This window comes from Melanotaenia boesemani, chromosome 12, assembly GCF_017639745.1.
Source record: "Melanotaenia boesemani isolate fMelBoe1 chromosome 12, fMelBoe1.pri, whole genome shotgun sequence".
Lineage (NCBI taxonomy): Eukaryota > Metazoa > Chordata > Actinopteri > Atheriniformes > Melanotaeniidae > Melanotaenia > Melanotaenia boesemani.
The window spans coordinates 29,765,732-29,909,910 of record NC_055693.1 but is presented as its reverse complement, the minus strand read 5'-3'; the positions used below and the strand labels follow the sequence as shown (position 1 = coordinate 29,909,910).

The following is a 144,179-nucleotide window of genomic DNA, read 5'->3' as shown; positions in this document are numbered from 1 at the left end:
TGCAGGAAATGAAAGAGACTTGTTACTAATAAGCTGATAGTGGGCATATCACCATCTCATAGTGGATTCAGACATACTTAAATCAACAAAATAATCCCCCTCCTATGTCTGTCTGTGTCAGGGAGAGGAGTCCATTAAATTGCTTAACTGAGCTATAACTGTAGCTCATCTTAACTGTTAAATATCATCAATATCATCATCATCATCATATTTGTAGTGCAGGGGTGCCCAAGTCCAGTCCTTGTGATCTACTATACTGCAACTTTTAGATGCAACACTTCTCCAACACAGTGTGTGCATGTCATTCAGCTCTGCAGAGGCCTGGTAACGAGCCATTCATTTGATTCAGGTGTGTTGTAGAAGTGACGCATATAAAAAAAATAGTAGATCTCGAGGACTCATTAGGTTCTATTGTAAAATCATTGAAATATAATTTGGTCTTGTTTTGCTGAAATAAAGTTAAAACGCTGCATACAGTAGCAGCAGATGTTTAATTTAATTTTTTTGTAGTAACCATATTTTTGACTGCGCTATGTGCACTGATATATATGCACATGCACATCATGTTGCACGCCCAACAACGGCTTCCCTAAAAGCTCCGGTGTAATTTGAGCCCTGCCTACAGCCGTCTTCTACTGTAAGTTTGACACTGTCATCACTGAAAGAGAAAAGCCTCAAAATTCTCACAGACAAATTTGACCTGCATCTCCTGAATAAGCTTGCAATGTTCTTGCATCCTAAACTGAAAAGCATGAAACTGCTCTCCATCCAGGGGCAAGTGACCAGCAGACACTGTGAAGCAAGACGTCTTGTTCAAGATCTCAACATAGACTTATGTTTTTTTTCTTGGTTCTTTGCATGCGCATTCATTTTATAAGAGCTGAAAGAGAAGCATGGTAGCCCAGCAGAACTCTACATCACAAGCCCATGTCCACCACCAGAGGAGAGAGCAAAGAAAGAAAAAGGTGACGATTTGACTGATGTGGAGGACTCTAGGGATATGTCACAACTTACTGGCTGCCTAATAAAGAGTCCCAAAGAGGATCCTTTCGATCTCCTGTGTTGGTGAAGGGAATATGCAACGGTATTTCCAACCTTGCGTTTATCACAAGGAATGATCTTGCAATCCCGGTGGAAAGCGCAACCAATGAGAAAGACCTTTCCACTGCTGGTTACATAATTCGGGAACAAAGAACAGAGCTGAAACCAGGAATGGTAGACTATATCTTGTCTCTGCACAACTATCTCCGAATCAAATAAATAAAGCCCGGGAGTGGAAAAATATCCATTTACAGGGAGATAATAGTTCAGTTCAATATCAGGCTACAAAAGTACAAAAAAAAAAAAAAAAAAAAAAACATGTGAAGAGCAAGATTAGGATAACGTAAACCTTCAAATATATTAACTGTGTTTTTGTCTTTTCCTTTTTTATTCTCAATACAAACCACTATGAAAAACAAACATAAATCACATTAAATATATATAAAAAAAAAAAAATTCAATTAAGGGACGGACAGGGTGTAGTTACAGTTACATAATGTGGTTAAGTGCGGGTTGCGGGTTATACATCCATGGGTCAGTTTGGGTCCATATAGAGATATCCATGGGTAACAGGTGGGGTTCGGTAATCATCGTGTTCGGGTGGGTGCAGGTTTGTAAAATTGGACCCGTCCAGGACTCTGCCATGTAGTCTAATACTTTGCCATCTATCACCAATTACTTGATTTTTAAACAAGCACTGATAACAGGGCCACTGGTCCTTGTTCTGTGCTGCCCAGAGGGTGTACCCTATTTAATTTCCAACTACGAAATTTTGATTTTCATTGGTCAGACCACAGGACAGTTTCTGCTTCATGTTCAGATCTATATTTGGCAGCAGTGGTTTGTTACAGGTGTGCCTGAGCCCATAACGTGATTACCCCAACAGAATCTGTTTTCAATGCAGCTAATGAGGGCGTGTAAATTATTAATCATTAGTTAAGTAAGTCAATAATCCTGGTTTAGTTGTTTGCCCTTCCATAACTTTTTAAAAAATCTGTTTATATTATGAACCCTAGATGATGAAATTACCTTTTTTTTTTTTTTTTGGTTTGTTTTTTTAAAGTTAAAAAAGTGTTTTGTTTTTGTTGTTTATTAACTTACTGTTCACATGTCTCACAGTGTGGTGAAATACCTATTATTCCTAAACAGACTTTGATGATGTTCCTGTTTATCCATGTTTTGTGGCTAATTATCTCAGTTAGCGGTGTCTGCCAGATTTTCCTTTTAAAGGAATAACAACTTTGTCAGCCCTTCTCCTAAGTTTAATATTTTGACCATCTACTGTATTTACTGTACTGTATTCAAATACCTTTAATCACAAAGTTAAATTTATTTGCAAATGATTAAATTAGGTTTTATTTTATGCTCTTCTCAGCATTCAAATTTCCTCTGAAGCACTATTTTCCCGTTTCCATTACCCCTTGAATTGCACAAAACCTGCAAATATCACAATAAAAAAATGGTAATGGAAACACCGACATTTCGAAAAAATATCGTTAAAAGTTTTTACATTCTCATGAGGTGGTTTTTTAGATATGTCGATATAAAAGTATATCGCAAAAGTGTAATGGAAACACTTTTTTCGCATTTAAACATTCCCGGACGTGATGTAAGGGGTCACGTGGCCAGTTCATGTCAAATAAAGATGGCGCTGTATGAGTAGACGCAGGAGGAGATGGAGATCAATTGAAGAAAAAATATAACCGTCATCCTCAATAGCACACAGCGAAATGCAAAAGTTTTGCAAAGAACTACAAATCTCCTCAAAGTGGACTCTTGCGGGACGAGATTATATGAGAATAACTGCTAATGCACTAAACATTATTCAATGAAAACACCTTCAAATCGCAATTGCACCTTGTCAAAATTTTATAAATATCGTTTTTATTTTGCCAAATACTGTAATGGAAACACAGCTATTGTTTCACAATACAACTCACATAAGATCAGCAAACAGAAAACAGTAACAGAACAACAGAAATGGTAGAACTTTAAAATAGAGGCTGTGTGAATTATATTGTATTTTTGGTTATTTTTAATGGCCATACAGACCACCACTGTCTGCTGTGCTGCGTCTTTTAATGTCTCTTTCTGAGAATGTACATCTTCCAGATCTCCTCCACCATCACTATGTTTGCCATTTCCTGAAACTGACTTAAGGTCTCAGAAGTGAACTCTGCACTGCTCTCCAGTGGATGTATTGCCTAACAGCTATGCCAACGTAAAGCATGCATGGGGAGTTTGTGGGCAGTGATATTTGACATTTTAAATGGACATTTGAAACTGCTAGGGCTGTAAGGAAAGAAAGACATCATTTTTCCTTTTGTGGTGTCCAACAAAAAATGTGTGATTGGTCAGAAATTTGAAGTGAGTCTGGTTAATGCAAAAAACAGGAAACAAAGTTGTCTTCTCTACTGATGCGAAAGGTTCGACAAGGTTGAATGGATAGTTTGAAAGACAATTGGCCGAGGAGGAGGAGAAGTATGAATATCTATCAAACACATTATCTTAGGCAGTGGTTCCCAACCTTTTTTTCCTCAGGGTCCCCCTTCATCCATATACTAAAAAGCCATTGACCCCCTGCCCCACCCCATGCTGAAACATGCTTAGTTTTAAGACTTCAAAAATGAAATTTACACCAGGAATAATATATTCTGGTTGAGTCCTGTCCTTTGATAAAGCCAAAATTGAAAGAAAATCATATAGCCAAACTCTTTTCGTTAAAATAGGGGAAATTTGTAGACATTAATCACAATGGCTCTAATGTTCAAAGCCTCAGGGACCCCCTGTGCTCTTTGAGGGACCTCCTTGGGGGGGTCCCGGACCCCAGGTTGGGAACCACTGATCTAAAGCCTGGTACACACATAAGGATTTTCGGGCTGATGATGCCCCGATTTTTCCTCTTCCTGACCAGGAATGGCAAACGGCCGATTATCCTGACTCTTAGAGTTTTCTGTACAATTATCATTTGGTCTGAGGTTGTGTTACGAGCAGATTTGTACCGATAATCCACTACAAAACGGGTCATAGCCGACAATCGGAAAAATTGAACATGTTCAATATGTATGACCCGATTTTTGGCAACTAGTGTTAAAAATAACTTTTTTCTTATAAAGTAATACTTCGTTCTGACATGTCACCTTTCAAACAAAATAAGAAAGTTGTATCTATGTTTATATGTTACCAGATTATCATAAAATTATCTGCGTATAAAAACATTAAGAAAGTTTCTATACCTGTTGGTAAATTACATTTTCCTTTCGATACGAAACCATTAGTTTATGGTCCTTTTTCATCTATACTGATACTAATAGATACTTTTTGCCCCTTAAAAAAAAAAAAAAAAAAAAAGAATCACAATTGTACAGTTTGCATTAATGTCTGTATTGTTTAGGCAATATGAAATAAATACAACTCAAGAAAATCAATACTTGAAAGAAATGCCTTTAAAACAATCAATTATAGAGTAAATTAAAAATTTTTGTGTAATTTTTTTGTTTTTGTGGAAAGTGAAGGCATTGTTGTTTCAGACACCATACCTGTACCATCAAATCAAATCAAATCAAATCAAATCAAATCAAATCAAATCAAATCAAATAAAATCAGATCAAATCAAATCAAATAAAATCAGATCAGATCAAATCAAATCAAATCAAATCAAATCAAATCAGATCAGATCAAATCAAATCAAATCAAATCAGATCAGATCAGATCAAATCAAATCAAATCAAATCAAACTTTATTTATAAAGCACATTTTATGCCACAGGCAACACAAAGTGTTTTACATGATTAAAAACATTTATGCATATTAAAAACAAAACAAAGTGGAAATACATAATAATAGAAACACTCACAAAAATATTTCACATAGCCGTACACACACACACACACACACACACACACATCTAGCAAGCAATTTTAAAACATTATTTATGGCTTAACGAAATGATTTCAGGTTTGAGCCTGGTTAACAAAAGATGGAATCACAAAATGATGTTTTGGTGTCACAAAAGATTGGCTCTGACTAGGGTACATCTCAGTGCAACTGAAACCTTGTCCTGTGGAGGTTTTTCTCAATATGAAAGATCAACATCCCAGATAGCAGACATGTTTGGACCTAATCCAGGCTTATGGCTCAGTTATATCACTGGCAAGTGTCTTATGGCCCACATGAGGTCCAGATGTCAGTATTTGACTTGGATGTGGATTATGGCAAGTGTTGTGTGGACCACAAGTGGTCCAAATATGGGGAATATGCCTGGACATTGCAAGGATTACGGCATACATGGGACTACAGGAAGTTCCTTGTGGGCCACATGTTGGCAGACTCACATGGAGTCAATGCTGTAAGTCAACACCAACTGAAGACGTGGGTCATATTTGAACATATTTTGCTCTCTGTGAGGTGACACAGCCCGGTTAACAGAGCTCTTATTCTCTGTCTTTCAAGAGTAAAGTGCTCTTTTTGTCTGCTTTCAGAAACAGACTGATTAAAGAGCTAGTTAAAGCACTGAAACATTACTTGCTTCCCACATCTATTTCTCAACCAGGGTATAAAGAAGAAGGCTAAAAAATCTTTAATGCCATAAAAGTATTTCTCAGTTACATGTGAGTTTCTTCTAATGAACACCTGTGCCTTAGAGAGGGGTATTAACCGCCCACAGAGTCGTCTGTTTTTGCCATTTTTCTCTCCTGGTTTTGGTTGGATGATCTGTTACTTCTTGTGTGTATATTTTTAAATTCCTTGACTTTGTCTAAGGATATTGGTTGCCGTTTTTGCAAATTTAGATCAGGTTGTACTACAGTTTGTTCTGCTTCTTTTTTGTGATCAGCGTATATATCGCTTGAAGAGATCGGTTGACCTGTGAGTTATGTGTCACAATTTTATTAGTACTCTAGTTTAAGGGTTGGTGAAGTCATATAATGGAAAAGATATCCCCAGTCATTCCTTTTGAAACATGTCTTTTTATTATCATTTTCTCTTTTTTGTAGCATTACTGAATCATTGTTTTCAGAATGAATGGGGCCAGGTCTTATTCAGATGAAGTTTGTTTTGTACAGGTACATATTGTATATATCATGGCATGAACAACAACAGATTGGTAGAAGTAATTTTTTAGAGAAAAAGGCCCCAGTCAGGAGTGAGTCATTTGGCTGTACAGCTGCATCAGACAGCTAAGATGAGCGGGAGATCTGTGCTGTGGGAGGCAGCAAAAGAGGAAAGAGGTAAAGAAAAAAATGCTGCATTATTACAAAGAAAATAAAATCACATACTTGACAGCCTCATTTGAACCAAACTTTTATATAACTTATGAACAAAGATATTCATGACTGCACTGAGTAGATGATGTTCCCTGACTTTAGCTGGTCAAGAAAGAAATTACTCTCCAAAGACTTCCTTTTCACAACAGTGTTTGGTCAGAATAAGTGATACACCCACAGTCAGCCATCTCTGTGTACCACTGTAATGAAACAATTTAAAAGTATCCCACATACAAAGTGAAATGAGCTGCATTCAGACTGCAGAAACCTTTTCAGGCTTTGTAGAACTCTCGGAGATATTCTGTTTCTATTGTGTTTCTGCTCTGCGGGATCTGTGACTGATTGTTGTTGATCAAACTGCTTTCAGACCTTTTATTTCCAGGTCCTGCTTTATGTAGAGTACAGGCTTTCACATCTTGAGCAGAACCATCTGCTACATCTGAAGGATGTTTTCATAAACCTCAAAGAACTCTTGGAAATGTCTGGTCTCAATACATCTAATGATATTAGAGACAGTGTTTTATAGATGGGTCTCAGTAAACTGACTCCAGTGATTCCATATCTAATATGCAAGGTACCGTATAATATTATAATATATTTATGATATTATATTGCTCACTGCCAAAGCAAAACCCACCAATGAATGTGTTACATTATTAAATTATTCTTACTTATCCTCTTTTGCTCTGTTTATTTGTATATGTTGTACATAGATTTGTATATTTAGTTTCTTTATCTGGTATATAGATTTGTATGTTTGTTTTGCTGCTTTATTTTGTTTGTTATCTGGATCTTTTGGTGCCAATGCATGCTGCTGCAACCCATAATTTCCCAGCTTTGGGGTCAATAAAAGTACACAATATTGCCAAAAGTATTGGCGCACCTGCCTTGACTCTCGTATGAACTTAATAAACATCCCATTCTTAATCAAATCATTATGACGTTGGCCCACCCTTTGCAGCTATAACAGCTTCAACTCTTCTGGGAGGGCTTTCCACAAGGTTTAGGGTTGTGTTTATAGGAATTTTCTTACCATTCCTCCAGAAGTGCATTCGTGAGGTCAGACACTGATGTTGGACGAGACAGCCTGGCTCTCAGCCTCTGGTCTAATTTAGCCCAAAGGTGTTCTGTTGGGTTGAGGTCAGGACTCGGGGCAGGGCAATCGAGTTCATCCACACAAACTCGCTCATCCATGTCTTTATGGACTTTGCTTTGTGCACTGGTGCACAGTGATGTTGGAACAGGAAAGGGCCATTCCCACAAATTTGGGAGCATGGAATTGTCCAAAATCTCTTGGTATGCTGAAGCATTCCTTTCACAGGAACTAAGGGGCCAAGCCCATTCTGAAAAGCAACCTCTAACCACCCCCCCCCCCCCCCTCCACCAAACTTTACACTTGGCACAGTGGAGTTGGACAAGTACCATTCTCTTGGCAACCGCCAAACTCTTTCATTAGATCGGCAGATGGTGAAACGTGATTCGTCACTTTCTCGGAGCTGTTGCTCCGTATTGATATGGTAACATCACAGTTGCTGCAGGTTTGTCGGCTGCACATCCATTAAAAGAATCTCCCAATACACCACATCCAAAGGTCCTCTAATGCAGAGCTTCTTAACCTAGATTTACACTGGGGCCCAAAATTTCCAGTACAATGTGGTCCTGGGCCCATTCAGATGTTGGTTTAATTAGTCTCACTTCTAGTTTGATTTGTATGTAATACATCAATTAAATCCACTTGCAGTTTAACATCTAAAACCTTGCTAAATTTGAAATGATGAGATATATATATATATATCTCATCATTTCAAATATATATATATATATATATATATATATATGATAAATTCCCTGACTATTCTTCCATCAGTTAAGTTTGCTCAAAATATAGGCTAACTTATAGCTGCTAGCTAGCCCAGAGATCCGAGATGGACAGCTTTCCCAATGTTCATGGTGGCCAGCATCACACCAGCATCCATGTTGAATTGTGAAAAAAGATATGAGGCAAAGCTAAAGGCAGTAGGACTGAATGAATGGACTTATGTCCATCCACTTTCACATTGTGAAGGAGATGCTAATGAGAAACCCTGAGAACTTCACAAAAACCACCATCAGACGTTTGTTATTGTTACTGTAACCAGACATTCCATGGTATTTTTGGCATCTGTACAAAAACAACCATAGGCTTTAAACAGCAGTATCATAATAAATGTTTTCCTCACCAAATTGTTGAATATTTCTTGGTTTTTGGTGGATTTGGTTCACCACTGTGACAAAGCACCTACTTGCCCAAAGTCAGCGTCTTTCGCCAAGATAATGCTAAATTCAGATATTTTAATGTGGTATTACATTTTTGTTCCTTATGCACAGGTGCATTATTGCATTAAAAAAACTGTAGCTCACTGCAATTACCTGTATTCCAGGTAATAGTAATAATAGCTAATAATAATAATAATAATAATAATAATAATAATAATGATGATGATGATGATGATGATGATGACAAGAGAAAATAATCAGTAACAGAGGCTTGGAGTGATGTAGTCACTAAGATGTTCAGTCTATCCCAGAAATATGAACACTGTTTCTGTGGGCTGATTGTGTTGCTGCTCAGAATGGCTCCCACATAAATGTCAATTTCTTTGTGTCTGTGAACATGATATATCTGCTTCATGTCAGCAATGAAACTGGACAGAGACTGAACACCGCTGATATGGTTTCTCTGATGCAGACACTTAATAATCAATACATCATCAAGCTCCTTTTTATGCCTTGCTAATCAATAATTATATATTTGATACAGATGTTGTGGTTTGATTAAACACAGATAGTTCTGTGTGAAGGCCCAACATTATCTTAGTGTAAAATAAAAAGTAATAAGAAAAATATGTTACATAAGAATATGAATGAATTACCAGATTGTCTTTACTCACCATTTTGTCAGCAATAAAAAAAAAAAAAAAACTCCTGCTATGAACTAATTTAAACCTACGGGTAGATTAATTTACTACCCAGCATGCCTTGCAGTTTGCTCTGAAAGTACTTAAAAAAGCTGCAGCTATATCTTGTAAATGGCAGAAGGCAAATGGTAGAGAAAAATGTTGGATGTAAAAGAATTACTCTCATAATGTACCATCATATATTTAAAGGAGGCATATTACAATGTAAATCCCATTTTTGAACATAATAGAGACCCTGGTGGGTTTAGAATGCTTCAGTATACAAGGAAAGGGCTCTTCTGTTTTATTTCCCCCCCTCTCCCTCAATCAAAGAAGCCATTCATGTTTGCAGCCTGTTATGACGTAAAACCAGATAGTAATAACCCCTGCAGACAAGCACACATGCTGTTTCATATTATGAAAGAACAGCTGTGACACAATTTAGTTTTATCCCCTTTCTTCAGTCATTTCTTCAGACACTCACAAGGACTTTACCATGACTAGGGCTGCAGCAAACGATTATAAAGGCAATTAAGTATTCTATCAATTATTTAGATTATTATCGATTAATTGAGTAATTGAACAAGAAACATATCTTCCTTATCAAAGATCAATAACAACAATTTAACAGTAAAAATAGACAGGTTTCTTACATTGAACCAGTAAGAAACTGCAACAAATTTAATCAATTGCACACAAAAAAAGAAAAAAAAAAGAAAACCAGTCAGTGCATCAAGCAATATTACACGTTTTTCTCTTTAAAGCAAAAATCTATTTTTTTCTGCTCATCGGAGGTCAGGTCATAGCAGTAACAGGTTCAGGAAGAAATCCCAGACACCACTCTCCCCAGCAACATTCTCTAGCTTCTCCTGTTAGATCCCAAGGTGTTCCCAGACTTGAAGGAATATATAATCTCTCCAGTGAGTCCTGGGTCTGCCCTGGGTTCCCATAGGTCATATGCAGAAAACCTCCAATGGAATGCAACCAGGAGGCATACTAATTAGATTTCCAAACCTCGTGACTCCTTTCGATACTGAGGAGCAGCTGTTCCACAACAAGCTCGTCTGAGCTCCTCACCTGATCTCTTGAGCTGAACCTGGCCACCTAATGAAGGGAGTATGTGTTGTTGGAGTCACTATTAGGTCCCTGTATGCCCAAAGCAACAGCTGTGTCTGCAATTTGGGCAGAAAACCTGTTCAAAGTGTGTGTTAAAAATAGTCATTTAAAATACAGTTTGTGAAAGTATTACACTGTCTAATAAAATCGCCATTGGCAACGTTTCTGTTTTGATTTGGATAAAACAAAGCATCAAAGCCAATCACATTTAATTCTGTGAATTCCTCAAGAAATTTTCCAGTATTAGCCCCTAGCCATGAGCTAATGATACTGAATTTCCTGTAGTTGGCTGCAAAAGTGAACATAAGAGCCTTCACACACTTTTGCAAACGATAACCTGATTTGTTTCTTTTTTAAAATAGTCTTTTTTAAACATGGATGGTTGGATTGCTGTGATTTTCTTCTCATTACCTTTTCTGCCAAACTTTCACATCCCATTTGTGCCAGGGCTGAATGAATAATCTAAAGAGGGGAATATCTGTAGACTGCAAAAGAGCTCATAACCCAAAAAAGGCAGCAATCCAAAGTAGGCGTAACATGAAACTAGACTTATGATGAAATTGTGCCCAATATGGGGGATTAGTACTAATTATCCTTGGCCAACAGCAGACAAGTGAAATTTAAGTATTTAAGAGTGAAAACTCATCAGTTTGGTGTGTGGAAGCTCAGTTAGTTTTGTGTGTTAATATGAGCTCGCAGTCTGGTGCTGTATATTCTCTCATAGTGTAATAATGCCTTAAAGATAATTGAGTCTAATATGTATCCAAATTTAAATTTGGTGGCGCAAAGCTGCAGAACACACCTAAAAATAGGCAAACCCAATGAGAAGTGGTACTATTATCCTGTGGTATTTAGACCAATGGATTGCAATTGGAGGGGGTGTTGAAGGGCACTCCTTCCGGGGACTCTCTCGTTCTTCTTGGGGGCTTCAATGCTCACGTGGGCAATGACAGCGAGACTTGGAGGGGTGTGACTGGCAGGAATGGCCCCCCTGATCTGAATCCAAGTGGTGTTTTATTGCTGGACTTCTGTACTTGTCATGAACTGTCCATAACAAACACCTTGTTCAGGCATAAGAGTGCCCACATGTGCACTTGGCACCAGGACACTCTAGGCTGCAGTTCGATGATCAACTTTGTAGTGGTATCGTCAGACTTGCTGCCGCATGTTCTGGACACTCGGGTGACAAGAGGGGCGGAGCTGTCAACTGATCTCCACCTGGTGGTGAATTGGCTCAGATGGTGGGGGAGGATGCCGGTCAGGCCTGGCAGACCCAAGCGTGTTGTGAGGGTCTGCTGGGAACGTCTGGCAGAGTCCTCTATAAGAAAGAGTTTCAACTCCCATCTCCGGCAGAGCTTCAACCATGTCCCCGGTGAGGCGGGGGACATTGAGTCCGAGTGGGCTTTGTTCTGTGCCTCTATTGTCAAGGCGGCCAGCCACAGCTGTGGCCGTAAGGTTGTTGGTGCCTGTTGTGGCGGTAACCCCCATACTCGTTGGTGGACACCAGCAGTAAAGGATGCCATCAAGCTGAAGAAGGAGTGGGTATCTGATGGGCAGCTGATGGGTATCGGCAGGCTAAGCGGAGCGCAGCTTTGGCAGTCGCTAAGGCAAAAACTCGGGCATGGGAGGAGTTTGGAGAGGCCATGAAGAATGACTTCCGGATGGCTTCGAGGACATTCTGGTCCACCATCTGGCGGCTCAGGAGGGCAAAGCAGTGCTCCGGCAACACTGTGTAAAGTGGGGATGGGGGGCTGCTGACCTCAACTCGGGACTTTGTGAGGCAGTGGAGGGAATACTTCAAAGACCTTCTCAATCCCACCAACACGTCTTCCGATGAGGAAGCAGAGTCTGGGGTAGCTGGTGCTGGCTCTCCCATCTCCGGGGCTGAGGTCGCTGGTTGGTTAAAAAGCTCCTCGGTGGCAAGACCCTGGGGGTGGATGAGGTCCGCCCAGAGTTCCTTAAGGCTCTAGATGCTGCAGGGCTGTCTTGGCTGACACGCCTCTTCAGCATTGCGTGGTCATCGGGGACAGTTCCCCTGGACTGGAAGACTGGGGTGGTGGTCCCCCTCTTCAAAAAGAGGGACCAGAGGGTGTGCTCCAACTACAGGGGGATCACACTCCTCAGCCTCCCTGGTAAAGTCTATTCAGGGGTGCTGGAGAGGAGGGTCCACCGGATAGTCGAACCTCAGATTGAGGAGGAACAGTGTGGTTTTGGTCCCAGTCATGGAACAGTGGACCAGCTCTACACCCTCTTCAGGGTCTTTGAGGGGGCATGGGAGTTTGCCCAACCAATCTACATGTGCTTTGTGGACTTGGAGAAGGCAATCAACCGTGTCCCCTGGGGACTCCTGTGGGGGGTACTCTGGGAGTATGGAGTGCGGGACCCGCTTGTACGAGCTGTCCGGTCCCTGTACAACCTGTGTCAGAGCTTGGTCTGCATTGCCGGCAGTAAATCAAAATCATTTCCAGTGCGGGTTGGACTCCACCAAGGCTGCCCTTTGTCACTGATTCTGTTCATAACTTTTATGGACAGAATTTCTAGGCGCAGCCGAGGTGTTGAGGGGATCCAGTTTGGTGGCCTCAGGATTGGGTCTCTGCTCTTTGCGGATGATGTGGTTCTGTTGGCTTCATGAGGCCGTGATCTTCAGCTCTCACTGGAGCGATTCACACCCAAGTGTGAAGCAACTGGGATGAGAATCAGCACCTCCAAATCTGAGACCATAGTCCTCAGCCAGAAAAGGGTGGAGTACTCTCTCTGGGTCTGCAATAGGGTCTTGCCCCAAGTGGAGGAGTTCACGTATCTCGGGGTCTTGTTCACGAGTGAGGGAAAGATGGAACGGGAGATCGACAGGCGGGTCAGTGCGGTGTCTGCAGTGATGCGAACACTGCATGACGTCTCTCATGGTGAAGAAGGAGCTGAGCCAAAAGGCAAAGCTCTCAATTTATCGGTTGATCTATGTTCCCACTCTCACATATGGTCACGAGCTGTGGGTAGTGACCGAAAGAACAAGATCGCGAATACAAGCGGCCGAAATGAGTTTTCTCCGCAGGGTGGCCGGGCTCTCCCTTAGAGATAGGCTGAGAAGCTCGGTGATCCAGGAGGGGAAAACTGGCAAAAAATGGATGGATGGATGAATTGCAATGGAATTTCTCGTCAACTTGTGCACAACATGTTCCCATTAACAGCAGTAAAAGAAGACAGCACACTCTGGTCTCAGTGTCTGACTGGCTGGTTCAGTGAGGAGTTAACACTACAAGATCACATTTAGACTCTACATATTCTCTAGACTCTACGTTTTCTGTCAACACAAAAAATGTTATTGGAAGGCTAAATAATCTTATATAAGGTACAGAGACCAATCAGAGAAAAAAGTGCAGTAAATGATGTTTGGGATCAAGGAGATGTCGTTGTTAGATTTTTTTTTTTTTTAATTTTAGGAAGAGACTTTTTAATCGTCCGATATAAAAAAAAACGTGTCATGGCATACAGTTGACACATCTGCAGCTGGAGGACTCACTCCAACAGAACTTGGATGTTGATTTGGTATTTGTATCCAGTATTAACCCTGATTGGTTTTAAATGTTCTGTAGAGGTGACGGTACCTTGATTTGATGTACATGTTAAATTCAGTTTGATGTTGATGTCCCATGAGAAACAAGTGAAGCGACCCTGGTGAGCTAGTTCAGGCAGACAACTCCAGCTGCTGTGCTGTGCCCCGTGTGATCTCCCCCCTTTGTCCATGCTGCTATTACTGCTGCTAACGCTGCAGTGATCACTGCACATCGCCTGCTTTTGTTTTGAGCCGTTCCACCACCCCAACATCCACCTGTAGGATTGGATAAAAGAGAAAAATATTTTTCAGCATTTATTTTAATGTATGCACAAGGAGTGATAGAATCAGAGTCTAACCACCAAACTAGAATGCTTGATAAAGCTTTTATCCATCAGCTTGTGCATTATCTGACTGAAATCTATTTTGTTTAAAAAAGCAAAAACATTAAACACTATGGTGCAGTGCAGCTTAGTGATGGACAGGGAATGTCTGAGCTAGGTGACCCTGACCCTACTTGGACATTCACTGAAACAACCTAGGTAGTATAACTTTGCGACACAGCTCCCAAATCAGAATAGAAATTTAACAGGATTTCCTTTAGAAAGTAAAATCTGATTAGAAGTCACTGAATGATCTTGACAATTAAAGAAGAATTTAGATGCTGAGATTGCTGTGACACCTTTAAAGTAATAGTCACCCTGTTCTACCACTAGACTGATTTTATTTAAGAATATTTATAAGTACAAGTTGGTAAATTCGACAGTGTGTGGGAAAATTGTCTCACACACCAAATACGCAGAGATCTGTACATAAACGCAGCTGATAAATGAGGGCGTTGGTTTCTATTAGACTACTTCAGTTAGCATATCCAGATTCCCAAAGAATGTGGAATTTTATGTGAATATCTTACCAGAATACTACTGCACATTAATATATTATATACATTTTGTGTTAGTATGATTTTGGGATTCTAGATGACTAAGGAATCTGTACACTTGATCTGATCTACCTCTTCAGCTGAGTCTTTATTTAAGACCTCATCTGACCCCTCCACCTCATCCAGAGCAGCCACAGTCCAGAGAAAGAAGAGGCAAGCCTGTGAGGTGGATGCAGTTGATGCTGCCCTCAGAGGCTGGCAGAGGTCAGAGAGGAAAGTCGTGCCGCCCATAATTTATACAGCAGCTTTGGAAATGACACTGGCATGTTCCTCTAGGAGCTGGCTCCCCATAATGCAAAGAGACTGGGGAAGGAGGTTAAGCTGCTAAAGCAATGCTGTGAATAGTCACACACACAGAAAACAGTGGTTTTGTGCCACCTGCTGTGTACTATTGTTCCTGTGCTGTTTGTCTCTGGTCTTTTTAACAGAGGTTTTCTCTTCCCTAAAAACATATCTGATTAAGTTTAATATGCACAGATTTAATAAAAACAAAACAAAACAAAAAAAACATGTGATTAAGATCAATGGTTCCTAAGCCCAAATTTCCCTGAGGACTCTCCAAAGGGATTAATAAAGTATTTCTATTCTATAACCTGGGGTTCCTGAACCCCCAAGGTGTTCTCCCAAAGAGAACAAGAGGCCCCAAAAGGCTTTGACTGTTCAGAGTCAGTGTGTTTTAAACCAAGGCCATGTCCACACAGAGCATGGTTTCGACACGGGGTGGGCAGGGGGTCTACAGCTTTTTGGTAGTTGAATGAAGCCAGTCCCTCAAGGAAGACAGGTTGGGAACCACTGATTTAGGTAGTGGATTTCCTTCATCCATGGTAAGCAGATGGAACTACAGATGATAAAATAATTATTGGTCCATGGAAAAGTCCTTAACAAGTCATCACACCACAATGTAAATAGCTGCTACTATCAAATAGGACATAAGTTCCACGTACAATGGAGGAGGTGTTAGTCATAATTTCTTACTTTTCTACACTAGGGGCTGGCTCCAAAACAGAGTCAATCCCCTTAGACTCCCATGTTAAAAAGACCAACTTCACAGCAGAAATAAACATGTTTACAAAAGAACATTTTAGGATTAATAGGTCAAGTTTACCTTCATGACAACTGTGAGGGTGGTGATTTTTTTTCTAACTCATCGGTTTGGATGTTATTTAATCTTAAAATTCGGCATAATTATGGGTGTGTCCTTTTGATTGACATGTATCCAATATCCGCTGAAAGAAGGGAGAGTGTAGCACAACCACGGCTTTTAGCCAGCTAACAGTTTGCATTAGCTTTAGCCCGCCTACCTCCGTTAGCTGCTTGGCTACCGTTGCTTGGGGTTAGCTCAGTTAGCACTTAGCTACAAACAGCTTTGAGTTTGAGGGCTGTCAATCATCCACCCCCACCTTCACAGTCCCCCTATCAACTCAACCTCTTTGCCCATTTCGGGATTTTCCGGGACTAACGACACGCATGACGCTGCCAAGATGGCGATGGTGGGGACGCCCAATGAGCTTCACTTTTGCTCTTTAGAAACATATGGGTGACATCATGGAGGCTTCGTCCATTTTCTTATATACAGTCTATGGACACGACACTACCTGACTCAAAAAAGGTGCCTAACAAAATGTTATTAGAACAGTTTTTATATGTGTTGGGTCTGTGTACTTTCCTTAAAAAAAAAATAAAATAAAAAAAAATAAACTATTTTCCAATTGATTTTCTTTGTTTCAACAACAAATGATTCCATCTGTGGGTACTCGCCATGGCCAGACTGGGAACAAAAATGAGCCATGGCATTTCGACCCATACCGGACTGTATACAATCATGGACTCCAGACATCTTTGCTTTCCCTTAAAGACGCACTACTTTAGCCATTTTCTTAGTGATGCACTCCCTATCTGTGGCTAAGTTCGCATCCATTTTGCATCCTACCTGCACTGTTAGATCTTTCCAGACAGAAAAAAAATAGTCTTAGGTTGACTCTTGTCTTATCTCTTGCTCAGTTTCTGGCTCTCTGTTTTTTCCTCTGATAATGTTAGAAACTGCCGGTTTGTTTACATCTGCTTGCTAGTGTGTGACACATGCACAACTCAGCTGCAACGTAATGCAGCGTTCTGGATGAAAAAGTTGAATAGTGCAGTTTCTCAGCCACGAGATGCTCCCGGGCAGCAAAGCTTCAGAAATGCATATAAGAGATGTCAGTGTGCCATCAAACAAGTCCAGAATGTCGAGCTTTAAGGTAGAAAATTTAGGTCTTTAAATGTGAATATCAACCATGTGACTCCTTAAAACCACTACAGCAGGCTTTAGTGGTTTTAATAATAATACAATACTTCCAAAAAGTATAATTTATTATTCAAAAAACATCTATACTCCAGTATAGTGATGAATGTTGCCTGCTGTGTGTTTGTGGAGGAAAGAAAATAGAAAGAAGAAACATGAGAAATGACGGATCTTAAAAGCATCTTAAAAAGTGTTTTAATTTTCTAAATTGTCCATAAACACCTACACAGACGTTCCCTCTAACACATGTTGACCCAAAAGTATCCGACTATCAGCCCACAACCAATAGCAAACAGGCTAAGACAAATAAAATCAGAAGAGGGCTGACTCATCAAACAACATCCAAAATCGTTAAAAATTGTTCAACAATAAAAACATCTATAAATAAATCAGTAGAAAACTAAAAAAAGGAATAAAGAGTAACCAATCTATTTACTGATTACTGAGAACTAATGGCCCTACTGAGCCAAAATGGCCATTTTGGAGACCTTGCTTAACGGTACCGAAATCTCAGAGCTGATCCTTGCAGAGGGAATGTTTACATATTACACTGTTAAAAAAAAATAAATAAAAAAATAATAATAATAATAATAATAATAATTATAATAATTAAGGGAACATAGAATCATTAGCATGTAACTCAAAGTCAGTCATTCTTCTGGGATATCAATCAGTCCAGCTCATCCTTCTGGCTGATTTTTGCTCACGTTTGCATTTTGCCATCAGTGCCGAACCTTCTACTCATGTGCACTGTAAACCCGGATAAGTTTAATCTACTTAAAAAAATCAAGGTAAGTCGTTGCCTTAATTTTTTTTAAGTAATGAAGTATTAGTTGAATAAGTGCTTTGGACTATGTTCAATGTACTTGAGTGCCTATTGGAATGGAATTAAAGATTTAAGTTAAACGTACTAATAACAGTTACAGAAACTGAAACTGAAATCTGAGTTTAATTTCTTTTTTTCAGTTCAGGAACTTTAGTTCACATGTAACATAAGACACTTCAGACTAGGGCTGCAACAATTAGTCGACAATAGTCGACAATAAAAATAGTCGACAACGAATTTACCCGTCGACTATTGTCAGCAAAAAAAAAAAAAAAAAACTACAGAGTGAGACATTGTCTTCTTTTTTTTTATCTCTGCTGAGAGTTGTACATGCGCAATAAAGTCTGTCAGGGAAAAATTATGGCGGCGGACTAGGGAGCAAAACGGCGGCAGAGGACATCAAAAGTCTGGGATAACTTCCCGTTAAACTTATAAAATAAATTAAATACATGAGAGATTTGTAAAGCGGACCTTGCGTACCACGGAAGTACGTCTCGAACATTTAAAGAGGAGGAACGTCGGACTTACTTAACAACCTCATGCAAGATTTCAAAGCTGAAAGTGAAATAAGATCCATTTAATAATTATGAGATACATAATCCGATTAGTTGACTACCGACATAAATAAATAAATTAAGGATATTCATCTATAAAAGTGTTTTCCAACCACAAAGTATTCTCACCGTGATTAAAGTTACAAGGGTTTCCTTTGTATTCATGTAAGCCGAACAGATTTTGAGTGTCTATCAGTCAGCAGTGACTAAATGGAATTGGCTTTAACAGAGTCAAAAGTATGATCCCTTTAATTTCAACAAAACACACCACCATCTGAGATGTAAACTTCAACCAGAGAGACTGGTTTACTTCACAGCAAACACCAGATGCAGACCAAGCAAGACAGGGCGTGCCACAAGCTGTTAATTATGCGATATATTTTAGTATTACATACCTCCTGATGGTTAAATTTTTTATATTTATATATTTTTTGAGTTCTGTAAAGTACACATGATCTGAAAACGGAATAATAAATGAATGAAAATCAATTAGATTAAATAATAATTTTTAGAACGCCTTTTTGAATCGACCTACAGGAACTGAACCACATCCAAGTTGTTTGTGATGTTTCTTCAGCCACACTGCACACAGTCCACCAGGGGACTCTGAGGGTCGCATGACTAAACGACTACATGTTTTCATGTACTTGTTGTTCATGTTTTTTGTCTTTCTCAAGGGTGAAGGTTTTATTTGACATTGGTAGAGACATAAAAATGTCCCTCAGAGGCCCTGAGATGGCAAGTGCTTATGCTAGACATTTATTTCATGTAACTGAGTGGAAAGGACACCTGAACCAACGTTCTATTTAGAGGCTTAAAATAAGAATTTTTACTTTGTGAGCATTATCACCATTATTCATGACTAAATAGCAGTTGGGGAAATAATTTCTTTGTGTCTAAAACTTTTACACTCACTCTAAAATAATTATTTTCTTTGCTCCTAAAGTTGTGACTGAAGACACAACCTACAGACCCATGGGGCTGTAGTTGAGAGGAAACAATTTTCCTTGTCTATAAGAACCCATTAGAAATGGCTTCCTGACATCCACCCTTCCATGGAGACCATTTTTGATGAGGATTAGTGAATAGTAGTTGGATCAATTAAAGGTCAAAATGCATCTCTCAAGTCCTGTTTCAGGTGTTTGCTGGAGTTTTTCCTATTAAGGACATCATTTTCAAGATTCAAGAACTTCATTTGTCATGCTACTAAATTCGGTTTGGATACTGTAGACAATTATTACATAAAGATTAATAGGTAAGATAATAAGAGTTTAATAAGTAATTCTAAATACAGCATAAAAGGCATAAAAAGTCTATTACACTTGTTAACTTGTACTTATTTATTACACTTAGGAGGTAGCAGTGGCAGGGCGAATGTGTCTGTTTGGTGGGTTTAGATACTATCATCTGCTCTGTTTTTAAGGCCTGATTCTTGTTCTTTTTTCTTTATGAACACACTGCACACGATGTTGACATGCCAAGCTCTTACTAAATGAAAAACCTTGTTGGTGCAAAAATATTTCACAACCATCAAACTGTTTTTTTTTTTAATATTTCCCCACCCATGGATTAGTAACACATGGAAACAGGATAATTAAGTTGTGGTCATATAATGTGACCAGTGTCCATATATTGTTTTAGTTTCACACCTGCACCTTAAACACTTGAATGAATTAACACTTATTAATTATGGCACTGTTTTTAATCACAAGATTCTATAGGTTATCACCATGACAGACCATGCATTTTTTTAATATCTTGGGGTTTTTGAGTAGGACGTATGTCTCCACAGGGTTACTATAGAGTAGACAGTAGAACAATAAAGCTTTGGAGCTGCTGCGTACTTAGTGTTTGCTATTTTGTAGCAAATCATTCAGTTAGGCAAACTGAGTAAGCTCGGTTAAGTCATTGTAAGTCATCCTTAAGATTAACATAAATTAAATTGCAACAAAATTTTCTATGTTACATAAATGTAATATTTTCATCTATCATTTTACATTTGATCCTTCCTCCAGGGCAGAACTGTGATGTCTGTTTCACTTCAATAACATAGAAGTTGGATGAAATGTAACCATTAAGACTGAGATCACTTAGAAAAACATCCAATTTATCCATGTTTCCAATTTAGGATCGCATATGAAAATGACCTGGGTCTGGTTTGAAACAATCATGTGTGCTGTTCAGATTATTAAAAAAACTATCTAATAAAAATATATATATATATGCTTGAATAGGCTCCAGCTTATCCGCAAACCATAATGGACTAAGCGGTACAGAGAATGGATGAATGAGGCAGATTTGCCTGCGATATGGATGTAGCCAGACCCCAGGAAGAATAGCTGTGGTTTTTCTGCAGCTAATGGGGATCCAATACAACAATAAATATTAATATTGATATTAATAATTAATATACAGGATTTTCTATAAATGGCTCCATACCATTCTCCAAAATAGAAGTACTGGACAAAAAAAAACAAAAAAAAGAAAAAAAGAAGAGGAAATAAATCTGCCTTTTTGTAATAATTTTATCTCATTCCACCTGTATGTGTGTAATGTCTTATGCTTACATTTCTATATTATAATGGTCAATGACATATATTTATTGTCATGTATCATCAAAGACACAAACTTGAATAACGCTTGTATCTTTAAGTAAAACTCACAAAAGTCCAATGATTACGTTATCAATGTTTTTTAAAAAGACAATGGCTTTCCACAAATATTTGGAGCTCTCTCCTTTCCTGTCAAGGTTGCCAGTTGTTTGGCTCAGGGATTATCTCTTCTTATTTAGACTTGGTGAATGTGCTACTAAATGCAATCAGGGACTTTGGGAGTACAATCAGGAGCTGCTTGAAACTAGGCATATTTAACTAGCATGAACAATTTGGTGAGGGCTGATGGTCGAGCTGTTGACAAGGTGACCTCTTGTGGTCTCCAAGGAAGGACACTTAATTTGTAACAGGCCTGTGGACAAAGGCGTCCCCTGTGGTTTGGTCTCTTGTTGCATACACTCCAACTGAATGTCAAACCAGAAACACAGCTACAGCTAATTATCAGTAGCAACTATTTCCGTTTAATTGACAGGGTGATGCACATTTTAGAACTTTTCTTAAAAATATTTCTTCTCCATTTGGACTTTGGAGTATTTATTTTGTTTTATCTCATGTAGAAAGCATAGAAAAATTTGAATTTTTTAGTAGTGCTTTTGGAAAAAGCTTTGGAAAAGGATTAGAGGTATATCTGAAAATATGATGCAGCCTGAAAAAAGAACGGCAGATTACATCTGCAGGTCCACACTTGCAAATTCCATGACTTTGAATCGATTCTTCACTCATCATTTCAAAAGATACACAACATTTTTAACTTTTTAAAAATTTATTTATTTATTTATTTATTTATTTATTTATTTTTGGGATATTGCAACCTGCATTATATGACAAGGTGTTGGCATTTTGTCCAGCTGGTGCAAATTCTACTCTGTTTTTACAAACTCCAAACAAATTAGAACCAGAAACACTTTCAGTCAAACACCAAAAACATCACATTATAAACTGTGTCATGCCTGACACTATAAGGCTGTGAGAATCCTCACAAGGTCGCATGTGAACCACTTTTCACATCAGTTTTTAACCAGGTTCCATTATGAGAATAGATGTGAATGTTTGCTACAGTGGGAGTCATTCACTGATTATTTAAAGGAAATAAGCCAAAGACTATTCACCTTCTTAATCACCATAAAGCTTGTTTGTGATTTGCAGTTCAGAGATTTACTGTGGCTTTTTCCCCCACTTTATGGTCATCAAGGTGCATTAGTTGAGCTCATCTAGGATTATACTGGTCTTACTTGAGTATTCAAATTTGCTCACTGGGGAGACTCAGGTGTATGCAGCTCACATGATGTTAGCATGCTTCAGTCAACCTCTGATTAATTCTCTCTTGCTGAATGTAATTCTTACAGGATGAAGATGGAGGGAACTGAAATATAAACATAGCAAATTATTGCAGTACCTAATCATTGTTTGAATGTTGCTGGTTGGTTTATTTGACTTGTGGTATTGCACTTTCATTCTTTCCATCCAGGATCGATACAAAATAGACAAAAGAGGCATTTTGCCCTGTAGCACATAGAACTTAAATAGCCTGGTGATTTTTTTCCTAGGAGCTAAGAAATTGTTGCATTTTTATTGAGTTTTCAGGTTGAGAGTAGATAAGGCAAATATTCATCTTCTGAAGTGGTTAGTTTCACGGTGCTACACTGTTAAAAAATAAAATAAAATAAAATAAATGTAATGTAATGTCACAATTTTTCCGTATAACATCCCAGTTTTTTCCTGTTGTATTTTTAAATACTCTTAAAATACCAATAAGATTATGTAAATAGACCACAAATTTCTATGTATAATGTAAAATAACATGAAAACCTGTAACAGTGAAAATGCATAATTTTTTCTCTAAACAAGGAAATATAATTTCACGTTAAAAGACTGTTAAAATACATTTTCAAATGTATCATAACTTCACTAAAATGTCATTTAAAACAGCACCTAAATTAAAGTTTAGGACTGTTCAGTAATTTTACTGTGAATTTATTTACAGATTGTATATATGTGCATATTGGGTTGGGCTAAAGGTCAAAGAGGTGGAGAAAGGGAGGACCCAGGTCCAAGTCCCTGGACTACTACAGGGCACCTCCCTGCATTTTTAGGTAATTTAATTGTTTTTATATGTGCTCATGTCTTTTGTTACACATTAAAAAGCCTAAATAAAACAAAAGATCATATAGAGAAGTAGAGATATACAGTGAACTATATTTTTGTTGTGAAATTTTACTGTAATCTTCTGAGCTCTTTCTTTTTAGTTATATATGACAGTATTGCAGCTTAGAATATTGCAGCTTCTAAAATAGTTTTTTACAGTCTACCTCAGTATCGGCGCTGCCATTAGGAGAGTACATGTTAGATTATCTAATAATAAAAATATGAATAATAAAAAGAATAGTAGAATCATTTTAAAAACATCAGATGATAACTTGTAAATGAAACTTGTAAATAAAAGATAATAGTCTAAAATGATAAAACATTTCAAAAAAGGCATCTGATGATAATTTAAGTAAATATAATCATTGATAGGAATAATGGATAAAGCAATAAAAAGATGAACCCACACAGCCAGGTACACTGATGTTTAATCAGTAACTGTTTGGACAGTCTGGAGTCATGTGGGGTGTTCCGATTTAAAACCCTTTTTTTGACCTTCTTTATGTCCTGTGAGACATTGAGGCTCCAGGTAAGGTCAATAGTAATGTGAACCCCCAGAAACTTGAAGCATATGACCCTCTCCACCTCCTCACCATTTATGCTTTGCCCCAGATGATTTGTTCTCTTTCTACTAAAATCAATGACCATTTTCTAGGTCTTTTTAGTATTCATGATCTTGTCCTTGTCTTATCACCAGACTGATGGAGTGTGGACCCCCCCGCCCCTCATAGGCTGCTTCATTCTTGTTGGTAATCAGCCTTATTATAGTTGCATCATCTGCAAACTTAATCAGCCTATTGGCTGTAGATGACAATGCAGTCATGCGTGTACAGAGATTAGAAGACTGGACCAACCACACAGCCTTGAGGGGCACCAGTGCTGAGGGTGATGGTGGAGGATGTGATGCCACTCCTGACATGTCAAGATCTGTTTGTCTTTTATCCACATACAGAGAAAAGTACTCAGACCCAGAGTCACCGAATTGTTTATCAGCTTATTTTGATTTGTAGAGTTAAAAGCTGAGCTAACCTTTAAAAAAACTAATAAAATCCGGACGTAGGTGTTAGGAGAGCTGTGTGGAGAACCAGTGAGACTACATTCCCTGTGGATCTGTTAGTTTTGTAAGCAAACTACTGGTCCAGGAATGCAGGCCTTAATGTGTTCCATTTTCAGCCTCTCAAAACATTTCATGATCACCAGAATTAGAGCAACTGGCTGGTAGCCATCAGGGATACAGAGATAATGGCTGCTGTTTTGAGGCAGCTGGGAACAGTGGACTAGTGCTGCAGAGAAAAGTTGAAAATATTTGCAAACACCCCTGCAAGCTGCTCTGTGCTTCTTCTTATGACCCAGGCTGGAACTCCTTCACAAAAAAGACATAAAGACGCTAAAGACCCTACACTATCCTGATAAACGGACAGTTAAACCAAATTACCCGTATGAGTTGCACACTTTTACAGGTTTTGGGGTATTTTTTATTGATGCCTGAAAGCAAAACCACTGTGAATGTGAAACAGTATCTTAGTTAACACAGCCAATGCTGCCTCTGTTGCACGCTGTTGAGACAGCAAAGAAAGTAAATGGGCTTCAGTTCAGTTCACTTTAAATCCCTTCTGCTGTAAAACAATTTAACAATGATATTGTTTTGGTATGATTTGAAAGCTTTCTTGTCACAATTGGAGCTCTGACACCTCATTCATTCTGGAGCTGCTTCAGCGCTCCAGCTTACAGTCCATGTTGTGTGTCCTCAGCCGACTGAAGCTGCTCGAAAGGCTGTTTGAATGTCATGTCATCTACAAGATGCAACAACTTTTTCTGCACTAAGTTGTAAAGTTTAAAGAGTTCATGATGGATATTAAACTTGCTATGACTAAAACAGAAAAGTGGAATTAAAAGGCTAGGAATGCTCAGCCAATCAGAAATGGTCAGAGCTGCAAGCTCCACCTCAGAGCTCTGTTTAGCCTTTGGTTTCTGTAGCAAACATGGAAAGGCTTATGAAAGGACCCCCTAGAAGACCCCGGACATTAAAAAGGTTCCTGATGTCAAACTGCAGCTAAAAAGTTGTTAAAAATCCAGCTTCTTTTTGTCCTATTTTGTGACATTACATTGTATAGTTTAACTAAATTTTCTATACCTATCCATCCATTATCTATACCTCTTAGTCCAATTCAGGGTCACAGGGAAGCTGGAGCCCATCCCAGGAATTAGCAGGCTAGAGGCAGGATATGCCCTGGATTGGTAAGCAGTCCAAGACAGGACCAACACAGAGAGACAAACAACTGCTCATGCTAACTCTTAGGGAGAATTTAGACTGACCAGTTAACCTAACATGCATGTCTCTGGACGGTGGGAGAAGGCCGGAGTACCTGGAGTGACCCCCGCATACACGGGAAGAACATGCAATCTCCACACAGAAAAGCCACTGTTCTAACCTTCTAACTGTTCAGACAACGTTTGGCGGTGGTAATGCATCGGTATGAAGTTGATTCATTCGCATGTAGTTTGCATATACTGTAGTCTTCTTCCAAAGCTCGCACAATTTCCATAGTTGTTGTCCTCGTCTTCACTCTAATTCTGCTTTTTTGTTCCCTTTCTGATTCTCTTCTTCTCTGGTTTGTTTCTTTCACTGGTCATATATCAGCTATTCTCATCAGCACTGCCCCTGGGATTTCTAGTTGTAAAGCTGTGTCTTAAAGTAGCTAAGTTCCCTGAAAATGGACCAAAGTACACGTGTAACCGATACAAAAGATGGATGAAACTGTTCATTTGTCTGTGTATCTGTCTTCTGTGTCAAGCATAAAAGGTATCGTATAAGATAGCTGTCAAAAAGACGTATGCATGATTCTAAGATTTGTAGTCGTATTTTTGTGTTAATAAAAGTTTTGTGCACAAATCAAGGCTGTCATATATGTGCGTCTGGTCAATTTTGTGGATTAGGAGTTGTTTTATGTGAGTATGAATCTTAAAGCTGTGAGTGCAAAATCTTGTGAATACAACTCCAATTTCTACGAAGACAAAGTCTCCTATTCTGTGTGGACACGAATTCACGTTTTTGGGTACGAGTAGAAAAGTATTCAGATGAAGTCACAAGGGAGGAGTAATCGATCTGCCGATTGTACAAAACACAACAAGCTCCAATTTCAAAGATGGCTGAACAAATTGCAGCGGGAGGAGCTACCGGCTCAAGTGAAGCATCACAGGTAAGATGTTCAAGCGGTCTTTATTTATATATTAAAGAAAAACATACTATTTTCAATAATATTCTTTGATTTAAAGACGTACTGCTATAGTTTGCCATGTCGGGTAGTGCTAGCATTAGAAGCTGGCTTGTGCTATTAGCATTGATGTAGCGTGGAAACTATAAAATGTTTATTCTTAGACAATGTCGATTGAAATGCGACTTTTATGGATTTATTAATTACGCTATTTAGTCGATCAGTCTGTCCTCGCCAATCCTCTTTTCCATTTACCCCACTCCCTTCGCCCGCCGAAGCTGAGGATAAATCAATCCATGTACCGGTGAATAACCGTATTTATTATATATGTCATGATATGCATATTTATGTAATCTTCTCTGCCATAAACACGATATTGCGGGGGTTGCGGGGGCGTTTGAGTGACGTGACCTGGGACGCCGATGGAGTGAAGAGACTTAATTCCTCCCAGTAGAAAGTTGCAATGGATTTCTTTAACCATCACTATTACTCTGAAGTTGGTTAAGTACCGCGTAAAACCTCATAGGGCAAATATCTGGCATATTTCCTCCCTGAGCATCATCTTTGTCATCTGATCAATCAGCGGAGCACCGTTGCTAGGGACGCCAATGCCCCTAGCAACGGTGCTCCGCTGGTTGAGGAATTAAGTCTTTTCACTCCATCGGCTCCCCATCAATGCTAATAGGCGAATCTTTTGTGACGTCAGTGTTTACCTTTTGCCGCATTGCATCACGGTATTGGGTGGCAAGAAGCTGCATCTGTTAGCTGGATTTCTTTGCGTTTGGAGTTTGAGGGCGATCTACTACATGGTTCACTCGTGTTGTGTGATTGGCTGTACGGCTCGTTGGGGGCCCAACAAAAAGTTTTTCCGCATTCCCACCGAAAAAGACCCCGAAAAAAGAAGGAAATGGTTACGTGCTATGATACGTGCTTTGATACCTGCAAGCCTCACTGGTACACGCAGCTGTTGTGAGTCCTATCCTGACCGCTGTTTCTACTTTAAACATTAAAGCTGCTACATGACTGCATGTTTCTCCTAGACTGGATTTGAAAGAAAAATTTTGTAAGATGTTATTATCGTTTTTCACGATAGACCAAACGCCATTTAAATTATAGTTAACAGGACCAATAAAATTGAAAAACAGTCATTAGATTTAAAATGAAAAATTCAAAGGCACTGATAAATAAAGCCTTACCCGGCTTTGCAGTCGCAGTGACATGTGATTATTTCACCGTTTTCTTGGGCGATCACCCACGGAAGATGCGAATCACGCTGTGACTCTGCTTGGCCGGGTCTGACCTCCGCTTTGAGCACGACCACTGATTTTTGTTTCACCGAAAAGATTGGCCCAACCTTTCTTGAAACAAAATAGTTATAAGCTTCGAGGCTTTTAAAAGCTTTTAACCTCTCGTGGGTGAAGGGTCCAGGGCTTTCAACTAAATAAGAATAAATATCTCCCCAGCACATCTGTGGCCAAGATGCAGGTGAGTCAGACCAGTATTTTTCGTCATCCCAGACTTCATATGGGCTTTGTATTTGTTTGATTTTGTCTGCAACACAAATTTTTAGTTTCTCTCTAAACCTCCTCTGGTCTTCGGAGCTTAGCGTACTTATATAATTTGGATTTCGCCCGCTTACTTTCTTGTTTATGCTAGCAGGTTCCGCCATCTCAACAGGTCTTCTTGCCACCCAACCACACGCGCATGCGCAAAAAGATGTAAACAAAGATTCGCCTATAGCACAAGCCAGCTTCTAATGCTAGCACTACCCGACATGGCAAACTATAGCAGTACGTCTTTAAATCAAAGAATATTATTGAAAATAGTATGTTTTTCTTTAATATATAAATAAAGACCGCTTGAACATCTTACCTGTGATGCTTCACTTGAGCCGGTAGCTCCTCCCGCTGCAATTTCTTCAGCCATCTTTGAAATTGGAGCTTGTTGTGTTTTGTACAATCGGCAGATCGATTACTCCTCCCTTGTGACGTCATCTGAATACTTTTCTACTCGTACCCAAAAACGTGAATTCGTGTCCACACAGAATAGGAGACTTTGTCTTCGTAGAAATTGGAGTTGTATTCACAAGATTTTGCACTCACAGCTTTAAGATTCATACTCACATAAAACAACTCCTAATCCACAAAATTGACCAGACGCACATATATGACAGCCTTGATTTGTGTACAAAACTTTTATTAACACAAAAATACGACTACAAATCTTAGAATCATGCATACGTCTTTTTGACAGCTATCTTATACGATAAAAAGGGCCTTCAGTCAAATCTGTATTTGTCTCCTTGGGCAACTACCATGACCTTTCTTGCCTCCAGTGTCGGGATCACTATTGTTCGGTGATGGTTGGAGTGGCCATTGGCGCGGATTGACTGCCATGTTTTCATCAGTCTGTTTCAGGGTAGCTGTGGCTACACATATAGCTTACCATCAAGTATGAATGAGGAGTAAAGGAATAATGGATCCAATGTAAAGCACCTTGAAAAGTGCTAAATGCATCCATTCATCTATTTTTGACCATTTATCCAGGATCAGGTTGCAGGGGCAGTTGCCTAAGCAGGATAGCCCAGACTTTCCTGTCCCCATTTACAATTGCCAGCTTGTCCCTGTCACGGTTCTGCTGCTTGTCTTTCCCTTTCCTGGCCTTTAGGTGGGGCTGTGCAGGCTTGAGGAAGCCTTGGGCAGGGTCCGGTCTGCTCCTGCCTCCGCAGCTGTTTTCCATTTACCCTCATCAAGCCTCCCTTTATGAGGACTGCAGGAGCAACCAGACCTCGCCAGATTGTCTCACTGTTTCCTTGGTAAATCCGGCCACCACCAGTATTACTTGTGCTTCTAGTCGAGTACTCTGACCCCGCCTTGACTTTTTTCCTCCCTCCTAGCACTGCCTTGCTGCTCCGGAACTTCAGTTCGCCTCCACCTCCAGTCTTCCTCCAACGGTCGACCGCTTGTTACCTTCACCTACCTGCCTGCTCGCCCCACCCTCCTCCAGCTCAGGTACTGCAGCAGCTACCTTTCCCCCCACTCAGGATTTCCACCTGGATTCAGTAAGCCATCCACTAAGATTGGATCTCTGGATATTGTTTAATCAGGACTGCCACTTATCGTTCTCCTCTCCTCCCAGAGATCCAGAAACCCCGGACACTCCCCAGTCCTGACCGCTCTGAGTCCAGTAAACAATAAAGTTTGTTCTGTTTCTACAGTGTTCACGTCTGCTATTTGGGTCCTGCTTCACCTTATTCAGACGGCTGGACTCAGCCGTGACAGTCCCAAGGGATCCTGAGGCGTTCCTAGGCCAGCTGTGAGATGTAGTCCCTCCAGCGTGTTCTGGGTCTTCCCCGAGTCTCTTCCTGGTGGAAAATCATATCATCTGGCTCCACTCGATGCGGAGGAGCAACAACTCTACTCTGACCCCTCCCGAGCTTCTCAACTTATCTCTAAGGGCGAGCCCGGCCACCTCATTTGGCCAAACTCATTTTAGCCGCTTGTATTCATGGTCTTGTTCTTTCAGTCACTACCCACAGCTGACCATAGGTGAGGGTAGGAATGTAGATTGACTGACTGTTAAATTGAGAGCTTTGTCTTTTGGCTCAACTCCTTCTTCACCATGACAAACCGATGCAGAGTCCGCATCACTGCCAATGCCGCACCGATCTGCCTGTCGATCGCCGGCTCCATCCTTCCCTCACTCGTGAATAAGTCTTGAAATCCTCCACTTGGGGCAGGACCTCATTCCCAATCTGGAGAAAACACCCCATCTTTTTCCGGCTGAGGACCATTGTCTCGGATTTGGAAGTGCTGAAATCGAATCCATTGTTATTATTTTAGCTTCACTTTGAGAAGTAAAAATTTGTTTGATTTTGCTCTTTGTCTTTTTTTTAATCATGCATTAGGTATTTGTACAGTGAAAGTTGTGGTAATATTGTGTTGCTGAAATTACAGCACAAAGGGTCAAATTATGTTAGAAACATAACAAAACAACAAAATATTTAATCTCTGTAATTATAACACTTTTCAAACACAATCCACAAAAAGACACAACTTGAGTCAAGGGAAGAAAAAACACAAACTTTATTATCTCCTCTTTACAAAACATTGCAGATTCAACCTCAACAAATAATAAATCAAACAGACCTTCATGGAGCAAATGATCACATCCAGTAATGATATGACTTGTCAAACAGCATAAGAAATATATTATCTCAGTGCTCTCCTTTAGTTTTTTGCTGCTCTAGCACAGAAACAATCGGTAAAATGACAAAGGTGACACAATGGGATGCGTCCACCTTTCACAGCATCAGGATGATGTCAAGATCAAGCATGCAATGAATCAAAAGGAAAAGTAATAAATTACCATTAGCATCTTAGATGATGTAACTTACAGTTATGATCAGATTTTGGAGATTGAGGACAGATTTTAGATGATATCTAATGTTTCATTCATGAAATGTCTGCACAGTGGGAAGCAGATGAAGAACGACCTTTAGTCTGACTTTGGGGTGACCATGTTTCAAGTTGTTTAGCCCCAACACGCCTGATAAATAACCCAAGTTAAGCTACTTTTACTGCAGCTGGTTGCCAAATGAAACAAAATACAGTGAAATTGTATCTTTTCTGCAAAAACTTGGCACATTTTTTTTTAGGTTATTCCAGGAATTTACGTTGATATGACCAGTTTTTTTCCCCACTCAGCTGCTATGACACTCACACTACAAACATAACATGAATGCAGCATTTCTTAAATCTGTCAACTCACATTTCATCTGTTCCTCTGAATGCAGCAAGACGAGTGCTTTACTGCAGGTTTACATTCTCGATGTACAGTGAGTGTAAAAATGAATGCATCAACAGCTACAGCAACACTTTACTGACTCATCACACTCAGCTCAGATTAATTCTGATGAAATGCAAAAGACCAGAGCCTGATGACTGCAATAATATTCTTGCAATAGTTTCTATAACTCTGATTTGAGGACATTTTGGAGTTTGGTTATGACACTAAATCAGGATGTTTGTTGCCCTGCTCGCTTTTGTCCTCACATTTTTCCAAACACACATAAAAGAAAAAGGAATTGGCAAAAAAAGTCATGTTTTTCATGAAGGGATTTTTTTTTATTTCATAGCCTCCAAATGATAACTGATAACTAAAAACGCCTTTTCTCAGAAGATGCAGTAAAGTTTTATTTATTAAGTATTATTAAGATTGTTATATGTATCTAGAGTAATACATTGAGTTACCTTCCTTATCATCTTTCTAACAGTAAAAACCTACTAATAAAAATCCCCCTGTGTGCTAATATGTGCATCATCATTCAGATCTGATGTACCTGATTAAAAAGAGATCCAGTTGTGCTTGAAAGTTTGTGAACTCATTTGATTTTGATATGTTTTTGGATAAATATGCTTAATCTAATTTTCATACAGTAATAATAACAATGAAAACAACCTGATTAAATAATGAGAATATTGAACTTGATTGATGTCTTGAGAAAAATCTGTCAGTATAACGTAACTCAACAGAAAGGTACCATCCAAGATCAGCAGGGTTCTTTAAAGTCCGATCACAGCAACTATTTCAAAGTGTGTGATGATATAAACAAAAGAGATGTCTGAGAAGCTCAGAAAAAATGTCAATCATGCTCATACAGCTGGAAAGGGATAGAAAGCCATCTCTAAATGGTTTCGATCTCATCAATCAACAATCAGACTGATTGTGTTGAAATGGAGGAAAATCAAAGCTATAGTTGCCCTCTCGAGGTACAAAAGATCACTTCAATAGCAAAGTTTGTTGTTTACAAGACAGAAAGTGAACTCAGAATAAGATCTAAACAACTAAAGAAGTTCATTAACAGATAACATTGGATGTCTGAAACTATAGAATTTAAGGATTAAAAGAATAAACGTGTTTTTGGACCGTGATATGTTGTTTCTTTATAGACAGAATAGGCTCCAACCCCTTTCAATGATTATAGAAAATGAATGAGCGAGTTGTGTTTGGAGAGATGAAAACACCCTGATCCCATGTGTGAAGCATGGTAGGGTATCATATGGGTCTGTTTTCCTGCATCTACGCCTGGACAGGCTGCAGTCACCAGTGACTTTTAGAGAAAAATAACAGGACATGTGTCTGGGAATTTAATCTAAGAAATAAGGATGCAAAAAAAAGGATTTATAGGAGAATAAAATAAATGACTAAATGGTCGAATCAAAGCAAGTACTTGAGCTGTAGCACTTTTTCCATTGGTTGGTGATAAAACTTACTTTTGCTGTTTTAATTAAGTTGAAATTGAGAGACTTGTAAAACCATTTTAAAGTAATTACTTTTATTTGTTACAAGTGATTGAATTAGGTTTATTCATGTTAATTTAATAAGTTAATTCAACTCAAAAATCCGACTTGTTTAAATATTTTAGGTTGTTTCGAATAAATAATCTTGACTCGATGAAGTGGAAAGTCAACCTTAAAGATTCTAGTTCTCGAAAGACTGCAAAGACTCATGGGAAATGCAGGAACCGTTTGTGATTGCTACCCATTGAATTTGATTAATTTTGCTTTACGGCCTGCATGTTTAATGTTGTTGTGATGATCGGTTCTGTTTGAAAGTTAAAGTTGGCACCATGAGTGTGGAGGACGTTACAGGGTGGGACACCCACCACCACCACCAACACCAGTAACACCGAGCACCCTGTTCTACAAGTGATAGAAAAAAATCTGTAGAATGACCTGAGGTTTTGTCATTATGTCTCAGCACTACCTACCTTAGTATCATACACCTGTTATAAACAAATGATTAATTTAAATGTGCAGTGCAAAAAATGAAGTTACTTTTGGGTGAATCAAATATTATTCGAAGCAAATTCAATTTTTAAAGTTGACTTTCCATAAAATTGAGTCAAAGTTATTCAGATTCTTTATTTGAAAGAAACAAAATGATGAGTTTGCATGAAGTAAAAATGTTCAGGTTAAACTAATAACATCCACTGACTGAATGCCTAAATATTAGGTGACAGATTACTTTGATATTTTACTTTATATATTTCAGAGAGCAAATCTAACAAAGATGTCATGAAGGGACCTGAAAGGAACAGTTTATATCAGGAAATCTGTCAAAATCCCAAAAAGAGATTATTCTGTAAACAAAAGAATGAAGAAAAACCTAAAAACAAGATGATGTGCAGGACTGATCCAGCGTGAAAAAATCTGATAATTGCTTGCACATTGACACCAAAACATTGGAAAAATAAGTTCACAAACTTTCAAGAGCCACCACAAGTGGCTAAATTAAATAATTATAATTAAAACGCATTTTAAAATACATTCAGCTTCACGTTGTACACAGTCTGGTGATGTGGATACAGCTCAGATGCCCAACCTGGTGTAACCAGCCGGATGATGAACTTCTATGTGACACACACCATAAGTGTGTAAGCAAAAGTAACAACTGATTTATATGTAGATATACATATAAATATGTACCTGCAGGTTTCCAGTGTTTTATTAATGCTGATGATTGACATATGCAAACCAAAAAACACACCACTTATTCTGTAAAATATCCAGTGTGCTGTGAGGTCGAAGCTAAAGAAACAGATGTGATAATCATGAGAATTTTTCATCCCCCCTGGCAACCCCCAACATCGTAAAATGAGCTACATGAGAATGCAAATGTACTGAAGACAATTTCCAGACTTTTCCAGGAGGCTCATGCCTATTATACAGAGCTACTATGAGACTGCAGCATGAATAACATGATTACATGTCTGTGGAGTACAGGTGAATAAAATGGGGTTTACAGATCGCATGCATTTGAATTTTACTCTGTTCTGGGGTCATTTACTGAAACACAGCTTCATTTTTCCATCCCAGCTTTTTGTCGGGTGTCACATGGAACTCGGAGAGACTGATATTTCCACATCAGCCTGAATGTTTATTGGCCTCCACTCTCAAACTGGAGGTAGAGTGACAAATATATTCATCCTCCATTCACCACTCAATCCATTTCCACCTGTCTGATTTTCAAATAAATTTGAAATGTGGGAGTTTCATGCAGATTGATCCGAAGTGTACGACACTGAGACAAACAGGCAAATGTCTACAGGCACACTGTGGACTCATCAATCATAAGAGTGAAATAAATTAGAATAAAATATCTGTGCAGCTGTATGTTTAACATTTCTGTTAAGCAATGCTTTTGTCACAATTAGCCAAGAAGTGGGTGGTTGAGTTTTGGTTTTCTTAGCATTCACATTAGGGTATTTAGCCCTAGAAATCAAAGGAGAATCAAAGCAATGTGTTAAAACACGACGTAAAAAAAAAGCGGTGCAGTGTGTGAGATGCCATGACAAGTACTAGAGTGTCAAAAAAGTAAAGCCTCCGGAGAAAACAAAGTTTCAGAGAAAAGTGAGGAATCAAGGTAACAGTAGGCAGAATCTGTACACAAGTTTACAGTAACTACTAATAAAGTTAAAGCCACTTCATTATCAGGACGGTCAAACAGAGAAATCAATAAACTAGGTGCAATGCCATTTGCTCAAGGGTCATGTGATGCACTGGGTAGAAATTAGAGTGTGCCCATTCCAGTGACTTCAGACGTCAGCCTAAAACAGTTCAGGGAAGAGGGGGGTGGGGAAGGAGGGGGCGTGGGGGAGGAGGGTGGGGTTGAAGGGTGGTAGACAGAAAATAAAACAACTGTGAACTCGTTCTTAAAAGTGAAAGTTATTCTGCAACGGCAGCTTGAATCTGCTGGCACATTTTTCTTCACAAATGCTGGACACCATATTTTCATTGTATCATTTTGCAACAAATATTTCTATAAATGTGAAAACGTAACCATGCAGCACCAACCCCCCCCACCCACTAATAACTCAAGAGGCCATGCACTGGACTGAAAACATGGTGTCATAAAATTGTTGTATTCCCTGACACAGGCATCACATCACTCTTCTTTCTAGCATTGCTAAATGGCAGTCGTGTGTTGCGTCTTTTTTTTCTTCGCTTTTCTTCTTTTCCTTTTTTTATTGTTTTAACTTTTTTTTTTTTTTTTTTTTACTTTTTAGCCAATGACATATTAGGACATAAAATGTTGTGCCAAAATCTTGAGCCACTCTTCATACGTATTTAGCAAGGAAAACGGTCTTTGCTAATTTATCTGTTCTGTGGAGACAACCTCAGTCCATAAATGAATTAGATGATTTTAATTCAGTAATTAAGAAACAAATAAAGAGAAAACATTCATTTTGAAATTAGACAAACATCTTGTTCCTCTGAAGAAAAACATTTTTAAAAAGTGAGGAGTGGCTCAAGAGTTGTTTGTTTTTGTTTTATAATAGGCAAATAAATACATCTATTTTTAATGACAAAGAAAAAAAAACATTATCTTGGAGTGAGACATGCTAAATAAATAACTGAAAAAATAGTTTGACATAATGGGGGGAAAATACGTTTATTTTCTATCTTTTTTTTTTATTTTTTTTATCACATCAACTGGTTAACCATGAAGCTAAAAACCTGTTAGCTCAGGCGCAGTCTTTTGAAATTAGTAAAAGGATTACAGTTTAGACTAAAATGCGTCTTTTTTATGAGTCTTTACATGCAGTTCCTCTTCCTAATTTCTTTTATACGTAATTCACAAATCTTTCTGTGCCTGCATGCACAAACACCTCACAGGGATGTTTGGATGAAGTGGGGAGTCTTTGAGAGCCACAACAGTCCCATAGACATAGAAACTGCCCAGAATTATCCTACCAATCTAATTATCGCCACCTTTCCCCTCATCATTACCAGATACACATTGTGTCTAGCCTAAAAAGTAGCGGCGCTCTCTGTTTCCCACATCTTTGCTAAGCTAACTGTCTTTGTGATAAAACTCCATATTCAATAAACATTTGGACTGATTTTCTTTCTTAATCTGTGATTAAATAAAAAGTAAATAAGCGTATTTCCCTTAAATGTCAAACTATCATTTTGTCACTACCCTGGCAGCAGATCTCTCACAGATTAATTCTTCGCTAATATGCACAACCAATTGAGTAAATGGAAAATTCCACAGGAAAACACATAACACATGTTTTGATGTTGGAATCACATTTGGGGTGACTTCAGGATGTTGTCATGGATGAGGGGTCATTCCACATGCCAGCCACGTCCCTGAACCTGCCGTTGGAATTGTGGGAGAGCAGTAGCCATTAGTTTCTTTGTGGACAGTTTTTAAAAATATTCTTTTAAAGAAGTCATAAACACAAAGTCCTGTTTGCCGAGTATTCGGCTTCTCCTGTGCTACAGCTGATAACATTTGACTTTGAGGTGCAGGTAGCCTGTGGACATCAGTGGAGCTGCAGATTTGGCATTTATTTCCACTGTCAATAATGAATTAGAGGTTTCAGTGGATGGAGGGGAAATGAGGTAATGGAGTACTGGCAGAGAAAAAAAAAGAAAGAAAAAGGAAAAAGACTATCTAAAGTATATTATTGTTATGGACAGTATTGTACCATTTATTTTCTCCAGTAGTATTTCATCACATTGATGACTTACAAACAAAGAGTTTATATTAAAATAGTCATCATGGACAAATAATGCTGACCTTCCAAACCTGAAACAGGCATTCGAACATTAGATTATTTATTCTTTTACAAACCAGTTTGCTAATCTGCAGACTTTCCCTCAAAATCACAGTTTCCTTGTCCACTTCCTTTCCATCAACCAATTATTTTTATTCCAACAAAACCTTTTTGCAGTTTGATGTCCACGCCTGAAATAAAGTAGGAAAAAAAATCTTTTTTTTTTTTTTTGCAAGTCATCAAAGTATCATCTAAATGTCTTTCCTTGCTTTTCCTCAGAACAAATACAGATAGCGCTTCTCTTGGTCCTTCACTGCCAGCAGGATCATTCAGATGTTTTTATTTTTTAGTTTGCACTGGAGCCCTGCAGTTAGAGTGAAAAGGTTACCTGGCATTGATGAGATACTGGGCCAGGCTGATGTTAGCAGGGGTCCCTGTGATAGTGATCTGGCGCTCTGATGAACCCTCCATTGCATTCGCAATTTTGATCTGCGCCCCAGACATCTGTCGAATCTCATTTATTTTGGTTCCCTGGCGTCCAATAATGCAGCCTATTAGCTGCAGGGGGAAAAAGGAAAGGTCTTTGAGGCTAAAGAAAAATCTCTGTGCTGGATTAAAACATTTCAACTTAATACCTGATACATTTAATGTCAAAAGAGAAGTTTAATGGCTTATGAAATAGTCTCCATTTGATTCAAATTCAGGACATTTTGGTCGGTAGATTTGCTAATGGGGTGTGTTATGGTATCTTAATGGTTAGTACTTAAATTTAGAGGAATATTGTTGGTAATTTTGATAATTCCTTCATAAAAAAAATATGTGCTAAAAGCTAAGGAATAAGGGTAACAGCTTCTAACATTTTTATTTTTTTCTGAAGATTTGTCAAACAAAGATTAAACCTGCCATCCCTCCAATTAAAAGTGAACCAAAATAGATCATTTACACTAAGAAGTCTAATTATCTTTGAAATTATTTGCAGTAAAAATGTACCAGGACTTATTTTAAAGCAGTACTCACATCATTAGGAATGGTGAGTTCATGGGTGCTGGCTGGAGGACTGGCATCCAAAGCTGAGTTGGGGAACAACAGTTTAAAAAACATTTGAATTAAAAAAGGCACTTTAACATTGACAAAGTGTTTTAAGGAATAATGCTACTATACATTTACACTGTTTAGAATTCAACAAAAGCAAATTTGAACATAATTTTTAAATGCGTGCTCCCTTTTCCATCCTTTCTCATTGCCAGCAGTAGTTTGGTTACTCTGAACACTGATGAGTTGAAATCTGATAACCACGACTTCTCTCCAGGTGTTGAGACTTCAAGACGAGTCGCAGGCATTTCTAGACATCCTACAGGCTGGGGTGCACCAGTTTTGATAAGCACAGTTAACCTTTTTCTAATATTTTTTAGGTCGCTGACAATGATTGACTGGGCCAAAGCTGGTAACACCCCACAACGTAACTCAGACTGTCAATCAGTTTCATTGTCAGTATTATTATTATGAATTGACTATTTTTGATTTGATAAGATTTTGTTTGTCTACAGAGGCTGCTCAGCTGTACATGCACGCAATGATTCCTTCACACATCTCGTATTGTGTAACAGTTTGGGGTCAAGCAAGTCAGAAGTGCCATCTCCTATGTCATTATACAAACAAGGTTTAGATAAAAGATCATTCTGATCTATTAAATAAAATTTACTGATTATTACTAATTTTATAAAGTTTTTTCTAAAATTGACCTTTAAATTTTTTAATGACTTTATTCCACAACCTTTTAGTGAAATAATATTGAGGTTTAGAAGTACAGGCGTGAAAACAAGGGCAGCAGCGCACGGTGAATGTAAATCAGTGAGATAAAAAATAGCATTGGGACTACCTTCTCTCTCTTTTACAGGTCCACAAATCTGGAATGCCCTACCAACCACTAATATAGAGTATTTGCTAGCATTGTTTTAATCTATTGTCCCTGTTAAGTAAATTTTTAATAAATAAATATTCTTATCTGCAAGTTATGGCTGTCAAAATAAAATGTTGCTGTTGAAAAAAGAAAAGTAGAAGAGCAGAACCTACTTTTACAGTCAAATCTGTAAAAATCTGGAAATTTGGAATTTTGCAAACACTACCAGTCAGAAGTATGGACACACTTACCCATTAAATTTGATCAGAAAATGTGTTTAAACTTTTGACTGGTGCTGTCTATATTTTTTATAGTTTGCATACATATACACTCGCTGGTTACTGGCTTCATTAGGTCCACCCTGCTAGTACCAGGCTGGACCTCTTTTTCCTCTAGAACTGCTTTAATTCTTGGTGTCATAGATTCAACAAGGTGTTGGAAACATTCCTCAGAGGTTTTGTGCCATTTTGACATGACAGCATCACACAGTTGCTGCAGGTTTGTCGGCTGCATCCATGATGAGAATCTCCCGTTCCACCACATCCCAAAGCTGCTCTACTGGATTGAGATCTGGTGACTGTGGAGGCCGTTGGAGTCCAGTGAACTTATTAACATGTTCTAGAAAGCAGGTGGAGATGATCTGAGTTCTGTGGCATGGTGCATTATCGTGCTGGAAGTAGCCATCAGAAGATGTGGTTATAAAGGGATGGACGTGGTCAGCAACAATACTCAGGTAAACTCAGTTGGGCCAACTAAAGTGTGTCAACAAATTATCCCCCCCAGCCTGAAGCGTTGATCCAAGGCAGGATGGATCCATGTTTTCATGATGTTTCCACCACATTCTGAGCCTACCAGTTCAATGTGGAGCTGTAATAGAGACTCATCAGACCAGCAACTTTTTCCATCTTCTATTGTCCAGTTTTGAAGAGACTGTGTGAGTTGTGTTGTAAGGAAAAATCTACCACTCAGAGCAGACAAGATTTACAGTTTAATCAGAAACAGACAAAATGAGGGGGCTGAATGCCTTGATCCAAGTTTTCACAGAGTTTTATACAACTGTAACTCTCCCTTGAGATGGAGACCCTGTTCCTGTCTTTCCTTTAATATATTCCTTAAATAGAAGAGTCAATTCAACAGTGTATGCTGTTTCCATAAGTCATTATAATGACCTGTGTATGCATTACATATGTAGATGTACTAATCTATCCAGATATCTAAACACCACACACCTGTTGTCCTGGATCATCAGAACTCCCAACAATTGGAGCCTCAGTTTCCTGTTCTGAGCTGACAGGAGGCACCTGGTGTGGTGCATCAACAAGACATTCTAGTCCAGACAACTGCTGCTCACTGGATATTTTCTCTTCTTCAGACCATTCTCTGAAAACACTAGAGATGGTTGTGTGTAAAAATCCCAGTAGATCAGCAGTTTCTGAAACACTCAGACCAACAACCATGTCACTTTCAACGCAACGTAAGTCCCATTTTTTAAAGCACATATCTTCTACCAGAGGCCTGGGCGTTAATCCAGTTCTTCCTAGGATTCTTCTCTGGACAGAGATCTCTGATGGTGTTCCTTGGATCTGTAGAGCCATTCCTCCACTCTGGAGGCCACAGCACCGAGTAGTCCAGTTGTACCAGTTGCAAAGTGGTACCAGTGGCACCACTTGGCCTCACACCCCATGTCTTTTCAACTCCCTCCTTCAGCACTTGGTATTTTTGCAGCTTCTTCTGGTCCCTCTCCATGATGTTGCTGTCATTCAGGATTAGGTCTATCACTACTTCCTTCTTCTGCAGCCTATCAACCACCTCAATGTCCGGTTGATTAACCATCACCAGTTGACCAGCCTGGATCTGGACGTCCCACAGGATCAATCTCTATTATCTTTAATGGGTTCCCCCAGTAGTTTCACCCCAAACTCAGTACTGATGTCCTGTATAATATTCCAGTTACCTTGTTATGGTTTTTCATGTATACTATACCCTCCTGCATTTTACACCCTATGTGCTGGACTGTCTCAGAGGATTCTTCTCACAGCCTTCTTCTAGAGGTCTTGTCTGATTTTTCTGCTGTATATACATATACACACATATGTATGCAAAATAGTTGGCATACTACAACATATATGCATTTTGTGCTGCAGTTTGAGCAGAACGACCTTAGTGCTTAGGCTTTTCAATAAGTTGGGGCTGCCTTGTGTGACCCAGTGTTTGGGTATAGTGTCCTTATGTTCCACCTGAAATCATTCCCTGCATCAACCTTTAAGATGCAGACCAACAACAGGACTGATGTAAACATGCTGCACTTAAGCTTGACATCATTTGAACTGGAACATGATTTAAAGTCTGCAGTGTGACTTGAATATTTAACCTTCTTTGTTTTTAAAGATAGTAAGTAATTTATGCTAATTAAAGCAACAGACACTCAGTTCAGTGTCACCACATTCCAAGTGGATGGAAAGCTGTTAATCCCTGAAATACATACATGTGACTTCTGCCTTTAGGGTGATATCAACCTTCTCCTGTAATTAACTTTATGAAAGTAGAATATATCCAGTGAGACTATTTCCCAAAGTAAGAAATTGTTCCTTTACGCATGGAGACATAAATATAAATCTTTAACTTATGTTTTCCTGATTTAATAAAATATATAGGGTTTGATGAGTCATTTTTTATTCTTGCTGATTCATTATCTTATTCCACATGTCATAGTAGTAATCTTCTACTGATTATTATACAGTCCCATTTAAAATGTCTAAAATTTAAATAAAAGGTAAATGTATTGAAGTGTTTTAACATATTTTAACATATTGTAAATCAATCAAACCCAGTTAAAATGAGTACAAAGACAACATAATGTAACACATTTGATACATACTGTGGCACATTATGGTAAAGCCTCAAGATTAAAGAAATTAGAATTCTCTGCCCATTATCTGTTGGATCAAGTGTTAAATAATAAACTTTAATTGACATATTTTCTATATAATTTTACAGACAAAGATGACCTTAGGCACTGTGTCTTCTATTTTTCACAATAATCCGTGTAATAATAATAATATTAATAATAATAATAATAATAGTAATTAAAATAATAATATTAATAATAATAATAGTAATTAAAATAGTAATATTAATAATAATAATAATGTTTTGTGATTGCAGGAATTTCAGGGATTCTGAGTCCATGCTGTGATTTCCTCAAAAAAATAATGTATCTTCTTAATGTATTCCCCAAATATCAAAGCCATGATATATTTGTTCTCATAACGGTTCACGATTTCTCCAGATTCTCTGAATCTATCGAATATGGCGAAGATAATGGAACCCGGAAACTTTTTTTTCTCAATTTTACACTAGGAAATCTTATTTTTGTTGAATGCTGTGGAGCTCTTCTTTCCCCCTCCCTTTTCTACATGGGAGTCATGGGGATACGATGACGGGGACTTATAAACTTTATTTGTACTCAGTGGTAACAATGACATTGTTATGATTACTATTTACATATATACATACTCAACACAGTAGCCTAATGCTTGTTTCCATTATTTTTTTCCCTTTGTCACTTACGCCATTGCAATGTAAACTTTCTTATATTTTAATTATATTATGTTAATAGAAAATAATAAGAGGAAGAAGAGGAAGAAGAAGATAATGACAGGCATAGTTTAGGTTGGTTGAAGGTTGGTGATTTTAAATTCAAAGTGAGCATTTTACCAACAACACATTCATTTGTTTAATACATTTCATATGTTGTCTTTGTAATTTCACACATAATTGTTTGATTTTATTTGCATTTTGAACTTCTTTTTGAAAAGATACACAACTATTTCGGATTATATGTCTTAGTCAAAGTTTTCATCTTTAATGTAAAATGCAACTTAAAAAGGTGTAAGTTATTATTTACTGTTACCAAGCAATAATACCATTTTCATAAATAATGTAAATGGGAAGGCCGGTGTAATTGTTTTTCCTTTTAATGCCATAATATCAAACGAGGCAAGGAGAAAATATATACATGGAAACAGAAAACAAAAAAGGATAGAAACCACTGGGACCAAGACATGCTGTGCCAAAAGAGAGATAAGGTGAGAGGTAGGTAAAGAGGAAAAAAATGATTCTCTGGATGCAAAGAGACAAAAGTATCTATCAGGCCTTGTGGGTACGTACCAGGGAAAGCAGGGGTGGTCTGTCCGAGAGGGGTAAAGGGGGTTTGCTGCATAGCCAACTGGTGGAGCTTGGTCAACTGCTGAAGGGTTAGGAGGGAAAGTAAAACTAAGAGGTTACTGTTACACAGGCCACATCAACAAATGAAGCCAACAAAAACTAGAGTGACATAACAGTGAGGAAAAGGAGGCCATGACACAGAACGGTGGAGGACAAAAAAATAAGAGAAAATGAGATACAGAGAGGATGATTGTCATGAAGATATATACAGCTTATCTGTTTTTTTTTCTTTTCCCCTAAAACTTCAATACTATATGTATTTTTTTTTAATCTACTTGTTTGTACATTCATTGTAAAATGCACAAAATCTTTTAATTCGCCTGCTCAGATATCTAATGTCTTACAGTTGTCACAGCTAAATCACACCCAGAGAAATTTTGGTTTTACAAGCATGTCAAGTCATGCCTCTCCACAGAACATGGTCACAGGTTGTTCGTCCCCTGCTGCGTATAATTTTCATCAGGAATGAGAGAAGATGGATGCTTTAAAGGCATCTCTCCTTTTAAGAGGAGTTTTAATGAGGGTAGAAGAGGGTGTCAAGCCTGAACTTGAGCGATTGTAGCGTCAGCCACCACTTCCACTGGCATCAATCACCGGCCAACTTTGAATTAGTGGATCTGACACAAGGTAGCTCTTGAGATGCTTTCGCGACAAGGACGGATGAAGGCAGATTATTAATGGAGACTATATGGTTCGCTGGAATTAAAGGGGTGTCTACATCAAATCTGGCCTCACTGTCTTTGCCTCCATGATTAGCACCAAGACTCAGTGTTTTGTAATCGATCAGATTTTTCCCATGGTTGAGCTGCGGTATAACCTCAAACCGCAGACAGACAGGGATTTTGGAAGCGCAAGCACTGTAAGCCTTTCTCCTACATAACTTCTAAGAGCTGGTGTACATATGTAATCTAATGTGTGCTATTAACATAACTGAGTGATAGGTGAAGCTGCTGACTGAATAAAAATACACAACTTACGTCTGGGTGTGGTATGGCATACTGTCCCTGAATTGTGTAGGCCTGAAAAGAGGAAGAACATAGCATATTTTAGCATTAAGAAAGAGAAATTAAGATTATTTAGTCTTTGCTTTCTCTATCACAGCACTGCAAAACCCCCTTTGCACATTTAACTCAAGTGACCATTTATATTTAATATTGACCATTACCATATTTATAGCTGCAACAAAAACAGCATGTGATATGTGCACAAATATTAAATCATCATTTAAAGAGTACTTATCCAGCAAAGTCACAGAACTTCAAAAGGGTAGCAGACTTAGCAGAACTCATGCAGATTTTGTTGCTGGTTGATGAGGCACGAGCTTGTGATGGAATATTTGGTATGTGACCATTGACATCATTGTGATATGGCTGTTATCCAAAGTATAATGCCGCAAAGACACCTGCGTCAGGCTATTAGCAATAGTTGAACAAGTGACCAGCAGGGTTGCTTTAGAATCAGTTTTACCTGGTGCATGCCATTGTGACCTTTGAAGTAGCACTATGTAACTTTCTGACCTTAAAAGTATTTGTTTCTGACTGGTTTTGATGGTGCAGTGAGATTTATTTTGTCCATTCCTGGAAGCCATCGTGCCCAGCAGTCTGAGAAACTGCACTTCACAACTTTTTTCCAGCATCGCCTTGCGCACCACATTACATGCAAGCAACTGGATATTACCACATCAACCGTTTTGAACATGAACCAAGAATGATCCATAAAAGAAACACAAGAGGACATTATTGGAGGAAGAGAGAAAGAGAAAGAGAAAAAGGGACAGAGCAAGAGATAAGACAAGAGTTAACATCATATTGACTTTTAATCACTGGAGAGAGCTCCAAGTAAAGGTAGGATGCAAGATAGATACTGCATTAACATCGAAACTGAGAAAATCTGCAAAAGTTCAGTGGTGCTTCTTCAAGTCAAATAAGCTAAAGGTATTTTTGCTACATTGCTATAAAAATATTAGAAACTAGCATGCAAAGTCATCTTGAAATGACAATTATGACAGTTGAGAAGCAGTGTTTGTTCTTTATTGTACAGCTGACAGTGTATAATCCAAAATACTTATTAGACTGGTAATAAAAAGCAGATATCATATGGTACCCACATGCTACCTTGCTAACCAGCTGAGGTAGGCAAGGCATAAGTGAGAGAAAGTCTGATGTTCCAGGTTGTCTGTTAGCCTACGTGTCAGCTCAGTCAGCTACAAGTGGCACTTTCCCAGAAGCTTTAAAAAATGCCATCACTGTCAAAATAGCAAGATTGATTAAGTAAAAAAGTATCTTATACCAGTTCAAAACGCAGCTTAAGTAGCATTAGGTTATGATTTTCCATTTCTGCCTCTCCTTTTTTCTCATTATTTAGAAATGATATTCAACATATATATATATATATATATATATATATATATATATATATACATATATATATATATACAGTTTGCCTATCGTGCAGGTGTGGGTGTGGAGGATGCTATTCTCTACCTCCTACACCGTGTCCAAGTACATCTGGATAAGGGGAGGGGCACAGTGAGGATCCTCTTCTTGGATTTTTCAAGTACCTTCAACACAATCCAGCCCCTGATGCTTCTGGACAAACTGAGGGAGATGCAGGTGGACCCCTGCTTGGTGTCCTGGATTGGTAACTACCTCACAGAGAGACCGCAGTACGTCAGGCTAAAGGACACCACATCTGACACTGTTATTAGCAGCACAGGAGCACCCCAGGGGACGGTGCTGGCCCCCCTCCTCTTCACACTCTACACCTCAGACTTCTGTTACAACTCAGAGCTGTGTCACATCCAGAAGTTTGCAGATGACACAGCCATCGTGGGGTGTATCAGGGATGATGGAGGGGATGAGTACAGGAATCTGGTCAGTGACTTTGTCACCTGGAGTCAGATGAACCATCTCCAGCTTAACACCTCAAAGACTAAGGAGTTGGTTATTGACTTCAGGAAGTCCAACCCACAACCACGTCCAGTGACCATCAGGGACAACAAGGTGGAGATTGTAGACAACTACAGGAACCTCAGGTTGTGGCTGGATAACAAGCTGGACTGGACATGCTGTACAAATCACCTGTACAAGAAGGGCCAAAGCCGTCTGTACTTCCTGCGAAAACTGGGATCTTTTAACATCTGCAGGAAACTCCTGTGGATGTTCTATCAGTCTGTGGTGGCTAGTACGCTTTTTTATGCTGTTGTCTGCTGGGGGGGGTAACATGACAAAAAGGTGTGCTAACAGGCTGGAAAAACTCATCAGGCGGGCGGGCTCTGTGGTTGGCATGAAGCTGGACTCCCTGGTGACAGTGGCAGAGAGGAGAACACTAAAAAAAACTACTGTCTATTGTGAATGATGCCAGTCACCCTCTGCACACTGTCATCAGTGCACAGAGAAGCCTGACCAGTAACAGGCTGCTCCTCCCCAAGAGTAGTACCAACCAGCTCAGAGACTCCTTTGTCCCCCGAGCCATCACACTGTACAACTCTGCATTAGGCAGGAGGGGAGAAGGAGGGGGGAGAGGGAGGTGTGCAGTTTGCCTGATACAACACATGCACAAAAACCCATACAAACAGTTGGATGTTTGTATGGGTGATGATGATGATTTTATACGTGCAATAGTGATCTGGGAATCTGTACCACCTCTACTGTGTTCAATGCTTGTTTATATTGTTTTATTTAACTTATCTTATTGTTATTTATTGCATTCTATTTGTGCTTTTCTTGCACCTTGTTGCCTCTATTTTGTTTTGTACCTGTATATGTTGTGTCTTGTGCTTGTCCTGTTTTACTGTTGGTGTTGTATTGCTGCTGGTACCCAAATTTCCCTGAGGACTCTCCAAAGGGATTCATTAAGTATTCCTATTATATATATATATATATAAACCTCTGCTATAAATAAATTAAATATGCTAAGATTCTAGATCTATTTTGTGTATTTTTGTTGGTTCTCTGCTAATGCTCTATTAAATCCTTGGGCATAATGTGCCTCACAAAGACATCAGGCAATAACTTACCATCGGTCTGTCCACCCACAGTGAGTGTGTTTGCCCCTTCAAAATTGCCTGAGGCTTGGATACTATGTCGCCAAAAAGCCCCAGTATCACTACTGTGCTAAACAGAAGCTCCTGAATTGGAATCATTACAAGTAATTATGTGCTGTGTTTCTCAGATGAATATCTTTACTTTACATCTGCAGTCTTCCAGCAGGGCACACTAAAAACCATACAAGGTAGGCTGAATGCTACCTGTCTTATAGAAGAGATCTGGATATTTTTTGTTTTTCTCACTAGTTTTTTTTTTATTTGTTTGTTTGTTTTGTTTTGTTTTTTGTAAACATACAACTGAATTAATTTTTCTATTTAACCCTTTAAGCCCGAGGGTTTTTGGAGGTGTGGTTTGCCTGAACAGACCTACCCAAATTAAATCAACAATAACTCTGTAATTTTTTGGTCAATGGATAGGTAAGACCCTATGGAATATAAATCCAGTGTCAGAAACATTGTGAATGTTAACATGTCTGTGCAAATTGTCATAAACCATAGATAAAAAAAAAATATCCTCTGCAAATTTTTTTGTTTTTTTGTACACAGATGAAAACATCATGACAGAAATCATTCTGTGCATAAAGATACCACTGCATGGATTCAGCAACTCATTGACTACAACTGTACAAAGTTTCATTAAAATAGAACAAAGCTCATAGCTTTTATGCAGGTTTTAGTGTGGATAGTACCAGGCAGACTTTTTATTTGGCCACTTGGATACCCAAACTGTGCCAAATTGTGCTGTGTCTGTATTTCCTCCAGAACTTCCAACACGGTGTATTTGGTTCTTTGTAATTTCTTGGACATGTTTATGGCTTTTATCCTCTGTTCTAAATGGATAAAAAGTTATAATGAAGCAAAGAAATGAAGGTTGTTTGATATTCGCTCTTTCCGGTGCGCCCACGTGCGTAACTGCAGCAAAATGGCAATGATGCTCCTTTGTTTACGCGCAAGCATTTATACCTGATAGATAAAGTGTCGTTCAAGTGTAAGATATCGTCGGAAAGCTTGTAAGATGTAGAATTCCACCAAACTTTATTTACACTGCCAAGACCCACAACAAGACAACAAAATGGCTGTGAATGGGAGCATATGACATGTTAGCACATGACGCAGATTCACTATTATGGATTACTACGCTGTGAGTTTTGGTCGAAGAACAATGTGGATAGACTGAAAATGACCACAAAAAGGTAAGGAAATAAAATATGTGGCTGTTTGTGAGAATAGCTTTGGGATATATCCCCTGTTGGGATATATATATATATATATATATATATATATATATATATATATATATATATATATATATATATATATATATTTTTTTTTTTTTTTTTTATGGCAATTCTGTGCCCCTTTCAGCAGATGGCAACCTAGGCAACCGTCTAGGAGCAAGCTGCTAATGACCTTGATACTTGCATGGGCTAAATATAACAAGCTTGCAGAACGCAACACTCAGCTTCAAGCTCAAGTGCTTGACTTAGAGGCCCGTTCCTGGAGATACAACATTAAAACTGTAGGTTTACAACAGGGGGAGGAAGAAGGCAGGCCTACTGAATTCATCTCTACACTGATCCCCAAAATGTTTAGTGACAAGCACTTCCCACATCCAGTTAAAGTCAATCGGGCGCACTGCTCCCTTCAGCCGAAGCCGGCCACCGGCGCCAGGCCGCACACCATCTTAGCACACAGTCACCATTTTCAGGAGGAGGAACAGATTCTTCGCCTCGGCAGGTAACAGTCATAGAAAGTAAGGGAAACTGGGTCCTGATCTAGCCAGATTACACCAGCAAGGTCATGGCTCAGCTCCGCACTTTCAAAGAAGTGCTAAGTGTTCTACATGATGAAGGAATGAAACACAAGCTTCATGTTGATTTCTGTGTTGGCGGGGCAACCATATTTTTCATTGACCCAAAGGTGGTGGCACAGTTCTTGGGAAGAAATCAAGCACGTGAAGGAGAGTAGAAACACATACAGTCATTCTTTATCTAACTCACAGTTGTGTTGAGGTGAGACAGCTACTTGATTAAAACAGTTGATTGCTGCTTACAGCACTGGGACGTGTCTGCAAAATGTTTTATAGACATCTGCCATGAAAGAGGTCTTTTTTGAAATGCTGCCACGTGTTCACAGCCTGAGGTGCAAATGTTGGTTATTTCTGTTTCATTAAAATAGTAATTTCGCTACTGCGGTATCATAATGTTTTTGTTATTGTGAGGTTGCAGAGTGGGGGCCAGGGGTAGTACAGTCTAGTTATGGTAGTTATCTGCCCAGCAGCTCTTTTTGGGATAATGCGGGATGCTATGTGCCAGGTTTGGGTTGGCACAAGGAAGAACCCAAAACTCATATTTAAACAAAATTTTCAAGAGTTTACTGCTAATCTTAAACAAAATGGTTGCATAAACTCAGTTAAAATGGTTTCTCTTACCAGGTTTCGCTATCTCTATCAGAATCTTCCTTCACATCAGCCTTTTTTTAAAAGACCTTGACTCCATCATTCTGTTATTTATTTGGAATTACAAGAATCACAGAATTTTAAAACACCAACTACAAAAATCCAAACCCGAAGGGGAGCTGGGTTTTACAGATATTTAAACATTATTATTGGGCTGCCAAGATCAGGGTTCTGATGTGCAACATGGAGCTCTGGACAGTTTGGCTCCCAAGTCCCCATCATGGTTAAATATGGCGGCAAAATCTGTAGTTCATTCCTCCCTTCCATTTTTGTTATTCTCCAAGATAGAGAAGCTTGGAATCATAAAAAGTCAAAGTTTTGTTGTTAAACACTGTTAGAATCCTGATTCGGGTGAAAAGGGTCCTCGGCCTGGCAGCAACTTCTGTACATCTGTATGAACCATTCCTTTCCTTTACCATCAGAATTAGACAAAACCTTCCAGGTCTGGGGAGAGAAGGGTCTCACATCTATTGAGCATTTATATGTGAATGGACATTGTGCCTCCTTTGACATACTGAGGGTGAAGTACAGATTGTCCCATTCACATCTTTTTATATGTGACTATGTTAGTTCCAAAGTCCCTCATTTCCAAGCTCTCTAAGGAGCATACATTTTTGGCCTTTTGAAAAACCCTCCTGACTCCAGGCATCTCATTTCTGCTTTTGTATGTCTGTTTGATGGCTGTAATGTGGTTGTTACAGATAAAAAAGGGAGGCTTGGGAGGAGGAGCTGGGTGTTGTGTTGTCAGAAGCTGTGTGGAGCAAAAATTTAGCCATGATATCAGCCTGCTCGGTTAACAACAGACACCAAATAATTCAGTTTAAGGTTGTTCATCACCTTCATTATTCTAAACTCAGACTACATAAGACTGATCCTTCAGTCTCACTTATGTGTGACACATGTGGCAGAGGGCACTCTGTCTCATTCCTTCTGGCTCTGCACAGTATTGACTGGATACTGGGACAAGTTATTTGACTGGTTCTCTAAGGCGTATGAGATATCTTTCCAACTGAATGCTGAACTTGTCATCTTTGGCTGTTCACAGGCTGCAACAAACCGACCTACAGTTGATATGAGGCTAGTTGATATTATCTTTGTCATACAAATGGAAGGACTCAGGTCTAAAGGGCTAACTCACTTGGAAAGTTTTAGTTTAACTGGGACCCATTTCTTACCTACCTTGACACTATCGGGTCAAAGTGAGAGCCTCACCTGGCTACTCTCCCTGGGACTTGTTTGAGACTAAGTGTGTACATTTTGTATCTATGTGACCGGCAGTTTTACTCTTAATTCACTCTTGATGCTTATTTTTTAAACTGGTAAAATAAAATAGCAAAAGAAAAAGTAAAAAAAAAAGTTTCCAACTGCTCGCACAATATGAACTTAAGCTAGCTTACCTGGCCACCAGAAAAAATGACTGGGGTGGAGGCAGGCTTTGGGCGATAAGGAATAGTGGCACCTTTTGGTGGGGACTAGAAGAAACAAGAGAACAAGAGAGACACTTTTATCAACACTTATATCTGAACAATGTGCTAATTTAGCATAGCATGATGACTATAAATTAAATGAAAACAGCTACCTTGGTTAGCTCTGTCCAAAGTTAACGAAACATCAGGTCCTCTTTATTTAAATGAGAATGTTAATACCTTTCTTGAATGTATCATGAAATATGAAGCCATGGTGAGCTGCCAGTAACCTTAACATATCAAATTAACCTTGAAAGAGGTTGTATCAATTAGCCTGACTCTTTATTTAATCCACTTAGCAGCATCTCCAGTGCCAGGACAGGAGCTCGATGAGAAAAAACCATCCACTCTCATAATGTGTCCAATGAATTTAAAGCTACTGGTAAACTTAAAGACTAACAGACACTATCAGCTTGCCTAACTCAAACATATTCCTGTTCCTTCACAATCCTGCTCAGATCGATCTATTTTTAAGCATCACATTCATTAATAGCCTTGTGTTCTCTATAGTTCAATATTATGTGAGCACACCAGTTTTGTCATAACACTGGTAGATTTAACCTTAATTTCAGTGGAGGGATACATGGGGAAAAGGTCCTATACTTTCATTTAAGCTACATCTCAACAAAAACTATTTTAAATTTCTTTTGGTAGATCTCTTTTCCCCCAGTTTGTTGTTGTTTTTTTGAGTGAAATATATTTACGTTTAGTCATTTGGCAAAGATATTTCTTCAATGCAACTAATGAGTAATGAAATCTGGATTATTCTCAGAGTAAATGCAGGAAAATCTATCTTCGATTCACATGGTAGTTCTCATTCACACTTAATCACATTTATAATTTGTTGTTATCAAACTATTTTACAGTAACAGCAGAAAAACCACAATGAAACAATACTGGGTTATGAGCTATGAAATATATTGTTTATGAATACAAACAGAGCCATGAAGCTCAGAGGCACTAGCAGATTTCATTTATGGAAATAAGAAAACTAGAAACCCTTGCAGGTGTGCTCTGCATTAAAATGTTTATGTTTTTCTCACAAATGCACTGAGATCTTTTTACGTGGTTTCAGTGAGAAGCCAGGAGAGTTGCAAAATTACTGTAATGGCCCTGAATTACTGATTCATGCTGTGCTGCGGCAACAAGGCTATTCATGAAAGTGAGAAGGCAGCATCAGATCTCCTAAAGTGCTGGTGTTAGAATCCACTTAGTGATGGGTGTAGTTTGCCTTAACTAGAATATCCAGACCCATAGTAACCATCTTAATATGACAGTAATTATAACCATTCAGTAATCTATTACATAATGATTGTTATAATTAAATTATGAAAAGCTGAATAGTTGAAGATACATAAAAGATTGGTTTATGTTACAAACAGACCATTTTACTACATTATTACTGTGTTACTAATACAAAGACAACAGAATGGAAAAGATGTTGACCCAAAATTCCTTTTCAGTGTAATATTAAAGCAAGTATATTATTTGAGTATATGACATTCATAGGGAACTACTGTGAGATGGTGCTATTAGTGAAACGCATATATGTATATATATATATATATATATATATATATATATATATATATATATATATATATATATATGTATATATATATATATAATTACAAAAAATATACATTAACTTCATAGAATATTAAATAAAAACTGTAAAATGGTGATAATAATATTAAACCCATATATGTTCCCACTTTGATTTACAGCCTTAAATTAAGATCTGATGCTACTGAATAGCTTCAGAAGTCACATAATTAATTTAATCATGCTAATTAAGGATGAAGTAGCTGCAGTGCCCTACAGCAAACACTGGAGTGGATTTTACTCATCAAGGAAGATGTCATTACCATAGGCACACCATCCCCATGGTGAAGCACGGTGGTGACAGTGTCATGCTGTGTGAATGCTTTTCATTGTCAGGGCCTTGAAAAATTGGTCAGAAATTATGACTGGTAATCTTTCATAGTACTAAAACTAGGACTGAGATTTACAGTATTTAGCATACTAAAAACAACACTTTGCTAGTCTATGGGAAAGTGTGTCTAGTAATGGCCTAGCCCAGGGATGGGACACTCCAGTCTTCACGAGCTACCTTCCTGAAGGTTTTAATTTCATTTCATTGTGTAGAAGCTGACAACAAGCTGTTGGATCCACTTAATTTGAATCAGGTGTGTTAGAGCCAGAAAACATCTAAACCTTGCAGGTAAACATCTAAAACTTGCCAAAACCTAGACCTCAAACCAGTTTTAGAATCTATATCAAAAGATTGCTGGAAGACTGATCCAGCTTAAAAAGGTGGTTTTGCCTTAGAGCAGGTACCTTGACTTGATGTGTCAAACTTACAGAAATACACTAAAACCCTGGCTTGCTGTAATTGTTACAAAGCATTAGAGAGATTAATATGTTATATGATTATTATGTATGCTCAAGTTTTTGGTGTTTGTTTGGTGTCACATTTAAATATATTTTGCACATTTAAAGATAGGCACATTCACATTTAATCCCAGGCTGTAAGGGAACAAAAAAATAAAACCCTCAAAGTGGGTGAATAATTGTTTTTGGGCAATGTGAAAGAGAACTTATGCATATAAAGGCAGAAATCCAATACTCCACAGTAAGACTGAGTCTGTTCAATACCATTTTGTATGGCCTACTAGAAAGGCAGTAAAATAAGCACTAAGTAGACAGAGGCTGCTTTCCTAAATCTCTCCATACTTTACCTCCAGCATGACCACACAAATTTGTTTGACACACTGGATGATGGCTTCTGGGGTCCCAGAGATTGTCACTGCACGCTCTGTAGAATTGGGAAGCATGTCCCCCGCCACCTGAACCTGCGCCCCTGTTGACTGGAGACAAATACGGCTGTTTAAGGGACAAAAGTGACAGGATTCATCAGCAACACATGCTGTACAGGCTGTGCTGTGCAGTGCTGTCAATAGTGCAGACGCTGTCTTCAGTAAGGGAAATTGAAGCATTGTCAACTCACTGCTTATGGTGTTGTGTGTATAATAGGTCCTGCTAAAAATCCACTGTAATAATTAAGATGTTTAGATTGGCCTCAGCTGTGATTTTACCCTCCGTTGTGACATAGCCATCTGGGGGAGCAACATATTGCCTTTAGGACTATTCTTTTGGCACCACATCCCACACTTTTCCAGGTCCCAGCTGGTGACATTAACCTGAAGGCAGCAGTGAAGCAGTCTCCCTCCTATAACAGTGGAGCTTATCTGCATAGTGAGTTTAAAAGTTATTTGTGGTTATTAAATGACAGCAAATGTTATTGGCTTCCCTGGGCTATCACTTAGCCTTTTAAAGGCATGTTGATTTTATTTTCCTTTTTCACACATGCAGCATGACTTAGGACTGGCAGTGTTAATTAGTCAGTCCATGACTTTGATGCAGACAGAAATAGCTCAACAACCTTGGGACTGTTTTGCAACAAATATTGAACATTCATGGTTCAGAGGGATACATCATACCTAATTTGTTCACTTTATAACGTTGATTTCAGTATCACCATTAGGCTGACATTTCTGCTGTTAAGGGGCATTTTATAAAAATGGGGAACTCTAAATAACAATAACATTCATAATGCTATTTAATGGCAAAATTATGCTAACCATTTGCCTGACAAATGACATCCGGGCAGTGTTTTAAGGTTCTAAGGTGTTAAAGGTGACAAATTTTGACCACACTAAGAATCAATGCTAATGTCACTTGTAGTCATGATTTAGCTATGATATTTTCCTTGTTTTGAGGGCTTTTTAATCTGAAATTTCCCTTGAAATCAAATGTGTCCTTGAAAGAAAAGCTTTGAAGCTACTAAGCTCACAGTCTGCTGCTAAATGAAAGAGAAAAAGATAAGCAAACTCAGCAGCGAATCCAGTTAGTTTTGGCCTGCTAGTAACTAGAAATGCTGATGGCCACATCTCTTCGCTAATGCAGGGAAGAGGAAGATCCAGTAGGTCTGTCCCAATTCAGGATCTACACACTTCGAAGTGCGTATTCATCGGCTACATACATCATCGTGGTGTGTTTAGCACTGCCAATTCGCAGGAGCCTCCAAATCCACCCTATACTGTAAATCTGCACTTCGTTTGTCCTCAAACAAAGGCTGCTGGTGATGCATCTTTCGTGGCCTCTTTTCTCCCAGAATTCATTGCACACAAGTGGCGAATGAGCAACCAAGCTCAGAATAGTAGTGTTCTTTAAAAAAAACAAACAAAAAAAAAACTACACTTGTGGAAATGTGACAAAACCAAGTACATTAAAAACTTGTTTGTTAAATGGTGATATTAAGATTCTGTAATCTTTGATATCTGTGGATTTTTAAAAAGGGTTAAAGTATGTACCAGCTGGAAAACAAGACAGGGTCAGTGTTTTTTTTTTTTTTTAACATTATTTCCCAGTCAGTGTTAAACTTAGTCATTTCAGAGGTTTAAGAGATTGAACGTCCTACGTTGCTGCTATGGGAATTTCTTGTTGACTAGGTAGGCTGTCCCATTTCATGAAAGTTAAATGAGCTTCAGAGTGTGCAGACTATGTAGGACACTCCGTAGCTTACGTAGTCTGCACACTTCGAAGTGTGCAGACCATGATTTGGGACACACCTAGTAAGTCACCATCTTAGAGATGCTAGTAGTTAGCCTCTCCATGCTAATACAGACATTTAACAAATCACCATGAGCTAATGACCAGATCAAGTAAGAAGTTGCCTTCGCTTTCTCAACTTATGATGCCAGTTTTTTAATGGTTTGATTATATATATATATATATATATATATACGACACCTGGATCACATTTTCTGTTCAAAATATTCAGGGGAGAGTTAAAAAATTTTTTTAGTGTGTGTGTGTGTGTGTATGTATGTAAAATCAAGGCTTATTTGTAGCTGCAAGCATTTGAAAGACTTTCCATTATTAAATGTCCACACTGCATAATCAATTAAAAACAAACAGGAAAAGGTAAGAAGTCAATATTCATTTATTTATGAATGATCTAAATATATGCAATGCACAGTAAATGCTGAGAGCAATCATTTTCTCTTTCTCTTGCATAACAACACAACAAGCTTTTCTAAATGAATTGTTATTTATGAGATATCATTAAAAATGTTTTATATACCTCTCTCATTTCTTTGATTTTGGAGCCCCCCTTCCCTATAAGGGAGCCACACTGGCTGGCTGGCACGACAAGCCTTAAGGTGACAGGGGGCTTGCTGGTTGCTGGGCTGTTACTCATGGAATTGATTATGTCCTAGAAAACAAAAAGACATATTTAATTTTACAAGAGTAATGTGACCCCAAAAACTCATGATGTTTAATTGTGCAGATCAGTTTACAAACCTAAGAGTTTGTAAAAATGATCTGAAAAGCATTTGCTTAATTTTTTCAGCTTCTTCTGGTTTTTTCTGCTTGCTAAAAAAAAGCCCTTATTTTGAGCATGAGTGTTAGGATCTAATCTACCGGTCTGAAAAACTTCACACAAATCCCCACTGACTGTGCAATCAGTCTCCTCTTTTACGTTCCAGTCACAGTATTCAAAGAGTAACAGATATGAGACATCAAAGGCAAAATCAGCGGAAAGGATAGCAGAGAGAAAACTATTTAAATTCACCTCACTTTTAGGTTATATACATGTCTCATCTGCATATCCGCTGTATAGATGAAAATATCTCATTTAATCAGCATTATATTATTGCTAAATTTAATCAACACTGTGTCATGCAGTGCACAGCTGAACATGGACCCGTTTAACAGAAGAGACCTGGGTGAGACCATTAATGGAGGGCGAGGGTCTGATGTATTGTAAAATAAACATAACACAAGGTCAAGAAAGGATCATGATATACTACTACTGTATGTGCAAATTCTCTGAAATTGTGTATGGTGTACCCCCCGAGAGGAGTCTTCCAAATTTTCAGTGTGGTGCAAATTCACTTTATTGTAAATTTGCACTGCTGTTAAGTGAAAGCTAAGTTAAGGAATCTTTATTACTTCTAAATAGGATGTTTCCTCTGAATAATAATGCATATTGTGTTGAGGGAGAAATTGTGGCCTTGGGTGCAGAGATTACTGCACTACAGGTAACATGTCTATGGTTCTTTTGAGGTGTTACTTCTCCCAAATGGCTCTCTAGCACCTATCAAACCTACTGCAGTTTTACAGCCCAGAGGGTTTTTATTTCATACACAGTTGTTTATCCATTCAGAGACATTGTAGTAAAAGTGGTGGCATGTAACATGGCAACTGCCATGTATGTAGACCCATGGACAGAAGATATAACTAGCTTACTGGATGAGAATAAAGACATTGAATATTTGCAAACATGCAGCCCCATCTTTTGTTCTTTTTTGAGCCTGATAGGATCTACCAGGAAAAGTTGAACTAAACTTTAAAAGTTTAGCATCTTCTGTTTGTGTATATGACAACTTTATCATAATATTTATCATTTTTGGGCTTGACACACGGGAGGCGAATGATAGAATCCTAATGACAACAGTTGAAACTCATAGCCACCCAGGTGAAACCAAATAAACGGGACGCGACATACAGTAGAGACGGCATCTGTATCACGCGCTTGGATCGCATTTCTCCAAGAAATGTGATTGGTTATGACATTGGAGGGACTTTTGACATTTTCAAACCAGCAAAGCAAGACAAGCTATTGTACAAAAGAAAAAGATAACCCTGCGTTCATCTGATTTTACAAAACAGGAAACAGCATCGAGAATTTCATCATTTGACGGCCTCACGGCTGATCCAGATAAATCCAGGATCTACGTTCAGACAAATTCACTCTGGTTGCCATGCAGCTTCTTTTTTATTTAAATCTCTATAATCTTTGCGTAAAGTATTGTAAAGTCTGGGAAAGTCAAATGAGCTGTTCCTGCATATTTAAAGTGTTTGCAGACTGGATGTATAGTATATTTAAACGTTAGTGTTGCATTACCAAAATTGAATACGAGTATTGATGTCATGTTTTTCAAGGCTTTTTGCTCATGATTTTTATTTTGCTGAATGTTTATCAAAATATGTTGTAAAACAAGAGTTAATTCAGTATAACTTTGCTATTTGAATCCAGGAAAAAAGAAACATAAAAACCCTAAAGATGATAAATAAATTAAAACTGCCTCAAAAACATAGGCCACAGTTACATGGTGTTTTTTTTTTGGGGGGGGGTAATTATTCAGAACTACATAATTCAGGATTAAAGTAGTTTTCTACACGTTCAAAAGGAAATATTCATTCCGAATTGAGGTTGACATGGAAAACACATTTAATCACCTTTATTTAGTCCTGCTTTAGATCTGGGGGTTGGGAAGGGTTCTGATTGGACAGGGGCCAGATGTGACGTATTTACATCTAAAAAAACTAACTCAGATTCCTGCTTCTTTTTGTTTTGTCTATAACATGGAGACCACATAATAAGAACCATTTTCGCTTTGATTTCGATTCTAGTTTTGAAATATCTCAACACCAGCATACTACTTCACTTTGGTCAGCTGCGGAGGGGAAGGGAGGTAGAGTACAGTATTGTCATCTCGACAGGACAAGGGAACGAGCATGCGCAGAACGACCGGAATTAATTTAAAGCGGAAGAAACTGTGACAGTTCTTTACTATGAACAAATAATGGAAACGGTTTTACTCCTACTATTACTACTATAACACTCTATATCAGAATGATAATATGATAAAGTATTAGTATGAGTAGTATGATATGACAATACAAAAATGCCATCAACTGCATAGAATTACCATACCTCTTCAAATTTGTAGGCAATCATAGCAAAAGCCTTGAAGATGGTATCTGTAGGTCCAGTGATGGTGACAATCCTTTCCGGACAGTTGCCCTCTGAAATATTGATTCGTGCTCCACTCTAAGAAATGCAGCAACATGTTTTGTTAATGGGGTTAAAACAGGTCATTTGAAACGTAAATCTTCAAAAAATTATCTTCAAATATGTTGATAGTCTATAAATAATAAACCTGATTTTCCCTTTCCTCAAATTTAATTAACTCCATCCAGTTGGAGGTTATGTTTGTGGAAGCGTTGGTTTCTCTGTCAGTCTGTTAGCAACACAGCTCAAAAAGTTATGGACGGATTTTCATAAGATTTGTAGAAAATCTCCGAAATGGAGTAAGGAACAAGTGATTAGATTTTGGGGGTGATCCGGATCACCGCCTGGATCCAGGAATTTTTTAAAAGATTTTTTTTACTGGTGCAGGGCAGGTGCAAACACTCTGGAACATCAGTGAACTTTGTCACATCGGGGTCTTTCACCAGTAAAAACAGAGGGTTGCTAAACTGTAACACCATTAATGTAGCATCAGTTCTTAGATTCTTGCAGTTTCCTTTAAATATGCCAAAATGTTTTGCTGTGGTTGGCTGCCATAAATATGGTTGTTCCACAGACAACATGAGATTGTTCTTCGAACTACCAAAAAGACACAAAAGCCCAGAAAGATGTAATAACTGGCTAGTGGTTATCAAGCACATCAATACTGATAGTGCACCTTGGAGTCCTTCGAAATATTCAACAATTAGTTCAGATCATCTTATGACTTATAAGTAAAACATTTATTATGATATTTCTGTTTAATATTTACAGTTGCTTTTATTTAGATGCCAAAAATACATGAAATGTCTAGCTACATCAACAATAACAAAAGTCTGTTGGTGGTTTTTGTGACGTTGTCAGTGTTTGTTGTTAGCAATCACAATGTGATGGTAGATAGACATAAGGGCTTTTGTTCAGTCCTACTACCTTAACCTCACATCTTTTTCAAGTTGTGATACTGAGGGTATCAATATAATGAGTACAAATTTACAATGGCTTGACTAGTTCTGCACTCTCTGTACTTCACACTGTACTCATGTATTTTCAACTTAGTTAACATTTTATCAATTCAAAATCAAACTCACCTCTTCTCGCATCTTTTTTACTGTTTCTCCTTTCTGTAAAAATAGCAAACCAGTAGTTAGACAATAAAAATATCTAAAACCTAGTGTATTGTGCATGCCTGTAAGTGCAATAATAAAACACGTACCTTACCAATTATACTTCCAACCTCCTGAAATGAAAAAAAAAAACAAAAACAAAAAACTGTTTAACAGACAACTTACTCTTTTTTTCCCCCCTTGAACAAGGTGGAAACTGTGCAGGGCATTCCAAGAATATGCAAAGCTGCATTCAGGGCCACATTTCCATATGCATGTAATTGCTTTTCATGATCTTGGTATAGCACAATGGAGGAAAGGCACCAATATGTTACTACAAGCATTAAAACTCCCTGATCTCTCCTCACCAAATGCAAGGGTTGGATACATTATGATGTCACAGCTGCAGGCCTCTTATTTCATATGGCCAGGTTCTTACCTCAACAAAAAATGTTTATTTATATACAGTTCACCTAGTCCAGAAACTATTTTTGTCTCTTACTTAACTTACATAATACATTCTAGTCAAAGCGTTACATGAGTAACGCATAAGTTAGGTTGCTATGTGTATAAAAAGGGGCTATACAATAAATTTCCCTTGCCTTACTCCCAGGCTGCCTAAAATGCCTAACCGGGAGTTCATATTTTTCTTCTCTCACTTGTTTTTGTCACCAAGGAAACATATTTTCATAATGCCCAGCTTATTGGTTGATTTGTTCCGAAACAAATGAAGCATTAATGTTGCACAACAGAAATTTAGCAGATTTGGTCATCGTGGCGAGCCCATAACAATGACCAATTCGTCTTGCATCTTCTCTATCCACACGTGTAAAAATTATTTGAACTCAATTTGAGCCCAATGAATCCGGGAACTGTCATCTTAGAATATAGCCACGCTATCAGGGAAGGAGAAATCCATTGATGGAATAACCTGCTCATTCAGTATATTCAGATAGTCAGCTGACATCATTCTTTAGACACATAATGTTGCTGAACATAGACAAAGAGCCAGACCAAGAGCAGCAACCCCATATTATAGCACTGCCCTCACAGACTTGTAAAGTAAGCACCAGGCATGTAGGCTGAATCGCTACGTCTGCCTCTTTTCTTACCCTAAAGCACCGATCACTCTGGAACAAGGTAAATCTGGATTTATCAAATAACACGACCTTCTTCCATTGCTCCAGAGTCCAATCTTTATGCTCCCTAGCAAATTGAAAGCTTTTTCTCCAGTTACCCTCAATGATTAGTGTTTTTTTTTTTAAAGCTGCACAACTGTTCAATCTCAGCCCCTTGAGTTCCGTTCACATTGTGCATGAGGAAATGTTCTTGCCTTTACTATTAAACATAGCTTTGAATTTTACTGTTGTTTTTTTATTTAATTTCCCAAAAAATTTAAGTGATCACTGATCAAGATCATTAAAGATTTTTTCCAACCACATTTCTTCGTCAAAGATGGTGGTTTCCCACTATCTTTCCAGTTTTTAATCATGTTCTGGACAGTTCTCAACCAAATTTACGTAGTTTCAGCATCACCTTAGATGCTTTCTTTGCTTGATCCCAATAATTTGACCCTTGATTAAACAGATTAACATATTTTTCATGATCACAGGATGCATCTTCCGACAAAGTTGCGTAAGAAAAGAGAAGCTATGAAGAAACACTGCATAAATTTCCATTGCTAGACATCCAGTTAAATTTGTTCAGTACACCAGATAAAAGAAGTTTTCATGCACCCGTGATGTAGTAAGATTTCCTAACAAAGGCTACCTTATTGTTCCTTGTGTTTCTAAAAAAATGTTGGGAAACATCAATCAGGACTACTTTGTGGAACCAGTTTTCAGTTTGAAATGAAGATGAAGAAACTTGTGCACTTTTAGGATAGAAAATGTCCTTTTATTCAGCCTTAGATTATACTACTCTTGACGAAAACAAAGGCTGGACGACATGCTATTATGCTGTAGAGATCTTTCCTTGTCTGCCTTGTCTTTGCACTATTATGTCATTAACTCTGCATATGTTTTTTCCCAGAGTTTGTTTGCTCTCGTCTTTTTTCCTCCTTGCATCTCTCTGCAGGTAGTTATCCTAACCTCGCTGTTCAGTAGTTTGTTGTTCTTTCTCTCAGTTTTTTGTGTTTTATTTAAATGTGTCTTTTCTCTTCTTTTCCACTTCCCTCAATCAGACCACGTCCCTCACTGAGTTTAGTTCTGCTCAAGGATTTTTTTTTCCTTTAAAAGCGAGGACTTCCACCTCCCCACCCCCATTCACCAAGTGCTTGTTCAGAGTGAAATGGTCTTATATGGATAATGTTTATACCCTGAGACTGCTTTTGTTTTGAATTTTGCAATATAAAAATAAAATCACCTGCATGGAAGGGGCCTGGAAATAAATTAATACAGATCAGAGTTATTCAGCCACAGTGAACGTAGATCTGTTTTATGCAGACTACAGACATCTTTTAAGGAAATGTGGTCATGGATGACGGAAGCAGTTTAGGGGAAGCTTTTCTGCCTCAAGAAGTGGGCTGCTGAATATCAATTTTGCATCATATCAAAGAGCATTGAAGATAAAGTGAGACCATCTGTCCAAAAATTGAAGTGAAACCTGGAAGAAGTCTGGGCACATTAGGAAATCCACCAAGGAATGTCTTAAAAATGAACAAATGTAGGTTAACTGCCTCTCTTATTTAAAGTCCAGTCTTCATTGGACATGGGGCGGCGTGGCTCAGCAAGGTAGAGCGGTCGTCTTGTAACCCAAGGGTTGCCGGTTCGGTCCTCAGCCAAGTCGAGTTCATGTCGAGGTGTCCTTGGGCAAGACACCGAACCCCTAATTGCTCCTGATGGGTCGTGGTCGAGCGCCTTCCGCCTTCCGCCATCAGTGTGTGAATGTGTGTGTGAATGGGTGAATGTGATGTATAATGTAAAGCGCTTTGGGTATCATTCCAGGTACAGTAAAGCGCTATATAAATACAGACCATTTACCATTGAAATGTCGTTTGTGCTTAACACCTCAATGTCTGAATTTCTTAATTGTTATTTGAAAACAAAGTAAATAAAAATAATCACAAGAAAAAACTTGGAATAAAAAGATAGAACAAAAAGATAAATAAAATAAATCTGTTTGATAAAAAGAAATAAAACACACAAAGGCCAGGAGGGATCTGTCGCAATTTTGTCACAGAAGAAGAAAAATGTGGAATGTACACGTTTAAAGCCCCTCAAATATCTTGAAATTTAATTAATCACAGAATGATTAAACAATGTAAAGATTTGTGCAAAACACACATTGACATGTACCACTTAATGGGAAAACAGTTGCCTCTGAGTACCGTTGAGTACATTTCCACATGATCATCATACAGTTTTTAGTTCTCTTTGAATTCAACCAGCAGTTGAAAAAGTGCTTTTTTCTTCTTCTTTTGAAAGCATTTTCTCAGGGGTACCGTTTTAACATGGCTGTAAGAGCCTGAAGTAAATTATTGGCAAATCGGTGGCAGTTACATTCTTTCACCAGGGGAAATTTGAAAAACACCACAGGCAGACAAACATGCTGAACTGAATCAACAATAGAGAAACAGCAGAAGAGGGCTTTCATTGTGGAAATGGAGTCTACATGTTAAAACCTCCAAAGTTTATCTCTACAACCATATAATTATGTTTTATAGGAGAGCAGAATGGTAGGGGTGTGAAAAACATCTTTTATATCTGCTCCTAATGTGAAAATTGGTACTTTATTTTTCATCACCAACAGGAAGAGTGCACTTATAGAGTCTAAAGTTTAAATTAGTACAAAGTATTACATGAGCTCCACAACTATCAGAGTTTCTCTTGTGTTTTGTTCTGGGTGGATGTGGCACATGAGGTAGAACTTATTGCTATGGTGAGACTGGACAGGTGGCCAGCATCCCGTCAGAGATACAATGACATAAAATAGACCTTCAAGGATGAAAGTGGATGCTGTTTTCTCCATAATACAAATAATGTGCAGACAAGGCCCGTGCTGCTGCAACTCAAGCAATTTTGCTTAATTTGTTTAAATTCCACAAGTTATTTTTAACTCCTGGGTTCAAGCTATACTCTGAGGTTTTGGGGGTTTTTATATAAAGGCATCTACATTAGAACTGGGTCCAAATTGAGAACAATTCAATTCTTTGAAAACCATCCGCTACTTGATGTTTTTAATAGTCTTCAGAGCTCTTTTAGTGAACATCGTGCCTCCGTGTTCTGCTGAAAGCTACAGAAGGTCTTCTGTTCCTGCAGCTGACAGATTTTTTAATGAACAGCTGTAGTTTTTTTTTTTTTTTTTTGCTGAACCATGTTTTTAGTATATTTACATATTCAAGGTTTTTATCATGTTTTTCCTCATTGTAAATGTATGACATGTATGGTTGCAAAGAAATTTCCCCTTTAGGGGATTAATAAAGCTTATCTTATCTTAACACATCACTTCATGCAACGTCCCGTTTTGGTTCGTTTGTAGACAAAGGTCATAGTAGCAGTTACTCTACAGGATGACATCATGGATCAGCCATCTTTGGTTTTAAAACTGTGACAGCAGTGATCTCTGAACGTCTTGCCCTATAGGACTTTTGTTTTTTGCCTGAATTAAAAACTTCCCTGTCATTCTTTCACATTGGTCTTCTTTCATGTGGGACAGCCAAGAATCACAGTGTAGGCGTAAGGGACTGCAGGGGTCAAGCATCATGCCGCCGTTACCTTCAATGCTGTTATTACTTGACTGATTCCGTGATGTCAGCTTGTTTTATGTGAGCACTAATTAATGTGGCACTGAGACGCCTCTGTGTATTATGTGTGTATGTGTTTTCCACCAATAAGGCAGAAAAATGATGTGAAAAGGCTCACTGTGTAAAGCTGTTCTTGCATGCAGGAATGAGTTTTTGAACCAGTCTCCTGTGGCAGAGGATACGAAGTAGCCTCTGGCAGAAGACACTTTATTATTTAATGATTATGTTGTGTAGATCAGTAGTTCCCAACCTATTTTATTTGGGGACCCCCTTCGTGCAAATACTAAAAAGCCATGGTCCCCTTGCCTCACTGCCTGCTGAAACCCTGAAAATATTAATTGAATCAATTATTAACTCTGTAAATAGCAAATTCGTATGTGTGATTGATATTCAAGACATAACAAAAAGGGTAACAAAAAGTTTCTATTTGCCTACCTGCTTATTAATAATGTCCCTAATAACATTGACGACCCCGGCTTTGAAGAAACTATATCCCTCTGTTTCTCTCACTTTTCACTGTACCTATAATATTATTCGGCTACTTACCTTTCCATGCATTAGGAGTCGTATGGTGAGGGTGACATTAAGGCCACCCTCTGACTGGACTTTGGTGGTCTCCATTCAAAGTGAAGTAAGTGTGGTCCTACAACAGGATGTCCTCAGAAGGAAACGGAGTATGGTGGAATTCCAGCCAGCCAATCACCTATCAAAACCAACATCAGAAAAATAAAATTAAAAAAATTTTTAAAAAACATGATGACACTGTGTGCACACATAATTCAGATTGCGATGATACATTCTGCCATCTGCTGAGCATTAAATAGACCACATGAAGCCTGTTGCAAGGAACCTTAGTATTTGCTTTAGCATCAAGCTAAACTTTAAGCAATATACTATAGAACTGGCACAGTCACGTTGTTATCATCTTAAGCCCCGTTTCCACCAAGGCATCTAACTCTGGACCATTAGGTGCTGTTTGATTCCATAAACCCTTATATCTGTTGTGTTTCCACTGCACCGTGACCTTGTGGGCAGGGTGTAGGCCAAATAGCAATAGATGCATCAGATACATAATAGCAGGACAGCATAGATGTGCGACACTTTCTTTAAATTAAAATGGAGAACGTGACACTTAGACCATGGATGACAACATAGAGTACAAGCTTAATGTGAGAAATATATTACAAAGCAAGACACTGACCACAAATTCAAGCCATTTATCATGAAAAATTATATGTTGGTTATAAAACTACATAAAATGAATATGTCTATTTAACTCCTGAGCAAGAATATCTCTAGTTGTAGAGTTGATGTGCCCTCATCACAGTCAAGTTACTTTGCTCTCCTCTGCCTTTGCCATGAAGCCAAAGGCAAACAGTTCGCTGTATTCTTGGATGACTGCGCCAAAATGTTAAAGCAGCTTTTTGTGTTACATAAGCTAAAAGAAATGTGTTGTATCTTAAAAGGTCTATATTACAAGAAGCTTATTAAAGAAAAATCCAAAAAGACACAATGAAGAAAGAGTTTCTAGATGTTTCCAAAGTTGGGACTGACTTTAGTCCAATAGCTCCATGTGATGCAGAGACTCACTGAATTTTAATCTTCAAAATTCTCATGTGCTACTATCCTTTGGGCACAATGTGTTCTGTAATCCTTTGGTTTTTGTCATTCCACAAACTGAACATGGTCCAAATTTTAATTTCAGGTCTACACAGCTGCTCATACTACCTTATACAATCAGCCACCATGTTAACCTGCTGCTGCAGGGAACTCTCTTCATTCTCTCTTTGCTATCAGTAGAGACTCATTTAGCTACAGGTTTTAATTCCAAGCAAAACTTTGTCTAGGCTACTGTTGTTTTGGTCTTAAACATACAAAAAAGGGAATATTCTTGCCAGAAACATTGGTTAAGGAGGTAAAATGGGTCAAAGTCAAGGATGTGGACAGACATGGATTGTTGTTTCCCTGGCGACAGCCCATTTGACCTCACTGTCTGAACTGACCCTCCGAATAGAATAGAATAGAATAGAATAGAATAGAAAAGAAAATATTATATTTTACAATTGTTGTTGCTGCTTACATGCAAACAACCTATAACGCTGACATTAGATCAAATTAGTATTAAAATTAAACTTATGTATTGATGAACATGACTGGACACCAGCTCGAGATTTTTTTTATTTGTTTATTTTTTTACTTTTTTTGGTTTTATGTTTCCTAAGAGTGAATACACACCTTGATAGTCCAGTGGAGACAGGTGATTGGGTGAGAAATTCAGAAAAAAAATTGCACCTTTCTTTATTTTGTCTGCTTTCACACTGCGCTTAACGTAAACCGCCTGAACAAGTGGACCAAACGGGTCAGTGTGAATGTGCTTGTATTGCATCTGGTGTTAATAGCAAATAATCATATGAGGAATTTTTTAGATAAAATGTTGCTTAGCATTTTTTAAATGAAGTTGCGTGTAAGAACACAGTGATTATAAACCAAATTTATACAGACTTATTTTAAATGGATTTAATTAGATCGCAATTAATTGGCTTGAACTGATTATGTTTGATGACTTTGTTGTGAACTGCCACTAAATAAAGCTGAAATTAACTGAAAGTGAAATGCTGTTATCTCTTACAATCATATTTGAAACCTACATCAGGGGTGTCTAACTCAGGTCCATGAGGGCTGCTGTCCTGCAGGTTTTAGATGTCTTCAACACACCTGATTCAAATGAAATGGCTCTCCTCCAGAGCTTGTTGTCAAGTGCTGACCAAGCATGTTGACCCATCTGATTTAGGTGTGCTGTAGCAGGAAACATCTAAAAACACCAGATGCCCTTAAGGACCTGCTTTGGACAGCTTTAGCCTATATTGTTTAAGTTAAAGAGGCAAAGCCCAATTTTGCTCTTGAACTTAACAGGGTAGTAGGAACTGCCTTTTCACTTATTTTCCCTTGTTTGTAGTGATGGTTTAAATGAGGCCTATGTGGCTAATAAATGGGTTCCATATAGTCTCACTTGTTATTGCCCACAATGGGTAATGGATACTATTCATTTGCTAAACCATTAATTTATTTCACATTAGTGATCCAACCAGAATCTAAGCAGGAAGTCTGCCTGGGTTTGCTGATGTGGTTGGCTCCAATGGACCCCAGATGAAATGCCCAGTCAGAACCATTGTACACTAGCATAAACAATGTATTCAAGAACAATGTTGGGCTGGTAAAAGTTGAGCCTATTTTTAAGCTAGCACAGGCTTGAATCCCTGAGCCAAAACCTGTTTGCATTTCATATTCTAGACTCTCAGGAGCATTGCCCTAATACATGTCTGTAGTAGTCGGTATAAATGAAAAAGTCATCTCACCTGCTACTTTGGTAATTCAGCAGCTAGAGTAAAGAAAGTTGTGATAACATCTGGATATCAGGTAGAATACCATAAGTACCAACAACCTAATATATAATAGAGTAGGAAACAGATATTGCTTTCCATTTCTGGAAATCAACAAAGAGATAAAAGAATAAAGATTTTTCTGCAAAGCTTAACACCAATTCAACAAAAAAGAGTCATGAAATGCAATGAGGAGATTGAGCAGATTGAACTGGTAAATATATTCTAAGCTCTTCTTAAATTAAATTGGCTGGTGCATAAATTATAATAACCATAAAATTAGTCTTTTATGAGTTTTTTTTTTACAGTAAGCCTTTTTTTGGAGTTTCCTTTGGATTACTTTCATTCTTATGAAAGAAAGACTTAGGTATTTCTGGTTGAAGGGTAATTTAGCCTAAAGCCCTGATCAATACTTTCATGGGAGCCCCTGTTGAATTCCAATTAAACCCTAAAAGTAAAAGTGAAGAAGCTACTGGCATCAATCCCTCGCACTTCCTCACTTTATTACGATAATGTAAATGCAGTTATTGGGATCAGTTACCTCTGGACCAACAGGAAACAAGTGAACAGTCCCATATTAGTCTTTTAAACCATTTATTTTCCACATAGGCCTCACATAGACATGTTGGCTCAGGGATTGCAGTGTCAGAGGCAATCATGTTAGCTGCTTTGAGACAAGGACAGATTTTATAATGAGATGAGCAGAGATGAGCCGGGTAGTGATGGGCGACCTCCAAAATACAGGTTAATGTATGTACTTTGGAAAAGTTGAAGGCAGTGTGGATGCAAATTTTTTATCCATCAAGCAACACCATCAAGGAAGAATAAGGTCAGTTTTGTAAATATAAAAAGATAAAGAAAGAGAAAAAGTGTCCATACTGTTTGCTTGTGCACATGGAATTGCAGGCAAACAGCAAAGTGTTAAAACACCTTTTCTAAAAAAGATCTAAACTCTGGCACAGACTGGTGACACTACTTTCATAATTTTACATTTGATGTCTCCAGGAAAAAAATATACGTATTTGTTTATCTATTTATTCATATTTCCAAAAAGAAGAGCCTTTTGTCTGCTGTGGAGGACTGAAATGAATAATTAAGCTGCCATGCCAACTGTGTCCTGCCAAATCTTTGAAGTCCCTCAAGTATATTTCTACATTATTTGGTTATTAAAGAGTAACCAACTTGTTGTCAGGACACAAGCTGCAAACAACATACCTGACTGAATGCATGTCGTGTTAGGTGATGCCCAGTTATTAGCACCCAGACTACGGCATAAAGAGCAACTGTTTCCAGCTTGATGCAGGTCTAAAGATCACAATGTTTTAGTTAAAAGGTGGCAGACAGATGGATCCGTAGAAGCCAAGTGTTAACAAGCCTACCGATAAGGTAACTCTTTTCATACATGTATGTGCTGTCTGGAGTAAACACATTAATGTCAGCCTTTCCGAAACATTATCTCTCAGCCTTCCTGCACCTTAGATTGTGGTGAAAAGCAAATGGGACCCTTTTCTGCGAACTGACTTTTGTGGGTTGAATCTTTTCATCTGCCCACCTGTAATTTTCTTTATAGCAAAATTGTCATTATCAGCTGCTGCTCCTTGCTATGCAAGAAACCTAAAAAAAAACAGTTTCTGCACGGTTTCCTTGTTTCTGCAAAAAACAATCTGTGCTGCTTATGTTGAAACTCATTTTAGATTGTAACTGTATATTTTAAATTCTTTATTGGGTACCTGTTTCTGTCAGGGTGCAATTTCAGACTTCTCTTTTTAAAAAAAATATATCTTAATGGGCTGGCAGAGCACATATCAGACATACTGTCAGTATGCACAACATGCAATCTAAGCTCACATTGTAGCTGTCTTCCACATGCTTCAGCTATTTCAAAGTGTAGAAAGATAACAGTCTAGCATCCCTATAAGTGGGTATACAAGTTAGATCAATGTATGGATGTTTCTCTTTCAACATAATTGCTTGAATATAAAACTTGGTTTTTAATTCAATGCAGCAACTTTGATAGGAGCACAGCAGCCAGATGAAACCAGTTTCTCTAGTGCTGAAGCTGAAAGACTGTAGGAACATTGATAAGAGCTCATCGGTAACTCTAAAATGCATAAATATGATCACTTTGACACTTTGCTAATCCAGAACTGATATCTACCTACTGGCAAATTAAATAACATTACCTGATGGCAGTGACAGATATTTATCTGGTGTTTCCCGGTTATTTCGTATGGACTTTGTCCTAGATGGATGGATGGATGGATGGATGTTGTGTAATCTTATAATGCAAGTGAGTCCGACTATTCTCTTGCAAGAGTCTTTATTCCGCCATGAACACATTAACACATCTATACATCTCATTTGGGCTTCTCATGTTGGATACCTACATCATATAACATAAATCATCACTATAGATTTATGTAGTTCTTTAACTCATACACATAAAACAATACCATAACATCACATCTCCCCTTTCTTGAATCAGTGGGGAGACAGACTTTGAAGACCATTCTGCCTCATGTTTGAAAAGTCTAAACACTTTTAGCCTGAGAGAAAATAACAATCAATATTACCCAAAGAAAACAGGGGGTCACCAAGGCTTTGAACATTCAAATATTTGTGATTAATGTCCACACATTGTCCCATTTGTATAAGAAAAAAACAGTAAGGATATATGTTGTTAATTTAACTTTGGCTTTATCAAAAAACAGGACCCAGCCAGAATACATTATTTATGGGGAGAATCTCACATTTGAAAGCATAAAATCAAGCATGGTTTTAGCACGGGGTAGGGCAGGGGGTCCATGGATTTTTAGTATTTGCATGTAAGGGGTCCTCAAAGAAAATATGTTGGGAACCACTGCTCTAAAGTTTAGCACAAACATGCATGTGAAATCATACTTGTTTTTAAACTAAAATATTCTCACAAGACCATTTTATCTAATCTACAAGTCCAACCTGGTTGGTCTTACGACAGCTGTCCCAAACCCCATTCTCAGAAGCTGCCAGTCTTCAGTTCTGGAGATTCCTGTATAGGTGAGTCTGTTGAGAGCTTTTCTGAACTCTGAGAGTTGCTCTGCTACACTGCTCTCACTCTGCTTTGGCAGGGACTTCATGGCTACAAGGTGACGTTGATTCCCTTCCTACAGTCCCATGTGGTCCATCTACAATGTATGAAAGTGGTGCTGTATAGCTGCTGATCACAGCTCTGCTTGCACCTTGATTTTTTTATCCAGATGTCTTGTCCTGGAGTAAACTGGTCGAGATCCTGTGCTTGATGACGCAGATTGTACTGCTGTGCATGTCTCATCTTCTTCTCCTTTTCTTTTTGAGCAACAGTGTCCATGTCAGGAAGAGTAGAATTTAGCAGGGCTGGAAGTGCAGGCACAGTGGTGCGAAACCTTGTCCCCCTAAAAAGTTGAGCCAAGCTGTATCCATTGTACAGTGGGGTGGTTTTATATGCAAACAATGCGAGATAGGGATCAGCGGCTTCTCAGAAGATCTCGCTGTCTCGTTTGGGCTCTTAACTCCACATTCAGCTTCATTGTTACTTTGGGGATATTTTGGGATGCTGGTGACATGGTGAAAGACATGATGTGCAAATGCAGCAAAGGTAGCCCCAGAAAATGGAGCTCTGTTGTCTGTCACTAACTGCTCAGGAATATTTTGACATGCAAACATATATTTTACTTCTGTTCTTTTTTTGCTTTCCCCTCTGGTCAAGTCCAGCAAGATTACATACATTCTATGAATACAAATAAATAAGATAAAACAATATATTTAAATAAATATAGAAATAAAAGATTTGATTGTCAAGAGGAGCCTTATGCCCATAAAGGTCCCCTTGGCAAAACAAATTTGTTTGGCACAACACAGCAGCCAGACCATAATTCTGTTTGCTACAATGCTGGACAGGACAAGTTAAAAAAAAAAAAAAAAAAAAACCTGTTTTAAGTGGTGGATTACATATGTTGATTTTGATGGTGTGAGCAGAGCAATCTCCACAAATCTTCATAAATGATCCACTGCTAGCAAGTAGATTCTGTCTCCCAGCACAAACAAATCTATTCACAACCCTTGCCGTAATCTGCCAAGATATTGTGAAGGCATTAGCGGCTCTGTGTGTTATTGTCTCTCTACTGCATGTCCAGCAGTTGAGGACTTGTTCATTCAGCTGCTGGCTCAGCCCAGGCTAACACACTGACTATCGTGCATGCTCCCTACATTTAACTGCTCCTTGGTGACCTTCATGAAAACTGGTGAGCGCATAATTTCTCAACCCAGTTTGTTGCAGTGTGTAGGCCATCTTTCCCCACAGAGCTGTGTCACATGTGCACACACGCTGTCCCTCTTCAACTCCTGCCTCAGGTGCTCCTGGTAGGAAGTGCTTGCTGGCAGGTTTTCCATTACCATGTTCACATATATATTTGTATCCTCCAGTAACTTCTTACGGGCGGACGGGGGGGTGGGCAGATGGATGGATGGATGGATGGATGGATGGATGATGGATGGATTGATGAATGGATGGATGGATGGATGGATGGATGGATGTCACAGTTAGAATATGGCACCAAAATAAGCCTGTCTAGTGTGCAAGCTTATTTCACCCTCTCTTTGTTTCACAATAAAAACTCAGGCACAGAAAATACACAGAAAAGTCAAATGCAGTCTGCAAGTTCTTGAAGATTGTTCCAGTATAAGCTCAAGCAATAACAATTATGCAACACAAAATGGATTAATCAGTAAAATTTATCCGCCATCCATTCATCCATTAGCTACAGCTGCTTTATCCTGTACAGGGCCACGTGGGAGCAAGCATAGTAATACAGATGAACTCACCAGCCACGGCCAATGTAGAAACACAGTTTACGTGATTTTTTTTCCCCATTTTTTCTCTGGGCCATCCATCCATCCATCCATCCATCCATCCATTTTCTACGACTTATCTGGGGTGGGTCACAGGAGCAGCTTCCTAAGCAGGGAAGCCCAGATTTCCCTTTCTCCTGCCACATTTTCCAGCTCATCTGGGGGGATCCCAAGGCACTCCCAGGCCAGCAGAAAGATCTACATCCCTCCAGCATGTCCTAGGGAGTTGTCCAGGAGGCTTCCTGAACAGATGCCCGAGCCACCTCATTTGGCTTCTTTCGATACAAAGGAGCAGTGACTCTACTCTGAGCCCCTCCTGACTGAACAAGCTTCTCAACTTATCTCTAACAGAAAGCCCGGCCACCATGCAGAGAAAATTCATTTCAGCTGCTTCTATTCGCGATCACGTTCTTTCAGTCACTACCCAGGGCTCGTGACCATAGGTGAGGGTAGGAACATAGTAGCTCCTTCTTCACCACGACAGACTGATGCAAAGTCCACATCACTGGAGACGCTGCACCGATCCACCTGTTGATGTCCCGCTCCATCCTTCCTTCACTCATGAACAAGATCTGGAGATACTTGAACTCTTTAGCTTGGGGCAGGACCTCATTCCCAACCTGAAGAAAACACTCCACCCTTTTCTGGCTGAGGACCATTTCTGAGACACCCAAATTGAGTATCTCAGAAAATTAGAATATTGTGGAAAGGTTCAGTATTGAAGACACCTGGTGCCACACTCTAATCAGCTAATTAACTCAAAACACCTGCAAAGGCCTTTAACTGGTCTCTCAGTCTAGTTCTGTTGGCTACACAATCATGGAGAAGACTGCTGGCCTGACAGTTGTCCAAAAGACGACCATTGACACCTTGCACAAGGAGGGCAAGACACAAAAGGTCAATGCCAAAGAGGCTGGCTGTTCACAAAGCTCTGTGTCCAAGCACATTAATAGAGAGACGAAGGGAAGGAAAACATGTGGTAGAAAAAAGTGTACAAACAATAGGGATAACCGCACCCTGGAGAGGATTGTGAAATAAAACTCATTCAAAAATGTGGGGGAGATTCACAAAGAGTGGACTGCAGCTCAGCGCTTCAGTAACCACCATGCACAAACGTATGCAAGATATGGGTTTCAGCTGTCACATTCCTTGTCAAGCCATTTTTGAACAAGACACAGCGTCAGAAGCTTCTTGTCTGGGCTAAAGACAAAAAGGACTGGACTGCTGTTGAGTGGTCCGAAGTTATGTTCTCTGATGAACGGAAATTTTGCATGTCCTTTGGAAATCAAGGTCCCAGAGTCTGGAGGAAGAGAGGGAGGGGGGGGCATGTCACCCTCTTGGGCTGAGCCCGACCGGGTCCAAACTTTTGATTGACAGCATATATTTCTACAGACCATGGTCGTGACCTCTTTGTAGAGCTTCTTGGTCTTCATCATGCTGCTTTCTTAGCAGTGTTGCACAGTTTAGGATATTTCAAAAGGTATGCACATTCTAAGATCATATAACAGACTGCACATAGGTGGACATAAACAACTTAATTATTTGACTTCTTTTAAAACATTGCTTTCTTTAATTTAACTTTAGTATAAATACTTAATTATTTTTTATTGGTTAGTTAACTGGTTCCTCCAATGGTGGCCAATACAAACTAATAAAAAGTAAATAAACCAAATAAACCAAAAGGGGTGTAGGAAGAAGCAAAAGCTTTTATAATGCCTACCATTTTAACAATGGAAGATGAACATATCAGAAAAATTAAAATATTTAAATATACGTTTATATATATATATATATATATATATATAATGCCTACCCTTGTAGCAATGGAACAATGGAAGATGAACAAATAAGAAAAATTTTAATTTTATACGTGTATATATATATATATATAGTGCAAAATAAGCAAATCATTTAAACCAGATGACCTCTCAAGGTGTCTCCTTCATCAATGTAAATCAGTGTGTACTTTAAATAATGTTATCTAAAAACAAGAAAAATCCATTTCCGTGGTTACATGTGTAGGAGTGTTTTGCTACTGCACCTCTACCAACCCCCCTACCCCAATTTGCCCCAGAAGCAGACTGTAGCCTGTCATCTCCAATCAGTCGGCCCAGTTAAGATTTTAGCCTAACAAGCTGATGCCCCCTTGCATTGTTCCTCTGCCACCTAGCATTAGCTTACAGAGCTAACACAGTTCACTGATGCGGGTATGCTAACAGGCAATCGTCACAGACAATTTTCCATTTCTCCTATCTGACCAGAAATTGCAATAAAAAGACCCTGTGGCTTTCGATGTGTTGTAGATAATTATTGAAAAACATACCTACCCACTACTAGCTCAGCTCATTATTAAGATGCTGCTAATTGCAAAACAAGCTGCCGTCACCTTCTACAGTTTTTCTTTGGCATCATAACCTAAATGTCTGGACACGTAATGCTGTCTTTCAAAGTTTACATGTCAGTCATTCACCACACATTTACAGGAAAAGGCTAACATACCATAACACATATAGCTGCCTCTATAATTCAAATATAAGCAACTTAATTTCATTTTTCTTGCTAACTAAACTAAAATAGCTGATACTAGGAAGGAAGGATTAGGAACTGAGTGGACACACAAAGCTCATGATTTCTGTTGTTAGTCCTCAATCCATTCATTTTGACACCCATGAATTAACTTAAGAAAAAGAGACATCTCATCCATTTGGGGTCATTCACAAAATCCGTTACATTTATGTGTGAACTAATTGTTCTTTTGAAGATGTCACCCTGCTAATAATCAGAGAGAGCAGAGAGGGCCCAGACTGAAATGTTTAGGACCAGGCAACCATCATGACAGAAATTTAGCCAATTCAAAACCAGTATATACAATCAATAACACTAATCTATAATAACTCCGAAAGGATTTACCTTTTTAATGAGCTCCAATGTGATGACCACCACCTCAACTCTTAAGAAAAGATTAAAAAGAAAAATTACATCCTCCGATCACTCCGACATTGCCAAGCTGGCAAGACATTGGTCAAGAGATGAATTAATGTGGGTGATGAATCACAACTTGTGACATCACATTGGCCATGTGACCGGTTAATACACCCAAATTTAGGCAAGTGTTGAAGTCGATCTGGCTATTTCATTCTTCTTTGACCATTGCTTGGGCAGAAGACATGAGTGCCACAGAGTACGATAGCCCCAGGGGTATTGGGGGTAGGAGATGGCAAACAACTGAAATGGGTCTCTTGATATTCTAGGTGACATGTCAGCACAGCATATCATGTATGTTCTGTTTTGTACTCTGTAATAATGATATGATCACCAAATATGACCAGTGGCATAAAAGAAACACAGAACTGACTTTTCAATTTCCCTGCCTTGTAACTTTATTCTGCCCTGCTTAGTAGCTCATAGAGTTCAATATATCACATCTAAAAGCAACTAACATTCATGATATATAAATCTAGCAACAATTTTTTAATTACATAAAAATTTCCATGCCATTGCAATTTTTATGCTATAGTGTCACCATAAGCAAACAGAATGAGCACTAATAAACTCTGAAATTGAATGATTGCATTTTTCTGCCAAGAGATTGTATTTGACTCATTATGTATTGTTGATTCAATGACTCCACATTTGCAATTACTAGCCAGGTCAATACTGACACTTGCAAACATTAGTCTTATCTTATTGGGTCACTTTATTTATTTATTCCTTCCTATTTCTGTAGTGTTTCTGCCTGTCACTGTCTGTTAGTCATAGATATTTCTCATGCTGCAGCCATTCTAATAGAAAGACCTGCAGTATACTATGTGTTTTGTTTTTGGTTGTGTTTGTCTGTGTGCAATTCTAAAACTGAGTTGTTTTTTAAGTATAAGCGGAAACTAATCTGTGACCACAAAATGTAAAAAAAAAAAAAAAAAAAGAATCACGTTACAATCTGGAATTTATTTCACAGCAATACAAAACAAAAAAAGAAACAGAAAAGAAAAGAAAAAAACAAGCCACAACACAACTCAAAAGCAGCAATTGAAGTTACACCACTTTTTTTTTTTTCATGAGTTACACTATGCGAATTGGGGAACAGCGAAAGTTACGCCACAGGAAGTGAGCAACCATGTCACAGGAAGTGGTCAATTTTCAGTCCCACTGGATGAAAAGCAAACAACCTTAAACAAGCAATAAGTCTTTATGTACACATCACATTAACAACATATATAATAGCACATACCAAAATTTATAAACTAATTAATGAACATCATTTACCATCATTTATCACCATTTACCATTGATTTACTTCTCAAGCTTTATCAAAAATATCATTTTCATCCCTTAGTGTAACTTCTAAAAAACAACAAACAAAAAAGACAAACAAAAAAATAAATAAATAAATAAATAAAAGAAAAGCAAGCTTATTGTGTAGTGTTGTGGCTTATTGTGTAGTGTTGTGGCTTATTGTGTAGTGTTGTGATCAGTTGTGTAGTGTTGTGGCTTATTGTGTAGTGTTGTGGCTTATTGTGGATTGTTGTGGCTTATTGTGTAGTGTTGTGGCTTATTGTGTAGTGTTGTGATCAGTTGTGTAGTGTTGTGGCTTATTGTGGATTGTTGTGGCTTATTGTGTAGTGTTGTGGCTTATTGTGGATTGTTGTGGCTTATTGTGTAGTGTTGTGACCAGTTGTGTAGTGTTGTGGGAATTGTGGATTGCTGTGGCTTATTGTGTAGTGTTGTGATCAGTTGTGTAGTGTTGTGGCATATTGTGGATTGTTGTGGCTTATTGTGTAGTGTTGTGGCTTATTGTGGATTGTTGTGATCAGTTGTGTAGTGTTGTGGCTTATTGTGGATTGCTGTGGCTTATTGTGTAGTGTTGTGGCTTATTGTGGATTGTTGTGGCTTCTTGTGTAGTGTTGTGGCTTATTGTGTAGTGTTGTGATCAGTTGTGTAGTGTTGTGGCTTACTGTGGATTGCTGTGGCTTATTGTGTAGTGTTGTGGCTTATTGTGGATTGTTGTGGCTTATTGTGTAGTGTTGTGGCATATTGTGGATTGCTGTGGCTTATTGTGTAGTGTTGTGGCTTATTGTGTAGTGTTGTGATCAGTTGTGTAGTGTTGTGGCTTATTGTGGATTGCTGTGGCTTATTGTGTAGTGTTGTGGCTTATTGTGGATTGCTGTGGCTTATTGTGTAGTGTTGTGGCTTATTGTGTAGTGTTGTGGCTTATTGTGGATTATTGTGGCTTATTGTGTAGTGTTGTGACCAGTTGTGTAGTGTTGTGGGTTATTGCGGATTGTTGTGGCTTATTGTGTAGTGTTGTGGCTTATTGTGGATTGCTGTGGCTTATTGTGTAGTGTTGTGACCAGTTGTGTAGTGTTGTGGGTTATTGTGGATTGCTGTGGCTTATTGTGTAGTGTTGTGACCAGTTGTGTAGTGTTGTGGGTTATTGTGGATTGCTGTGGCTTATTGTGTAGTGTTGTGACCAGTTGTGTAGTGTTGTGGGTTATTGTGGATTGCTGTGGCTTATTGTGTAGTGTTGTGGCTTATTGTGGATTGCTGTGGCTTATTGTGTAGTGTTGTGGCTTATTGTGGATTGTTGTGGCTTGTTGTGTAGTATTGTGGCTTATTGTGTAGTGTTGTGGCTTATTGTGTAGTGTTGTGACCAGTTGTGTAGTGTTGTGGGTTATTGTGGATTGTTGTGGCTTATTGTGTGGTGTTGTGACCAGTTTTGTAGTGTTGTGGCTTATTGTGGATTGCTGTGGCTTATTGTGTAGTGTTGTGACCAGTTTTGTAGTGTTGTGGCTTATTGTGGATTGTTGTGGCTTATTGTGGATTGTTGTGGCTTATTGTGTAGTGTTGTGACCAGTTGTGTAGTGTTGTGGCTTATTGTGGATTGCTGTGGCTTATTTTGTAGTGTTGTGATCAGTTGTGTAGTGTTGTGGCTTATTGTGGATTGTTGTGGCTTATTGTGTAGTGTTGTGGCTTATTGTGGATTGCTGTGGCTTACTGTGTAGTGTTGTGACCAGTTGTGTAGTGTTGTGGGTTATTGTGGATTGCTGTGGCTTATTGTGTAGTGTTGTGATCAGTTGTGTAGTGTTGTGGCTTATTGTGGATTGCTGTGGCTTATTGTGTAGTGTTGTGGCTTATTGTGGATTGTTGTGGCTTATTGTGTAGTGTTGTGACCAGTTGTGTAGTGTTGTGGGTTATTGTGGATTGTTGTGGCTTATTGTGTAGTGTTGTGGCTTATTGTGGATTGCTGTGGCTTATTGTGTAGTGTTGTGGCTTATTGTGGATTGTTGTGGCTTATTGTGTAGTGTTGTGACCAGTTCTGTAGTGTTGTGGGTTATTGTGGATTGTTGTGGCTTATTGTGTAGTGTTGTGGCTTATTGTGGATTGCTGTGGCTTACTGTGTAGTGTTGTGACCAGTTGTGTAGTGTTGTGGGTTATTGTGGATTGCTGTGGCTTATTGTGTAGTGTTGTGATCAGTTGTGTAGTGTTGTGGCTTATTGTGGATTGCTGTGGCTTATTGTGTAGTGTTGTGGCTTATTGTGGATTGTTGTGGCTTATTGTGTAGTGTTGTGACCAGTTGTGTAGTGTTGTGGGTTATTGTGGATTGTTGTGGCTTATTGTGTAGTGTTGTGGCTTATTGTGGATTGCTGTGGCTTATTGTGTAGTGTTGTGGCTTATTGTGGATTGCTGTGGCTTATTGTGTAGTGTTGTGGCTTATTGTGGATTGCTGTGGCTTATTGTGTAGTGTTGTGGCTTATTGTGGATTGTTGTGGCTTATTGTGTAGTGTTATGGGTTATTGTGGATTGCTGTGGCTTATTGTGTAGTGTTGTGATCAGTTGTGTAGTGTTGTGGCTTATTGTGGATTGTTGTGGCTTTTTGTGTAGTGTTGTTGCTTATTGTGGATTGCTGTGGCTTATTGTGTAGTGTTGTGACCAGTTGTGTAGTGTTGTGGGTTATTGTGGATTGCTGTGGCTTATTGTGTAGTGTTGTGATCAGTTGTGTAGTGTTGTGGCTTATTGTGGATTGCTGTGGCTTATTGTGGATTGCTGTGGCTTATTGTGTAGTGTTGTGGCTTATTGTGTAGTGTTGTGGCTTATTGTGTAGTGTTGTGGCTTATTGTGTAGTGTTGTGATCAGTTGTGTAGTGTTGTGGCTTAATGTGGATTGCTGTGGCTTATTGTGTAGTGTTGTGGCTTATTGTGGATTGTTGTGGCTTATTGTGTAGTGTTGTGACCAGTTGTGTAGTGTTGTGGGTTATTGTGGATTGCTGTGGCTTATTGTGTAGTGTTGTGGCTTATTGTGTAGTGTTGTGGCTTATTGTGGATTGTTGTGGCTTATTGTGTAGTGTTGTGGCATATTGTGGATTGCTGTGGCTTATTGTGTAGTGTTGTGATCAGTTGTGTAGTGTTGTGGCTTATTGTGGATTGCTGTGGCTTATTGTGTAGTGTTGTGGCTTATTGTGGATTGTTGTGGCTTATTGTGTAGTGTTGTGGCTTATTGTCGATTGCTGTGGCTTATTGTGTAGTGTTCTGGCTTATTGTGTAGTGTTGTGGCTTATTGTGGATTGTTGTGGCTTATTGTGTAGTGTTGTGACCAGTTGTGTAGTGTTGTGGGTATTTGTGGATTGCTGTGGCTTATTGTGTGGTGTTGTGATCAGTTGTGTAGTGTTGTGGCTTATTGTGGATTGCTGTGGCTCATTGTGTAGTGTTGTGATCAGTTGTGTAGTGTTGTGACCAGTTGTGTAGTGTTGTGGGTTATTGTGGATTGCTGTGGCTTATTGTGTAGTGTTGTGATCAGTTGTGTAGTGTTGTGGCTTATTGTGTAGTGTTGTGGCTTATTGTGGATTGTTGTGGCTTATTGTGTAGTGTTGTGATCAGTTGTGTAGTGTTGTGGCTTATTGTGGATTGCTGTGGCTTATTGTGTAGTGTTGTGGCTTATTGTGGATTGTTGTGGCTTATTGTGTAGTGTTGTGGCTTATTGTGGAGTGTTGTGGCTTATTGTGTAGTGTTGTGGCTTATTGTGGATTGTTGTGGCTTATTGTGTAGTGTTGTGGCTTATTGTGGAGTGTTGTGGCTTATTGTGTAGTGTTGTGGTTTATTGTGGATTGTTGTGGCTTATTGTGTAGTGTTGTGGCTTATTGTGGATTGCTGTGGCTTATTGTGTAGTGTTGTGGTTTTTTGTGGATTGTTGTGGCTTATTGTGTAGTGTTGTGGCTTATTGTGGATTGCTGTGGCTTATTGTGTAGTGTTGTGGCGTATTGTGGATTGTTGTGGCTTATTGTGTAGTGTTGTGGCTTATTGTGGATTGTTGTGGCTTATTGTGTAGTGTTGTGGCTTATTGTGGATTGTTGTGGCTTATTGTGGAGTCTTACAGCTTGTTGTGGAATGCTGTGGTCAATCGTGTAGTTTTGTGGCTTATTGTGTTGTGGATTATTGAATAGTATTGCAGCCAATTGTGTGGTGTTGTGGCTTTTTGTGGAGCGTTGCAGCTTATTGTGTAGTGTTTTCTGCCCATTGTATTGTGTTGCAGTTAATTGTGTAGTCTTGTGGTTAGATGTTTTGTGTTGTGACTTATTGTGTGACGTTGTGGTTTATTGTTATGTGTTGTGACTTATTGTGTAACGTTGTGGTTTATTGTTTTGTGTTGTGACTTATTGTGTAACGTTGTGGTTTATTGTTTTGTTTTGTGACTTATTGTGTAACGTTGTGGTTTATTGTTTTGTGTTGAGACTTATTGTGTAACGTTGTGGTTTATTGTTTTGTGTTGTGTCTTATTGTGTAACGTTGTGGTTTATTGTTTTGTGTTGTGTCTTATTGTGTAACGTTGTGGTTTATTGTTTTGTGTTGTGACTTATTGTGTAACGTTGTGGTTTATTGTTTTGTGGTGTGTCTTATTGTGTAACGTTGTGGTTTATTGTTTTGTGTTGTGACTTATTGTGTAACGTTGTGGTTTATTGTTTTGTGTTGTGTCTTATTGTGTAACGTTGTGGTTTATTGTTTTGTGTTGTGTCTTATTGTGTAACGTTGTGGTTTATTGTTTTGTGTTGTGTCTTATTGTGTAACGTTGTGGTTTATTGTTTTGTGTTGTGACTTATTGTGCAACGTTGTGGTTTATTGTTTTGTGTTGTGTCTTATTGTGCAGTGTTGTGGTTTATTGTGTAGTGTTACAGCTTCTTGTGTTGTGTTTAGGCTAACGGTGTAATTTTATGGGTTTTGTGTTGTTGTGACTCTTCTGGGCCACCATAAAAACTATAATTTTCTGTCATAATTGACAATTGAGGCTTTTGGACATGGCATACAGTTGTGATGAATGTGTCTTGTGTCAGAAAATATTGACTGAAGTAAAATAAAAATTCTATTATAGCTGATGATTTCCAGAGCACATAAATATATGTTTAATGTGGCAAAGGTCACATACACAGACTTTTATTCTCGTTTTCATAGCTTAGGACTGCTTACAATGTTAGTTGTGTTAATAAACAAACTTTTTTTTTAATTATACATTTGAGGCTGTGTTTGAAATATTACCACTGTCATATTAGACTTTGTTCTATTTTTATCCAAGCACAATGGCTAACAGCTGAAAAACGGGGTGTTTTTTCTGTTGCTTGATTCCTTTTATAGCCAGCATATTGTGCAAAATTCTGCTAACAGTAAAAATAGCTTCCAGCCTTATATGTAGTCACAATCAGTGGTTTAAATAATGATATCGCTTAAAGGCAAAAACAGTCTGATTAACTGCACCTGCTGTTCAGGTTCAACTCCTAGAATTATGGTTTAAGGGTAACAAAACACCTGTGCAAACCGTGCATAGCCCTACCTGTTCGGTAGATGATGTATTGCACTGTAAATAGAAGAAATATTACAAGCTCATAAACATAGTTTATGTTCATGAAGAAAAAATATGTTATTTAGAGATTGTTGTTTTATATTCAACAAATAGGATCCCTGGGCATGTTGCCATGGTAATAAGTGTGATGATAACATCCAGTTTTGTCCAACCACAACCACTGAAACAACATTTTACTGAAATTAAACTGTCTGCTGCTGCAGGATTGTACAGCATCTATCTTTACTACTGCAAAAATTCCTGCTGTCTTGGTTTAACCTTTGGCAGTAGCTGCTATGATTCTGCTTCTTTATTTTGGTGTCAGTAATAAATAATCTATATTCTATAATCTAAATAAAAGCAGCACCTACACACTTTATAAGTCTCAGTGGTTTGGATGGCACAGTGTGCACATTGCAGGAGGACATCCAGCAAAACCTTGTAGCTCTGATTTCTGCTTCTTGGTAGAATAGGAGATCCAAGGCAGTGATATCAGTAAAGGTGAGTAAAAATTGAGAAAAGTGGAAAAGACAAGATGAGAGTAAACACTGGACTAATTCTAGAGTACTAGATGAGTGCAAACTTAACCTTGTTGGTATTGAATGAGTAACTAATAACTAATTAACTCACATGATATGTGTTTTAATAAAAACTGACATTTTTGTACTGTTCTCAGAACCTGCAGATGGTCTTTTTTTCCAAAGTAAAATGACAGTCCTTCATAAACTTAATGATGCATTTCTCTCAGGTGAGGACTTCTTGAGGCAAATCTTAGTCCACTTGGACTTCTGAGCTTCTCAGCTCAGAGTTTTGCATATATTTCTTCTGATGGAGTTTTTGCTCTTTTTTCAGTATGAGAAGTCCATGTGTGTGACATTACAGTTCACAACTGTAAAGGAAGACCAAGAGCAAAAAGTTGCCAGACTCTAAAGTGCCGCTTTCATATTTTCTGGTTATCAGTATATTGTCTTTGGAATAAAACCCCAGTTTAGGTTTGTAAGGTGCACGGTCCGTGATCGTAGGACCTCTCAGGGTTAAACTGTTATCTTTCCTTACAGAGTTAATATGGTATCCAACTGAACCTTGACATTTTCACAAAGATCAAAGTAAGAATTAGTGAGATATAAATCCAATGATTTTCTCCTCTCAGAAAAAAAACCATCTGTTGCAAATAAGAGTGGGGTACTCATGAAGAGGGCAGAGAGGTCACCTTAATCTTAGATATGATTTTGCCCTGGCTTACTTTCTCTGAATGTTTCTCTGGATTTTACTTACTTAGCTTTACCAGCACGGCTCAACAAAGCCACAATATGGAACCCCCTATTTTGCTGAGTCAGAGTATATTGCTGTACAAGTCTGTTACAACCTGGCACAGGAGTATGTCCAAAGACTAGCTCTGCTGGACTGTATCCTAGGGATTCTTGGGGCGCTTCACGAGCTGCAAATAAGACAAAAAGAAGCCCCTCATCCCACGCTCTCTTGTTTCCAAAGCAATATTTCCGGAGCATCGATTTTAAGGTTTGATGCTACTGTTCTAAAGTGCCCTGAGACTGAGGGTGATACGCACTGGACACAACGTGCTTCACTTTTAATGTCTTAAACACGGTCCTGAACAGGCGTGATTGAAAGTTTGTGTCTTGGTCCGTTTGGATGATCTTGGGTAACCCAAAGGTTGAGAAGAACTTTCTAAACTAAAACTCCAATCAGCACCTTCGCAGTGATTTTACACAAGGCGATTGCTTCAGGGAAACATGTTGCTGCGCACATTACTGTCAATATAAACTGGTTTCCGTTTTTTGTTCTGGGCAAGGGTCCCACACAGTCAATCGAAACGTTGTCAAAGGGTTGATCCACTACCGGAATAGGTGTCAGTGGAGCTGGATGTATAACCTGGTTTGGCTGACACACGACAACTGTTACAAAAACGTGCCACGTCACGCTTCATTCCAGGCCAAAAGAAATGCTTTAACAGCAATTGATAGGTTTTTGCAATCCCTAAATGTCCAGATCATTGACTTTCATGTGCTAGTGCAATTACCTTTATGCGGAACCTCCTTGGTATCACAGACTGTTTTATTCTACTCCACTCCTCCATTTTTGAGTGTGGTGGAGTCCAGTTATGCATAAGGATGCCATTCTCTATTACATAAACTGATTGCGGGCTTTTAATAGCATCCCCGTGTTCCAAAGTGTCAAAACAACGTTGCAAAGTTGGGTCTGATTTCTGGGCCTCAGCTAACTTTTCACCTGAGACAGGAAGAGTGTCAAAAACTGGATCTGATAATGAGACATCTCCTCCCGTCAGATCAGAGGCCGAACGAGGTTCATCACCAGTAACGACTAAAGGGGTTTTATCTTCTTTTAACATGGTTGCTAAGTTAGTGTCTGATAAAACCACGTCATGGGTCTTTTGTGCCTGAGAGCGGGTTACAACACAAGCCGGGTACAGATCTGACAGCTCAGGGGAGTCATGTGACGTAACCGCTGCAGGAACGTCAAGTATCTGAAGGTATGGCACAATGCGTCCTCCCGCAACGTCATTTCCCATCAATAAAGCGATCCCCTTCATAGGTAAATCTGGGCACACAGCTACAGGAAAAAACCCACTGATCAAATCGGTCCTAATGTGCACTCTATGAACTGGCCTTGGCACATATCCCATCTCTATACCTCGTATCACAACATTATATCCACAAGAGGAAGCTGTAGAGAAAGGAAGGGCTTCAGCCAAAATGAGAGTGTGAGAACCCCCTGTGTCTCTTAAGATGTGGATGAGGACCTCATCTCCTGATGTCCTGTTAAAGAGACTAAGCCATTGAACACAAAGGGTGCAAAACATGGATCAGGGTTGTTTATCTGTTCAAGATCTGCACCTCCGCAGAGAATCTGCTTCTGAATCAAACCAACTCCTTTTGGTGAATGTCGGTTGTTTTGGTTCTTTTTCTTTAGAGCTACACAGTCCACAATGAGGTGTCCTGGCTTGTGACAACAGAAACACTCTCGTTCCTCACAAGGTTTCACAGATGCCATCTTTGGTATTTCCTCCGCACTTTTCTGAGCCGCTGCTGGAGCGGCGGGCACTGACATTTTGTCCGTGAGCACATATTCATCCGCTAATAAAGCAGGGGAAGAAAGCGAGGACACTTTCTGTTCATTTAGATATAACACTATGCCCTCAGGAAGACACCCTTTAAATTCTTCCAATAGCAACAGTTCTCGCAGAGAATCCAAGTCGTTCACCTTAGAAGGAGTACACCATTTGTCAAAGAGGATGCTTTTCTCTCTAGCAAACTCGACATAGGTTTGTCCAACAGACTGCTTCAGCTGGCGAAATCTCTGCCTGTAAGCTTCAGGCACGAGCTCATACGCTTGAAGGACGGTGGCTTTGACTGTATCATAATTTAGGCTGCCCTTTAATGGCAGAGCTGAAACCACTCCCTGAGCTTTCCCAGTTAACTTTCACTGTAAAAATAAGAATCACATATCACTGGGCCACTGCAATGTACTAGCAATGCGCTCAAATGCGGCAAAATATGAATCTACCTCCCCCTCCCAGAAATTGGGTACCAAGGGAATACACCTGCTTACATCAAAAGCGGCTGGGATTGAAGAAGCTGCTGCAGGTGCAGCAGCAGAAGGGGGCTGTGCCTTGATTTGAGCCTCCAGTTCCAGTCTACACAGTCTGACAGCCTTGTCAGCTTCAATCTCTAGTTTTCTAGAGATTCTGGGTCCAAACATGGCCCACATTCGGTCACTTATTATGTTGTGTTGACAAATTAATGTGGAGCCAAACTGAATGGCCAGTGTAAAGCATCACTTAGACAAGTACCAACATGGAAACACTCTCCTTTCTTATACTGGAATCCTCTGTGGAATAATTCAGTCCAGATTTGAACATGCTATGTGGAAGTGTTTTCAGCAGGACCTGGTCAAATGTGGTCTGGGTCCCCAAAAAGCAGTGGATTCGTGCTTTTTGTACATCTCAGATCAGACATAACGTCATCAATGTCAGGCTGCGTCTCTGAACATTTCTTCCATCTACAATCATAGACAGAGTCTAAAAACTAAACGGCCTGATGTTATTTACCTTATTTAAATGACAGCATGTATTTCAGACTGTACATAGTCACGCACTCACAATTCTCCTTCACCCCAAATGTGCAAAAACAGAAGTGCACAATCATACAGGTGAGCAGACTCCTACCAGTGGACAGGCAGAGAGCATGTGTCAAAAAAGGGCCATAAATATCAGGTAATAACCAGGCACAAGCTTACTCTCCACCTCAGCAACAAAACTGAGGTTCCGACGTCTACAGCTACAGTTTCACCAACATCTCTGCACTATCTTTTATCTCACTGCAAAAACTCTGCACGCTGCAGATCCGGCATGGTGCCCGAATACTTTAAGCCTTGTGATAATAATAATAATAACATTTGCATTTTAAAATACAAAAGATCTCCAGCTTGGCAACACTTCTGAAAATTATATTTTATAAATCAGAGATTTAATTTCCCTGTGGCCACCTTCATCAGAAGGACTCATACATTCTCCACAGGGTGTCAGTCAGGTGATGGCTGAGGGGCAGGTCACTACTTCATCTTCATCAGATCTTTTCTGGCTTTGCTTGCTAGCCCAGCAGTGTGATGAAACATTTTTTCCTGTGAAGATCAGTGCCTTCGTAAATGAACTGAGGATACTACCTTCCAGAAACTGGCTGTGGGAATTGTTTTGGCACTGTATTCATTAGTGATCCATCATGACCCTTTTCATTCTGCTCTAGGGCTGATATAGGAACAGTTTTAAGTCCAAGACCTGCAGACTTCTATTAATTTGGATGATATAGAAAATATGAAACACAATTTAAGTATAGATAGAGCTGAAATAAAGCCTACTTTTTCACGTTGGCATATTTGTCTGTTCTTGTCTGATTGTAAGTGTTTATAAGAATCTTGACATGCACAAATATCAGTGTTTAGGTGTGTCTCTCAACTCCAGGCAGCTTAAATAAGTGTTGAACCACTGGTTACACAACTCAACTTATTTATCAATAGGAAATTAACATGTATTGTTCATGCAGGAACACTGATACTTATCCTACGTGACCTTTTTAAAGTCCCATCAATATTTTCAGCAAACTGGGTTATCTGCTGCTTAAATGCAGCAAAAGAATTTCATAAAGGGTTTCATTTGATGCACATGCAAGTCGTGCTTTGATTTTTTTTTCAGGATCTTGTGCAATTTTTCTGCTTTAAATGACATTTGAGGAAAATTCTGTAACTTGTGTTTTGACATTTTGCTTTGCTAAATGCTGACAACATGACATTTCATAGCAATTACGATCATCTCTTTCTTTGCCTCAATGACTCGTTTCTGTACTCGTCTTTCCTCCTGCAAAAAAAGTTAATTTAGCACATCTTGTGCATCAGCCCCCCAAGCCTTTTTTCTTAAAGCTGAGCGTTTCAGGTTCTCCTCGAATTTTAATCCTATGCATTTTCTACTTTTCAAACTGGTTCTTATCACAACGTCAAAGGGTGATTTAAAACAACACGTGAAGTCAGAGTTAGACTGTATGGCCCCAGTCATCATTGACTATTTGGGAAAAGCTTCCATTGAAAGCATCTATACTCTAGGCAAGGCAAGACAAGTTTGTTTGTATAGCACAATTCAACGACAGGAGAATTTAAAGTGCTTTATAGAGACATTGTAACATCAGAAAAAAAGGAGCATAATTTAAAATTAAAAACAAAAGAAAAAGAAAGAACATTAGATAAAAACAGTAATAAAAACAAGTTTAAAAGAAACAGATGCAGATTTGGACTTTTAATTAAAAACTATTGAAATGCAGCAGAGAACAGGTGGGTCTTTAACATGGATTTAAATAAACTGAGGGTTTCAGCTGACCTGAGGCTTTCTGGAAGTTTGGAGCATGTGGAGCATAGAAGCTGAATGCAGCTTCTCCATGTCTGGTTCTGACTCTGGGAACTGATAAGAAACTTGATCCAGAAGACCTGAGGGTTCTGGCAGGGTCATACTGGGTCAAGAGGTCACTGATGTATTTTGGTCCTAAACCTTTCAGAGCTTTATAGACCAGCAGCAGAACTTTAAAATCTATTCTCTGATGAACAGGCAGCCAGTGCAAAGACCTCAGAGCTGAACTGATGTGGTCCACTTTCTTGGTCTTAGTGAGGACTCAAGCAGCAGAGTTCTGAATAAGCTGCAGGTGTCTAATTGATTTTTTAGGTAGAACCTGTAAAAATACTGTTACAATAATCAAGCCGACTAAAGATGAACGCATAGACTAGTTTTTCCAGGTCCTGCTGACACATCAGATCTTTTACCCTTGATATATTCTTAAGGTGATAGTAGGCTGACTTTGTAATTCCCTTAATGTGTTTCTCAAAGTTTAGGTCTGATTCCATCACCACACCCAGATCTCTGGCCTGGTTGGTGGTTTTTAGGTGTAATAAATGAAGCTCTGTGGTGACCTTTAATGGTTTCTCTTTGGCTCCAAGGACAATCATTTCAAATTTGTTTTTTTTTAATTGAAGAAAGTCCAGGCACATCCAGTCATTAATCTCCTCAATAGATTTACCAAGAGCCTGTACAGGTCCTCAGTCTCCTGGTGACATTGTGATAACATGCAATCTCTAGGCTGTGCTGACACACGTGTAAAAAGTAAAACTTGTACTTGTCAGGCAGATTAATGGATGTTCTGATAGTCCAAACACAGCAGTGCTTGTTTGACTGTGGCTGTTTAATGACCCACATCATGTATCTTTCTTTAAAGTTTCTTAGTCAATTACTTTGTTCTTTTCCAGCAAAGAACAAAGTAATTGACTAACTAGCCTTGTTCTTTACACTACCCACCACCACATTTCTATTTCTTTACTTTTACATGTTGCTTAGTTCATTTAAATTTTACTTGTCATTCAGTTGCATTTTTTTCAGGTAGTAGCTTCGAAGACTCCATGCCGCCAATAGATGGATGCTCCATCAAGTACTAGTGTTCATGGGAAATGTAGTGATTTTTTTTCTTTTCTTTTCTTTTTTTCATAGTTGGAGGTTTGTCTCTTTTTAAAGATATGGCTCCATGAGAAGAGAAGGCTCTTCCTGTTCCCAAATCGTTAGTCATTTAGTATCATTCCAAACTTCTATTTCATCCTAATCAAGCAATTATGAATGGTTTGAGTGTTGACAAGAAATTTTTTATTCAGTGTCTCATGAAAGTCAAATTTTATTTATTTTTTGTTATAAAAAAAATTACAATGTTTTACCATTTGAATTAAACCTTTAGATTATGGCTGGGCGATTATTTGACCGTGCTTCAAGATTATGATAAATTTCTGGTTGATCACTTTCATCACCTGTGAGCCTATTTACTTGATCAAATGGAAATGTGTACAACAACAACACACACACATGTTTATCTGCTACTAGCGGTTAAGCTCTAATAGCAAAAGTTTAGCTTCAGTTCGAATTACACCGGGGCTTTCAAGGGGGTCCTTTTTTGGACACGTGCCTTCACAGGTCACGTGCATTCGCATATACATACAAACAAGCGGCAACCTCTGCCTGTAAAATGTGGGGCCTATGCGGAAGTGGAAAAAATTGCAGTTCACTTCTCATCCCCTAGGGACTGACTGACCAAAACAGAGCAAATCCCCATAGACTCCCATGTTAAAAAGACCAACTTCACAGCAGAAATAAACATGTTTAAACCCTGGTACAAAAAAACATTTTAGGATTAATAGGTCAAGTTTACATTCATGACAACTGGGAGGGGGGTGAATTTTTTCTAACTCGTCCGTTTGGATGTTATTTAATCTCAAAATTTTGCATACTTAGGGGCGTGTCCTTTTGATTGTCATGTAAATGGTAAATGGTCCGTATTTATATAGCGCGTTACTGTACCTGGGATGATACCCAAAGCGCTTTACATTATACATCACATTCACCCATTCACACACACATTCACACACTGATGGCGGAAGCTGCCATGCAAGGCGCTCGACCACGACCCATCAGGAGCAATTAGGGGTTCGATGTCTTGCCCAAGGACACCTCGACATGAACCCGACTTGGCCGAGGATCGAACCGGCAACCCTCGGGTTACAAGACGACCGCTCTACCTTGCTGAGCCACGCCGCCCCAATGTATTGGATATGTATCCAATATATAAGCGGCAAGAAGGGAGAGTGCAGCACAAATGCGGTTTTTAGCTGGCTAGGAGTGCACCTTAGCTTTAGCCCTCCTACCTTCATTAGCCGGTTAGCTCACGTTAGATCCAAACTGGCTCAGTTAGCTCTTAGCTACAGGGAGCTCGGAGTTTGATAGATGTCAATCATCCACCCCCCACGCATATGGCCCCCCTCTCAGCTCCACCACTTTGCCCGTTTTTGTATTTTCTAGGAGCGACGGCAGGCGTGACGCTGCCAAGATGGCGATGGTAGGAACTGCTCAACGAGTTTCACTTTTGCTTTTGAGAAACAACGGGTGACATCACGGAGACTCCGTCCATCTGCATACAAATAGTAGTGCACAGTAACATTGTCAAAAATATGGTTACTGCCAAAAGCATTCTGCTACTACTGTATGCAGCTGAGTCATAAACAGGTGCCATTTGAGTCCACAACATTTAATGAAATTAAAAATCCATAAAAATGTGTCCAACTTTCAAAATTTTCAAGTTGTTAAAATATGTGTCCTTAATCACATACTAAAAGACGATGCTATTTTAAAAGAAAGATATACAATTTTTCATCATTTTTAATGAGCACGTGGTATGGTGGTATTTTCCTGTCTTTAATTAAGAGAATAATTGGTTTTCACGCTCAAATATCATCTAGCTCTCTCTCAAAACTTTGCTCTCACATTCAGTAAGTCCCCTCTTGCTTTAAAATATATCGCAGAAATAACGTTGTTCTGAAGCAAAAATGGACACAGAATGGGTCTTTTACATGGACACGATTCTCTGGACAAGATTAAGGTAATTTTTATGTATTTTCGATGTAAGTTAGGGAGTTACTACTGTAGTAAGTTGCAACTCAAATACCATCAGCTGCGCAGTACACAGCTGATTCAGAGAGCTCTCCTCCTCTAAAGACAGTCCATGATGGACAGCTTCAAGTGGAGACGTCCTGACGATTCTACAATCAGAAACCTTTCAACAGCTGATCTGAATAAAATAAAGAAGTTAGAAATGGTGCTAGAGCCCTGCAAGATATTTATTCCTTTTTATAGCATGTTTGTTTCTAAATGAAGGTGAGGCTGTCAGAAGTGGTATGAGAGAGACTGTGTGTGTGTGTGTGTGTGTGTGTGTGTGTGTGTGTGTGTGTGTGTGTGTGTGTGTGTGTGTGTGTGTGTGTGTGTGTATTCATGTCCACGCACACTTATGTTTGTGCATGTGTATAGTCAGTCAACCTCAAGTGAGTAAATATAACAAGTAACTAGTGCCTTATTCTATTACAGGTGCATAACTGCTTACAGGAGTTTTTAAAAACATATTTATACATTCATTCATTCAATACATACTTATGGTACATTTAGAAACAGATGAAAAAAATCTGCAGTTAATTGTGATAATTTGAATGACTGACAGCCCTAATTGTGGTGGAACTTTGAAACAGGAGAGTATACAGGTCACAGTCTGACAAAAGTTACTTAATAGGAGAGCAGCACAACAAAAAATCCAACCTGTCATCCTGACCTTTCTGATTAGGTCTGGTAAAGGACACAGTCACCTTGCACTTTTAGAGAGAAGCACACAGGGTTAACCATCACCTAGTAAGTAGATAAACACTTGGAACAAATCTTGAAAACAATCACATGATAACAACTTAAACAGTCCTTTTGGGATTTTCCACTACACTGATAAATACAACTCTTCCCTCACCCACCCCACATCCCCTCAGTGGAGTGGGTACCTGTTCATCTCAATCTGAAATCATCTCCACCTGCTTTCTAGAACATGACAATGAGTTCACTGGACTCCAAAGGCCTCCACAGTCACCAGATCTCAATCCAGTAGAGCAACTTTGGGATGTGGTGGAATGGGAGATTCTCATCATGGACGCAGCCGACAAATCGGCAGCAACTGTCATGTCAATATGAAGCAAAACCTCTGAGGAATGTTTCCAACACCCTGTTGAATCTATGACACCAAAAATTAAAGCAGTTCTGGAGGTAAAAGGAGGTCCAACCGGATTATAGCAAGGTGGATCTGATGAAGTAGCCAGTGAGTGTATATATTTATAGATTTGTTTGTGTAAGTTTGTCTTCCATCAAATAATAAATTTATATTTTTTGTCCTGCAGGGTTAGGGTTAGGCTAATATGTGATGTTGTTTACCTGTGCTGAGCTCTGATCAGCTGTGGGTAACATGAAGCAACACCAGCTTACCACACTGAGTTCAGTTCCGCTTGGTTCTATCATGCTGACTAGTTCCATTCCGCACTGTCACGCTGACCAGTTCCACTCAGCTCCATCATGCTGACCAGTTCCACTCAGCTCTTTCACGCTGACCAGTTCCACTCAGTTACATCATGCTGACCAGTTCCATTCTGCGCTGTCACACTGACCAGTTCCACTTGGTTCTATCATGCTGACCAGTTCCACTCAGCTCTGTCATGCTGACCAGTTCCACTGTGTTCCATCATGCTGACCAGTTCCACTCAGCACTGTCATGCTGACCAGTTCCACCCGGTTCTATCATGCTGACCAGTTGCACTCAGCTCTGTCGTGCTGACCAGTTCCACTTGGTTTTATCATGCTGACCAGTTCCACTCAGCTATGTCCTCCTGACCAGTTCCACTGAGCTCTGTCACGCTGACCAGTTCCTCTCAGCTCCATCATGCTGACCAGTTCCACTGAGCTCTGTCACGCTGACCAGTTCCACTTAGTTCTATCATGCTGACCAGTTCCACTCAGCTCCATCATGCTGACCAGTTCCATTCGGCTCAGTGACGCTGACCAGATCCACTCAGCTCCATCATGCTGACCAGTTCCATTCGGCTCAGTGACGCTGACCAGATCCACTCAGCTCCATCATGCTGACCAGTTCCATTCGGCTCAGTGACGCTGACCAGATCCACTCAGCTCCATCATGCTGACCAGTTCCACTCAATTCTATCATGCTGACCATTTCCACTCAGCTCCATCATGCTGACCAGTTCCATTCCGCGCTGTCACGCTGACAAGTTCCACTTGGTTCTATCATGCTGACCAGTTCCACTCAGCTCCATCATGCTGACTAGTTCCATTCGGCTCAGTGACGCTGACCATTTCCACTCAGTTCCATCAAGCTGACCAGTTCCATTCTGCGCTGTCACGCTGACCAGTTCCACTTGGTTCTATCATGCTGACCAGTTCCATTCCGAGCTGTCACACTGACCAGTTCCACTTGGTTCTATCATGCTGACCAGTTCCACTCAGCTCTGTCATGCTGAGCAGTTCCACTTGGTTCTATCATGCTGACCAGTTCCACTCAGCTCTGTCATGCTGACCAGTTCCACTGTGTTCCATCATGCTGACCAGTTCCACTCAGCTATGTCATGCTGACCAGTTCCACTCAGCTCCGTAATGCTGACCAGTTCCACTGAGCTCTGTCATGCTGACCAGTTCCACTCAGCACAGTCACGCTGACCAGTTCCACTCAGCTCCATCATGCTGACCAGTTCCTCTCAGCTCTGTCACGCTGACCAGTTCCACTTAGTTCTATCATGCTGACCAGTTCCACTCAGCTCCATCGTGCTGACCAGTTCCATTCGGCTCAGTGACGCTGACCAGATCCACTCAGTTCCATCATGCTGACCAGTTCCACTCAGCTCCATCATGCTGACCAGTTCCATTCTGCGCTGTCACACTGACCAGTTCCACTTGGTTCTATCATGCTGACCAGTTCCACTCAGCTCCATCATGCTGACCAGTTCCATTCTGCGCTGTCACACTGACCAGTTCCACTTGGTTCTATCATGCTGACCAGTTCCACTCAGCACAGTCATGCTGACCAGTTCCACTCGGTTCTATCATGCTGACCAGTTTCACTTGGTTCTATCATGCTGACCAGTTCCACTCAGCACAGTCATGCTGACCAGTTCCACTGTGTTCCATCATGCTGACCAGTTCCACTCAGCACTGTCATGCTGACCAGTTCCACCCGGTTCCATCATGCTGACCAGTTGCACTCAGCTCTGTCGAGCTGACCAGTTCCACTTGGTTTTATCATGCTGGCCAGTTCCACCCGGTTCCATCATGCTGACCAGTTGCACTCAGCACAGTCATGCTGACCAGTTCCACTGTGTTCCATCATGCTGACCAGTTCCATTCCGCGCTGTCACACTGACCAGTTCCACTTGGTTCTATCATGCTGACCAGTTCCACTCAGCTCTGTCATGCTGAGCAGTTCCACTTGGTTCTATCATGCTGACCAGTTCCACTCAGCTCTGTCATGCTGACCAGTTCCACTGTGTTCCATCATGCTGACCAGTTCCACTCAGCTATGTCATGCTGACCAGTTCCACTCAGCTCCGTCTTGCTGACCAGTTCCACTGAGCTCTGTCATGCTGACCAGTTCCACTCAGCACAGTCACGCTGACCAGTTCCACTCAGCTCCATCATGCTGACCAGTTCCTCTCAGCTCTGTCACGCTGACCAGTTCCACTTAGTTCTATCATGCTGACCAGTTCCACTCAGCTCCATCGTGCTGACCAGTTCCATTCGGCTCAGTGACGCTGACCAGATCCACTCAGTTCCATCATGCTGACCAGTTCCACTCAGCTCCATCATGCTGACCAGTTCCATTCTGCGCTGTCACACTGACCAGTTCCACTTGGTTCTATCATGCTGACCAGTTCCACTCAGCTCCATCATGCTGACCAGTTCCATTCTGCGCTGTCACACTGACCAGTTCCACTTGGTTCTATCATGCTGACCAGTTCCACTCAGCACAGTCATGCTGACCAGTTCCACTCGGTTCTATCATGCTGACCAGTTTCAATTGGTTCTATCATGCTGACCAGTTGCACTCAGCACAGTCATGCTGACCAGTTCCACTGTGTTCCATCATGCTGACCAGTTCCACTCAGCACTGTCATGCTGACCAGTTCCACCCGGTTCCATCATGCTGACCAGTTGCACTCAGCTCTGTCGAGCTGACCAGTTCCACTTGGTTTTATCATGCTGGCCAGTTCCACCCGGTTCCATCATGCTGACCAGTTGCACTCAGCACAGTCATGCTGACCAGTTCCACTGTGTTCCATCATGCTGACCAGTTCCATTCCGCGCTGTCACACTGACCAGTTCCACTTGGTTCTATCATGCTGACCAGTTCCACTCAGCTCTGTCATGCTGAGCAGTTCCACTTGGTTCTATCATGCTGACCAGTTCCACTCAGCTCTGTCATGCTGACCAGTTCCACTGTGTTCCATCATGCTGACCAGTTCCACTCAGCTATGTCATGCTGACCAGTTCCACTCAGCTCCGTCTTGCTGACCAGTTCCACTGAGCTCTGTCACACTGACCAGTTCCACTCAGCACAGTCACGCTGACCAGTTCCACTCAGCTCCATCATGCTGACCAGTTCCACTCAGCTCTGTCACGCTGACCAGTTCCACTTAGTTCTATCATGCTGACCAGTTCCACTCAGCTCCATCATGCTGACCAGTTCCATTCTGCGCTGTCACACTGACCAGTTCCACTTGGTTCTATCATGCTGACCAGTTCCACTCAGCTCCATCATGCTGACCAGTTCCATTCTGCGCTGTCACACTGACCAGTTCCACTTGGTTCTATCATGCTGACCAGTTCCACTCAGCACAGTCATGCTGACCAGTTCCACTCGGTTCTATCATGCTGACCAGTTTCACTTGGTTCTATCATGCTGACCAGTTCCACTCAGCTCCATCATGCTGACCAGTTCCATTCTGCGCTGTCACACTGACCAGTTCCACTTGGTTCTATCATGCTGACCAGTTCCACTCAGCACAGTCATGCTGACCAGTTCCACTCGGTTCTATCATGCTGACCAGTTTCAATTGGTTCTATCATGCTGACCAGTTGCACTCAGCACAGTCATGCTGACCAGTTCCACTGTGTTCCATCATGCTGACCAGTTCCACTCAGCACTGTCATGCTGACCAGTTCCACCCGGTTCCATCATGCTGACCAGTTGCACTCAGCTCTGTCGAGCTGACCAGTTCCACTTGGTTTTATCATGCTGGCCAGTTCCACCCGGTTCCATCATGCTGACCAGTTGCACTCAGCACAGTCATGCTGACCAGTTCCACTGTGTTCCATCATGCTGACCAGTTCCATTCCGCGCTGTCACACTGACCAGTTCCACTTGGTTCTATCATGCTGACCAGTTGCACTCAGCTCTGTCATGCTGAGCAGTTCCACTTGGTTCTATCATGCTGACCAGTTCCACTCAGCTCTGTCATGCTGACCAGTTCCACTCAGCTATGTCATGCTGACCAGTTCCACTCAGCTCCGTCTTGCTGACCAGTTCCACTGAGCTCTGTCACACTGACCAGTTCCACTCAGCACAGTCACGCTGACCAGTTCCACTCAGCTCCATCATGCTGACCAGTTCCACTCAGCTCTGTCACGCTGACTAGTTCCACTTAGTTCTATCATGCTGACCAGTTCCACTCAGCTCCATCATGCTGACCAGTTCCATTCTGCGCTGTCACACTGACCAGTTCCACTTGGTTCTATCATGCTGACCAGTTCCACTCAGCTCCATCATGCTGACCAGTTCCATTCTGCGCTGTCACACTGACCAGTTCCACTTGGTTCTATCATGCTGACCAGTTCCACTCAGCACAGTCATGCTGACCAGTTCCACTCGGTTCTATCATGCTGACCAGTTTCACTTGGTTCTATCATGCTGACCAGTTCCACTCAGCACAGTCATGCTGACCAGTTCCACTGTGTTCCATCATGCTGACCAGTTCCACTCAGCACTGTCATGCTGACCAGTTCCACCCGGTTCCATCATGCTGACCAGTTGCACTCAGCTCTGTCGAGCTGACCAGTTCCACTTGGTTTTATCATGCTGGCCAGTTCCACCCGGTTCCATCATGCTGACCAGTTGCACTCAGCACAGTCATGCTGACCAGTTCCACTGTGTTCCATCATGCTGACCAGTTCCAGTCAGCACTGTCATGCTGACCAGTTCCACCCGGTTCCATCATGCTGACCAGTTGCACTCAGCTCTCTCGAGCTGACCAGTTCCACTTGGTTTTATCATGCTGGCCAGTTCCACCCGGTTCCATCATGCTGACCAGTTGCACTCAGCTCTCTCGAGCTGAGCAGTTCCACTTGGTTTTATCATGCTGGCCAGTTCCACCCGGTTCCATCATGCTGACCAGTTGCACTCAGCTCTGTCGGGCTGACCAGTTCCACTCAGCTCTGTCATGCTGACTAGTTCCACTTGGTTCTATCATGCTGACCAGTTCCACGCGGGTCCATCACGCTGGCCAGTTCCACTGAGCTCTTTCACGAATGACCAGTTCCACTCTGTTCCATCACGCTGGCCAGTTCCACTGAGCTCTTTCACGCTGACCAGTTCCACTCAGTTACATCAAGCTGACCAGTTCCACTGAGCTCCATCATGCTGACCAGTTCCACTCAGCACCGTCACGCTGACCAGTTCCACTCGGTTCTTTCATGCTGACCACTTTCACTCGGCTCCATCATCAGCTTCATCACGCTGACCAGTTCCACTGAGCTCTGTCACACTGACCAGTTCCACTAGGTTCTATCATGCTGACCAGTTCCACTCAACACCATTTCGCTGACCAGTTCCACTCAGTTGCATCTAGCTGACTAGTTCCACTCAGCACCGTCACGCTGACCAGTTCCACTATGTTTTGAACTGGCCTAGTCCAGTCCTCCCTTCGTCAGCCAGTTAAAGTCTGAATCTTTCATCTTGTTTTTCTTTTGCTTTTTTGGTGCATTAAGCAGCACTGCACATTCATCCACAAGCAGCATTTTTTCAATAAACTACTTCTTTATTTATATATTTTTCTTTCTACTAACACTGTGGTGTTTGTGCAGTCGGGACAAGGGATTGCAATTTGCATCTGTGTACTTGAGAGGCTTAAGAGTCTACTAAGCACACATTATTATTTATCTTATGAATAAACATAATTCTGGGTCTGCTGCTGGGATTGCCATCTATGTTTTCACAGATATGTCTAATTTGTCTAGAGTGTCACAAATCAAACTGTTATTTACATTCAGTTAAAGTTTTTTCTTCACAAGTTCAGCATTTAACCTTATCACAAAGGTAAAGATCTCAGACTCACCTGTTTGAGCACACATTCGCTAAAAAGTGAAGCGAGCAAGTGAGAGAGGAGACAGAATTTTCTCATTTTTCAGTCTCATACACAGGCTATAAGGACACATATGACTGTTAGAAAACCTTTAGAAAGGGACTTTTTGCATAATATGGGACCTTTAATAATGAAAGTCATCATTCATCACTCCATTTCATTTTGCCATTAAAACACAGAATTGAAAAAAAAAAATGTTTTACTCTGTGTTCGTTTTTCCATCTGGTCTTTTTGCACCTGAAGTAACATTTCTGTGAGGGTTTAGTAACCGTGCTGCTCTGGTCTGTTACCTCCAATATCTGTCAAAAGTCTGACGGAAAAGCTGATAAACCGTCCTGCTTCTGCCTTCAGACCAAGGTTGGGAGGTGGAGGAGAGGTGATTACCCCTGGGTGAAGCTGCAGCTAGCTTCAGGGTTAGCTTTTCATTTGACTCAGCAGTGGTGAAGCAGACACGCCTTGGGATTGCAATTTGCCTCTTTGTACTTGAGAGGCTTAACTTTCTACTAAACACACAATATTATTTATTCCAGTCTGCTGGAACTAGAAGAGCTGTGTGGTGTTTAATGCTAAAGTTTGTAGCTAAACATTCTCCACTAAACAGGACGTGTCTCACAGCGACTTTCTCTGCTCCGACATTCCTCGCCTTCACTCAGATCTGCGCTGTGCATCTCTCTCTCGTCCTCTCTAGCTCAACCTTACAGGGGAAATGTAAACAGCACCATGTCTCTACACCAGTGGTGCCCAACCTGGGGGTCCAGGGCCCCCAAAGGGGGTCTCTTAAAGAGCACAGGGGATTCCCAAGGCTTTGAACATTCAAAACCATTGTAATTAATGTCCACACACTGTCCCTATTTAAAAAAAATAAAGTAAGGCTATATGTTGTCAATTTAACTTTGGCTTTATCGAAGGACAGGACTCAGCCAGACTACATTATTTATGGCGGTGAATCTTATTTTTGAAAGCGTAAAACAAAGCAAAAGTTGGCAATGTCCACCAAGACATTGTAAAAGAATTTTTTTTACCAATTATTATTTTTTTTATTATTATTACAAATGCTAATGTTAAAATTAGTCCTATCTCCCCATTGTAAAGAATCTTAAAATATTCTTGGATCCAGGTGATCCAGACCCAAACCCCATAGATCTAATGACTTCTTCCTCATTCCATTTCTTGCGAATTTAATCTAAATCCATCCATAACTCTTTGGGTTATGTTGCTAACTGACAGATGGACAGAAACAAACAAACGCCGCCAAATACATGACTTCCTCCTTGGTGGTGATAAAAAGTCAGCAACTTTGTGCGCCATTTTGACTAATCAGTAAGGCATTTAGTCATTCACATCTCTACTACGTACTTAAAGAAATGTAATATAATACAGTCAACCATAGAACATTTTACGAAAAAAAAAGGTTAGCTTGGAGAACATGTGAAAAAACCTGAAAAATGATCTCCATATAATCATTGCAGGTGATTGACTTTGGTGTTTTTCTCCAAAAACATTACATTACAGTCATTTAGCTGACTCTTTTCTCCAGAGTGACTTACAGTGTTTGGGCAGTAGCGTTAAGGGTCTTGCCTAAGGACCCAGCTGGAAGGTATTCATATTCGTCCTCTGTGGTATTCGAACCCTGGTCGCCCAGAACAATTTAAGAAAGGGAAAGTTCATCAAGTTGTGTGATCATTCTGAGAAAAACATGAGGACAGAAATGCTGCTGCTTACAGAAAGTGATAAAAAAAAAATAAAAAATAAATCCTGTATATGCATCAATGTAAATCAGTCTTTTGTTTAAAATACAGTTTTAAAGCACTCTAAAACATTTTATTTTATTCTATTTTATCTAAAACATTAATTTTGATTTGATAATTAAATTAGTTTAATTTAATTTATTTAATTTAATGTTACCCCTTATGAAAAACTATAAATGAGTTATAACCATAAATATTTACTGAACCATTTGTGACATCAGAAATGTTAGCATGCTAATTTTAGCGATATTATCTGACACAAGCCTGAATAATAAATTAAAGCCGCAAGCAACATCCATCGGGTCCGAGCATCCTGGACCCCGCCACCCGTCTCATACACCTTTTCCTAGCATGGTAGGTAACCTGGCAACATGGTAGGTAACATGGTAAAACACCCAGCTGAGAATCTGAAATGTTGATATACCTAGTTAGCATTTTTTGCTTGCATGCTAAAATGCTAGCTAACATGCTATGTTGCCATGACAACAGGTGGTGTAATGCATTAAGGACCCAACAAGTATGAATCCTGTTAAGTTTGGTGCAGTTCCCATGTATTCCTATGGAGATATGAGCAAACCGTGTTTCATGGTGAGAAGGCTTTTTCCGTCAGTTGCCACGGTAACACGCTTTCCGCTATTAGAAAGATTTGAATAGCGTTTGGTCCCCAACTTGTCAGGAAGCTTCCCACCAAGTTTGGAGTCAGTCGCACGAATCCCCTCAGACTAGTTCGTTCAAATGGCAATGAAATCCAAGATGGTGGGCACCCCGTTGCCATGGCAACAGGTGTTCAATTGACTTCTTTGCTGGACTTGGGGTGTTACACGTATGAATACTGTGAACTTTGGTTCAGATCCCATGTATTTCTATGGAGATATGAGCAAACCGTGTTTCATGGCGAGAAGGTCATTTTCCGTCGGTTGCCACGGCAACACGCTTTCTGCTATTAGAAAGATTTGAATAGCGTTTGGTCCCCAACTTGTCAGGAAGCTTCCCACCAAGTTTGGAGTCAGTCGCACGAATCCCCTCAGACTAGTTCGCTCAAATACGATGTGTGTAAAGTGAAAAAAATGGGAAAAAAGTGGATGTACACGCCTAGATGGCGTGCACCCCGTTGCCATGGCAACATGTCATCAATTGACTTTTTCGCTCGACTCGGGGTGTTACACGTGTGTGCCGAGTTCCGTCTTCCTACGTCAAAGTAGACGTTCGGGACCCCATTCATTTGGGGATTTCATTTTTTTCTAGGTGGCGCTGTTGAGCCAATTTTGCATTGAAGTGTATGCGGACCTTAGAATATCGCGATTTTCACCGGGCTTGATGTCTGTGCCAAATTTCACAACTTTTCATGGGTGTTTAGGGGGTCATATTTGGGCTCAAAGTGCTTAGAAGGAGGAGGAGGAGGAGGAGACTAAACATTTCAGGAACAATAGGGTCCTTCTATACTTCATATGGCTCGGACCCTAATAATAAGAAAAATTATGATAGATAGAATACCTCGATAGATGATAGAATACTTTTACTTTTATCTCAGCAAACACTTGTCGTGGTGTGTTATTGTACTGGGATTTTCATGTTTCATTTCCTCGAGGAATATCTTAAAAGAAAAGCTGTGAAAACTGTAAATTTAGGTGTGTAAAAAGTAAAATGTGCTAATGTTGAGTTAATGTGTGTCTCAAAAAATTGGTTAGAGTAAGCAGAAGCAGAGTTTTCCCCCTTTGGGGTTATAACAGGAAGCCAGTATCTGCTGACTTAGTCCTATCAGTCCAAAGCAGTGCTGTATAGAGACATTCAGCTCAGATTTATTTCATTTTTTCTAAGGATATATCTGCAAAGCTTTGCTGCAAGTATTAAATAGTCAAAACAGGCATTTGTGTGTATGCACAGGCACGTACAAACACGCTCAAAGGATTTGAATACAAACAGGCAGACCAACAGGATAATATAGCATGTTGAAAAACCTTAAAAGGAAATTTCTGTGCTTTTATTCCTTTTCCCCCTCACTTTTAAGAAAGCTGAAGCAGGAAAGTGTTAGTCACAGCAAGATGTGTGGGTTCCACTGTAATGTGTGACGAGCTGACGTGGATTTCATGGTCTGCTGTGTTCCACAGGCGGCTGAGTTTAGTTTATATCTCTCACAGACTCATATTTGTTATTTTGCTGATTGGATAGAGTGATAGAGTGGATACTGCAACATTTGTATGGAAAGTCTGGGGAAAACTGCTGAACCTTAGGTAATACTTGTTAAATATACTGCTTAGTTATTTGTAGTCAGTGAAAATGTAATAGGGGTGGCCAAACTGAGACCATCTCCTTCAATAAGGTGGCATAGAAAGTTATATGTTGTCGCTTTTCAGCAAACAGCGGGAGGACGTACAGTAAGCATCAGTTCATCAGTTCAATGAACAACGAGCCAATAGCATCAATCCAGACTGAACACATCAAATACTATTACAGTAACTGTTTGTAAGATGTGTTTAAAATAGAACATGTTGACTTGTTTCCTTTTTCTTTTTTCCTTTACACAAAAATGTCTTGTTTCATTTTGATTGATTATTGATGTATTGATGATTATAGCACCTACTATACCATACTTTTTGTTTAAAGGTACAGTGTGTAACCATTACTGATATCTAAGATGGGCATAGAAATTACTTCAAATGTCAAACACAGGCGTAACGGATGGCCAAGCAATGACTGCACTACAGGTAACTACAGTATTTCTTCTATGTGCCTTCGTTCTTTTATACTTCTTATTTTCATAAGAAACACATACAAACAAATATAGTAGATATGCAGTCAAAGATAAACTAAAGAAAGTAGATGAGAGTGTACGCAAAAAAGAGAGAAAAAAAAGAGATTTATACGCAGCCATCTGATAGACAAGGGATGTTCATTCATATATTATACTAAATAAATGATATACTAAGTTCAAATCAAATGCAGTCAGATCAAGACCAACAAAAAGAAGGAGGACCAAAAGTTCATGTATATCAATTTCTGTCAAAACTTTCCTTGTACAGACCAACAAATTCTCCCTCACACTGTTTAAAGCACTAAAGAAGATTTTTACTTAAAGTGCAGCCAAGCCTTTTGATAAGTGTTAACTAATGATCTGTGTAAAAATTTGACGTTCTGTCTGAGTAATTTGTTTAAAGGTCCTATATTATATATATTTTAAACAATTTGTTATCGGTATTAGAGGTCCAACAACTTTGTTTTACCTCAAAGTGTTTTACCCCAAATTCAGCCTTGATTCCTAATTTCGGCCATTCCAAATGTGGCTCTAGAGAGCTCTAATGAGAACAGGCTGTTTCTGTTTCTGAACCATTATAAGTGGTCCCTGTCCATGCCCCTCTCTGGGAGAAGATCTGGCAGGCTCAGTTAGCAACGGGGGTGGGTCAACGATAGTATTTACTACCAGGGGTAGTGGTTATTTACCTTTGTGAGGTCACAAAGGTAAAGATCTCAGACTCACCTGTTTGAGCACACATTCGCTAAAAAGTGAAGCGAGCAAGTGAGAGAGGAGACAGAATTTTCTCATTTTTGAGTCTCATACACAGGCTATAAGGACACATATGACTGTTAGAAAACCTTTAGAAAGGGACTTTTTGCATAATGTGGGACCTTTAATAATGAAAGTCATCATTCATCACTCCATTTCATTTTGCCATTAAAACACATAATTGAAAAAAAAAAAATGTTTTACTCTGTGTCCGATGTGAATAACAGAATATTTGCAGCATGGAGCAGTCTCTGACATAGAGGAAAAGAGCTATTTTTCCATACACTGATATTAAAGAGGCCACTAGCAGAAGCTTGAACATTAAAGTGGCCACTTATGCCAAATAACGTTCCTACCCACTATGTCCTTTTACTACCTTTTTCCCTTTCATAGCAAACAACAGCATCTACATTCATATTTTTTTGTTGACATCAAAGTTAACATCTAACATGTACATGTTTGCATTTGCAGGCTTTTTAGAAAAAAATATGCATCATGTAAAGTTCTAATGAATAAAAGTAGATGCATCCTCTTTTTTTTAGTCATAGAAACACAAAAAAATCAGAACAACCACTTATATTTGACACATTTCAGCTGATGTGTAACAATTCATGCACATCACGATGTGAAGAGCGCACATAGCTGTTTAGGGGAATATATCATGTAATGGTGACAATTGCATATAAATCACTATGTAAGCGGCCAAAACACCCTCAGGGGTTTTAAGGGTTATTGACAGGGATTGCATTGCTATGTTCAAGTTGTTCACAGTTTTGCAGGGACATACGAAAGACCTGAAACACCGAACCAACAAGGAAATGTTGAAAACATCTGCAGCTTCAATCAACATTCATTTTTCTTGTCCTCTCAGGATGTAATACAGTTGTCTGCACTGCCAGTATTCATCAATGAGTCCCTTTATGCTTTTCTTTATAAGGCAACATCTTGTATTGGTGTAAGGGACATCGTTCTAGTTGGAACGAAAATGGGGGGTGGGGGTTGCATTTCAACCTGATGGTGGAGTGCTACACCCCGGATCCAAAAACTGCAATATTTACAAAAACATAATGGTGGCACAAGGTACTCATTTATTTGGCTAATACAGATTAAAATTTGATTAAGGTCTAAAGTCTCATCTTTACCTAATTACTTACAATTACACACCACTTCTCTTTAAAAACAACACTGAAAAGAACAATCTCAGCTTAGGACTGAGACTGGGGCTATATAGATAAGTTTGCCTGGTCTTAAAGCGACACTACTAAATTTTGACAGATTTATACACTTTGGTGCCTCCTAACGACAACGAATCTGTCATCCCTCTTGCATCCTGTCTCTTCTCTGAGCTCTGAGCCAGTAAAATCCAGTCTAAGTTGACTCTTGTCTTATTTTTTCCTCTGTTGCTTTCTCTCTTTCTTTTCCTCTAGTCTGCTAATTATGACCTTTTGCACATCGTTGCTGAATCAGCACATTGAAAATGGCCAGTGTGTTGATATCCAGTTGCTAGCATGTGATGCGTTGCATTAAAAAGAGCATTTGTCACATGATGCCTCAGGCTGGAAATGAAAGCTGTGAAGTGCAGTTTCTCAGCCTCAGGATGTACTGGACAATGATGTCTACAGGAATGTATATAATAAAAGTGCTATTGTGCCATTAAAATGAGTCAAAAGCACATAGTTCTAAGGTTGGAAAGTTGATATCCATTTAAAGCACAACATTATTGTTGTTGATGAAAAGGGGCCTCTGCAGAAAAAGTTTGGAAACTGCAGATTTAAAGGAAGAGTGTATCACAGTTTGACAAATTTGAGTGAACACATTGTTAAATTTGTCCCTCTTGTATGCTCTAGTCTATCTGTTCCTTTAGTTTAAGTTATAAATTTCCATTTCTGAGACACAAAGAGAACTGGGAAAAGTTATTAGTTTTAAACACAAGAACAGACCTGTAAAACATTTTCGGTTGAGGCTGGAAGTTTTCCAACAGCTGAAAATCAGGCAGGGAAATGTTTGGAAAGATTCAGTCTCAGATCAACAGACAGCTGTGTTTCTCTCTTACACTTGTTCAAACAGCTAAAATGGAATAATTATTTATGAGTTCAGCTTTGTAGCTGTAAAGTTACAAAACTCTTGTTTATTTGAAGAGTGGGGATTGAAGCTGGAGTTTGATGTGAGGGATTTACCGTGGGCTATATGCCTTCTTAAGATTTAGACTTGTATTAAAAGAGATTAAAACAAAGAGAAGGGGAAAGATAAAGGAGAGTTGGCAGATTATAAAGGGTGAGAAAATATTTGCTTATTGTCCTGTCTCCCTTCAAACATCTTAATCATGACTGAAAGGTATTTTTTCTTCTGAGCATCAGCAGGACACCTTTATCAACCATCATCCAATCTAGAGCTTCAAACCAAGGACGCATCTTTGCTTAAACGTCTTGATAATGGAAGAGAGTAAGACTCATCAATTTAACCTTGATACATCAAATTACTTTAGTTACTCACCAGATTTCCACTGGGTGTTGTGTTCCCAGGGCATACAGGACACCAGAGCGACGTGGTCTCACAGTTCAGTTCATCAGCCTTTTGACTTCCCCTCCGGTTGATATCCAGCCCATGCTGAAGCAAGGAAAAAAGAAGTAGGTTGGGAGGTTAAAAAGCCTCTTACATTATCAACTTTAACTCAAAACAACTCAAAAGAATAGAAAAAATAAAGTGTAGCTGACCAAAGAGGGATTTCAAGGGTCTTCTGGGTTTTTTCTTCCAGGTCATGTGACCTGTGGCTTTCAGCCCTGCAGCAGAATGGAGTGACTGGACGTGGATCTAAAGAAAAAAGATAATGGATATATATATAACTGTATATGGATGATTCATGTGGATCTAATTCTGGAAGTATTGACTGAATGATCCCATAAATAAATATTATTTGTTGGCACCACAGCAGTTAAATTGTAAGAAAACTTTGATAAAAGTGAAAACATCAATTATCAAAATTGCAGTTTAAATTAACAAAATCAATGAAAACAGTGGAGCTGAGGATGTCTGGAATCAGTTTAATTAATATTAAACTAAACAAACTGTAATAACCAAAGTGAATCACAAACTTTTCCCTTATGTATTTGCACCTAGGCCTAAGTTGCGGAGAAGAAGCGTCTCCTCAGTGAAATATGGGGGCACTGGGATATCAAACCAGGAAGACTGCTTCAGATGTATAAACTCAAAATATGTTCATATTAAAAATTCTTACTAAATTGATTGATGAATTTTATTGTAATAATGATGGTTTAGATTTTTATATCGCCCTTTTCAAGGCACTTAAAGCATTTATATTGGATCCATTATTCACCCGTTGCTTATACTTGGTGATGGTAACACACATGTAGAGCCACAGCTATCCTGGGGCAGACTGACACACCATCTAGTACTGGCATGCAGTAAAGCTTCTTGTCCACACTGTCTCTTCCACTAAACTTCTGGACTTTTAACTTAGGAACAGGGGGTAAAATTTTTGTCAGCTAAAAACAGGAAACTGGGGCTACAGTTCACGCAGAATCACCAAAACTGGACAATAGAAGATGGAAAAAAGTTGCTGGTCTGATGAGTGTCCATTTCAGCTCCACATTCAAATGGAAGGTTCAGAATTTGGTGGAAACAAAAGCATGGATCCATCCTGACTTGGGTCAACACTTCAGGCTGCTGCTGGTGGTATAATTCTGTGGGGGATATTTTCTTGGCTCGCTTTGGGTCCCTCTGCACCAGCATCACATAGTTTAACCACCACAGCCTACCTGAGTATTGTTGCTGACCATGTTCATCCCTTTATGACCACAGTGATGCTACTTCCAGCAGGATAATGCACCATGTCACAAAGCTCACATCATCTCCACCTGCTTTCTAGAACATGACGATGAGTTCACTGGACTCCAACGGCCTCCACAGCCACCAGATCTCAGTCCAGTAGAGCAGCTTTGGGATGTTGTGGAACGGGAGATTCTCATCATGGATGCAGCCGACAAACCTGCAGCAACTGTGTGATGCTATTCAGCAAAACCTCTGTGGAGCGTTTCTAACACCTTGTTGAATCTACGCCATGAAGGTACCTTTTAAAGTAAGTGTTTATGGTTGTATGAATTTACACTTTTATTAATTATCCTGGGGAACTCTGTGGCTGAAGCATATTCAGCTCCTACAAAAAATCCTGTTAATTCAAGTCCTTTATTTGCATCTAAATACCATCATTTCAAGGGCTGTTTTTGGTTTGGTTTCCCACTAGAGTTTTGAAAAGCCATGACTTTTGATTCAGGCTGGAGAAAGTATAGAAATGCACTGAATAAGTTTAAATGAGCCACATTCAACCCGTCAACTTACTTTGCTACACACGTTCAGCAGAGGTGTATTTTGATCAAATTAATTTCGGCAACTGGGCTTGGTGGATCTGTTTGAGAAAGAAAAGAAAAATACCACGTTAACAATGCCCGGAGGGCATTGCTGAATATTCAGAAGGCATATCATCCACATGATGTTACAAAGAGTCCTAACACATCCAGACCATGGGAAGTTAAGAGGCCAAATCTAAGCTATTTAACGGTTCAGTGGTGGAAATGTGCTCATGTTTCTTACGTGATGTAGCTGAGATGTTCACAGACAGCACTCCAGGAGGACAGGACAGGAAACCCTGCAAATAAAACATGAACTTTGTTTTATTTAATATTAAAGTTCGGCTTGAGTTTCACTCCATCACACACAGTGAGTTTCTTTCACTCCCTGCTGCAAGCAAAACACAAGCAGACATATGCATGAGTCGCTCCTCCTTTTGAAGGGGAATACTGCCCTCTGCTGGTCATTCATGTGACCAGCAATATTCAATTATAAGACCAGATTAAAAGGATGTGGCACCTTTGTGACAAAATAATGCTTCTTCTTTGGTTAGATGTATTTAGAAGGCTTAAACAATACGTTTATGAATTATCCAACTGGTCGAAAATGAAAACATATTGGTATTTTTTAAAGTGTTCAACTAAGAAAGGTCCCTACAGGCAGCACCAAACTGTCAAAATTCTGGCTTTTCTATTTATGCATTAACTAAACATGTTTTCATGCAATTTAATGATCTTGAATTGTAGGAAAAATAGAAAAAATAAACTATTTATTGTAAAAAAAAATAAACTGAGATGCAGGTCTGCTGAATGAGAAGACTTTTCCTCATAATACTGTTTCACACATTGAACAAGTTTACAAGATACTTCAAGAACAACCGTCTGCAGGAAATTATTTTTATTTAGCACTTCCTAGGATTAATACGGAAAAATAAACAGTTATAGTTATAGTTCATGAATATCACCCACATGAGCAAAAGACAGAAAAGGAGGGAGCAAGACAAAGTGTTTAACCTTGCATAATCTACAGTTAATACACACACACACACACACACACACACACACACATTTACCCACTAATCTCATCCTCAGAAGCGAGGTGGTGATCCGATCTTCCCTTAGCTTTAGGTCTGTGCTGAGGGTTGGGTGGGGGTAGAGGTTCCCAGAGGTGAAACTCTATTAGCACGCAGCATGAAAGTCAATGAAAAGGACCCCAGTGTGATCCAGTCCCCTGACAGTATTAATGTTTAATGATATCTAAAAAGGCTAATTCCACCACCCCTCGCTTGTGCTCTTATCCTCTCATTAAATATCCCTACAATGTCATCACTTCCTCAGATTAAAGCACTGACCCAGTCTACTGAAGGACTCACCCTTCACTGATGGTGAATTCATCTCGCTCTGTTTCTTTCTTTTACACACACACACACACTCAGACACACATATATAAACATACAAGATTAATGTGGCATGTACAAAGTGTTAATGGGGAGGCAGAAGACAAGAAATGGGTAAGAGTGAACAAATTTCCTGCTGTACCCAAAGGTAACACAAGTTCCTACCAACTTTCTGTGTAATGTCCCAGTTCAGAGGTGTGTGTTTTAAGTAAAAAGAGGGACTTATAATTAATTCTATTATTGCTGTGTCCTGTTTCTGTTTTCTGGGGATATCAGAAAACATTCAAACCATGTAAGTGAGATAGAAACATTACACAGTTGTGGGTTTTAGAGTGTTGTGTGTGATTGAAACTACAGGCTAGGCCAAAAAAAGGGAAAAACAAGTTAAGTAAACCCTAAATGAAGAAAGGTTTTTGCCTTATTTCTTTATCCCAAAAGCATGAGAAGTAAAATTACAAAGGCCTGAGCTCATGGTGTGCTGCTGCACAATGCAAAAACATGATTGGAGATGAGCAAAGCTCCAAACTAAAAAAATCTGCCCACAACTTTTAACATTGTGGCTATTATTTAGGCCTCTGGTCAAAAATTGCATACCCATAGTGAAATGAGCATATCTCTGCAACCAGAAGGTCTTTTTGAGTACTTTTAGAGTTATAGTAAACGGAAGTTTGTTAAGATGTGTAAATAACAGGATATGTTTCACTGGTCAAATATACATGGAGATGGCACATAGCACAAACAGAAAAAGTTTCAGGCTTGCCAAAAAGAGAACAAACACGTTCAGGATGATTATGACTTCTCTTTGGAATGATGCAGCTGCAGCTTTAAACCTCTGTCATATGAGAGGACGACATGCAAACATTTTATCTCCAAAAGCAACTCTGGTGAATTGAAGCAGATCAAAATCAAAGAAGTTTTAGTACAAACAGTTCAGACGATGTCTCCAGAGCTCCAGACTGCGACCAAATAGTCGCATTTTGCGACTAAAATGTGAGACAGTGCGAGTGAATTTTTCATCTACTCATGCAATGGCGACCAATACATTTGCCGGTCTTTTTCTTGTAGTAGTTATAATTGAATTTATTTTGTCGCTAACAAACCTCTGCTCCCCTCTCAGCCCAGTAGTTCACAGTAATGTGCAAATTAGTTTTGCTAACATTTTCAGACCTTTATCCAATTTATCATTTCTAAGTAAAATTTAAGAAAAAGCTTGTTTTTAATTAACTTAATGATTTTATTAAATACAACTGTGTGTTTGAGGACTACCAGTCCGGCTTCAACGTTAGACATAATACAGAGACTGCACTGGTTGAACTAGAAAATGACATCAGAACTAATCTGGACAAGAACAACAATCAGTTTTTGTCCTGCTTTTGTCTTTTGTTTATAACATGGGGACCAAAACATACGGAGAGACGTCTTTTAGCTTTTGTGGTCCCTGCCTATTGGAATAGCATCCAGAAGACCTGAAGGCAACTGGGAATGTTAATATTTTTATCATCTACTCATCCATTTTCTACACCTCTTAGTCCAATTCAGGGTTGCTGAATGAATGAATATCCCAGCAACTAGCAGGCAAGCGGCAGGGTACATCCATGTATGTGTGGTAAATTTAAAATAAATAAATAAAAAACAAGAAAAAGGTGCTGTCAAAAAAATCAAGCCTGAATATTAACACTTAAACTCTAATATAAAAGCTGGATCTTAATGTTAGACTGTAAAAAAAAACAAAAGTTTTAGTTTTGTATTGTTGCTGCAAGAAAACTATTAAACCAAACCGTAGAACAACAAAAGCTCCTACACACATATCCTACACATCCTTCAGACTGTACTGTTCATATTCATCCCAACATAATCTGACCTGAAACTGGATAAGTGATGTTTAATTTACTCAAAAATACACACAGACAAGGATCTATCAGTGAGAATTTTTATAAAAATCTTGTAGTCTAATCACCATCAGACCTTTGGATGTTTACAAAAAGTAACCTAATAACTTCACAAGATCACATAGTCTGCAGGGGATTTCCCAAACTGTAGAAGCCAATGAGACTACTTAAAAAATAATCTACTCATCCGTTACAGAGATAAATACAGGAAATTATTTTCACTTTAAAACTGAAGGACACGGTCGACTTTAAAACGTCTCAATTTATGTATAACATTAAGAATAATAAATTACCAGCTCAAATTCAGGGATTGTTTAAAAAAAGAGATTCTGTTTATAATTTTAGAGGGGGTGAAATGTTCATAAAACCTCTGAGAACAAATGTAAAGCAGCATTATTTCTGTTGTTGGGGTTAAGGTTTGGAGTAAGTTGGACCCAGAACTGAAAGACTCTCCAATATTATTTCACTTTAAAAAATGTTTAAGAAAAAAAATGATAAAATCCTGGAAGACTGACTATAGTTAAAAGTGAATCATAATGTATATTGTTTGCGTCCTGTGGAATGTGATATTGAGTTTGTATTGTGACATATATTGCACAAGCAGTAAAAGTATTATATGAGATGTGATCTATAGCATTGGCAACTATACTTCTTAAGTTAATGTAATGGGGGTGGGCTAAATAAGCTTAGGCTTCTCCCCACTCCTTTTCAGTGTTTTTATGTTACTTTATTTTTTGTTTATTTATTTTTTGCTTATTCGTTATTACTATTTCCTATGATTAAGATGTCTGAATAAAGTGTTTTTTTTATCACAATCATCATCATCATCATGTCTGAAAATATTGGGAGATCTGAAGGGAGTACAGCACATAAGGAAACTGAAAAGTCAGTGCAAACATTTAAAGAAAATTGTTTATTGAATAAAAACATAAAAAGACAACATTTCCACACAGTTATGTTGTTAATTCTCTGTGGGTTGGCTCAGCATAGGCTTTGAACTGAAACAAGTATGAAAGACCTCTGTTTATGTAAGTTACATAAGACTTATTAAACTGATAAATAAATAGATTTAATTTTACAGTCATTTACAAAAAGAATTTGAAATTAACTCTAACAATCTAAAAGCCTACAGAATCACTCTTTATCAACCTGAGAATATTTACATTTGAAGATCTACTTTATTTTAAAATTGTTCAAATCATGTACAGAGTTCAAAAGGATTATTTGCCAGTATCCAAAGGTTTTTCCATTTAAGGGAAAGTAAATTAAGTTCAAGGAGCACAGATATTGAAAAGATATGCAGGGAGGGCATGAGACATTTATATATATATTAAAAAAATTATATATATAATTAAAATGTATGAAACAATGAAACTTATTCAAACACTTTTTAAAAGTTTATTTTGAAATAAAAGCAAAAAAATTAAAAGAAGTATCTCTCTCTCTCACACTCTCTCTCTGTGTGTGTGTGTGTGTGTGTGTGTGTGTGTGTGTGTGTGTGTGTGTGTGTGTGTGTGTGTGTGTGTGTGTGTGTGTGTGTGTGTGTGTGTGTGTAAAATACAAGTTTGATCATGATATTGGTTTTATATAAGTTCCCAGAAAAGCCTCATTGGCTGGGACTGGGTTTATTAGGATTCCTTATCTGAGCGGTTGTCTTTGCTGCACTATGATTGCTAATTTGCTGCAAGCATTTTATTTGTGGCAGCTGATAAATCATCAGATTGGCAGCAGGCTGGTGTGCCAACTCACAGTTGTCTGTTTTTGTTGGTCACATATGAAACACTGCATGACTGACAGAATAACCCCGTCCTGCATCCTCAGTTTTGAGGGTAATAAACAGCAGGTGACCCATGCAGAAATCGATATCCTCCAATTAGGGGCCAGAATAATCCATTTAGATGTAAATTAATTATATTCTGATATCTGACTGCAGTATAATTGTGTTGTTGGGACACAAAATGAAAATTAAACTGAGAAACAGAATCATTTTCAACTTAGACGACACATTCTGCAGTACTCATGTATTATATTTTTCTTTTTCTTCTTTTTTCATGAAAGCTAGGTTAGGTATTACGTTTTTGTTTAACAAGATGCAAACTCTACCAAACCATAACAGGACATTTCGAAACACAGATGCACTCCTTTGCACATGCAGCAAAACAGCCATGAATGCACTACTGAGCATGCATGCACACACCAAATACACTAAAGGACGCACACACAAACACACAGTGCAAGCAGGCAAAACGTCAGAGGAAATGCTTATGTCTACAAACGCACTCAGGAGAGGCTGCACAGCACTTAAGTGGTCACTTTCACACACAAAGGCCAATAACAGGAGCTTAGCTGGCTCCATCAAGCTTTTTAGCAAACACTGCCTCCCTGAAATTGCTCGTTTGGTTAACCCTGTATGCTGCTGAGAAGAATGCACAGAAGTTTCGTCTGTCGGGTCTGAGTTGTGGCAAATGCTTTGCTTTGAAGTCATTGTGTGTAGGATGACTAGGCCTTGTCATTCGTGAGGAGGGATTAGTCATGCCATGTTTACTGGAGAGGGTGGATCTCGACTGAAGCGTTTCAAGGATTCTTTGCTTCTTTGCTCCAGAGGTGTTTTTTTTTTTTTTTTTTTTTTTTTTTTTGGCTAAGTCTGCAACTGTAATAGCACAATATGGAAACGTCAGCATCATGGCAACTACAAAGCTTCTGTATTACATAGTGGGAACTTTGGATTTTGCATTAATGGAGATTTGACGTTTACTGAACTTTGATGTGCACAGTGTCAGATTAGTCAAGTTCACACATTTATTCCTGGAAGTGGAAAATCACAAGATTCTCTAATTCTCCTTTGTTTTCATGATCTCATGGATCCTGCTACTCTAGCTCAACAATTTCCTTCAGGATCAATAAAATTCTTCATATTCATCTTGTTATGTTACATGATTCAACCATTATTTTTCCCAGGTTTGAGCTCAGCTCACTTATTATTGGTCTCCCAAAATCATTTCTTTCCTTTTTTAAGGACATCTGTTCAGTGGCTTGTTAACACAGATAGCTAATCAGCCAATCGCATGGCGTTTCTGTTCCTGAGTCACAAATTGTAACTGAAACCCAATAAGTTGTCTGTTTTGTTTTGATAGTTAGTGTGTGAGCAATGGTCAAACTAAAGGAATTAACCCACACTTTACCTGATCGCTACCAGCAGGTAACACACCTGTACTGATGACCAGAAACTTAGCGATCAGCACGGTAGATGGAAATGCTACAAAAGTAGCAACCAGCTAAAAACGGCCAGCTGATTCACCATGTGAAGCAATGTGTACATGGCGACAAGTACAGCTAACTATAATGTTAGCAAATAGCATCATTAGCTTATCCATTTCTTGTCAGCTGACGTTTTCCAACTCTGTTGACACTGTTGTACATTTGCCACATGTACACCTATTAACAGGGGCATGTACAAATATATAAGGCGAGTGAAGGATGGCAAACAATGTTTTATAAAACTAAAGCTGGTAAGCAGAGTATTTACCAAACAGATACATCCTTTGTATATTAAACAGTTAAATTATCCTTTAAATAAAATCAAACATTTATGACAAAAGAGGATGACATTTTTAGGATTTACTAACTAAAAGGTAAAAAGTCAGCTGGATGAATTTAAAGCTGAGGGAAGCTGCTTCCTTTCAAACACAGAAGCGGGATTAGAATCTAACAGCTTCTAGACAGTGAGGAGAGATAAATATTCACAATATGCACAATAACTTACATCCATGCATCTTTAGTGCTTCATTATCTAGATTTCTTGCTTACAAATTCTCTAACTTTGTATTTTTAGCTTGAATGTAACTTCTTACATCTACAAACAATTAAAAGACCAGGAACACAAAGTCCAAAAAAATATGTAAACACAAATTATGGCTGTCCATGTCCACCCGACAGCATAAACATGGACAAACAACACCTCTACTGAAAGGTCACATCTCACAGACTCCAAAACTGTAAGTTTCATCTCGTTATGACCAAGATCCACCGAACCAGAAGCAAAAGAAGACCCAATTTATGAGCCACATTTCTAAAACATAGTCATAAAACGTCTTACCGTTGCTGTCCTGCCTCAAAACTGATATCCACCAGGATAAAACCACATTTAAAACGTTTCTTATTGTCTTTTGGGAGTAGTTTCCCCTCCAAAAATTTTTTAAATAACACAATTTGTTTAAATATTTTCCAAAAATTTTCTGCCCATTTGCATGGCTTTTGATAGACAAAGAGAAATGCTGTTTCTTCTATTTTCGTCTTTCTTAAGTGCCAGAGAGAAAACTTCTCTCCTGATTACATCAGACACATGCATGCAGCAGGAGTAGACATGGAGGAAGAGACATGGACTGCAGCCTCTGCATGTGGCATCTGTGTTCGGAGCCAGTGAGCAAGAAAAAAAACTGCACTAATGCGTGATAAAAAAGTGAACAGTGTTAATTAATTAATGCGTGACTGCTCCTAATACATGTATATATTTATGAATATATATATATATATATATATATTTATATATATATTTATAGTTATATTGGAAACAAGGCTTTAGACCTTGGATAACCAATTCAGGCTTCTGGTGGTGTAATGCTGTGGGGGGACATTTTCTTGGCACACTTTGGGCCCTATAGTACCAACTTGGCATGGTTTAAACACCAAACCCCATTAAAGACCATGTCCATCCCTCACAGGTGTGGACATCACATGACCTCAGTGTGTCATGTTTTTCAGTGAAAATAAAGTCCAAAACTAAAAAAAAAACAAAACAAAAAAAAAAAACAAAAGTATTAATTAACTTATATTCAGTTGGAACTACAGTGAAAAGCTTTTATAAAGAGTTAAACGTGATTCAAAACATTTTCGATTTCTATGGAATACAAGGGTGAAGGTACCTTGAGGGATAAAATTTCAAAGAGTGAAACGTCTTGCGCATTTAATCAAATTCTACATGATTCACAGAATCACCCTGCCATCCATTATGCCTCTCTACTTTGAAAGATGACTTACAATCTCAGTCAGTGCACTAGCTAAAATGGTGAAAATGTAATAATATCTTCTTTTTTTTTTGTGTAAAACATGACACCTGAAATATAATCAATTCCATTTATAGAAACAAACATATGGATGTTACTTTTTTGCCCAAATAAGAAAATCATTCAATTAAAAGATTTTGTAATGAGTATCTTAATTAAAAAATAAATACCTATCCAGCATAAAGCTTCTATATGCAGCTGATAAATGGGTTTGGTTAAATAATATTTTTTAACCTTCTCGTTTTGTGCATTATGGGCATTTTGTGCAGCTGCATGGTGCCCATGTTCTGTGTTGCATGCCAGCGTGAGTTGCAGGGAACGGCCGAAAAGCAATCAACAAAGGTTCCACTGGAGATGGGATTACTGGTTGTATATCTTTCAGCTGGACATATTTATGTCCACAGAGGTTCGCTCTTCTGCCCACTCATCACACGAGCTGTCTGCTGGTGAGCTGTGTGTGTGGTTTCGGTTTGCTCTGTGTGCCCCTCTCTGCATGAGCATACAGTGTATGTGGATTTGACCAAAGCCATACAGTCTAATAATTTTTGCCTCATGGCATGATCATAATTAAGTACAGAAATGTTACAACATGTTTGAGTCTGTTTCTTATCATCAGGGTCATTGCTAGCTTTTTGGGTGCTCTAAGCACACATCCTTTTGAGCACCCCCAAAAAACCTGATTTCCATATTTGCCAGTGCAGTTGTTTTATTTTCTATGTAAATTCGTCTAATTAACCCTAATTTTTCTTAATTTAATAAGCTTTAAAGTCATTATAAACAGAAATGTCCACTTCAGAAAAACTGCTGGAAAAGCTTAACAGATTTATATTTTTCTGCTTTATTTTGGCATAAATTTCTATGAAAAAAATTCAGCCCTAATCGAAACTAGCAAACGTTTAAAGAATTTTAAGGGTTTTAACACTTTTAATGCCAGTTTGATGATTTGATGTCCATGTTGTTGTTGTCCTTACTTTTTAGGGCAAAAATGTCCCATTAAGAGATATTAAACCCACATTTTTAAATCTAATAGCTGTTACATGACATAATTATTAATTCTGTGATGTTAGGAATACATTTGTAGTCTGGGGGGGGGGCAGGACTGGTTCTCGGGGTGTGCGGCTGGGCGCTGGGGTGTGGGGCTGGCCTCTGGTGGTGGCCGTCTGGGCGGGCCGGGTCCCCCCGGGTGGCATGCTGGCCCTCGGCCTGTGGGGGAGGGGGGTGTCCCTGCGCTCCTGGGCCCGGGCCCTCTGCCCCGTCTGTCCCGGGCGGCCGGTGCCCGGGGGGGTCGGGGACTGCTGGCCTCGGCCCGCCGGGGCCGGTGCCCTGGGTCCGCGGGGCGGCTCCTGCTGGGGTCTCCTGCTGCTGCCTTCCTGGGCGGGCGAGTGGTTGTCTCTGTGGACCGGTCGGGATCTGTTGCCTGCGGGGGGGCTGGTGGCCTGGGTCTCGGGACCGCTGGCCTGACTCTGGCCTCTGTTCAAGTGAGGTGGCAACTGCATGATCACTCTGCATGGTCACTCCTTCCTGAACGTCTCCACACAGTCTTTGCGTCGCCGTGTGGCCGAGTTCTCCAACACATCCACACAGGTTTCTCTGCGCGTGTTCTTGAATACAGCAGTTTCACTTATATCTATTATCATATTTTGTTTCTTTTTTTAATTATTTCTGTTCTTATTATTATTATTACTCTTACTCTTATTATTATTATTGTTACTATTATCAACTAGTTGTGTAATGACCTACTGGCTAGGATGATCGTAGCTATATATGTTGTAAGTAGTATGGATTACATGGTCTTCTGTATGATGTTTCAAGTCCCCACCCGCACTCCCCACACCCTTTCTGTCCCTCTCTCTCCCCTCCCGCTTCTCTCTACTTTCTTTTCTCTCTCTCTCTCTCTGTCCCCTCCGGTCGAGTCCAGCATTAAGAGTCTGATTTAATAAAGTTTTTCATCAAGAGGGACTTTATACATGTAGTATAAATCCCTGCTTGATAGAGTAAAATTGCCCAGCACCAGACAGCAGCCAGACAATCATTCTGTTTGCAACGATGCTGGACAAGACAGGTTAAAAAAAAAAAAAAAAAAAAAAAAAAAAAGGAATACATTTGTAATTTCGTTGCACAATGACAATAAAGTTCTATTCTATACAGGCCTGTGAAAAAACACTGAACAAAATTAAAAACTAGATTCTAAAATTTCATCTCGCTAACCGTCTCCATGGTGATAATTTCTGTCATAAAACCACCACATATGAGGACCGAAGTTAAACAGCCAACACTGATGAAGAAACTCTGATAAAACTGATGATCTAGATAAAAACATGTTTCCTTTTATGATTGAAGTGTAAAGGCGGATTTATACTCGCATGGCGTCTGCACGGGATCAGTTACGGCGTAGCTGACGCTGGTGAGTTTGCTCTTGCACTTAAGTGTAGGGGTTATGAGTCGTTTTGGTGTTGTCCCGCAGTTTCTCCTCCTAACTTAAAGGTGGCAGCAGGGGTGGTATTGGTCAGTAAACTCACCAGGTTGGAGCTCTTTTGACGCTTCACTTCAGTTCGGTAGGTATTTTCTGTTTTAAACAACAGTAGTGTCCAGTGTGGTTCAGTGTCTTTATTAGCTTGTGGAAGAAATAAACAATTCAGCGAGAACATCCAGATATTCGGCAACACGTGATCCCAAACTGACCAATCACAAGGGAGTAACTCTGCGTAACCTTATGCGTAGCAGGGGTGCACGTCAGGTCTGGAAGAAGTGCGTATCAAGCTTTTGCAGACCTACGTGGTGCCTATGGCAGTGACACATGCCTCAAGTGTTTGTGTAGCAGTGATAAAAGTCCTACAGCAGCATCACCCAAAGTAAACACCTGTTGATAAAATAGATCATTGGTTGCTTATTTAACTACTTTTTCTTCACTTTTTTTACATTAGACGATCACTTTAGTTGTAATAATCAGTTCAATATGTCACTGACCAGGAAAATCTTTTCCTGGTCAGTGCCACCCCCCATCAGAACTTTTCTAGACCCGCCCCTGCATAGCAGAAATAGAAATCCTTTCTACCACCAGCCAACTACTGTGTTAGAGAAGGTCCTACCAAAAACAATACTTAGAGCTGAATATGTGACAATGTGAACCATGAACCTCTAGTTTCCTCCTTCTCAGCTTAACGATAAACTAAGCAACAAAAGCAGATCGTTGCACAAACAGATACGACCAGAGATCCACTAAAGCATGTTGGTGCAAAATGCAGCTGGGGCTTTTGCCAAGACAGTAGTCCTTTTAGTAAACAGAACTTTACTGTTGCAGGTGTTATGTAGCAAAATGTTAGATGCAAATTACCATAAATTTCAGTTACGATATGTGAACAAATTATGGGGGAATGATATGAAGGGTTTAAATCAGAAGCACAAAACCTCTTTGTTTATAGCGGTCATTATAAGGAATATCAAGTCAATGGAATTTCCTGCAGCGTTCTGGGGAACTTTATAAAATTTTCAAATAAGACAAACAATAAAACTCACAATGTGACTAACGTATCAGGCAATGCACTGTAGAAATAAAGGGGAGAAAGTAGAGATACCCTTTGGAAAATGTAGCGAAATAAAAATAAAAGTCTACACCATTGTGTGTCTTACATCTAAAAATATTAGCGTCTGACAGTATGAAGCCAAACAAGTTACAATGTCACTCAGGGACTTTTCATCCTGAACACGAAGAAAAGTCTGTTATTACTTCACAAATAAACTACTTAGTCGCTGAAAATAGACACATTTGTTTTACTAAAGCAGCGTCAATTTCGTCAAATACTCAACTCCCCTCAAATGAAGTAATTTGCAAAGTTTTGCAGGCTAAAAAGCCTCAGGCTATAGCAGAGGAATTAATACTTCCCTCCACCACTGATATGGCTTTAACTACAATTAATGGAGAGCAGCGTTTATCTTCCTTTACACTTTTACAATCTGCATGACAATTACAGACTGCTGAACGCTCTAGTGCCAGTGCAGACAAACTGTCATGTCCACGCAGACCCAGCAAGCGATCATGCAACAAAGAAGAGGTGTGTTCCAGCCAGTAGCAAAGCTCTAAACATGACGTTTGGTTAGCATGCATGCTGACTAGCACAGATAAACATTTCCTGACCCTTTCTAGGTTCCATTACTGTAAAACTTTCTATAGTTTTATAATTTATTGTTTTCTTATTGTTGTTTGTAGATGTTGTTTAGCCCTAGTTTTCAACTGATCTTGTTACCATGAATATTCTTATGGTGTAATTAGTGTATAATAAAGCTAATTCAACAGTGTGTACTGTATTTGTGATTTATTAAGCCTGAAAATGTTAAAAAAAATTAATTTAAATGTCTCCTGTGTAAATGTAAAATACAGGAAGCACAAATATTCAAGCACACTGAGGCATGTGAGGATGATTTTATGGGCTGTCAGGCTGCAGCTGATAAATGACGTGGTTATTTTAATCTGATCATCCTCCATGATGCCTGTTTGAATGAAACAAAACGCTTCCAATCCCAATTTTACATATTGTAAACCATGAAAATTATTTTTGCTTTTATCATACCAGCACCTCCATTTGTACACTTTTGGAGAACAAAATCACACCTACTTTTTTCTGCTACAAAATTCCTAATCTTAGAGCAGAGTATAGCACTGGTGCAAAATATGTTTCCCATCACAGACCTTGAAAAGCCACTGAAATGACTGAAATGTTTTTTTTTATTGGTGCTATACTCAGTTGTTAAAGTATCTCCAACCAACGACTGTAGATTACCAACAGACTGTTGCTCTTTCTGCACACAGGAATCCAGTGTTATCAGCTGCGACATGCAATCTTAAAACAGGTCTGTGCATTAATTAGTTATTTGATCAGTGTTCAGTCAGAACCTGCTAAGTCAATTTCAGGCGCATTTCTTTGATTTAGAGTCAGAAGTCAGTTTCCATCTGGGAGGACTTGTCGTCTGCATGCACACCATCCTGTTTGTATGAGGCGCCCTTCACATGTTGCAAAGGATTTCTCATTGCTTATATTTATATTTGATCTTTTTCTGTCATTTCTGATTTTTAGCCATCATCTATCATGTGCTTCTGTATGTTGACATGGATTATTGCTGCTATTCTTTCAAAGCAACTGTTTAATCTCCAAGGATATGGCTCAAGTAAGTCAGTTTAGTTTTTCTCTGTTTTACACAAATTAAGACAGATCTTTTAAATACAGTATCAATATCTTCCCATTATCACTCTAATTATAGTTTAGCAGGTTCCTCTGTGCTTTGTAAGTAATGTATTTCCTCCAGTGGAGGATATGAGCCCAATTAATCCTGCACACGTCAGCAGCAGAAAAATCTCTGATGGTCTAATTATGTCCAGCTCACATATTCAGATCTCACTTTCTATATATTTCTGATTGAAGACAATGTGAGCTCTAAATGTGCCTCTTTAACCAGTCTTTAACCCAGCTTTATATAAATACACAGTCAGCCAAATAAGTTCCATGCATCATTGCATCATGAGATAGCCCTCCTCTCAAACATGGAAATTGCACAGCTGTGTTTTCTTCTTACTGCTACTTTTTTTCTGCAGATGAAAAAGTGCCAGCTTTAATAAATCTGATAAATTACCAGTTGCAAACTGTTGACCAGTCATTTTTCTGACAGAGTGTATTACCTGATTTTCTCCTTTCCACAAAGATGTATTGCAAAGGAGCATGATTGCTCCCTAAGGTGGTAAATTACAGGTTTAATAATGCTGAATTGTCTCAGCTTTCGCTAGTCGATTTGCTCAGTTACGAAGCAGGTGCTTCCTTTGGTTTTTTACTTGCACTTAGCTCAGACACACACGTGTGAACAGAGACATAATGAGGATCTAGTTAGGTTATTACTATGATTCCAGGTTTCATTAAAAAAGAAAACATGACTAAACTTCAACCTCCACTGAGTAACTTATACTGAATACAACTGCATTATAACGCACCATTTAAAAAGAAAATGTCTCTCATAAACACAACATTTGAGATCTATCAAACGTACTAAGGCTCAGTTTCTAAAAATAGGACCCCAACACGCAACACAGATGGGTGCATCGATACTCTGGAGTCAATACTGTGATATGTACCTGTCAAAATTTTGGATTCAATACTTTTTAAAATTTTGAAATACCACTGTACTAATACAAAAAATGGTATTAATTTGCACATCTGAGAGTTTTAGGGATCAAAATTACATGTGGAACTCAGCCACGGTTTAATCCTTCATGTCATGAAGATGATGCAAGTGTTAGTGATGATGATGTTGTGTTTTAATATCTTGTGGGTTTAATGCAGATTCTTCTGCACAATGTTTTACTATATTTAGTACTATTATATATAATAGTACAAATATGAAAGAGAATGATCGTGAAACTATATGATCCAAAATACAGAAAAAATTAAGAAATATAAAATATGAAAATTTAAAAATATTACTTACAATACACAATTTTCAAATACATATCCGGTTAAACAGGAATAATAACAAATAAGGGATTGAAGATGTAAAACTAAGTTGTATGAAGAATAAAAAAGAAGCAGAGTTAACTGGTATAAAGTGCTGGTATAAAGTGCTGTGGTCTTTGGCAGTAAAGATTTCAGGTAGCGTTCTCTGTGACAGCAGAGTCCAGCTCCGCTGTCTACCCAATGCATGGTGGGGAGGCTGGTCAGTTATTAATGACAGATAACAGTTTAGCCAATCATGAAGCCAGCTTTCTTGATCAGCTGGTTGAATCTATTCTTGTCTCTGGCTTCGATGCTGCTCCCTGAGCAGACCACCATGAACATGACAATGCAAAGATTAAAGCAATAATGTAACTCAAGACACGATACTGCATTACAGGCCACTGTTTCATAAAATCAAAGTTTCCTGAAGCATGTGTTTAATGCTGCAAGAGGTTGGAGGGACAGTGGTGGGATAAGAGTCTGAAGTCTCATATCGTTACTGTAATTTCTTTTTTTGTTTTGTTTGTTTGTTTTTGTTCTGCCTACTTTTTCAGTTACTCTTTGCAACACATTTTCAATCCAACAGTGTTATATAGTGCTATTATGTCAGGAGCTATTGCTTAAATGATCATCTCCAAAGGTAGCCTTTAAACCTTTAAAGTTCCCACTAAGACAAAAGCAAGAAAAATGTTACTTTGTATTTTTTTTCTTTTGTACAATAATTGTAAGAATCAATGTTAATTTTATGTTTTTACAAATGGAATAGATGACAGTTAATAATGTATTAACAATGGTGCAATGGTCAAAATTTTAAAAAGTAATGTAAACGTTTACTTTTCGATTTACATATCCAAATCAAGTAGTAGGGATGACTCAGACAGGTTTATTTCCACAAAGTCTCAATAAAATTCAATATAGTCACTGAAAAAATTTCTCTACTAAACAGTAGAACGGGCTGTTAAAGGGTTAACATTGACTTTCTAGATTTACCTTACCAGGCAGTTTAACACAAGCCCTCCCAAAATCCTTTATCTAAACCTTTTCTAAACCTGGTGACACGGAGAGAAAATGTGACTGGATGACAATAAAAGGTGAGCACTAACCACAAAACAAACTTTAAAAGTGGAATTAAAAGACAAAGTCACTGTGATGGACGTCCACAATGGAAAATGGAGAACTCCTCATTGGGAATACCCAGGATACGATATCTGGGAAGATGCTGATGAGTCATGAGTTCATAATTTATCTGTTAAAACCAGAATAGTTGTCACTTCGTTTAAATCTTAGCCGAGGAAAATACAATATGAAAAGTTATTTCAATTCATTAGAACCTGAACCATCATCTTCTTCGAAAGGTGAAAACCACCTCAAGCAAATATTTAAACTTTTTTGCATGTTTGTGGAAAATTGTAAAATATATTTATCATTTTAATTTTCACTTTCTAATTCACATCCAGAACTTTAAATGAACACCCAACAACTCACCAAATGTGGGTTAAAATTCATTTTGATGGGTATAAATGAAAGCTTGGCAGTGCTGTCACTACATTTCCCATGAAACTCATGCCATGACGTATCAAGGGCAGCTGAATGAGGGGCTGAAAGTGATGTGTAGAAGAAAAAACCCAAACGTGGTGGTTGGACTGCAAAAGCGAGGCTGGTTACCAGAAAAGAGGTAAGGGAGAATGTTGATGATGCAAGAGGATGTGGGACAAAGAAAAAGAGAAGACTTAATACAAAATGGCTTTTGCGTCATGAGTGAATGTTGTTGACCAAAAAAAAAAAAGCATATTGTACTGTATGGACTGCTGCATCTACACACACACACACACACACACACACACACACACACACACACACACACACACACACACACACTTTGTCATAAGGACAAATAAATTTAAGGGGAAGAATGTAAAAGACCATGAAACAGATGAAAGTCACATGAACAAAGACTGCTAATAAGGATAAAAAAGCAAAATATAGCAAAATATGTAAAATTATTGTTATGGTATTGTCATGAAAATAAAAGAAAAAAACTAAAGTAACAGCATAAATAAAAACTACTTAAAAAAAACACGATTAAATGCATTCAGTTTCACTCATAATTTGGATTATTTCCCAGAACAAAACTTTGGTGGAAATTCTGATTGGCTGGTAACTTTAGGAATTACCAGCCACGTTCGCTTGTGGTCATGAAGTTCATTTAGAGTCATGTAATTCTCACTAGTGCTGTTTGGTCTGCTTCCACAGGTAGTACAGTTCGTTTGGAGCAGTTCACACATTGGTGTGGACCATGTAAGCAAACAGGTCTGCTTGACAACTGGGGGTCTTAGTTCTTGTGCATTTTACATTTGCTGCAGACAGGGTTCTGATGAGAACTAGCAGGAGAGATCATATTTCTCCAGTTTTGTCCTCTCTTCATTGGCTCCCTGTTAAATGTAGGATAGAATTTAAAATTCTTCTCCTCACACATAAAGCTCTTCATGATCAGTCTCCATTGTGTATCAAATATCTCATAGTGCCATGTATTCCCAACACAGTATTTTGTTCTCAAATAGCAGCTTTATTTGTGGTTCCCAGAGTCTCTAAGAGTAGAATGGGAGGCAGAGCCTTCGGCTATCTGGCCCCTTTCTCATGAAAAACTCCCAGTTTGGGTTTGGGAAGCAGAGAGCCTCTCTACCTTTAAGATCAGGTTTAAAACCTTCCTTTTTGATTAATCTTATAGTTAGGGGTGGTTAGCAATCCCTTAGTTATGCTGACATAGGGTTAGACTGCTGAGGAATATTCCATGATGCACTGAGCACTTTCTTTTCATCTCTCTGAACTGAATTTTAATCTTGGTTCAGTTAGCTTCCAGTGTGAAAGCAAACGGACCATCCACTGAACCAAACACAGGAAGTACCATACACACTGGATAGCTCCCGCCTCTCCTGCTGCTCATCCTGGGCAACTTCTTGTGAAAACCATGTTAGCTTGGAACATTAAGGTAAAACAGAAACCCCAACACTGCATAAATTTATAGTTGCTCCACTGTTTACTTGCCATGAACAACTTTTCAGTTGTGGCTGGCTTTTCTTCTTCTTCCTGCTTGTTTTTGATGTTGATCAGTGGTCATTTCGGGGAATAGCTCCCTGAAACTGTGTGACATTGTTCAGGCAGTTTGGTCCGTTTAAGTAAAGGACAGTGTGACTGACAGCAATCCAAACCAAAGGAAGTTGGGACATGTTTTTGGAACTCCTTGGTCAATCAAACCAAGTCCCATGGACTTTCCTGGTATTAATGCACCCTGAAATGCATGTTTAAGATTAGGTATTGAAAGGGGGCTGCAGTGTGCCATTCCTCAACTTAAAGCCTCCACTAGTAGCTATTTGAACTACCTGATTATGGCTTGGAAAATTCAGTTTTTTTAAAAACCTTAATGGACTATATTTATATAATACTATTCTAGTCTCACAGATCAATTAATGTGCTTTTTACACAAGTCACATTCACACACATACACACACATATAGCACAGTTTTAACCTCTGCTGAGCAACAAAAAACATCACACATCAGAGGCAACACGTGGTTCAATATCTTATCATTTGCCCACTAGTAGTCTGGGAAGCTGGGATGGAACCATCAACTTTCCAACTGACAGATGACCATTCATCCTCCTGAGTTACATCTACCCATTACACTGAGCCCTTCTGTCTGGAAAGTTTAAAGAAAAGTATATTAAATAGCAATAGTTCTCTCATGTTTTCAACCGAAGCAGATTCAGTGAACTTTGGAGCAATGATTAATGTGTACTGAACCAATCTCCTTCATGAAACATTTGCAAAGATATGCCATTCTATCTCTACAAAAAAAACTCATTTTAAGGAAGACAGAATAAGGAGGGGAAAAAGAAAAAGGAATAAATGTTGAGCACTTTTGGTGACCTCCTCCCCATGGTGTTCTGACGGTTAAGAATCCTGTTGCTAAATGGCAACAAGAATCTGATAAAAGGCTCTTTGATCTTGCCACATTAATGAGGTCAGTGGATTGGAGGACCTCCGTACAGCCGGCTGCTCAGACTTACATTCAAATGAATGGAGCTACGCAGCAGAGGTAGAAATGTCTCAAACTCTGTGCTGTAACATCTGCCTTTACAAATACTGTAGTCTGCTGGTCTGCAGGGGCACAGGAGTACTACGTAGCTTTAAAGTGTATGTTCAAAATGTGTGTCTTTTTTTTATATCCGTAGTGTATATGTGTTTGTAAAAGTGTGTGAGGGGAAGCCTAATATCCTGTTTTGTTAAGCAGCATTTGAAATCCTCGCTCTCTTTGCACAGTCGTTCCTTGACATGGGGACGACATGAAAACTCTTTGATGTTCTAGTCTTTAAATGCTTAATCCCAAAAAGGGGGGTTTAAGAACCTCCTCGATTTTAATATCTGTGGTTTCCCTACTCTTCACACACAGATGCACAAAATGCAAGGTCTTTTTCAAATATATACATTATGAGGTTTCACTAGAGATCAATTTTGAAGTGTGTAAAATGCGAAGAGAATAAAATGTTTGTGTGGGGAAATGATTGCACGGGGTGGTTGCGATGTCACATGACTTCTTGTCACAGACTGACAGGAGTGAGTTAACCCGATGGATCAAAATCCATCAAATCTGCGTGCGTGGAGATGACACCATGCTGTTTGAATAATCTGCTTCCACTTCTTCCGCTTCGCCTGCAGGGAAACATACTGTAGCTCAGCTCACTGCAAGCTGTCCGAAACATCAGGGGAAAAAAAAAAAACAACAAAATAAAAATAAAAATACAAAGATTTTCTTACACTTGATGTCAAGTGTAAATTCACAGAGGAATGCATGAAGCAGATTTGTGTTTCTGTTAATTCAGAGTGAGTTTTTACACGTGATCTGGGCTTTCAGCAGGGGGACGGGGGCTCGTTTTTGGCATTCTCAATTACTGCTGCCATTGTTAAGCACTGTTCTGAAACTGATGCTGTGTTTATTAACTGGCTTACAAAATGTCATGAGGTGATACATGACAAAGAGGAGATAAAGCAGAAGGTGGTGCGCAAACAAGAAAGAAAGTAGAGGAGAGCCACCGATGTGCACCAGCTCAGGTTCAGTTCACGAGTCCTTGCACTGACACACTTTCAGTATTCCTTTAAATGAATAATGGAGGAAGAAGGGATGGTTAAGAGCATTTCCTATTTTATAATGTGGAAAGAATGATCAAACAGGACAAAGAGAGCAAACAAGGCCTGTTTGTAAACTGACATTATTCTGCACATTTTCAGCTTTTTTCCTTTTTATGCATCCTGACATGTAAACGTTAGTCCTAACAGCACATGATGCAACTCTTAAAACATGTCTTCTGGTAGATAATTTTTTCTGATTAATGAATGAAGTTACACCCGTGAGGAGGAAGAAAACACAGGCTGGCATGTACAGTTTCAAAGCTGACCTCCACCTATTTTCTGAACATGCAGAATGCACACTTGCAGCAGCAGCAACCTAGAGAAGTGTTTTCTCACGCTCCTGAACTGCTTGTATGTTTTTTTTTTCTTTTTTATTTAATATTTATATATTTTTTACATCTGCTTAAGCTCACTTGGCTGCATTCTCGCTGACTTAGCAGCCTCTTCTGCTGATGCTTCTGAAGCTGCAAAAGTATTCTGAAAAAATACAAAATGAGGGAAAGTGTGTCAGGGAAACAGAAAGCAATGCTAGAACTACAATTTCTTTTTGTCCTTTGAAACAGAAAAGACAGAAAGGAAAACAGACCTTACAAGCTGGGATGTCCTAGTCTGATTATTTACAAGGAAATAAGAAATCTCCATCTTTCTTTTTCTTTTCTGTAGTTTTTCGACCTTGAAGCTGTTGTGTAACTTTCCTGCCAAGCTTTACCAAGCTCTCCTGTAAAGAGATTTTCCTTCATGTTGACAGTTTAACATCCTATTCTGAATGTTATTGCCAATGAAAAGGTTTTTATTGCATATAAGACTCTTGGAAATGGCGTTGGAAGTCACTGCTGGAAAAACAAAGTGTTAAATAGACACACATCTGGGTGTTTAGAGTTCAGTATTAAATAATAGTAACCAAAACATTAAAAAAAGGTAACAAGAGCACATTTTGAATGAATCTGCCAACTACATTAAGACCACACTGGATATTATCAAGATTTAGTTGGAGATTGGATTTAGACCATCACCATTTACAGTGATCTTCAACAACCAACCAAGACAGCCAGACCAAAGAGGAGTGATAGACCCAGAAAAAAAGTTCAGACATCACCAGCGTATTTGGATTGTAGATGTGATGATAGAATCCCAACCAGAGGAAGAAAAACCTTGCACACTCCTGCCCAATCCACTCTCACTGATAGCTTTCCACATACTGACGTTTGATTGTGATGTCACATTGGATGCATGGGGTTTCCCAGGTGTAACAGCTGCAGGATGCAATGTCATGGGAACATTAAAGTTTCTGTGAGAGAACAAGGGCAAATTTCTACTTTGTGTAGTTTAGTGTCTAATTACAAGTTAAAGCAAACATTTAAAACTTTGAAAACACATCTTAAATCTATTTTATTCTGTTTTTAATTAGTTTTAGTGTGTTGGATTTGAGCTTTTCTGATGTTTCTTTTTAATTTTCTTTTTTTATATTTGGTTTTATTTGTATCTTGGTTTTACTTGTGTGCAGCACTTTGTCCAGCTGTGGTGGTTTTAATGTGTTTTATAAATAAAGTTGGTATGGTATGTTATGGTAAAATAAAGATAAAAAAAAAATATCAGAGCTGGGTCCAATGCTTTGGAGTTGGATTCCTTCATTATCTTTTAACCTCATCACTTGATCTGGGTTACTTTTTTGTAAGCAGGCTCTGTAGATCAGGGATTTCATCTTAGTGCAGCCGAGACATCACCAAGCAACGCAGAAGGTTAACTGACCAAATGCAGCAGCTCCCTTTGCATCCAGATGTAATAGAATATGGTTACGCTGAGCATTGAAAATTGAAGCGAAGTAATCTGGACAAAGCATCTGTATGTAATGAGCTGGACATGAGAACTTTTTCACATCCTCATGTTACAAAACGTTTTCCTGCATCTCCTTTTTACCCCAAGGCTTTTGCACACAAAGCCTGTATTTATCGTATTTTATCATCAGAGAAAAATCTCTACATACAGAAAGCTTGCTCACTGATTCAGATTAATTTTATAATGCTTTCTATTACATTTATTCACAATACAAAGCAAAAAAAAAAAGTCGTAAAGGAACAAGGCTGATATTGTGCTCCTTCACTTCCCCACTTATATACTTTACATCTTTAATGTGCTATCAGTGAGCTTCCTAGAATGAAATCCTGACAATCTTAGCTTCTGCATCCTTTGTTTTATCAGTAGCCTACCTTCATCCTTACATTCCTTTTCACTGTTTTATCATACAGTGCTTTGTGCTGGGATGCCAGAGGCCAACTTGGTTAATTTTGTTAGAATACATGGTGTTTTTAAATTGTTTACCAACTGAAAGAACATTGGATATATATATATATATATATATATATATATATATATATATATATATATATATATATATATATATATGTATAGTGAGCTTTCTTTTAAAATAAATTTTGAACCATTAAGTAAATACAGTTGTTTTTTTTTGGTTTTTTTTAGTTTTGTTTTCTTAAGCTGTATTTAACACATTTCCACTGTACATGCACACAATATCAGCTGAATATCTAAGCATCCAAACTGTCTGTTCTGGCCTCAGCCTCCAGCTGGGGCCAATCTGTTGGTCAGGTGTGGCACGGTGGTAACAGCCGCAGCCTCGCCAGCACACTGAGAGCACGCTTGGCCCATATACGGAGGGTCCAGCCACACAGTGCCACCAGTTAGCTTACCACCAAATAGCTTAGGAGTTGTTTTTTTTTTTTCTTTTCTTTTTTTTTTTTTTTAACTAAAAATCAAAGTTAAACACGTGGAAATATTTATTTTTTTCTCAAATGGCATGTAAATGGAAACATTTTTGAGAGGCCAGTGGACAGAAAACAGAATAACCTTTGTCTTTGTACCAAATGAACAGATTACAAAATATAATTTAATGTAAACAGTGCATAAAGTAGATTAAACTTGTCATACTAACTGCTGTGTTGCCAATTGTTTTTAAGCAAAAAACACTTAATTTTCCCTTGGGTTTTTATTCTGTTTAAACTTTAGATTATTCTATTATTGAGTGTCAAGTAGACATGTCACAAAACAAAATTATTTGTTTCTGTTTTGAATCTGCAATGCGTTAACCTCACTCAATTTATCACACTAATAACAACTAACAGAGCATTTCTTCCCACTAGAGGGGCATTCCCTGTGGACCGATGTAGGACGCAGCCTTTTCAACACAAAATAGTGAGCGGACCAAACACTGGGTGGATTAAGTCTATAAAAAGCCTCAGCAGTGTATGAATCACTATGTCACTGATCCCTTTTGCCTCTAAGACAACAGGTTTGCTTTCTGCAAGCTGTCACTGGCTTTCCACTCTTTTAAATTAAGAATAAAAGAGTGGAGAAATCAAGACTGTGTGTGAGTGAGGGTGGGGAGTTGACGTTCATCACTCGAGTGCCGTGGCTTAGCCTAAGAGGCTTGAATAATCAGTATGTTAAGCTGTCAGGGTGTGCGCTCGCACCTACCACGCGCTTACTAACTCCTGGGTGCTTTTTAATCAAGCAAAAATGCTGAGAGGCAGCAGCAAGTGCCAAGAGCCCAGGCTAAGAGATGAGCTTTAGAATATCTGTTACAATTTTTCCTGACATTAACAAACATGAGCTGCAGACACGTACGTGTCTTTTTGTTCCTTAAAGAGGACACAGTCAATTTTCTCTACTTCTTTATTTCATGTGAATCAATGCAGTGTAACTGCATCATAGTGCAACAGTGCTTTCATTATTCAGTGAATATATTTCACATCAACATGGATGAATAACATTTTAGGAATGTGTAGAGTTATCATTACCTGTTAATAATAGTCCAGTTGAAAAAAGGAACATCTTTTTAAACTAATAAATCTTATATGGTTAGACTTTTCAATAACATTAACTGAATATTGTTTTATTTGTTTTTTGTTTTTTATTAATAATAGAATTGTTGATCAAAAAGTCTTATTTCAAAATAAAAATCTGACCTACATGACCCATGAACAGAGTAAATCAGTCACATATTGTGATTTGTATCCTTATTCATGTGTCAGTACTCCTATTGCCCAGTAGCTTCTCTGACTTGCACAGCAATATCCTAAACTGTAGGGATCATAAATGACAATTTAATTAAAAAGAAGTGTGTGTAAGAAGGACCTGAATGGTTCACTTCACAATAATTAGCAACTTTAGGTTACAGTCACCACGTCTCATTTAAGATCTAAAGTAAAAATAAGTATTTAAGTAAGCTGGACTCCTTGTTTTACATAATGTTTAGTGTTCATATTATGAATCAATTATTTTAAAACTTCAATACCTTAGTGAAAACTAAAAAGTCAAAATATCCTATTAGCAAGCTAAGTTCTGTTTGTTTTGCTAGCTTTGTTGTGGAAGAAACATTGTGAGCTTGTGGTGCTGAAAATGAAACAGCAGCAATAACAGATCTTGAATTGAATGACCAGCACAATTCATGGAAAGTGCTGTCTACGGCAGTAGGTGCCCAAAATTTTGGGATTTTGTTCAAAGATACTCTATTAGCTTACAAGCACTGTGCAAAAAGCAGGGAATAGAGAGAACTGTTTATGTTCACTGATGGGATACAGTGCAGCTTATCTGTAGCAGACAATGGTCAGCAAGCTTACTTTTAAAGAGCAAGAAAATGGCTAATGAAGCTAATACTGGCTAGCAAAGCTAACAGGAAGAGAGCTAACTCCTCAGCTTAGAATGCAGACTTCCTTAATTTAAATCCCTTCAAGTAAAAGAAATACTGTGGATTTTGTTAAACCTCTCCTTTGCATAATTTTACACCGGCAGTGTTTTGCAACCTAAAGAACATCTATGTTGCTACAAAAATGCCAATGTGCAGGAAATTATAGAAATATGTCTTAACATGTCCTCTAAAATTTTGCTTAACATAGCAGTCACTCTAACCATGATAAGCTAATGAGATTTGAGGACTTTTAGATGGTTAAATGTTAGCTATCTTTTAGTCATTGTTTTGAATTGCTAGCTTGACTTGCTTGTCCAGTCCCCTTCTCTGTTTCTAAACTGAGTAAGCTCTGATTGCCACCTTCTGTAGGTAAAACATTGATAACTCATGAGCTCTTCACATAATCACATTAGAGAAAAAAGCAGAATATCCTGTCAAGTCCCACAGCTTTATTTTATCTTTTATGTTTCTAAGTAAATGCTAACATGCCAACACACTAATCTAAGATGTTCAGTATAGTTTATTTGCTAATCTGTAAGCCATGAATTAATAGTCCTCACACATGCTATTACAAAGTGGAAAAATCTGCAGCCTTTCCGCAGCCTGAAGGGCACTGAAAGATTTAGTGGAATCATTGTTGACTCAGGGTCAAAAGACTCAAATTTATCATTTAGTTTAGGTTCTCTTGGCCATCACAGAGGAACAGTGTCAACGACCTGTATAAATAACAACTGAACACAATAACATATGGAGACATTTAGAGGTCAAATCTTGATAGATAAAATAAATTGATAATTAAATGCACTGGTACCAGTTAGGCCTGTTGACACACACACAGGACTCATGTTCCATGGGGAGAGATAACATATTCAAAATCAGTGGGTGGGCATGAAGATTTAAAGAGAATCCTTAACAGATCTCTGAATAATTAATGCACAAGACACAAGGCGTAGACAATGCCTTACCATCACAAACTGGGTTATAGTTTGTTATTGCATCACCTTTGTTTAATTTGTCTTGTTGTCAGTGTTGAAACAATAAACCTGGGTGACATTACAACAGCATGGATTGAAAAGCGAACCCATAAAGGTCAATGCTGATATTCCATATCTGCACAACCCACATGATGAACCTTTCCTTTCATTGTGCTGATCAAATGTCAAACCCCTAACTGGTAATTTCTCTGGTGAGAAGATTTTCACATCACTGATGGTGTTAAAACATAAATAACAAATTAATCTACTTCTGTATTGCTTTTTTCCCTTATTAAAATTAACCTCTTTGTTTCAGATGTCTGTGGATAACAATAGTTTGTACATATTAGCTAAAAGATGTAATAGTTAAATGCTTCGCAACGATTGCTTCCAAATTTAAAAACATTATCCCAAAGCGTGACATTTTGACTAAAGTTTTTTCTGCAGTTCTGTCCAGTTGTGTCAAAAAGCACCTAGGTAATATAATCACATTCCCAGGATAAAAGTCTATTAAGTCTATAGTTTTTAAAAAAAATGTTTTTATTTGGCAATTGTAGATGACACACATGAGTTCCTATTAGCTCAAACAGTAACAGTTTTTATTGTGAGTATGTTTATTAGTGACTGACTGGTGTGCTTCATTGGTGAGTTGCAGGCCCGTCCATGAACCTTTGGAGGGGCAGGAACAGTGTCAGAATTTTGAAATGGAAACCATTTATTGACTTTTTAACATGTGTCAGAGTGGGTTTTGGACAGATTTATAAATAGGCACAATGGAGCACCCGTATAATAAAAACAACACAGCTACACGTTCCACCAGTGGTATGTACGCATCATTTTAATCACTACAGTCCTCTTAACTCCAAGCCAACAATAATATTTTCTTGTCATTTCACCACTTGAACTGGTTCCCTAACCCCACCCCATCCTGCCTCTCCTGTATTAGCAAGTATAAAAATAGCACACGGGTTAGAGAGGGCTGTCTCTTTATGACCATTTCTTACCTCCCAGAGTGATGCTAGGAAAGCAGCAGGGAAGGCTAAAGCTCTGTTACTGCACCACCTTTTTGCTTCTTACCCTCAGCCTTTTCCATTTACCTATTCCCAACCCTCCATCTTTTCTGATTGATCTACAAACCTTTGCTAGCTTAAATTACATCAGCCAGTGGCTTTACAGGGACCAGACCACCCTCAGGTTTCACAGGCCATAATTCACTCCAATAGCTTTCATTTTAAGAAGGCACTATGTTCAATTTCAGCAATGCCTCACATTCCTAACCCTTGCATTCTGTTATGAGTTACAACACAGAATAGATTGTTTTTTACATTTACAACCCACCCTACTGACAGAGAACTGCTTACCCATCAACTGCCTGTAAAGGAGAGGATGGGGGTTACAAAACTACAAGTGGCTGTTTGTGGCATGTGGATTTCTGTGGACTGTTGATTGTACTTTGCTTCATTGATTCTGTAAAGATGGCTGTGTTGTCTTTGCACTGAAGTGGTTTGCTAGGTCAGTATGTACTCGAGGTTTCAGTAATAAGCATGCCTAGCTATTTGTGTTAGGGATTTAACAGCTGTCAGACACTTTCATTAAAATCTTATTACATTCCAACCAAAAGCCCTTAATCTTAGTTTTCAGCAAACAGGGTAAAATTTTTACTATATGTAGAGACCTGCAGGTCCGTATTGCCAGTTATCCTTCTGAAAATCATACACCAGTTGTGGCATCAGTAAATGCTGACAGTAAAAAGGTCAAACTACAGTAGTTATGTATAAACAAGTAAAACAAAATGAGACTGAAATAAAACTAAATAGCAGACTTCCAGGTATTATACTACTTAGACACTTCTGTATTTAACTTTTCCTCTTTTCCTTTTTCATACACACTGCACTAGACCAAAGAAGCAAACTCTGGTCCACTGTCAAGCCAGGGGTCTTGGTTCTCTTGCAAGTGAACCCTGGTGCAGTTCACTTACAGTGTGAAAGCAAACACACCATCCAGTGAACCAAAGAGAGGAAGTGACGTACAACACATCGTAGCAAAAACGTGATCGTTTCCTTCTCTGCTCACACTGAACAGCTTCCTGTTAAAAACCGGATTAGGGTTGAACACCAAAGTGAAAAAGAGAAATCCCACAACTGCATAAAGTTGGTATTATTCAAACAAGTTGGTTGAAGTTTAATATGAGCGAAATTAGCGGGCTGAGTTGAATACAACCGGCATCATGTGAACCAGTTAACGCCACTCTAATTGGCTGAGGCAGCACATCTTCATAACTCAACCAGTCGCCGCCAGTTGGCCTGCAGTTCTACGGCTGATGCTTTACCTGAAACAACTGTTCTCACATCAGTCCGATCTGCTCAGAAGCTGAAGGTGAGTTCAGTCAACCTATAGAGTCAGGTGTTTTCACTTTGTTGTCTTAAACTACCTAAAACCTGCTCTGCCTACAGCTGTCATACAGCTCTTCCCTTCGGTGTTAAAATTGAATTGGAATGAATCTTGAAAACGATCGACCAGTGTCTAAAAATATGTTTACATGTATACATTTAGCTGATGCAAAAAAGTGACTGGGTCAGTCGGCAGTTACTTCTCAGTCACCAGGCGGTTATGCTCACGGTCAAAACGTTGGCACCTGAGATTCAAGCTACACTTTCAGGCTACTAGCAAGCTAGTCAGTCAATGTTTACTGTTGTGCTCCCGTGTGTTAGTAAATCAAATGGGAGAGTTCTGAAAAACTGGACATTGTTGAGTGTGAAATTTGGGATGAATATTGCACAGAGCTCAAAAGCAGCATAAAATGTCTAAAATAAGTTCAAATATAACATAGAAAAGACGTCCACAACGACAACATTTTGACTACAATTAGCCCCAATACAGCCGTCCCATGGACATCAATACTTGACATTATTTAGACGTTGGAAAAAAGACGTCTTCTGGCGTCATAGTCTGCATGTTGTGGGGACCAAAACTGGACGTTCAATATGACTTGGTAAAGTTTTGTTTGGACGTCACCTTGCCTTTCTGATACCCAACTCCCTTTATCTAAAAGTAAAAGCATGCTTCGGCAACATATAAACATCTTAATGACCAGCTTCATTGTCGTTCCATATTTTCCCAACAAAGCACTTAGACTGCAGGTTCATATGTGGTCCTCTCTGTGTAGCCATCTCCCAGTTTGCCTTAGGAACCACACACCAGCTCTACCCTTTAAGATTACACTTAAAGCTTTCCTTTTTGATAAAGTTCATATTAAGGGCTAGCTTGGGTGACCCACATCCATCTGTTTAGTTATGCTGCCATAGATATGACATTATTTTATAAATTAACTTGTGTATCTTTACCTTTCCCAGCAGCTAAGCCTGGCCCAGAGTCAAGCCCTCTTTCCTCTCCTCTTTAACCCCAACTGATGGAGGCTTTCAGTCTCTATTGTCATCCACTTCTCCATGCATCATCAGGACAAGAGACTGTAGTGAAGAGAAGGTTTAATGCATTCTAATGATTCCTTAGCTAGAGTTTGTTGTTGTTTTTTATTTTAATGAACTGGCTTAATGTTATCACAATTATTAGGAATTGGACCAGTCGATTTGATTTGATTGGAATAATGATATGTTACAGAAAGATTAACTGAATTACAAATGGATTAGACTGTATTTATAAAATTGTCTTGAGAAGATTTTGTCAGAAACAAAATTGGATATGCTGAACCCTAAACTGGCTTCACCATCATTCCCAACAAGGCGACTCGTTGTAAAATGTAACCATACAGTATTTGCTCCAAAGACCCTGCTTGTGCAAAAGAAAACTTTTAGGTTACTGATGCAGCGGCATCCTGACAAAGTACAGTATGTAGTAGGTCCAGAAACCAAATATATTACTTTCCTCTCAGAATCCAGTACAACTGTCTTGTTTATAGTAAGTACAAAGTAAATCTGGCACATGTTATAGTTCTTTGTCATGTTTTTGTGCATGTATGTGATATGAGGAATGTGAGCTTATTATTATTGACCCCTGCTGATGTCACAGGAATTTGTTCAAGTTTGATTTTCATTAGATGAACAGACCTCAGATAATAATATGAGTTTAAGCAATTTTGCCAATAAGCCAAAGAGGACAGCCAGACAGATTTGAAGCATGTGATGCAACGTAAAGAAGTATAAATAACAAACATTCTGATTTATGTATTACATTATATTTACAGTATTATCAAGGCTTTTTGATAACAAATATTTTGCTTTGATGCCTTTTTCTGTCCTACTGATGGTATGAATGAGCCTTTGAAGTAAAAAGCCCTCTTTGTGCAGAAATGACACTATAATGCAGCTTGAGAGGACCTCCTCATTACACTGCTGTAGATCGCCTTGACTTGTTCACACTGAACTAAACACAGTGTGGTCCCAGTGTGTGCTCTCAAATGGCATACTGGTGTTGTGGAATTGGAGACATAATGTGTCTTCCAACACTGCCAGTGTCTAGTGTGGCGTGTCCTGCCATGCTGGCTCTGTTATCTGGCTCAGAGTAACAACAGCAATATGTTTTATATATATATATATATATATATATATATATATATATAGAGAGAGAGAGAGAGAGAGAGAGAGAGAGAGAGAGAGAACTGAAACAATGTTAATAAAAGTAAATAATATACCTATAAATATTATGAGCAGTCAGTCCCACATCTGATGTTGAATTCCTTGAGGAATACTTTTTTAATCTTAAAAATAAAACCTGATATGTTCCTAACGTGTACTTTTTAGAAGATGTTATTATTATAAAATTATGGTTGTTTCAGTCTTTAGCTGTTCATTTAGTAATTGCATTTTGTTTCAGCCTTTTTTAAGGACATCTATGACCACGTCAAACTTTTGATAGAACTTTATTTTGTTAACTCTCCATATGTGAGTCTTAATGAGAAAAAAAGTACTTTTTCTATCAATGACAAAATCATTCCTGGTAGTAATTCCTCAGCAGCTCTTTTTTACTCTTCATCACAGCTTCTATTACAGCCCACAGTCTGTGTCACAGCCTTTTTTAAGCTTTTTATTTAAAACACTGAACAAGACACGACCCAGGCAACTCCCAGAACTCTCTGTGCCCTGCGCCAAGTCAGCGGGAGAACCGGAATAGCTCAAAGGGGCAAACGCACAAAGGGCCAGCTGCTTGCTTGCAGAGCACTGGCTTTGACGAACTATTAGATAAATTCTTTATTACAGTGCTGTTAATCTAATGGAAAATTAGTGGAAAGTCCGCTGAAACATATTGTAAAGAATAACTTTCGAAAATAAGCGTCTCGTTTCTATGTAATCCTTCCAAATCAACTCATAAGACCTGACGCCCTAAACAGACAGCCGTGCGTAAACATGTAAAACCGCTCTGACATGTAGAGCCCGACTCATTTCTGCATTAGCCACGTGCAGCTCGACTTAAGCTCAAAGTAGAGGCTTATGATGCTGTGCAAGTGCCCAAGCAGGAGCGTGCAAACACATTGATTCATTAATATCTCATTCTACAAGGGATTTTATGAATGCATTCTTACAAAAGCTTCCACTGTAAAACTGCATGAGGTGCGTTAAATATAGTCGTGCAGGAGCTTTGTCCACATCTGAAAATGACAGCTATGAGCTCCCTAACAGCATAGGTAGGGAATGGTTGTCCACCAGTCGGGAGGTTTATGGTTTGATCCCCTGCTTCCTGTGTCCACATGTTGAAGATATGGTGCATTTACTGGCGTGTATGTGCTTTCAGCAAGCTGCAAGACTAGTCAGGTGGTACATAAATGCACCCCATACAATAAATCTTTAGTCCTCTGAGGTTTAGCAATAACTTTGGTGTATGCTACCAGCTGCAGAAAAAGAAAATGGAAAAGATTTCATGTAAAGATCAAAATCAGAATTGATTCTCTAAAAAATTAAAGGCTGGGTGTTAACGAGTCAGGCCCAAAAACTAATTTAGCAAATGAGTCATCTTTTAATTCATGGCAATAAAATGTAAATGACATGTAAAACATGAAGCCACTTGGATTGTTTTTAATGTCAGGACATGTCTTTTTCACGTGTTCATATGTTTGTTTTCCTAATGAATAATAAAAAATATTAGTTAATTAGTCTAAAAGCCTCCTATCAGAATCATGAATATGGTTAAGATCCACTGTTGTTACATGGTTTAGCTTTTGGCCAGCTGAGTTTCTGTTGTGGGATGTTTTTCTGCTCTAATTTACAATTTCTAATAAACTGTTGCTAAAAGAGTGCATGCAGCAGCATCATAAATACTCCCAGCACTGACATTTTCATGACCAAAAACATCATAAACGTTCAAAATCACATTGCAGGAGTCAATGAATTTGGTGTTGTGATTCTCCTGATACCGCAGTTCCAATGGGCTGCACAACACTCCCAAAAGGCTTCATCACAGATGTTCTCTTTTCTCTGTTTTTTAAACTGTTTTGGTCTAAAAAAAAAAAAATGATCACATAAAGAAAGGTCAAACTGTCTGCTGGAGACAGCTAGCTTTTCTTGAAGTTAAAGAGTCACAGGTGGATTGAGGATAATAAACATGCAAATTAAATTGTTTGTTGTGTACTCCTCAGATATGAAAGATGGGTGTTGGATTTATTTTTCATACACTATTGGATCGTTATGCAGATAAAACTGTTCTGTTCATTTAGATTTAACAAAAAGTTAAAAACAAAAATAAATAATGTTAATTAAAAATAAAAATAAAAAAAGTCATTCATAGCAGCTCTGATCAAAAGTCAGAAAAATCTACTGGAAATGTAACATAAGATTTACTATACATTTATATTCCAACATTCACCTCTCTAAAGGAAAAAAAAAAACTCAAAAACACAAAACACCACAACAGAAGAAGGGTTTTCCTTAGTTGTTGACATTGTTGTAAAGTCCAATTTTCAAAATTGATAGAGTGGCTTTAAAATCTCTTGGCTGGCAGTATTGATGTCTAAAGTACTTCAGCATTATCTCTGCCTCCGTCACACACACACACACACACACACACACACACACACTTCACTTCCCCTTCCTGGTGGAGAACAGGATGTGCGGCTGAAGAACTAAGCAGTTTTTCTCTTCTCTGCTGTTGCCAGGAATGCTTTATGGGCCATGTTAATATTGGCGTTCTCCTGCCAGAAAGATTGCTTGATTCAATCAAGCAAGTCACTGCCTTGTAAAGTCATTACACTTTGTGCAATGTCATGTGTTCTGGAGCCAGTGGACAGTCCTGTGTTCTGTCTCAGCATTAGGGAAGTAGCCTAACGAAAGCATGTAAGCCCAGCATCTATAAATAGCCACCAACCAACATAAACACTTTTCAGAAATCAATTAGAGGGTTAGTTCTTCCATAACCAAAACATACAGCTTGTTGCTATCACCAATTAGTTCTCCCGGTGAGATTAGACAAAAAAAAAAACAATAGAAAAAAAAAAAAACGCTTTCCACCGAATTTGCACGCACTGGTAGCTGGAGGGCTTAAGATTGGTGAAAGATGCGAGGAGAGATGCTGAGATTGTGAGGTGGGAAGGGAAGAGGAAGTTTATATCAAAGGAAGAAGAAAAACAGAGTGACCTCACTGATAGCATCTCATGCAACTGTTTCACTTCACTGAGAGGGATGAAAAGCTGCAGGGAGAACTTGAAATATGCATACAGGAAAGGCAAAAAAGACAGAGAATATGTAAGGAGGAAAAAAGAAGAATAGCTTCAGTTTTCTGAGGTATTCTGGGTGAAGAAGAAGAAGAAAAGCAGCTGAAAGTACTTTTTTAGCCTCAGTGCAGACTGAGAATAGCAGTCTTACCTGCTCAGAGGTTGTGGTTGGTGGGATGGAGAAGTGAGGAGAGTCAAAGGGTCCCGGGGTGGTCTGGGTGGTAAGGGGGGGTCTCGGTTCGGCTCGAACAGGGCTGAAGGGTGGTCCAGGAGAAGGGAGGAAGGATGGAGTGACAGGGAGACGGGGAGGCTAAAGGGGGGAGAATAAACGCTGCTTGCCTCTCCCTCCCTTTCTCTCTCTCTTTCTCTCTCTCTCTTTAGCTTTTTTCTTCCTCTGAGATGCACACACACTCACTCTGACACACACACGCTCGGAGGCAGACACCAAAACCCAGAGTCACTCAGATAATAGGCAGAGAAAGACTCTTTACATTTACAAGCTCTGCCACAGGGGGAGGATGGGGTGAGATCCCCTCCCACTTTCCTCCAGGCAGCCAATGGACGGTGGCAGAGAGGTGACCCATTAGCCAATGAAAGCAGTGGCAGCCGGTGCCTTACCCCAGCCAATAAGTGCAATAGCTCATATCCAGTTGGAATAATTACAGCATGGAAGGAGTCGTGAAAAGCTTCCCTTCTGAAGGACGGACAGAGAGCTCTGATCCTGCCAGTGACTCTGATTTAAAGCTGCCACAGACATTAGAGAGATTAGATTCTGGACCACTAAACCCAGAACAATATTACTCCAGCCTCAAAGAAATAAGCTTCATTCAAGCTGGAGTTTTAAAGGCAGGAACAAATGAAAAGACACATTCACAGGATCTCACAGACCCACCTAATCAATTGCCCAAGAACCAGCAATGAGCCGAGAATGAGATCAGAGTGTGAAATTTCATCTGATGTCCTCAAATCATGTGCTTACAATGAGCATGCTTTGCTTTGTTTCTTTCCACAAGACCTCTTTTACTTCCTTCCCCTCAATCAATGGCTCTAGCAAGAAAATAATAATAAATGATCAATACTGACCTGTCAGGTTGAGAGATGAGGAGCATCATCATCGCTGTGCTTGTGGTTCTGCTCAGAGAAGTTGTGGGTTCATTTCAAACCGTGGCTGATAAAAAAAACACACATGCAGGCCGACTGTGTATGGGTCAACTAGCAGATAAGGATAAATAAAATCAAATTTAAAGATTGTTTTAAATAAGTTTAACAACTGTGAGGCAGATTTTTCAAATTTGTACATTTGTCAACATGTTGAAAAAGTTTTTTACGGAACCATTTTAACTATATATAAATTTTTTTTGTACTTTTAAATTCCTACAAATCTATTAGCTTGTCAATATTTAACAGCAAATTGTAAACATGGAGTACAAGTTAAATTAAAATCATGGCATTGGACATTTAAACACCTCTTCATCACAGTTCATTTAGGACTGGGTGTTACAGTCCCTGATAAGTCAGCACTAGCTCGGCAATGACATCCACAGTCTCTTGATGGAGTGGCTTTCAAAAGGCCATGCAGTTAGTAATGCGACACTTAGCTGTGTACCTCGTCTTCACTGGTTGTATTATCACACAGCTGAAGCAGGCCATGGCAGCCGGATCAGACCAGGGTGTGTGTTGCATTGTGAGGACATGGTCATTCAGCCAGTACAGTGTCCCTTCGCTTCAGCCACTTCTTTCAGTAGTTGTGGCCAGCTCATTGACAACCTTCTGCTGGGCCTACCCTCTAATGCCTACGTCTTTGAGGAGCCCTGTGATGGACCTAGCCACATATCCCCTGCAGCCCAGCTCCACCAGACACACCTTCACCTTCCATCCCCATCCTGCTGTCTCAACTGCTGCTCGGTAAATTAGTCTTGCCTTTCAAATACCTCATCAGTCGCATCTTCCTACAGG

The 144,179-nt window shown here is 39.1% G+C and overlaps 1 protein-coding gene across 5 annotated transcripts; it reads right to left on the bottom strand.

Annotated features, from left to right (window-relative positions):
* Positions 1-33,974: 33,974 nt before the first annotated feature.
* pcbp3 (poly(rC) binding protein 3) lies at positions 33,975-142,672 on the bottom strand. Of its 5 annotated transcripts, none has more exons than XM_042002228.1 (17): positions 142,375-142,672; positions 109,122-109,176; positions 108,870-108,936; positions 107,228-107,324; positions 107,007-107,120; positions 65,407-65,563; positions 60,227-60,250; positions 60,102-60,134; positions 58,939-59,055; positions 56,299-56,430; positions 53,891-54,019; positions 51,081-51,155; positions 44,155-44,196; positions 43,121-43,199; positions 38,068-38,120; positions 37,439-37,608; positions 33,975-35,091 (listed from the first exon to the last, which is right to left on the bottom strand). In XM_042002228.1, the coding sequence occupies exons 6-17, from the start codon at positions 65,479-65,481 to the stop codon at positions 35,055-35,057; spliced, it is 966 nt and encodes a 321-aa protein (XP_041858162.1). In that variant the 5' UTR covers positions 65,482-65,563; positions 107,007-107,120; positions 107,228-107,324; positions 108,870-108,936; positions 109,122-109,176; positions 142,375-142,672; the 3' UTR covers positions 33,975-35,054. The 5 variants fall into 5 exon arrangements, with proteins under 5 accessions (XP_041858162.1, XP_041858164.1, XP_041858159.1 ...); XM_042002230.1 differs by having other exon boundaries at positions 43,121-43,196; XM_042002225.1 differs by lacking the exon at positions 33,975-35,091 and adding an exon at positions 35,831-36,646.
* Between the last annotated feature and the right edge of the window lie 1,507 nt (positions 142,673-144,179).

Bases quoted from the DNA above. Each gene is read 5' to 3' on its own strand.
- pcbp3 (XM_042002225.1), bottom strand. From the start codon at position 65,481: ATGGAGACCACCAAAGTCCAGTCAGAGGGTGGCCTTAATGTCACCCTC. The intron at 60,251-65,406 runs GTAAGTAGCCGA...TTTTCATTTCAG, and splicing joins GACTCCTAATGCATGGAAAG to GAGGTTGGAAGTATAATTGG. The intron at 43,200-44,154 runs GTAAGTTGTGTA...CTAACCCTTCAG, and splicing joins ATGCCATACCACACCCAGAC to CAGTTGACCAAGCTCCACCA.